At 38.5% G+C, this 105,873-nt stretch overlaps 1 protein-coding gene across 3 annotated transcripts; it reads left to right on the top strand.

Moving 5' to 3' along the window:
* The first annotated feature begins 35,842 nt into the window (after positions 1-35,842).
* Positions 35,843-103,351, top strand: LRRC2 (leucine rich repeat containing 2). 3 transcript variants are annotated; one of them, XM_087742496.1, is made up of 10 exons: positions 35,847-35,966; positions 38,603-39,029; positions 45,917-46,062; positions 54,508-54,718; positions 62,435-62,591; positions 75,248-75,384; positions 94,841-94,986; positions 97,175-97,330; positions 99,171-99,307; positions 100,779-103,350. In XM_087742496.1, the coding sequence occupies exons 3-10, from the start codon at positions 45,938-45,940 to the stop codon at positions 100,826-100,828; spliced, it is 1,119 nt and encodes a 372-aa protein (XP_087598622.1). In that variant the 5' UTR covers positions 35,847-35,966; positions 38,603-39,029; positions 45,917-45,937; the 3' UTR covers positions 100,829-103,350. The 3 variants fall into 3 exon arrangements, with proteins under 3 accessions (XP_087598621.1, XP_087598622.1, XP_087598624.1); XM_087742495.1 differs by lacking the exon at positions 38,603-39,029 and having other exon boundaries at positions 35,843-35,966; positions 100,779-103,349; XM_087742498.1 differs by lacking the exons at positions 35,847-35,966; positions 38,603-39,029 and having other exon boundaries at positions 100,779-103,351.
* Positions 103,352-105,873: the final 2,522 nt, after the last annotated feature.

The raw sequence follows: 105,873 nt of genomic DNA, 5'->3' as shown, positions 1-105,873 counted from the left end.
GAGCTACAGAAGGAAAGAAGACATCTCTCTTTTAGCAATGGTTGACTCCAGTGTGCTGGAATGCTCTGTGCTGACAGTGGTATTAATGTGGGGGAAAGCAAAAGCAACAGTGGGATCTGTACCGATAGAGTCATGCTCTTAGGGACAGAGCACATCTCAACATATGCTTAACTTGGAAATCAGCCTTCTGATATCACTTGTTCCTTTTGGTTTGGGAAGAGTGATTAAAGATTTAAGGAAAGTGACTGATGTAGTTCTATAGTCTGTTACTAAGTGCCTGCAAATAATAAAACTTTCTCTTTTTTTTTAAGCATGGCTTTATGGTGAGGAGAAGAAACAGTTTGGAGTGACATTACTTATGACAAACTCTGCTTGATGGCATTTGTTTGTTGAGACTGGAGAGATGCATTGCGAAAACCCAGTTTTCTGTTTACTCTGCAGGTTAGGAGCGATGTAACACTGGCACAGCAGGACAGTCACTCTGCCAAAGAAACCAGTGGTTATGGCATGGATGTTGTTAGCATAACTTCCTGAAGACAAGAGGGTAGAAATAGTCTGAGTCACCTAACATGGACATATTGTGAGTGGTTATATTAATTGTGTGACTGCTTTAACATCAAATGTTCTGAGGAGGAATTTCTGGAAGCCAGGAACAGTAAATTGATAGAAGATTTTTCTGGAATGCAAAGTTTTACTTGCTAATAAGGACTATGAAGGACACAAGACAGGATGCCAGCTGCAGTTTCACACTGCAATATACATATGTATATTTGTGCAAATGTAACTTTTTTTTTTTTTTGGCAGAAAAACTGATTTTTATGAGCTTCCTGCCTTGTTTCTCCTCCCACAGACTTCTGTCTCCTCAGTTGTGCTGCCCAAATCGTTCAGGTCATCATTCACATCAGAGAAAAGATCCAAGTCTCCAATTACTTCATTTAAATTTGGGCCTTTTAAAGATCAAACGTAGAGGTCAGCCTCATAAAAAAGTTGAATTGATATAACTGTATTTAAATGAAACCTTTGCCCATATGCTCAGCTCCTCTTAATATGGCACATCTGAAAGACCGAAGAAGAAAACTAAAATTCTCTAAATACAGTGATTTTTCAGCAGTGTTTGCTCATAGCCACCTTTAGGGGTAGAAAAAGATTGAGCCAGTTTAATAGATTACCGCTACGTCCTGAATCTCCAAGGGACATAGATGCCTGAAATGAGAACACGGTGTGTGTGCATTTTGTTAACACAGTTTCGTTTGGCTAAAGATGAAAAAGAAATAGTTGGGGAATTCTAGTGAGCAGTAAACTTCATCCCAGGCAATGACATCAGAGAAAATATCTGTGAATTTGGGATGACTTTACAGCCTGAGATGAGTATATGTTTAACATTTATGTTGAAACTTGGCCTAGCTTAATTCATTTCAACTGGTGCTTAATGGATGCTCTGGGAACACTTAGAAACTTCCTCTTTAAGTGAAAATCTACCATTTTCTCTGCTAAATCTTCCTATTTTTACAGGGCCACAGATTTCCAGGGGCCTATGATAGTTTATCATTTGGAAAACTGCCCTTCATTTCCACACATAAAAATTGACAGGAAAAAAATGCTTTCTTCTTTTAGTAAATTGTGTTGATGTTTCTCTAGTGGTATAAATTTTCCTCCACAGTCCTTTTTGCTGTCTACATGTGTATTTGTAATAGGTTAAATCTGTTCAACAGAACATATTCTGTTCACAAGAATAAAACCAGAAACATTTGTGGGAGAGGAACACAATCCCTGATCTAGGTCAAGGAACCACATCATCATGATACACCCTCTGATGTATGGAAGCATTGTATTAGCTGGAGATAATGCTTGTGCAGCTGGGGCTGCTGTCACTGAAGCACCCATGCCCACTGATCCCACAGTGATAAATCTGTACTTGCATGCACGTCTTACGTGCTCTTATCAAAATTATGGCTACCATCTATAAATTACTGCAAAATGTCTGGCAAGTTAATTTGCAAATTAGATGCAGAGATACATTAAGGAATATTTAGCCTAACACTGCTTTCTGGGACATATTTTAACATCCAGATAGAGATTTGATCCAATGCCTACCTATGCATGCCTGACCCTGAGTGACTACATTACAATAGTTTGTATGTGTCTTGTCTTCACTGTGACTTTACTCTGAGAGAACTGTCTCCAGTTAGCTTGTGTTTTCCCTAAAAATACCACAATAAGTACATACATATCTGTTAAGGTGAAGCCACACCACTATGTTAACTCTGTAGGCACTGTCTGGAGTTCTGCAGAGCTGCATTTGCGACACGAGGATGAGCTGTACCCCTTCTTTAGCCCTGTGCAGGGATCAGAGGCTAGTCTTTGTCTTCCTGCACACACTAAGTATCAAAGTGAGTTTGCTTTCCTCCACTTGTACAAAGGAGGAAAAGAACTATGTTGGGGACCATTTTGCTTTTTTACCCCTTCCTGCACTGACTAAGCTGGCAGGAATTTATCACAGTGACTGAAGGTTCATCAGGATGTCCCGAGGCTAACCTCTCACCAATCGATACAGTTTGCATTTTATGTTTTTGCTGGGCTTTACCACTGATCAATTTGGCAGCTGTCAGCCAGGGCCTCGTCATTATCTACGACTCTGTTGGGATAGGTGCAACCAAATATTGACAAATAAAAAAGTCTCTGCTCCATAAAGCTTATAGAACACTAGGTACTTAGAGTAACTCCTAGCTTCATGGCTTTAAGTTAATGAAGGAGAAAAGGGAAAATGAATAGCCACTTCTTAAAGCACTGATCTACCAACTACTTCTACTACTTGATTAGCCTGATCTTCAGCCTGGTTGTTTTTCTTTCTCTAGCATTGAATCTCTCTATTCTCTCTCTCTCAAACTTGTCCCGGTGCTAACACTTTAATGTAGCGGTGTGTACCCCTCACCCTGGTTAACCTCTCCTGGATGTTCCCTGTTTCTGCCTTTCATGGGCTTGTGCATGGGAAGGCAGATGTTGGTGCATGCCTGCGCTTACTGTCCTGTAGGCTGTGCAGAGGAGCATGGCCAAGTAAGGACAAGCGGCAGTTCTCAGCGTACGGAGTTACTCTGTGATGTGTCAGTCTAACTCGTCATTAGTAGCTGACAGTTTTGCAGCATTAGGAACTTTGGGGAAGCATCTATAACCCTCTGCAGATGAAAGGGCCAGAACAATATCTCATTTTATATGAAACAGCCCTTTCAATGAGCCGTGCCACAGCTGTTCCCCGACATCCATTCTGTCACTTTCCTGCTAACGGGAGATTTTATATATATTTACATTAACAAGACAGAATACCAAGCATACTCAAAAAATATTTTGAGGGATTTGGTATTATAGGATTCTCCTGAAGGGTTTTTCTGCTGCTCTACACTTTGCATACCTCCCTCCTCCTCCAACTGTGAAAAGACTCCTTGTGCATAGAATGCCATCTCAGAATGACTCTGTCTAGAAACTCTTAACTCTAGGTTGCAAATATTAGACAATAAGAGTTCTGTGGTGAAGAAATTACACTTAAAAAAAAGACAGAAATCACAGGGACCACTTTAGTGATGCATAGAAAGAAAACAGAAAATAACACATACCCCACCAAGGGGAGCCTTGAGAAACCAGGGTGACAAAACATGTAGGCTGTATACAGTACTGTTACGTACACTATATAGTTCATTTGACTGTTTTAGGTGAGTGGTGCTCAGACCACACAGGGCAATGCTAGTGTGGGTGGCATTAATGCTGCAGGCTTGTTTTTACCACAGGATTCCACTGAGCTTCAATGCAGTTCTGAGAAGCCAGCTTTGCTGGTGTGATGGTATTGTTGGACAGCAAGGTTTGAATGTGAGCTTTACATAGCCTGTAAAGAAGGGTCAGGCTGAGCATGAAACAACTTCATCCCAGAGATCAGTGAAACTGTGAGCTACAGCGTCCTGACTTCTACTCCAGCTTGACTTTCTGTCTTGTAGAGACTTGCCTGTGAATTTGTACCAAAAGAAGGGAGGTAGTTGCATAAAAGATTTTGCAGCAGAGCTTATTCTTCAGTCTGATCACTTTCTTCTGTCTAGTTTACAGCATAGCCTACCAAACACTTGAGTAGCATGTCTGAGAGGAAGGTGTACCCTGCTGTGGAGAATTAGGGAAGGAGAAGAGGAAATGGGAATATTGTAAGTTGTTATTGCTCCTGAAAGGGAAATTGAACCTCTGGTACAGAGTAAAGGACAGTAAAATCACAACCACATGGAAAAATGGTCTGTTGTCAAAAATTCAAATAAAGGGCTGGTTATATTGTTTTAAAACCAGAGTCCTACTGTCAGGAGACCTTATTCTGTGTTAAGGTTTTACACTGCCAGAAACGATGTCCATTCCCAAGTGTCCATTTAGCAAAAAGAAGACTCATCTTTGGATGCAAAGAAAAAAAAAAAGCTCTGTCTTTATGCCAGGTTGAATTTCTGGGCTTGCATAGAGGTAGCCTCAGGCAACCATTCTGCGACTCTGACAATGAGGATGCAGTCCTGTAACTATGGCTGGTTGGAAATGCTGACAAATTGGAAAAGGCCTGATGTCCAAATGAAATGCTGTGGAAAAGTATCATTTTGACAGAGCATTGTTCAGGAACACGGACTCACCTTCAAAAAAGGGAAATAACTTGACAGTTGTAACTCTCAGCCGGGATTTATGAGACCTAGGTTTGAATTCCTATATTTTCTGATTTAGCCTAAGGAATGGACTTGGGTTTTCACAAAAATCTAATTTTAGTGTCTTAGCCAAAAGTCTATTAGCTATTTTGAAGCTCATTTCTGTTCATCTGTTTCTGCCTTCCTCTGTCTTTTGTGTATTGCAGATTTTCTTTCTGTTTTTTGTTTGTTTGGTTTTTTAAAAAAAAAACAAAACAAAAAACAGAAAGAAAAGCCTTGGCTTTGTCCTGATGCAAAGCAGGAATATGTTTTACATCTCAACATTTGCAGGACAAGGAATCAATTTTCTGCCCAGCTCTGTCTGGAATACAATTATGGCAATTTTAATATCCTTAGTTTTAATTCTTATTATTGATCCTTTTATTGACCCATGTCTGCTTGCTATTGTGTAAATGCTGGCAAAAATTTGTTAGAAAATAACAGTTATCAGGTGGCATCAATTAATTTTTTTCTTTTCCAAACGGAGAAGGAAAGAAGGTTCTCAATGTTTCTGCAGCAAAAATCCGAACCTTTCCTGTTCTTTTCACAGGCCCCAGTGCAACCTTTACCTTTCATTTGGTTGCAAGCATTTTCTAATTCTCTACTCTCATGTTCACACTGGGTAGCTAAAAAATCTGCTGTGGCCTAAAAAGTGAGAACTGGGGGCAGCATAAAGCCAAAAATAAGTTCTATGCCCATTTTGGAATCAGAATGTAGGAAAAAAGCCAGCAAAGGGCACTGCATGGACTGCAATTATTTCCATAATGAGTTTGGTTTTCAAGTATTACATTTGAGCTAACTGCTTTGCTGAAAGGCTGCAGAAATCAGGGGTGGAAAGGAGGTAGGATACAGTCATTCGGACTGTGGGCTTACATCTGATATGAGTTCTTGGCTGTGTCTAGGCCATTTCCCAGCTTCTTAATTTCTGATATCAGAGTGTGTCTGGCATCCAGGGCATACATAGTACGGTACTTGGATTCAGTCTGTTTTAGTATGCTTTGTGCATAGTTAAGTGGGCTATGGGTAGATTGTCTTTGTCAATCACCTTGGTAGATTGTTTCTCCTGCACAGTCAACGTGAGGAAAAATGATCACTTAACTATATTTTTATCTACTTACTTTCTCATTGTAAAAAAAGTAGTCATCATGATTTTGCTATACCCATGTATGCAGTCATGACAGATGTCTGTTTGACAGAAATGCAGAGCTCTTTTGCTGGGTTAGTGAAAGCCAGTTCTTCCTACAGAAGCTAACTCCAGCTAAACTGTTGTTATTTGAGCAGATTTTAATTTTTTCCTCTCATTTTATTCCAAGAGAACTACCTAATGCAGACAAAAGGTGTTATCTCATTAACAGATAGCAATATGATGTCAACCTGTTCATATTCACGGTGGAAGCAAAGGGCTTTGATGCAAGCAGTGTGTTGCAATCACAATGAACCAAACAGAAGTAGGCCAGGTTGCATCCAGGGACAGATTTGCAGGAAGGGTCTTTTTTGGTGCTCTTAGTTTGGCATGGCTGCCAGTTCTTTCTTCTGATTCCCATGTACAGATGTGGAGAGGCGGAGGGCGGCAAACTAAAGTGCAACACAGTAGTTAAAGAACATGCAGTTCTATCGTGTAGTTGCTGTACATGAAGAAGATGGCCAAGGTTGTGCCCTCTTTGTGCTGGGGCTACATCAGGCCCTGGAGTTGTGTAGACAGTGTTTTTGGGCAAAGCCAAGAATGATGCCTCAGCTGTGAGTACTGGGACAGTTACGGGCCACAGCTCCAATATGTGGCTGGAGTCAACGTAGCTCAGGTTTTTACTCACTGTACAAGGACATGACAAACTGTGAAAACAAAAAAGGCTCTGAACTTTTTACTGAAACCAAATGATAAAATATAGGATGAAATAATAATGAAAAACAGCAGAAGGAAACAAGGGATGATGTTTAGTTGGAAGTTCAGAAAAAAGTCTTAAAGAAAAGCCTACAAGTGATGAAATGAAATCTAATCTGGTTCCCTCTTTGCAGGACATCTGGACTGCAATCTCTGTTATCGTCATATTGCTTTCCAAGGATGGAGTTTTAGAACTAACTCTTGTTAATTAGTTTGTTTATTTTGCAACTACCAGGCTTCTTCACTCCTGTCATGAAAGATCTGTCAGTGTTTCAGGCTGGTGAGTGTGCATGCGCATACGGTCACTGAGCTTTACCATTATTGACAGTAAAACTTCTAAAATTTTGAAATCCAAGTTCAGCTCATATTTGTATTTGGATATTTGGAAAAGAATGGGGAGAAAAAAGCTTCCTTGAATTTAGCACTTTTCGTTTCATAGTTTTTTCCTTTTGAAAGTATTGTTTTGACAAAACAAAAGATGACAAATACCCTGAGGACAGAGGGAAGAAGGAAATTTAAATATCTTGTTAGAAATTTGAAAAGCTTATGTTCGAATCCCAGATTTTACTTGTACTTTACACAGTCTATAGATTACTTGGAGGTGCCCAGAGATTTTTTTTTTCCCCACCAGGGAAATACAGAAGTACAATAGAAACAAATTGCAAAGCCTTGGGACTTCTTTGAAACCAGCCTGTAGTTTTCCAGTCAACTGTATTTGGGACAGGTGAGCACAGGCTCCAGGACAAAACTGTCTGTGTTTGTAGTGGGCTTTTCTCCTTGCCCCTTCAGCTTGGATGTTACTTCTCATAAATGGCAGTCTGAGTTGACAGGGAGCCCAGCATGAACACAAAGAGAGGAAGAAAGCAGGACAGGTATTGCCCCTTGCACATCTTGTAAATTACTTTCTTAGCCCTTTAGCCTGGCCTGTCCTGCCAAATCTTATCTGTAGAACTTGTCTTTTATTATAACAATCTTCATGCCATACTTGGGCACTCAGTTTGAAAACCTGAATTCACTAGGCTAAGTTCTCTACCCATACAGCTCTATACAGGCAATGCCTTGTAAAACATTTTACTCTAAGCCATGATTTCCCTGAAAGTTGGGACATCAAAAATTTCAGGGTTGATTAAGAATATCTTCTTTTCCTAAATGAGTTCAAATTAAGTAGATACAAAATGTGCATTGCCTTGGATAACCTAGTATTTACTGTGAGGTACAGACAGGCTTGTATGTAAACTATTACCTTATGGAATTGAAAATTACTCTTTTTTCACCAGAGGACAGTGAACTTCATATTCACTGCATAATCAGAACAAGTATCTGTGCAATTACTGTGAAACAACTACTATTTGATTACTTGTTACAGTGCTTTTAAGGCTCCTACATCTTGGTGTGAGATATTACTGCCCAAAGTATAAGCACAGTGAATACAGAATGCCTGGGACACACTGACTGATCTGTGTGGTGGGTGGAAGGTATATAGAATAAAAGCCCCCTGTATCACATACACAGGTAAAGGATGATGGATTTGAATGTGTGCATATCAAGGATTTCCATACCTCATGGAATCCTGTCAATGCTACTGCTCCAGCTGGGGTAGTTACGAGGTATTCAACAAAATGCCCAAACCCTATGACACCAGTTTGTCCCTTCACGGGCAAAGGTTCTGCTTGAATGTCTCTTCTGACTGAATGTCCCCCCAGCAGCTCACCTATTGCGGGTACCAAGGTAGCTCCTGCTAGAGCCTGAGCTGCTGCCTTGCCTAGTGAAATGTTTCAGATTTCCTTGATGCAGCAGAAGACTTGAATGGCTTTCTGTTAAATGTTCACAGAAATAACAAAAATCTGTGCTAATAATGCAAAGGGATCACTGGATCTGGGATATGCCAAGGCTGCATCAAGGAGAAGAAGGTGTAGCAAGGTTATTGAAAGCCACAGAAAACCAAAATATCTGTTTTCAACTTTTCTTTCTTCCCAGTCATAAGGCAATGATCGGCTCCTTTTTGTGTCTATAGGAATAGGAAGAGAGACTGTATGACTATGAGGCAAAAGGACAAATAACTCACTCTTTTAAATACCAGAGGGTACTGAGGAAGTTCTAATACTCTTCTGCTTAATTTGCTCCTGTAAGTGACACACACAGCTTGGGTGTTTGGAGTGCTTTCCTGGCTTAGCTCTGCTTGTGTCTCATGAGCTGCCAGATTCAACACACTTGATCTGTGCATCTCCTTTCTGAATGTTTTATTGATAAGAGTTATTATACCAGAGTTTTAGACAGTAGGTGGCTGGAGACATGTATTCTAGCCCAAGGCAATTTAAACTCATGTCTCCTGCATCTGGTGAGAATGACCTTACCACCTAACTGCAGGCTAAATTCATAGCAGAGAGCGGGTCTAAATTTGTTTGAAGCTATATTCCTATGTACCAAAAGGGTCCATGGGCTATAGAGAACAGGGGGAATAAATCTGTATTTCTTGTGCAGTGGCAAATGCATGCATTTTTATCTCAACTGTCGCTATGTAAATCAGAAAAAAATCTGTAAATGAAGACTAGCAGCCCAGATCTCTGCTTTGAAAATGAGTGCATTTAACACCAGAATAAATAAAAAGTATAACTCTCTAGTTTCTCTCTAGTCCAGTGTGTTTGTGTGCTGGCACAGCTTCAGTAGCAGCAGTAAAGGATGCCCTTGCTGATACCTAAGCTTTAACATGGTGTTTACAGCTCTCAGCTTGCGAATGAAAGAGAAGAACAGGAGTTGCTCACCCTGAAAAACAGATTTTCCCTTTCTAGATGAGCAGCTGTTTGTGTAAAGATGAGTATCAGTCCAGAATCAGAAAATTATTTTAATTCACTCAGCTGAAGAGGTATGATGACTTGATTCCTTAAAGACCATTGTGCACTTGTGTGAGCTATGTACACAGATGCGGTAGACAGAGACTGAGAACACAGTTTTGACATTGATCTAGGAAGTGCTTGCCTATGAATAATGACAAGGAAGTCAACAGCAGGTAAGCTACACTATGGATTATAGCTCTTCTTTATACCTGTGTAATTTTACACATTCAGTATTTAATGCCCAGTATGGATTTATCCATAATTTCATTGTACAGTAATCTTCCTAGAGAGGAGCCTGTCTTCAATTAGAGAGACTAGCACTTCTTAACTAACATCTCCCATGGTCTCAGGTCCCTTGATTGACTTCTGTAGAAGTTATTTGGTCTCACGTACTGGGAAAGATGTGGAATGACTGTTCTTTTACCCAAGCACCTGCTGAAATCTAGCTGAATGCAACTGAAGACATGCTGAAACAGCTGGTTTGCTCTTTGGTGCAAAAAATCAGCAAAGAACGTTTGCAGAGATCTTCCTCCTCTTTGCTTTAGGACAAAACTGATTGTTTCATTTAAAAAAAACCCAACAACAACAACAAAAAAAAAGAGGCTTTATTAGTAAATATACTTTAGAAATATTCTACTAGCAGCATGAAAATTTTGCATTCTATATTGTTTTACATATGTATACTTAGGTAGTCAAAATCTTCTTGTAGCGAGATTACATTGTCCTTATCCTGTCTCAGAAAACTGAAATTCTAAATTCTGAATTTCTCATTTATTCCTTTGGTGGACTTAAGCTTTTTGAGGATCTTATCTAGTACTTGCTTTTTGAAGATAAGCATCAAACTTTTAATGGAAGTAAACTCTTGGGCTGTTCATGAAATATGAAAAAAATATCATAGAAATAACTAGAAATTTATATGAAACACTTGTTAATTCTGTGGGTGTAAGAGTTCAATGTTCCAAAATGTCAAAGACTTAAGACTGTAGTCAGTGTAAATTTTTGGATATTTGAAGACCCAAATTCTGCTTCCTTTTTGTGGAAGTCCAGCCTGAGTACTGAAATTAATGGCATCTGTCAGGATTTATTATGCAGCTGTAATAGCTCAGATCTCTGAAAAATTAATCAGAAGGATGAACTAGACAACCAGTTTATAATCTATAGCTAGCTTATATTTATAGGTGCTATTGGAAAGGTTGTTAGCTGGAGTGGAATTCAGCATTGAGTCTTTGCCATTTTCAGTTCATTGCCTATCAGGGAGAAGGACCGAATGCATTATCATAGGATATGTGTGATAGTTGCAAAATTCAGGAGACACAAAGGAAGAAAAGGCAGTTTAAGCTGAAAAATGTTAGTCTTCAACTACCAACTATTTAAAAAAAGTTAAGATATGTCACTAAGCAGCTGCCACAGTCCTTGAAAGGCATTTAAAGAACAATGCAATCATCAGGGACAGTCAACATGGGTTCACAAAAGGAAAGCCCTGTTTAACTAATTTGATAGGTTAACAGTTGGACTCGATGATCTTAAGGGTCTTTTCCAACCTTAACAATTCTATGATTCTATGATATCCTTCTATCATAAGGTCACTTGCCTAGTGGATGAAGGGAAGGCCATCGATGTAGTTTTTCTCGATTTTAGTAAGGCTTTTGACACTGTCACTCACAGCATCTTTCTGGAGAAGTTGTCCAGCTGTGAGATGAGGAGGTACATTGTGTGTTGGGTGGAGAACTGGCTGAATGACAGGGCTCAAAATCTTGTTGTGAATGCGGCTACATCTGGCTGGTGACTAGTCACTAGCAGTGTTCTTCAGGGCTCAGTTCTAGGGACAGTTCTGTTCAACATGTTTATCAATGATCTGGATGCAGGAGTTGAATGCACCATTAGCAAGCTTGCTGGTGACACCAAACTGGGAGGTGCTGTTGACTCTCTTGAGGGACAAGAGGCCTTGCAGAGGGATCTAGGTAGGTTGGAGCATTGGACAATCATCAATGGCATGAAATTTAACAAGAGCAAATGCCAGATTCTGCACCTGGAATGGAGTAATGCCAGATACAAGCATAAATTGGGAGAGGAGCAGCTGGAGAGCAGCCCTGCAGAAAGGGATCTGGGGGTGCTGGCTGGCAGCAGGCTCAATATGAGTCAATAGTGTGCCCTGGCAACCAGGAGGGCAAACCGCATCCTGAGGTGCATCAAACACAGCATAACCAGCCAGTTAAAAGAGGTGATTATCTCACTGTGTTTAGGGTTGGTGCGGCCTCACCTTGAGTTTTGCACGCAGTTCTGGGCCCCACAATTTAAGAAGAATGTGAAGGTCCTTGAATGCATCCAGAGGAGGGCAAAAAAGCTGGTGAAAGGGGTGGAAGACATGTCCCGTGAGGAGCCACTGAGGAGTCTGGGTTTGTCCCAGACTGGTTTGGAGAGAAGGAGGCTGCTGGGCAACCTCATTGCTCTCCACAGCTTCCTGAGGAGGGGAAGCGGAGAGGGAGCTGCTGATCTCTTCTCCCTAGGATCCAGTGACAGGATGCATGGGAATGGTTCAAAGCTGCCTTAGGAGAGGTTCAAACTTGGCATGCACTCTGCATCCATCCTGACCATTCATGGGATGGATGAAGAGCTGCTGTTTCAGATGCTGGGGATCTCCCTCCAAAACTGCACAGCGACATTTGTGCAGCAGCTTATCCATGTCACCCTGCGACAGTGCAACAGGCCTGCATCTCTGCAGCTGGTCCTGGGGCAGAAGTTTCCAGCCTGGGGGGGGTCTCCAGGTCCAGCCCGTGCTCCAGCACTCATCACCCAGGCCTGGCCTCCTCCTCACGGCACCCTCTGCCCCCACATCCCCAGGCTCTGCTCTCCTACCAGCCTGCGCTGCTGGGTGCAGCCTTGCAATGGTGGCACTCAAATCCGTCCTCCTGCATGGAGTCACAACTTGGTGCTGCTGCCTGCATCAACCTAGGGTTGTACCCTGCCAAGGCAGGAGCCCCAAGAAGTTCAACAAGGGAAGCACAAAGTCCTGCACCTGGGGAGGGACAACACGAGGCACCAGCACATGTGTTAGGCTGCCCGGCTGGAAAGCAGCCAGGGAAAGGTGACCATGCTGCTGCCCTTGAGCACAGGCCTTCTTTCTGCTCTTCCAGGTCCAGCCTTGACACTGGCATTTCTTCCCTTCTGCTTGGAAATGACCCCTCTTTGGCAGATGGCTGCCGTCAGTTCCCCAGCGCCCCTCACCACCACCCCCATCACCCCTCCCCATCGCATGCCCTCTGCAGGACTTCCCCCAGCACAGCTCCTCTCTGCTGTGAGTGAACCCTGCGGAAAAGGCAGCGCATCTTCTCCGTGCTCCCCAGGGCCCCTCGCCCTCCTCTTACACAGGACCCCTTCTGCAGCCAAGCTGGCCACACGAGATGAGGGGAGGGGCAGAAGGCGGCTGCTGGGATTGGCACCAAAAGCTGCTGCCAGCCCCCAGTGAAAGACCCAAGTGCCAATGCCAGGGCCGCAGGTGATCCTGCATGCCTCAGGCATGCAGTGGGAACCTGGGGAGAAGTGGAGTGGGGTCAGGCTCTGCGGGCAGGCAGGCAGGCAGAAAGCAGCGAGAGCAGGCCAGGCCCCAGCGCTCTGGGGCTGCAGAGAGGGCCAGAGCTCTGCCCTGGGAGGAGAACCCAGCTGCAAGGCACAGGCTCTCTCTGCGCACTGCACGATGCAGGAAGTTCAGACTTGATATTAGGAACCATTTCTTAACCAAGAGAATGGTCAAATACTGGAACAGGCTTCCTGGAGAGGTGGTGGATGCCCCACGGCTGTCAGTGCCTTAAAAAGACACATTTGGACAATGCCCTTAATACCATGCTTTAACTTTAGGTCAGCCCTGAAGTGGTCAGGCAGTTGGACTAGATGATTTTAAATTTCCAACTATTCTATTCTATTCTATTCTATTCTATTCTATTCTATTCTATTCTATTCTATTCTATTCTATTCTATTCTATTCTATTCTATTCTATTCTATTCTATTCTGTTCTGTTCTGTTCTGTTCTGTTCTGTTCTGTTCTGTCCTGTCCTCTCCTGTCCTGTCCTGTCCTGTCCTGTCCTGTCCTGTCCTGTCCTACTTTATTCTGCACATGTCCCTCCAAAAGGCTGGTTCTGCTCAGAGGTCAAGTCTCATTCATTCAAAAACCAGTACTCCCACAGATCTGTTATCAAGCCTTGATACATAAATGGTTTAATCCTGATGGTCAAAACTGACGAAAATATGGAATGAACTATTTTTTCAGTCCCTGGAGATGCTGACTGGGACATACTGACATATCTGTACCAGTACCAGTAGAAGCAGATGTTTAAGAGTTGATCTCTCATTTTTTGGAATGGGGACTTTGGCCCTCAACCTCTCCTTAATCAAACTGTTTAACCTTGTTATGATCAGAACAAAATAAAATGTGGATAAGCAATAAGATTACTAATATAGTTTCACACAACATTTTGCCCAGTCTAAGAGCAACTGAAGTACTCCTGGCAAGTTGAAGAGTTCTTTCTGTATTGGAATCTGGCACCCAGTCTGGGGCTAGTAAAATAGCATAAAACAGAAGTCAATTTGATTTATTCTTTAATTCTGTGTAAGTTTTGCAGTTGAGGCATAGAATATGTGTGTCTACCTTCCCCCCAAACCTAAAGTGTGTGAAAGATCTTAGGGAAAAGAACAATGCACCTTACATCATCCTCAGTGAGAGAGGTGTAGCATCTCCACACCTGGGATGCTACTGCATGGGATAATGCCTGGTAGAGTCCTAATTCCATTATACCTAACTTCCCAAGAGAAGCCTATAGTCCTTGAGGAAACCTTTCTACAGAGAAAAAATATGTGAGATATCTCAGCCAGATAATTTTAACTGGCCTAAACTTTTAAGTGTTTTCTTGTTACAGTCACTTTGGTGAGGGGTGTATTTTCCTGGTATAAATCCTCATGCAAATGTGCACTTATACTACAGTAAAGTTACTTCATACTATAGAATTGCTCAGGAATAATTATAAACCTTTTTTTACTGCTGTAACTTGATCTGCTTTAAGTCATTAGTACTGCTTTAGGCTGCCAGACTAGGTAACACACAAATATTAACTATGTAGTTAATATGGCACCTGTTCACAAACTGGAGGATAAATGATAATGACTCTCATAAGAAGGACTGCTTTTTTTGAAAGCCTGAATCAATCCATAATGAGGTATTTAGAATCATATAACTTACAAAATCTCAACATAGATCCCTTTTTCTCATTCTGGAGCAAAGGGTGAATGGGAGGGGAAGCCTTCTCTCTACTTACCAAATAAATACTTTGCTATGAGCCTAAAAAAATATAAGACTTTCAGTCTTAAAAAGGTCAAGCAAACAATTTATGTTAAGTCTTTACACCAGCATCAGCAGTTAAAGATGATCACTCAGTCTCTTCAAAAAGGCAATCAACTCATAAGATGGATGATATTGTCTGTAGGATGATTTTGGAAAAAGGTGTCACTCATTAACAAAAAAATTGTAACTGCCCATTAGAAAGAAAGAAAAATAACCCCACCTAGACAACAAATTATTACATTAGCATGTCATTCAGTTACAATGAAAAATTGAAAATTATGAAGCCAGTTGCCAAAGTTTTGCAGGGAGGGGGTTAAGTTTAGACATATGGGAAAAAACAGACCTTGTCACAAGCTATCCTGTGAGCTTGCAGCCTGGCACCAGCTCCTGCTGTGCACAGCAGGCATTTCCTCACCAAACTAGAGCATATACTCACAAGACACTAAAGAGGATCAGAATTTCTCCTGATCCCTCCTTGAGGAACACGCATTACCACTGGCTTTGTCAAGAGGATATAGATACATTCTGAAACGGAACTGAAAAAAGCCAACAAAAACAAAAAAAAAGGCAGGCATATACTCAGTATTAAAGATGCTGTTCCTGACTTGCTAGCAAAAAAACTCACCCCAAGACCCCAAGTGAGCACATCAAAAACAATCAAAGCACTGTAAAGTTGTTTTCCTCTCTTTCTGTCTTTCTTTCTCTCTTTCTCTCTGTGTAAAAGTTCTGCTGATACAGAGATTTTTCTTAGAAATGTGGAAAAGAGAAAAAACTACTGTAGGTATAATTACACCAGCAAAATACTCCCTTTTTTCCCATTGAAGGTCAGCAAAATCCATACTTGTATTTTCAGCTACCTCAGTAGAGAGATAAAGCAATACAGAATCCATGGTGTGGTCAGAGTTGCAGTGGAAAAGCTGATAGATACTGCTAAAGGTAATTTTGTACAGGCAGCAAAATGCATAGGTCAGAATGAGAAGTGTCTGAAAGAGTTTCTTCCACTAGACCTGTACTACCAAAATCCCTTTAAGATCAGCATTGTGCTACTGTTGGATGTCCTTGCAGTCACTTATTCATGCCTGTAGTGGTGGTGGTGCTGTTTTTTTTCTTGCTGCTTCTAGGTGGTTGTTGATATTACCTGTCTCCGTAATACTTTTTGGAGAAGCACAAAGAGAAGAGGTCGGCTTTGTCCCAGACTTTGGCTTTCAGCCATTTTTGTCCTGTTCAGGTTTGGAACTCCAAAGGTTAGATTTGATGTGAGGTATTAGTTGAGGTTCCTCCAAGTTTTTTTCTAGTTTATCACAATTTAATGAAGACTCTTATGAGGTGCATCATAGCCAGAACCTCCTGCTACAGCTATGTCTCCTGGAAGGAATTGCTGAAGGAAGGCTTACCATCATCCTGCCCCTGGAAGCTCCTTTGGGTTTAAATCAGGGATGCTATTAATAATTGGGCCATTTCAGACAGGGTTCTCACATCCCTCCGTATTCAGTACACAGTTGCCTGGATAGTAATGCTGCTGTTTTGCTCTTCTACCTGCTACCATTCAACACCTGGAAGCTGAGTCTGAACCTACACTGGTATTTGAGTGCCTTTGTCTCAGTGTGTCTGCTCCTTTTTCAGGGGTGTCCACCACACAAAAGGTCTATCTAGGAACAACAGGGGATGCAAAGCACCTTTTTATTTTACAGTTTTTGGCCTACTGTATTCTTTGACATAATTTGTGGGATCACCCACAGGCATTCACATGTCTTTTCCTCCTGAACTGAAGGGGGACCAATGCCTAATCACCAAAGAGAATGTGGACCTAATTATCCATGTGATGCATGGATGGGGTGTTGAACTTTTCAGTTCACCTGCTGAAAAGATTAGGTCTGACATTAATTAATTGGTGGTGCTCATTTCTGTTTAACATGCTTCTGCCTGAATACTTGTTTTTCTGTTAGAAACACTCAAACAGCAAGAAACCCCCATTGGTGGGTGGGTGTGAGGTGAGATAACTGAACAGCTCAGAAAAGGACCACAAAGCATGACCCTGAATCCAGTCTATCCCACCAGGTAAAGGTGCTTAGACCTAACATTTTGATTCAGGCCCCATCTTTAATTTAAAGCTTCGCTTGACTGCTTTAAACAGAAGACTGATTGCCTAGACAGATTTTCAGTGCTCCACAGCAGCAGTCTATTAACCTATTTAGATGGTATCTACAGCAGTAATAAGATTAGAAACTAGAAAGGAAACGGGGAGACAAAGAGAAGTCAAGAAACTCAAAAACAAGTTAAAATTTTGGTACCTTTTTTGATGAAGGCACCAGAAATAAGGGTCATATTTTCCCACAAGTCAGCCTGTCCAGCTGATATGAGGTAATCCTGTAAAGACAGTCATGCACTAGCTAGATTCTGAATGAGGTTAATGCCTTCATAATACAAAATGATTAGGAGACGTTACACTTTTCTCCCCAGTGACACCTCCTCACAGACTAACTGCAGATCTTGGGAGCACTGTGTTTGCAATAAAACTGATTTTTCTGGATTACAAAGACCTGAAAGCTGTACTTTCCAAACTTTCACTGGTGACATTAAGTGTAAGCCTACTTCAGCAATTAAATTTCCATCAGGCTCCTGATTCGGCAACAACTGCTCAGAAAATCTAGTGCTGCCTTCTCGAAAAGTACCTTTTGTTCCAGAGCTACTTTGTCTCTGGATCTCAGTTTTACAGCTTTAAAATGGTGACGAACTTTAATTTATCCCTAATTTGTCTATTTTGCCTGATATAAGTTGTCGTCTTCCCAATGGTAGGATCTGTTTCTCCTTCTTTTTATATTGGACCTATTTAGTGAGATCTTCATGTTGCTTGTGGGCCAACGAGGTGTTATTGTAAAGTATATATGTGAAATCTGTAGTTGCTAATATTCAGGGAATCCCTTCAATCAGCAGTTTAGGACCTTATTGGAAGCTGGAGATCAGAGGGCTTCCACAATAGGTCTTTGTAGCTCTATTTTGCCATTGCTTTGATTGAAACAAAGACTGGCCATCCTACAGCCCTGCAGCAGGAGGGAATTTGTTTTTCATGGAAAACCACAGCCTATTAGCAGTTGAGAGCACAAGCTATTGCCCATTACAGCCATTCTTAGAGGAGACTGCCTGTGTACACACGTGGAAAAGTCTGATTCAAGAAATAGCCACACTGAAATTAAAATCCACCGTGTTTAAAAGTCTGCAGCTCAGCAAAAAGTCCAGCAAGTGTTGTGCTGTAAAAAGGCATTTATAGAGAAGATATTCTTAAAGCACAAAGTAAGTATCAACTCTAGACAAATTGAAGTTTGAAAATTGTAAACAGTTCAAGGAGTAACAGGGGAAACATGAGACTCTAAGGATGCTAAACCTTTTTTTTATTAAAAGTGTAATCTGCTGGTAAGAGGTAAACTATTTAAGAGAGGCCCAGGGAAAATATTATGGGCTTTGTTTGTTTTGCCATGATTGAAGTACAGAAATTGAGGTAGCTAAAATAGCAGGTTATAACACAATTAGATTTGTAATTCTTCCATTGTAGTTGCACATGCATGGCAGGAACGTTTCTGACCACAGAAGGAGACGTGTACACAGAAAAGTAAGGCTAAGTGGTATTCAGATTAAACTTCTTGATGAGATAGAGAATGAAAAACTTCCAAGGTGTGAGGTACAGTCACCTCAGTTATCTGAAGAACAATCATAAGAAAAGTCACCCAGTTGCCTAGGAAAAAAGGTTTAATAAGTCGTTATTTGAACTATGTAAGTGGGTACTACATTATTTAATTTGCCATTTTAACTTTCATATCAGTCACTGAAACTAATATATTATACCCCTAGAGTCTTTCCTAAAGAACATATATTCTTCTTTACCTTGCAGTACTTGGGAGAAAAAAACACTGCTTAAGAAACTCCATTCCTCTCAAGGAAGATAATTTGGGGAATTAGAGACATCACTAATAGACTTGTCTAGATGTCCATGAAAAACCTACAGATATTTAAAGGAACAAATATCTTCTCTATACATTTGTAGAAAATGACATCCTGTGTCAAAATCTTTATTTGTAAATCCCGTGCTTCCCTGTTTTTTCCCCTCACAGAAGAGTGTGAAGATCCCTGAATAGTGACTTGAGGTCTACTGACAGTCGGCTCGATTTCTCTGTTACATCTTCTACGGTGGTAGAAGCAGATCCCGACAGGTACAGAAAGCCACAACTTTAGAAGAAAGAGCTCCTTCCATTTCTCAGGACTGTTGAAAGAGCCGGGAAAAGCTGATATTGCTAGTTAGGTTCTACAAAACATTCTTGCTAAAAGAACAAAACCCAACTCCGAAATCTCACTTGTAAGCCCAAAGACAAGTGGAAATGTTCTCACCTGCTTCCATACTGTAAGGCAGAGTACAAGCAGTGTGAAAAAAACACAGATGTTTTCTGCTGGTAACATTCTGGGAAAGTATTTTGAGAATCTCCTCTTCATCCTTACTTTCCTCTGCTAGCGCAAATTAAAAGGAGGAATTCTTTCAGCAGTGAACATGCACATTTTCTCCTTCTATTGAAAAAACCTTTTTGAGCCATTGGAATGCATTTCTGGTGGGCACTCAGGAGCACAGGAAGTTTGAAAGGAGCTGTGAATAGCTGCTAACAGTTGCATTCAGAAAAGAGAAGATAGTGGGAGCTAGAAAAGCTAGAGCAGCAGTTTACCTAGTAGGCGAAAGTCAGGTTCTTGGACTTCTAGGTAGCTTACTAAAATCATCTTTTTATAAACTTAGATTTTCCCTTTTTGGTTGTTTTATTAACACAGACCTTTGATTTAACATTTTTCCCCTCAACCAACTAGAGAGTTGTCTTGTGGTATCAGGTTTCTCCGAGATACTTTCTGACATGTTTGATGTCCTAGTTGTAATGTTGATGTCAGCTGCCTTCTGCAACCTAACAGTTTAGGATCCTGTTTAGTGAGAAAATGCATACTATATATCTGCTGTCTCAGCCTCTGAAACTAATTTACTTCCCACAGTCATCTTGAAATATGTGCTATGCTGTGCAGAGTCCTACGAACACACTTGTATAGAGACGAGTTAGTTCCTTTCTACCATGAATAACAGCATCACAGTCTCTGTTAAGCACTGAAAAATACAGTGCTTTTAAAATGAGCCTATCGGTAAACCAGTAGAATATAGACTGTTTTTAAAAATGTCTTTTATATTTTTTGTTCATCAGTCATAGTACCAGCCACAGATGTGTTTAGGACATTCACAGAAAACTGCCCAAGATACAAGTTCTTCATTTTTGTAGCAAAGTTCAACAAATTTAACAACTTGCCTGTGAAATTTTGTTAAAAGCAGTGTTACGCTCCTAAATCCTACCTTCACATATGCATGTGTTTTTACATCTGCCATCATCTGAGAGTTACAGATAGTGATGTTCCTTCAATTGTATTGAAATACAATGAACTAGGAAAAAAACCCATATTTTAAAACAAAGAAATATTAGAAATGTCTGTTGTACAAAGACTATATTGTTTTTGGGTATTCTTCATCCTGTCCTGGACCACAAGGCAGGACAATAAGATGACCTCTTGATGTCTTGCCTCCCCTTTTTTTTGTGGCTCTGTAATTGCTTGATGTACTTTCAGCAGAAGCTAAGAAACAGGATTGTCCTTCAGTACTATATTTTCTTCATGTTATTGCCTAACACAGATTGAAGGTAGGGTGAAAGGAGGAAATGGGTCTGTGAAACCATTTTTAGTAAAAAATCATCCCAGTCTGCAGTGGTTGGGGAGCTGTATTAATTTATTGCCAGCATCACTTTGGCAAGGATGCAGGGAAAACTCGTGAGTCTTTTTTCAAGTAAGAGTGCACCTAAAAAAAAGATTTTGAGATAAGAAATTTGGGATATTGCCAGAGTTTTAAAATATGATCATAAAAGGGCAAAGTTGGTTCCCTCATTCATTACTGGCCTTTCCCTATCAAGACCAAGTCTCTTCTAATACATAAAAGGTTATTTTCAAAGCACAGCATGTATAGTTCATTTCCCACACAACTTCGCCTTTTTAAAAAATATTTGCTTCAAGTGATCGGAAAATAGGTTCTTTGAAACAGCAAGCTTCTCCCTGGCTTCCAGTGTGAAAGACTTTTAACAGCTTCAAGTAGATGTTGGTGAATACACAGCAAGGTTACACATTTGAATTGTCATGACTGGTGGTCCTCCTTTATTGTAAGTTTTCTAAAGTGAGAAAACTTACTAGCAGCAGAAATACTTTCCTATAAGAATGATCCCAGAAATCCTGAGCATTTATGTTAGAATGATTGTAAAGTACGAGCAAGTCATCTAAATTAAGGACTAGAAACATGCAGAGCAAGTATGGTGATCAAACAAAACTTTAGAAATTAAATACAGATGGAGAGCATAGTTGTTTAATTACTAGTTGAAGAGGAATGAAATCTCCTCACAGACAATTAGCAAAAGAAGAGGGAGAGGCAAAAGTCACTAAGGTGTGACTTATTCAGCCACATTGCCACAATTCCTGTGGCAGAAAGATTGCTCCAGTGCATATTTTTTAATTATAGGATAGCACAGGAACTTACTGACTGTAAGGCCAAGGACAGGTAGCTGAGGATATACCTTTGAAAATATATTTGTTCCATTAATTGACTCTAGGGAGAATAAAATAAAAATACCTCAGCTGTGGCTGTGTCCTAAAGCAAGTGTCTCTGTTCAGTTCTGTGGATGTCTTCTGTTGTGCTCTTAATTATGAAAGATGAAAACATATCATAAGAAAAAAAGAGAGAAATATTTTCAAATCTTCTCTAGCATACTGAGTGTGAAAAGGCTCTTATCAGTTACCAGTCCCAGCTTCATTGTGTCAGAGAACAGAAGCAGAACCCAAACAAATCTAAGACACCAAAGGGGGCTTAGCAGAGGCATGAAGGACAATTCTAAGTTGTAGCATAGGTGGGAAAGGTGGAGGAATGCCTCCATAGGTATATATATGATTTAAAAAAAAATTAGTTAGCAAAAGTTCATGTTAACTAAATTCAACCCACTGGAAAAACAGAGAAATCTTTTCCCTTCAGTTGGTGAAAAAATCAGTCAAGAACAGTGACAGAGCTGTAAAGAGGATCTTGACCTTTCTAGCCTAGTAGGGAGGCTCTTACTCATTATCCTTCTGTAGCCTTTCAAAACCAAGGAAGAAATAACAACGTATTCTGTCGTCAAGTCCCTCTAGCCATTGCTTACCATCATCTGTTTCAAGAACAAATCACTGTAAGAACTTGAAGCAGCTTTCCAAGTTGTTTCCTACAAGACTTAAAAGCTGCTACTTCTGCTTTCCTGCCTAGCAAGTCAGTCAATAAGCAATTGAAAGGCAATTATCACCTGTCTACCCCCCACTCCCAGTATGGATATCTCCACTACAGCTCAGCTGAGTGAACATATGTCACAGCAGATACAGGCTGCCTATGCCTCTTTCTGGCACGTACTGCCCCAGTACTCCACACATTGTGCAGCAGGTGTCAGAGGCAAATGCAATTTCAGTGATATATGTGGGATGGAGATTTATTTATACCTATGCAGGCATAATTGTCCCAGGAACATTTTGGAAAGCCAGCAGGTAGTGCAGAAAGATTTTTGTGAATGAAAAAACCCCATCTGTAACACATTCAAGGAAACATCTAATTAAAAACTGAAACACTACAGCAATGAATTGAATGATTTCTCATCTTTAAAAGAAATCCTAATTACATAAAGTCTAGGATGTCTAAATAGGGTTGAGTTATGCAGTAGCAGACAATTTTGAAAGTTGATCCAATCCCTTCCTTCCCAAACAGGGGCCCTAGCCATTACTTGGGCATGGAACTGAAAGCAGCTACAAACTGGCAGGTCTTTAGTCCTGTCAAAGTCTCATGAAATCACAGTACCTCCAGGTAGGCTTAAGGATCTGCCAAGCCAATACAAAACAGAAAGCCTTGTATGCGAACCTTGCCTTGTATGCAGATGGGTACCTACCTCAAGGAAATTTGCACGTGTAAAGTTTACATTTGAACAAATCACCAGGTGAATGCAGGCAGGTGGCCAAGGCTCTTTAAGTCTAACACAAGTCATTGAAGCTTTGTGGGCACTGTAAATTATACATAAATTGTCATGTCAAAGGGCCCAGCCCTTTGGGAGAAATGGTATGACAATACAGATTTATGCACTCATTTTGCAACACAAGGGCACAACACAAGGTCAAGGCAATAGAGAATAAAGGACTAGAAGCCATACCTCTATTAAGGAAATATTAATGTCATTTCATATGGGGCTAATAATCAGTCAAGTCCACTGCTGTTGAAATTAGTGCTGGCCCCTTGGGTGACCGCTGTTGGTGTTTTGAGTATGCCATCATCTGCAGCTATTTGGGATGGATCTCACAGAATTTGTGCAGTTTCCTGAGTGCACAACAGAATGACTGTACTGCAGTCTTTGGAAAAAACAAGCATCTCTTTTTCTCATGTGCAAAGCTACGTGAGCACAATGCAAAATGACTTGCTAGGTAACTTGGAGAAACGGAACTTTAAAGGCCGAATATAAATAGGCGATTACTAAAATTCTACTCTGAGCTACCAGCATTCCTTGGATGTTTATGCATTTCCCTGGTTTTCATATAAAGCAAAAAGAGAAATCTACAGGAAGGGAGAGGCAATGTCTCTTCCAGGATATACTGAGAAATATCTTCAAGTCATAAACTCCCTTGTAGCACCTGCATAGTTTTTTCCTGACCTTCTTTTACTAGCTTCAGCTTCTTGGTATTACATTGAGCTGGCAGTGTTACAGGCGATTTTAAATCAATGCTTGCAGAACTGCATGAAGTGTGAAGCTGCCAATGAAGAGTCAATGAGGAGGCAGTGATAGCAGTTATCAGCTCCTCCACACAAATGTCCCAAGTTTTCCAGCTGTGTGAACCTTTCCAAGTTTGATTAAAAAAGAATATTATTTTTTTACATGGATATGTGTATATATAAGAACCAGTTTGTGTGGGCTTGCAAGCTATAACCCTTCAGACAGGTTTACTTTTGAATGCACCCAATTTTTCCATGGTGAACTGTGATTTCAAACAGCTAAGTCAGTTTTGGACTGGACATATTCATACTATCTTGCATGTGGTTTGCACCATTTCACTGTTGTGCCAGAACTGGAAGAGGCAGTGAAGCCAACATGTTGGTTACAACGTCATTTATATTGCACTGAAAATATCGAAGGTCCCTGGTGTGCGAGTGAGAGCAGAGATTTTTTTCCTTCCCTTTGTATTCCTTGCTATTGATGTGATGCAGTTCTTTCTGGATTAGCAGGGCAGGTCATGCCGTTCAATATGGAATATATGAGCTACTCCTGTCCAGTGAACTGCTTCTAGTCACCGGCTGCTGACTTTCTCCCATCCCTTCAGAGAGAAAACACGTTGAATAACAAGAAAAAGTTTTTTTTCTTTCTTTGGCCTGTGACTTGAATTGGCTCAACTGATATTACATTGAGTGCGTCTTGGTCAAAAGCAGGGGACGTGGGAAAGGGATTTGGAAAAGGAAGGACTGGGAACTACGGCTTCTGTTGCTGTCAGCAAGCTCTGTCAGCTCACCACCAGCTCAGCAACCCCACTGTAATTCACCTTGGGGATAGAGTTGGCTAAATATGTAAATATGAAATGTTGGATCCTAAAAACTGGGTCAGAAACATCACAGCATCTCATCTGCAATGCCATGATAATCCACAATTACTAAGACCTCCCAGTGAGTACGCTGGGACAAGGACTGGCCAGCAGGCCAACCGAATTTTTTTATATGGTTCATATCTGTAAAGATGTATTACCCTTTTACATCAGCCTGATAGACATTTAAAAATGGGTATGTGCTGAGGTAAATGGAACTACATAAGTTAAGTTCCCAGCGATGTAAACTGGAATATAATAAACTATGTTTTTCTCTGCATGTTTTCTATATTCTTCAGGAAACAGTTTAGACAGGGTGCCATGAATGTATCAAACACATGTAGTACCTTAGAGATCCTGCAAATCTATGTCTTCCCTTAACCACAGTTGTATTTGCAATTACATGGATATAAATCCAGGCAAAATAATCTGTGTCAGTAAAGGTACTGTGAGTTTTTCCCTTGTGTAACTGTAAATACATTTAAATCCTAGGGGATGATTGGACATGGAGTGTTAAATGATGCTCAGTTAGACAGTGAAGTAACATGACTCCAGAGTAAAAAGTGAATGTCATCTCTTCCAAGAATGTACCAAGCGTTATGACTTAAGAAAAAACCAACAGTGCTATGACATTCTTTTTCACCTCCTGCCCCTGCCCCCTTGGTTTTTTAAACTAGTTTCACATCCTACTGAACTAAGTATAAAAACTTTCTGCCACTGATGGGGGAAGTCTCCTTCTGCCTCTGCTTTTTTATTCCCACTCCCAGCTGTACAGCCCAGTTGTGCTGGTATGTGTTAGATCTAGAAACCCTGTACTAAACTCATTTGCCTCTCAGAAAGCTACTGACATATTTTGCTGGAGCAGTTTTCTTCTGAGTTAATAAGAAGCTTACAGAGAAGAACTGATGATTGCCAGTGCTGGCACAAGGTAAATGGTGGGAGTATCCAGCTGGGAGCAGGGAAGGAATTAGAACTTAAAAACAGACATTAAGACCTCTCCCTTTTAATGAAATTGACCTTCAGGTCAGTTCACTCTGTCTCATGAAATTGTGCCTTAAACCCTACATTCAGACTTGGACTACATGCCATGATAGAGAAATAAGGCCTGCAGGCACCTGTATATGCTACTTCAGACCTTAAGTCTGCAGGCAGAAGCTGCTATGACGTATGTTGTTCCTTTCCAGAACAGATCATTGAAAACATAGGAAAAACTTTGACTTTGGCTCTCAAAACCTTATACCAGTAAATTACTGTCCGTATGGACCAGGCACAAACAGGGAAATAATGGTTCCTAAGAGATGCTATGGGTACCTTGGTCAGAAATCACTTAGAGCAAAGCAAAGGTCTGATGCTTTCATTGCCTGGCATTTAGCTGATGATCACTGCAGAGGACAAGCACAGCACACCAGGTGGTTCTCATCAGTATTTATTGGAACTTCTTCAAGATACTGCCATGCACACTTGAGCCAAACCTATCAATATTTGTAGTTAACAGTCAATATTAAAAGTATAAAATTTCAAATACATATGCACAATCTCTTGATAGAGGCCTGAAAGGTCTTTGAGGTCCCTGGGGCTTTTCCGAAGACGCTTAAGTCTCTTTTAAAATCTGCTCAGTAGCAGTAAGGTCATTAGCTCTCTTGTCAGCAGTCCAAACGAGTTGTGGTTTTTTGTCCTAGACTGTGCTGAGACTTCAGTTCCCCAAGATCAGAGCTAAGTTAGCTTTGCCATGGTCCTGCTCACCTAAAGCTGTGCTTATGTGGGACACCTCCCTTCTGCTGCTGCTGGTGCTCACCTGAGACTGTGGTTTGCCAGGTGGGCAGTTAACCATAAAGAAAATAACACTGCCAAAAGAGATGAATTTTTTCCCCATATGCTTTAGCTCCCCAAACTTGCTGTCTCCAGAACAATGCAAGTACCAGTGCCAGCAGAAGGGCGGAGGTACATGTCCGGGGCAGAGAAAAAGGTAAGATGACTGAAGCAGGTCTGGTAGGCTTTCTTCTTTTTCTTGCAGGTTTTATGCCACCTGCTTCTTCTTCTGCCTCCTATCAGGGGACTTGTGTGGCCCTCCACTAGGGAAAAAAAAAGGCTCTCCAAACTTGAATCAGTCACAAAGTGTCTTTTCACCTTTTAAAAAACATTTATCTTATTTTCCGTGCAACTTCATTACTTGCTTGTAATGCAGATCTCAAATCTCTGAATACAGTCTTCCAGTTGGCCTTATCAGAGCTAATGAAAAACTATTTAAAACATAAACTACCTGAGAATCAATGACAGTCAGAAAACAACTCATTGTCTCCCTTTCTTTTTGGCAGCCACTGCTTGTGGATACGGAGTAAAGTTCTGCTTAAATCCTTTTTTCTTCTCAAGTACAGAGAAACACAGGTTTTAATTGCTCTGTTTTCCACACAGTATGTATTTTTCCTAGTTCTTTTAGTTCTGGCATCCTGTGTTGCTTGGTAATTATTGCAGAGTGAAGGAATATGATACAAGTATCCTTTATTCAGCTCCTATGCTGTTGTGAGTCAGTGCTGTGCAAGCCTCCGCACAACCCAGCAATCTGTCCCAGCACAAACTGGCTTTGAGTAATTATGGGTAGGACACAATGAGAGGGCTTCTCACCTCTAAACAAATGAGATGCAGGAGCCTCTTTTTCAGTAGCGCTGGTGGAGTTTGATCAGCTGATAAAAACACTGTCTGACTGGTGCCTGCAGTAGGAGCGGCCCAGATTCAAAAGACCCTGGAGTTGAAAGGACCTTCTCAAAAGATGCTTTCACCACAGTGGCTATCTACATAATGCTACTTGAATAATGTCTTTTCTTTTTGGGGTATTTTGATATTTTTATTGTAGTACCTAAACACTTCATATGCTTTTTTGAATATCCAAGTTAGAAGCCTGTAATCTTGGTGCTACAGCTTATAATGACTTACAGTCCTAGCATAAAGGCACATTTATCTGTTGCTGAAAATAGTTAAAAACATAGCAAAATATTTCCATTAAAATTATTACCAGTTTCTCTGATTTTATACTTCCTGAGAAATTACTACCAGCTCTACATATGAGTTCATTGTATTAGGATCTTTTCCACCTTAGACATTCATTTATAAATCTGTAATACAGTTATTAAAGCTGTGCTAAAGGTTGGGCTTATTAAAACTTCCTTTCCAAATCAAAATGATGAATTTTGGTCTTAATGGGATAGTTCATTTAAACAAATTAAACACCATTTAAACTGTTTTTAAAAATCATTACATTCTAGTAGGTTAATTATTATAAAGTTATTGTTTAATCTGTATGAATTGCCCAGACAGAACAAGGGTCCTTCATCTTTTCTTGCAATTCATCATCTGCTGTGATAAACTGCTTTGTCTCCACCTGTAATTACCTTCTGTAATTGCCACTGCCCCCTCTTGTAATGTTTGCTTGACAGACTGAAAGGTAATATATACTTAATGATTGTAGCACCTCTAATATTTGCTGTTGTTGAGAATACAAAGCTCAGCTGTTTAAAGCTGTACTGGTAATGGATAACCCCATCGTTAGTGTGCTGCTAGTACAGAATTGGCTGCTGTGGAGCTTTTCATCTGCATGGCTGGCAAGATTTTCAAGTGTGTCTTCCATCTGGAGACTATGGCATACAACCGGTGGTGGATCTGTGTGGGCACAGAAATAATTAATATATCTGACTGGGCAGAGGGACCCAGAAAGGGCTGCTAGGACCAGTGTCAGTAGTCATTCTTGAACCAAAGCACCTGCCAAACCCAATGCTGTCTCCTCTGCAGCTGAGTGGTGGGACTCCTGGACCTGGGTGTCACCTCCACCCTGTGTACTATTCCCAGAGCATGCCAGATCCTCAGCTCTCCGTGGCATGGGGATATATATCTTGTGGCTTTTGGCTATGTGAAAATTTATAGGCTGCGGGGTCAGCAAACTTGGTGACTCTGTCCTTGCAGAATAAAGTCTCTTTTGCCAGAGACTGTACTCTGTTCCTGCTAAATATTTGATTCAGTGGCATCCACCTTCTATTAACTAGCCCCATGAGTCACGTGTAGAGGAGATGCCTGACTGTTTCTGGGTGAACTACCTTACCAAAATTAATGTGTGGTAAGAATGTTCATAAAATTAAAACTCCTCCTTATCCACATCCAGGACTTCATTCTTATTCTTGGTCTTTGCATTTCTCTCCTTTTAAGTTAAAACCCAATACTCTGTATGAACGAAAACCATTAACAATCCATCAGACTGGCACAATTAAGTTATTTCTCTTCCTTTCAGGGCTCTTCTTGAAGTCTTTACAACTGCAGTGTTAAAATGGTGTTTTTTGAGGCTGAGCTTTCATTCAGTGTAATTTCTTTCAGCTCTGTCTGCAATATAGAGCAGGAAATAAAGCACAGAGAGAAGCACTACAAAATTAACTTAACTCTGATGGCACAAGAGCTACAGTGACCACAAACTTTTCATTAATACCCTAGATTGAGCTTTATTGCCCTAGTTTGTGCTAGCTTCTCATGTGTCACTTTGAAACAAGAAATTATCCTTGTCTGGTGGCCCTCTCATCTGGCCTGCAAGCATAGGAAATTCACCTGAACTGTTGTCATATTTATTAGGTCATGCCAGTGTGATCTAAATTTAATCTATAATCAGTAGCATGACACTGAGTTGAGAAGTCACTCAGCAGTTTTTTTGCTGTGCTTATCTGAAAGTTGCTTCTGTTGGAGATCATGTCCAGATTCCTACTTCCTCTGCTCACAGTTTATAGGTATGGATTAAAACTCCTTTTCCCCATGGCTCTATCTTACCTTATAAAGTTATGATAAGAATTTGGCAGAAGTTCAAAAATATTGGGCAGTTAGGGGCAGTTAGGTGGCTGGCTGTATATAAGCAAGAAACAAGTTTTAAAAACTCTTGAGGCAAATTTTCTATTTAAGCTACCTGCATTACACCTTTATTGTAATTAACTCTTTCTTCTGGCTCATGAGTAGTCTAAGAGGTGGCTCCTGAGTCAGCAAAACATTAAAACTACCTGGTATTTTTATGTAAATCAAAACTGGTACCAGCCAACCTCAAAATGTTGTCTGCAAACATGCTTCAGTGTCGCTGTTGGTGGGAAGCAGGCAATGGGTGGCGTAAGGGTGTTTGCTACCCTGGTGGCCAATCTTTGGTCATGAGTCAGAATCCCAAAGTTCACTGTGAACCTTCAGTTCAGCTTCCTTTGATTAACCATGTGTCAGAATGACAATATGAAGTCAGATTACATCTTTTCCCCTCTAAAGACAAGAGTGGGCACTCAAGGGCAAATTTGTTTTCTGATGTCACGGTTTTTCCTCGCTGACCTGACCCATGTGACAGCCTCATGAGTTCTCATGAGGAAGTTACAATGATCTTTTGTCAGTTTTTTTAGTTCTTTGGTGTCTCTATTCCTTTATTTAATCAAATTCATGTTCTTTGGCCTTGGATTTGGGGCTCTGCAAAAGCCAGTTCTACTTTCTTATTTGTTTTTGTGTCTTCTTGTGACAATTAATTCCAAGCATGAGGTATTTAAGTAAAATGCTTACAAGGAGTGCTGGCTACAAAAAAAGTGTAAAGATCAATGGTTGCTTATTTGAGGACTTTTTAGCTTACTAGCAGCAGGTCAGGAATTAAAAATAAAAACATGTTTCTGGATTAGAAGACAGAGACAGCTTCTCTCTCTCTTTCTTTTCTGTTTGTAGCTAGTACTCATACATGCTGTTCCTCCAGGGAAATTACTGCCTGTAGCCTAGTAATAGAGACATAGACCCCTGTGTGCTGCATATTGTATATGGGACTACAGTGGCACCACTGGGACAAGGCAGTCCCGCCAGAGCATTACATGTTCTATTAGCATATTCTTGCATGTATTCTGCAAAATAGACTGCCAAAGCAGATTTATCTCTGAGGCTCCATGTGATACACAGAAATAAAGGAAAAAGCAGATATTTGTATTCATCTCTTCGTAGCAGTATTGTTGAAGGCAGAAAAACCTCAGGGATCAATGTGATAGATGCGATGAGCTGGGTGTCCCTGTTATTTGGACAGTAGATGGCACCATTTGTTTCGTTCTTAAAAACATCCTCTTCTGCTGTGGTTTTGTAAAGTAGCAGGTCTGCAGGAGGGCGGGTGACAACAGTGTGTGTGCTGTTTCATAGCTGGCTTATGGTAGGAACGTTTCTTTGATTTTCTTTAGCGTACCACAGTGGAGTGCAACGGAGCATGAGCCATTAATCTGTGGGGATCTATGGTGTGATGCAGTTTTCACAGCACCAGCGAGTCACCTCGTCCTCTCAGACATACTGCCTGAACAGGCTACCATGGCAGGCTGTTGCATTTTGATAGTCCAGTGGTCTGTTTGCTCCTGTGCTCTGGGTGGACAAAGGTGACTATAAAGAGAACTGAGTTTTCCTGTGTTTCCCCTTCTTCTTTCAGATTTAATGGGAAAACAAGGAGATAACACCCTATACACCTTGAGGAAGATATACACCCCTGGGAAGAGCTTGTGCTGCTTCACTTACTTGGTCAGGGTGGACGGATAGCTACAGTTCACCCTCTTTAATGACACATCTAATGAGGCTGTCTACTGAGCCTGGTTCCTACCAAAACCCCTCCTGTTCTCAGCAATTGCTGGTCAATCAAATGTAACATACATCTCATTTCTGTTCATTCACACCAGTGGGCTCCTGTGCCTTTAATTTGTTGTAAAATTAAATGTAATAAGGGAGAGATCAATAGATAACATGCCTGTTATTTTGCTCAGAAAATGCTTCTTAAATTAAGTGATTCAGTTCAAATCTTGTACAAGTGTAAGTAGCTCTAAAAGGAGCCTGAGGTTGAGTAAAGCTGTGCTTCCACTTACATCTTTGTGCATCTTTCACGTGGAGGGCTGATCATCAAATGCTAATGCTAATATTAGTACTGACATGGTTTCATCTTGGGATCCCTTATAACCTTGTTAACAACGTCCTGGGAAGAACTCAACCAGTCACAGCCTTGTTGTCTACTCAAAGAGACTGGCAAAGTCTGTGGTCTCTTGTACAACTCTTGATTTTAAGTGCTATATTTCTTCCTCACACTGCCTGCAAAATCCTTCAGGAACTCTTAGACACTTTACTGTCATGATTTTAAGGTCCTTGCACATTTACTGGAAGGAGATTTACTTCTGGACAAACAGCTGCAATGAGCCGAAATTATTTTAAGACATTTATGAAAGACTGGGGAAATACTGGGGAGATACTATAGGTATCTTGTGGTTCTTTGAGAGTTGTTTATTCCCAGATCACTTAGGAGCTGTGACTCTTGAGGACTTACCTACTATGTCAACAGGGTCACCAATGAAGTCTGTAAACAGCAGCAGAGGAAGGGTTTGTTTTCAGCAGAGCTATGCAACCTCACCAAAAAAACCATAAACTGAGTCATAAGCTGAGCCATAAGCCAAGTCTGCTGAAGCACTTGTGTGATAGCAGAGTTAAGTCTGCACAAAAGGCTTCATAGCACAGGTAGGACAGCAAGATGGTGTGACTTACAGCCTAGAATCACAAACATGGCCTGAGACTTTTCCCATCATACTAATGCTCTGGGCACATTTCAGAACAGCTGTTTCTGGGCTGTAGCTCTGTCAGGAGTTATAAATTGGATCTTTTCCTTGGTGCAATCTGAGATTGTATCAGAAAGGGCTGACCCTCAAGACTGAAAGGTCACAGATATAAGAATCTGCCCTGCTGAAGTGATTTGTAATGTGACTTAGGGATTCTGCAGTATTATTACAGTTATTCTGCAGCTCTGACAGCTCTAGACTGAAGGCCACATGAATAGTGTGAAAACAAAGCAACAAGCAAAAATATTTTGTTTTGCTGAACAGTTCTGTTCAGCACATGATAAATTAGTATAGCAAGTTCTATCCCCTCTTCAGCCTAACTTTGTGTAAGTCTTCTCATAGATTTTGCTTTTTTGTATGTTTATGGGAAATGTGTCCCTGAAAAGCTGTTAATTGTCATGTTTCCTTCTAGAAGGTGTTTTGATGACAGTTATGCTACAAGCACTTCTGTTGTTAATTTTTTTTGTCTGAAGTGTTGTGAAGGTGCCTTGTCTACGCTAAATGCTCTTCCCACTTCTAACCATGCTAGGTCTTGGCTGGAACCTGTGTTACCCAGACACTCACCTGAATGTCCAGTGTTCTACTGAGCTTAATTTAATCACATATTATTATCCATAGCAGAACGAACAAGGAAGACAGACCAGAAAAATAAGCATATCTATTGCAGTTGTTTATCTACAGCAATCATTTATACAGTAGATTGTGTGGTTAGTATCTTTGTTGCCTTTACTTTGTGAGTTTTCTGTAAAGTGACACACCAGAAGTGATTGTTTAAGTAGAGGAACTGAGCTCCAGCTAGAGCAGAAGTGGAAAAAAGTAATATCCCTTGGTTGGTTTGTTAATAGTCAGCTCTTGGTTACCCCAGTTAGATTATCTGAGCTCTGGATTTATCAGTGTCATGGGAAGAGGATCTACTATCTTAGGATAGTAGCAGGGTTAGATAAGTACAGTGATTCATGACCAATGGTGTATTGCTTTCAGGGCGAGCTCATCACTGGAAGCAACATAGCTGCTGTTTCATGGAGCAGCTGGCTTCACACTGTGACAGCTTGGGCACTTTTGCATGTTGTTCCCAAGACCAGGATGCCAGGGATTTCAGTGCAGGCTCCATCTCTGGTTCAGTGAGGCTGATGAGGTCCAGCAGCCAAAATGGACCTGCCTCTTTGTGAAATGGCTGCTTTGGTACAGCTTCCCAGGCAGTGCTCTTCGTCCAGGAAGGTGATTCAGTAGACTGCAGTGTCACATGAGTACATAGACCCCGGCTGGTCTACTGGATCGACTGGATGAGGAGCACTTCCTAGGGGAGCACTGTGGCAGGCATACAGTGCCATGTTTGAGACTCTGCCAAGGCCACTTTGGCTCTGGCAGACTAACGCTGCTGCTGCTGCACTGAGATGCAGTAAGCAGTATGCAGAGAATACCTTTGAGGGAACTAGCTTCTGTCAAGCAAGCATGCCTTAAATTGGTGCAAGCCTGTCAATAGGTTCGGTTGGATGCAAACAAGCCTTCTGCCTGTTCACTGGTCTGTGCTGTCTACTACTCCCTTGTTTGTGGTGTTATCCATACTATCCAAGTTTTTCCTACTGGTATAGCAGCTCCCTGATTAGCTCCTAGAATGGACTATGCTTTGACTGGATTTGTGCAACCTTAGATGCAAGATACTCTTTGAATGAAGCTGGTGTTGGAGACACATCTAGGTATTGACTGAACTTAAAATTTTCCTTTTCCTTAATTTTTTTTTGTAAAGTACACTGAGATCCACCACTAAACTGCATTATATATTCTCTCTCTGTCTCCCCCCCCCCTTCCACCTCTTCAGTCATCTTTTATGCATCCACTAAATCATCTCTCATGCCCTTCCTCAGTTGTTCTTCCATCTCTTCCATCATTAGTGTCTTCTCCTTCATAGGACAGCCTTTTTTTTTTTTTTTTTAAATTAGGTAACGTCTATTTCAACAGCTGATCTTTTTTTCTCATTCCCTTCCCAGCACACATTGCAAGTCTCTCCTCCTCATGGATAGGCTATGATTGTAATTTGAAGAATGGCTGATCTATGACTCCTTGGCTAGGGCCAGGGAAGTAACCACAAGGTCAGCTTTCTGTTGCTGAGACACATCTCAGTATTTAAACATTTAAAGAGCACAAAACCTCTTACCTTCCTTAGCCAAAATCAACACCTGTACAGCAACTGGTGGATCCTGAAAAAGTGAGAGGGAGATCACAGGTTTCTTAGTAAAATTGCTAATTAAGAATTATTTCATGTTACTGTTTTCTGAACAAAAATAGAGAAACATGTTTTCCTAGGCAGTGTACAAGAAAGCAGAAATATGAAGCATGCTTTTGATCACACAAGGGATGCATTTTATCTGCTCCAAAGTGTTGCCTCCCTCACTGATTGCTTCGTCAGCTCTTGCAGCTGAAGTCTGATATGCATCACTGCTACAGCAAACCCAGACAGCTATTTGGCAGAAATGTGCATGTTGGTGGGCAGATATATGAGAAGATAAAAAAATCTTAGGCAACTGAGACATGGTAGTGGTGATCGGTACACTTTTTATCACCTGTGTTGGTGAATAAGACGACCAAACAGTAAGGACTTGTGATGCAGATCCTTCAGGCATGTCACCATACCTTGAAACACACTGCATTGAAAAAGATCAGAGTGAATCCTGATATTAACTCCTTCAGGCTTGAAGACAAAATTAAACATTTAAATCCACAGTTCATGGTTTTCCCTGATTTTTCCCTTCCATTGATACCAATGTGATATGATTTCAGTGAAGGCATTGAAAACACAGCAATGTAAAACTAGTATGTGAAGTTTCAGCCAAGCCCAGCTGCTGTAATTAATGCTTATTATTACTGGCAGTGATGAATAATAAACAGAGATGGTTGAAAAATGCCAGTTCTTTTTTTATCAGAAAATTAAATAATATTTTAATTGAAAAGCTGAATTTAAAAGGCAATTAAATCAAAAGCAGTTTTTGGAAACATTTCTGATGAAAAACTTTATTTTTTGGAAACATCAGACCCAAACCCTTGTGCTAAAAGCACTTTCTTTCTTTCTCTGGTTAGGTGTAAATCAGTGATTTTTTGACTAAGAAAGATTTTCTATTTAGGAATGAATGGGCTTACTTCATCAAAGGTAATATCAGAAAATTTCAACCATTCATGCTGAATCGTCAGGGCCCTTAGCGTCCTAATGGGCCTCCCAGCCCTGACCTTGGGGCCTTCCCCATCTGCACATGGCCCAGGATCCCACATCAGACCCCTCGGGGCCGTCAGCCCCTGCCCCAGCGATGCTAGTGCCACAGCAGGGATGGTCTCCAGCTCCTCACAGCCCTGCCTTCTGGGCTATGGGGCAACACTAACAGAAAGCAGGAATACTGTCATCAATACCAAGCAGTGGGCATAAAAAAGAGTGAGCCACCATCATCAAGTAAAAGCAGAATTTGCTGTAAATCAATCACTCATGGCAACTGCATGGCCAGTGTTTGCGTGTATGTGTGTCTATTCACCTCTCACTCTTGCACGGACATGGGGAGGAAAAGTCTGTGCCAGAGGAATGCAGACTATGTTTATTTTTTTTTATTTTCCTTGCCCTTTCCCAAGGAAAATACATAAGCATGAGTACCATTAGCTGTCACACTTTTCTTGGTGCAAGAGATGCTGCTCTAGCGCTGCTGTTTCTTGTCCTGTGTTGAGTCATGCAGTGTAGATACTTTATCCTGCCCATGTCTGCTGTAAGACTACAGATCATGTTATCACGTTACAAATATAGCATATTAGTACATCTGGAAGGCTAGTCACGCTGCGGGGTTCAAACAGGTCTGGCTGGCCATGAGCTATGCTGCTGCTATAAACAACCTCAGTGTCCCAAATTGAATAACCGTAGAGTACACTCGGGAGCTCTGGACACTCGTGTTCTTTAGTAGTAGGTAAGTGACAGTTTTGCTGATTATTGTGTTTCTTCAGATGTGTGAGGTCAAGGTGGTAAATGGCAGGGAAAGTGAGAAGTTGCTATCAGGTCTTTATTGCTGCTACCGTGCTGTGGATTTTTAAATGTTAATATATATGGGAAAAATAGCTGAAACATGGAGAAGCATTAGTCCAAAGTGGTGCGTTTGCTGGATAGCTTTAAAGATAGTAAGATTCACCCCATATATAGTTCCTCTAAGTAGATTTACACCTGTGACAAATCCAAACTTTGTAATTTGGGAAAGCTTTCAAGACTCACTCCATGACTCAGTTGTAATAAACCCTTGCTATTACGTCTCAAGGACATATGATGGTGTGAGAATGATTTTCAATAAAAAAATGGTTGGAGAGGTTGGTCATTTATCTTTGTTGTCTGTCAAAATTTAGAGTGGAATTTAAAAAGTGTCATAGAACTTCACTTTCTGAAGGCCACTTACAGCTAGTCTAAGTGGTATAGGAAATGTAGCCTGCTAAATCTTTTGTGAACAAAGCCTACCATTTAAAGTCAAATATTGTCATTATTGTTGTTGTTGTTGCTACCATAAGTATTTATGTGCTGTCTATCACTGTCATGTTACTTTCTGTAGGCTAAAAGGTACTGACCAGTTATCTTTCTCTCATTAGTAGTTATCAGTGATGGAATAATGCTCATTAGCCAGAGGTAGATACTACCAAAGAGTTTAATCTACTTTGCTCTTCTGAGACAGAAGTTGAATGTGGAGAATTATTTCAAGGAGGATGTCCAGCTGTCCATGCCTCCTGTGTCTCCTATCCACAGCCATGGGAAGGTTTTGTGGGAAAGGCTAAAGACACAGCTGTGCTGAGGGAAGAGAGCTCGTAAAGTATGGCTGCCACCTCATGACTGTGTGGTGGGGACCATTTGAGCTAAAATAACTTGGCTGCTGGAGTAGTTGAAAGCAGCGTCTTCCCTTGCTTATCTAAATTGTCTGCCATATCTTCTTAAATCACAGAATTTGACGGCTTAGGAACTGGCTATGAACTATAGCCATATAATGAGTAAAATGATCTGATATCTAACACTGGAAATATGACTAAGAGGCTTTATGTCATAGGTCAGATGTAGGTTTTTGCTCTCCTTCTTCAGTAGAGGAAGATGCAGGTGGTAGGATTGGGTTCTTAGATCAATGCATGAAAAATGGACCCCTGGGAGCAAAAGGAAATGATCAAAATTTTGAGGATCTTTGGCTAGTCTCAATTAGGACAGGGAGCCTAAAATAACATTTATGATGCTGTCATCCACATACATAACTTCAGAGGCTGGACCCTGTACACGAAAGGTAACAGTAGTAGCCTCACTTCCTGGGGATGGTCCAGGTCCATTAATCTTAAGACAAATGAGAATAAGTCAATGAAACGTGCTAGAAATCTGGATGGCACAAGACAAGTCTGAGAAATCTGAGACTGTAATGTTATGCTTAATTAAGATCATCTAATTGTATATGAAAACCTCCATGTTTTGTTCAGTGGCATTAAGTGCAATTTCATTTGCCGTGGGTCTTTGTATGTCCAATTAAGTGGGTTCTCTCTAATCAATTCTTAGCACGCGCTCTAGCTTTCCCAGGACTCTGTTTTCTAGTACCAAAGACAATTGTTTTCACTTGCTGACTACAGCTACATTCATAGATTCAACCACCTTTCAAAACATGTAATACACTTTTGAGCTTACTCTTTTTCCTTTGACAATAAACAGCCTTAAAATACACGCCCATTTCAAATGCATCAGCCCTCTCTCAATCTTGTATTAGACCTCTCTTCAGCAACGCCCAGTGAAAAAAAAAAGAATGGATTTATGTCACAGACATCAGTCCAGTGTTTCATTAGCTTCATTGTCAGTGGAAGAATCACTTTGACTAATTAGTCAGCTCACTGAAGTGCTAGGGGAATACATCTGTAATAAATCCCCGTGCATATGTAACACCTATCATGCTTGATGGCAAACATATTAGTGCTACAAGAGTTGAGGAAGTATAAGGAATATTTTAATTCAGCTGCTAATTAATCCATAATTAAAGACCTAATTAATGAATAACCCTGTGAAAAATTGTCTAAAAATCAAGATGTGAAGACTGCAATGATAAAGTGGAATCTTGTTTGTGAGACTGGTTAATTTACATCTAGAATAGGAATTGATTAATGAAGACTGTCAGTAAGACATTGTGCTGCAGCACTGGACAAAGAGAAATACATATATAAAAATGTGTGGAAACCAAGCTCAGCTTTTGCATATCTATATTCACATATCTTTTTAATTTTATGATGTTCATAGTTATTTCTACCTGAAGTATAAGGAGTAGGTTAAGAAAATACATATTTGCTCTCTTAGCTGTGGTATGTAAACAATGCAGAAGTTGTTATTTATTTGTGTGTGAAAGAGGCTGATGTCAGATTCTGTTTTTAAATACCTCTTTTATGAAATAGCTAAAGCAGAAAACTCAAAAAGAACTTGATTCATCAGAGCATTCAGGATTAAACCCCGTGATATGCAAAGACACTAATTTCTGAAATTAACTTCAGTGAAAGCTGAACTAATTAATAGCTTGAAAGTGTCACTGTCTGTCTGTGTTTGTTTATCTAGGAGCTGGCTGGCTGAGGCTGTGCTCTTGAGAGAGCAGGAGGGAACATTTCAAACTCCCAAAACATCTGGGCTCATGTCCAGGTGTCAGGACTGCTTTCTCCAACCCTGGAGCAACTTGTCCCTTTCCTCTTCTATTTATTCCGCGGTGCAGCTGCATTTGCTGGATCTCTGTGGACCCAGGCCTTCAGGGGGGCACCTGCTGCGATCCATAGCATTGCCTTACCCACATGCTCCCCAGGACCCAGCCATCACATGCATGCATATATGATCTGAAGCACCATCCAACGTGGATCCCCGACCAGACACCCTGACTGTCAAATCTGCACATTCGGCAAGTTTAGCGACAGATAAACCAGCCCAACTAGCAGGGAGGATAATTCCCTGCTGGTATAGAACAACAAGATATTGTTACTGGCAGCAAGACTAGGTAGGGAAGAGCAACTTCCTGCTTGCAGTCCTCTCCCACTCCCCAAGTGGCACAGGGAAGCATGACTCTACTTACAAGCTGTGCACAGTTAGCACAATGTAGTTGTATACTATGAACATTCTCACCATTTCCATTGCTCTTTCAATCACAGCATGTTTCTGTAATTTAATCTTTCCCTGATAACACAAAAAATGTGTTCAGTTGCTACCCAAATGTCAGGTTTCCTTTGAATTATTTAAAGACTTGTGAGATAAATGACTTGATCATTCTGAAGCACAGTGTGAGGGAGCTTATTTCCTAAGAAATTATTTGAAGGATTGGTAGAAAATATGTTCACCCACATTTTCCCCTATGTAATCCTGCCAGTAATATTCATAATATTGCAGCAGATCTCCCACAGTGATTATCTGAGAGAAAAAGCACCCAAGTGAACAAGTCTGTTAAACAAATTGAAAAAACCAAAACATTAATAATTTGGTAACTCATGTAAAGCAGCAAAGGAAAGTATAAACTGTGCTGTTATTGAGGGCAACCAGGCCCCAGACGAGCTCAGGAGGGCTGTAACGGAGACTAATATTGGCTGTATCTGTAGTATCAAAACTATGTTGGACATCTTCCAGACTCAAGAGAAGACACAGGTCTTGTTCTACAGAATACACTGTGCACTGTGCACTGTGCAAGTTGGCCAGCATTAACACTGATGCCAGCTATGTTCAGAGGAGGCTAGACTGTAGTATAATAAAGACAATATAAGTTTGGCTTATGACTGGCTGTATTTAACCCACTCCAGACAAGACAGAGGTAACATTGGTAAACAGGGAGGAGCTGTAGATGAGTTGGTACAGTTAGTCCTGGAAGGCCACACATTCATCATATCTAAGAACACTTTTCCCCTGTGCTCCACTGCTCTTCTTTCAAAAGAAGACTTTACCTTGTCCTTAATTTTTTGTAGTATGCTCCTCAGTGCACTTCTTCTCTTTGGAAGGCCTTCTGTCTGGAATTCAGTGTTACTTTTAGCTTATGTATCCTTAAACAGTTTGCTTCTCAAAGATCAGGCAAACCATGGCATCTTGCAATGCAAGCACAAGCAACTGAGATGAAACTCCTTCAGCATTATACACCAGGAGCTACCAAAAGGCAGTCCCATTCTAAAACCCAGTTGCCTGAGTGTTCCTCTGTATCCCAGATTGGTTACACTTCCAGATGTACTGCAAGTCATTATTTCACCCCTTTTTATTAAGCCCAGGAAAAAAAAAAAAAAAGACTCAAATGGGTGAGAGCCTCTGGGTTTGGAGGCCAAGTGGGAACAAATATAAGTAAGTGGTCATGAGATCACTGGCTGCTGTCAAAGGTGGCTGTGTGTGTGTAAACATCTGGCAGGTCTGTGGCAGAACTGTAAACAAGGGGTGGAGATATCAGTAGCTGAAGGGAGCAAGGGCATTTGAAGGATAGCATACTAAATCTCTCCAGTTTTACTGGTGGGTTGACATGGTATGAAGTACGCATATCTTTGTACCAACAACATGAATAACAATAAGTAGAAAATAATAAAGATTATAGACATTACAAGGCAGATGTCTTCTTTTCCATTCTGTAGTTTTTCAACACCATACTGAATAGATTCTGGTCTAGAGCTCCTAGGTATTCCTACTATTTAAAGAAGAAATTCTGAAGTAGATGCTAGAGAACTGTCTGCGTACCTCTAGGTGAATTTATACAATACAATAAAATAAATGATAAAATAAAAATAATTCATGCAGACACTTAAGCAGATGCTTTTACTAGCAATAACATTTGGCATTAATGTTGTATCATTTAAATGAAAACATATGACAAGTATCATTACTAAGATTTTGCTTTTTTGCCACCTAATCCTCCAAATGCTTGAGAGTGTCAATATCCTTATACACATAACGACTCTGATTTTAATAGGCCTATTTGTATATACAGTTAAATGAATAAAATTTTTGCAAGATTGTAAAGGAATAATGTTTTCTTCTTTTTAAGACCGGAAATCTCACAGAAGTGTCTGTAAAGTTATTTGTTCTCTTCCTTGCATGCAGGGATAGCTCATGGCAGTCAGAGACCTAAAAACCACATAATGATAGCAAGAATGCTCTTAAGTGAGCAAGTGCTTCTTCTCACCTCAGCTGGCCCAGAGGTGGTGGATTAATAAATTCACCTGGAAAGAAGTAAAGATGGGCTTTAGTGTTGAGATGGGGCCTGCAGTAGGGCAAGGCTGAGAGAGTTGCTGAGAAGAGAGGCTTTGTAAGATGCTTTACCAAAGGCACAGGGCTCTGGAATGATGAAATTGAGAAAAGCTTGTAGGTCATAGTATCTGGGACTGAAAGTACAGCCCTGAGGGGAGAAATACAAATTTCTGGTTTAGAATGTAGAGAGGGGATTCTTGTGAGTCCCTTAGTGATGAAAACTGGGACAAGGTTGCAGATGACCTAGTCTGCTAGTTGAGGAAGAGAAGATGTTGCAAAGGCCATGGTGTTCAAATAGATTTTTTCTTTTCCAAGATAAATGTTATTTTTTTTTTCTCCCTCTTTTTAATAAAAATATAAAGAGAGGGAAGGAGTGAAGCAAAGGGAAACTTCTTTCCTCTGTTATAAATACAAGTTTCTCTGGTTAGGAACTCTAGTATCACTTTGCCAAATAATGCAAATGCTTATTATCAAAAAAGATCTTTTTTTATTTTAAAATTAATTACCTAAAATATATATTATTTAAAAATATTGCCTTAAATGTACTGTGTAGCTGCTTATGAAGGGAAAATCTTGCAATCATTAAAAAGAGAAATGTATCCTGAATGGCCAGCTTTGTTTCTGAGCTAACCATTACAAGAAAGATAAAAAATCAGACTGACTTCCCAGTATGTTGCCTTTTAAGGATATTGATTAAGGCCTTGTAGATTACTTCTTGGGAGGTGTAAATGGCTAGGGATGAGATTATTTGCTTCCATAGACATACACAGAACTATTTTCTCCACATGTTATTCTCTTGTAAATACCATCTTTGCCTTCTCTTTATGTTCCTGAATCCCTTTTCCTCTGGAAAGCTCTATGCTTTCGTTACCATACATTACTGAAGAACCTTGCTTTTGTGATCTGTCTCACTAATGAGACTGACTGAATGTTATAACCATGCATCATCTAAGAAAGAAAGGTGTGTTGATGATCTACAGCATAATTTAGATGGAGATGTCACCCAAGGAGGGAAGATGGCATTAAGCTGCAAACTCAGTGTAGTTATGAAGTAGGGCCTTGCAGTGCAGGTGATTGCTGCTTTTGTGGTCAGGACTTGTCCTTAATGAAAGCAAGGTTGCCTGTTTCTTGGGTGAGAAATAACTTTTGACTATGGTTTTTGTTTTTCACTTACTGCCATATTAGTAGGTTGGGTAATCCTCACAAGTATGAGCAAAGCTTGTCCTTAATGATCATGAGTATGGGGTGTGAAAGGAGCAATGCTGAATTACAAAAGGATAGGGAAATTGGAAGAGGAAGGGGGCTGAAGTATGTGCAGATTTGGGTGAATAACCATGTGACTGCTTTGAGCAGAGCAGTTCGACTAGGTGACCTCCAGAGGCCCTTTCCAGCCTCGCTGGTTCTGTGATTTCTGACAACAGGTAAAATGCTAAGAGTGATTACCTGTGAAGAGCCTAAGTGTGGGAGGGAACACAGGTGTGGAATACCAGTTGAAGGGAAGAAGTCAGACGTGTATAATGAGTCATTTCTTTACCAAAATTTAACTTCTCAGCCATGACTAATAGATGATAGCTTTGGGTTTTCTTGTGCAGACCTAATGTGATGATTGGAAGAAAGCAACTGCTGTGTGTGGACTTGAACAGGTACAGCCCTATGTATTTCTAGAAATGGAAATTATTATTGGTAGTTGCTTCTTCTGTCACAAATTCTTGCCATGCATGAGTGAGCACCCTGAAGAACCTATACATAGGATCAGATAAGTCTAGTTTCTGCCAGCGTGCCAGGCTCTGTTTTCTGGGCAACATCTCATCAACAGGAAAATGGTGGCATCTGAACTTTGGGAAATACACATTCTGCCATCACGCTTGATACTTCATGCCCATCTTTTGGACTAGGATATGGGGTAAAGCAACAGCCCTGTGAAGGTTGTTGGGTGACATTTTTGGAGTTGTAGATAGCAACAAAGTTTCATGCTTGTCCTAATGAATATTTCTGAAGCCTTAGCCACCCTGTGATCTCATCAGGATTTATGGCTTTGCTCCTTCTGAAGAGATTAGTCCTGAGGAGTTATGGCAGACACCTCTCACCTCCCACCGATGTTTCTCCTCTGCTTGGTTTTACCATTGAAGAAAAACCCTGATGCATTGCAGCCTAATCCCATATGTGGATAAAAGCTGTATGAACTTTTCCAACCTGAGTATCTAATAAATCACTGTCTCAATAAAGAACAGATGACTTAACCTGGGAGACAGGAAGGTGGGAAACAAGTCAAGGAAATAGAGTACTTTCACAGTTTATTCAGACTTTGTGTTGATTAAGGCCATCTAGTTCCAACAGAGGTCAAGTGTCCAGCTGCCACTTCACTGTCTCTCAGCAATTCAGCTCCTGCAATAGCCCTTCTACCAAAACATACTGCTATGAATTGGTCTATTAAAATGAATTAGATCCTGCAGACTGAATGCTGGTCTGCAGCTACTGTGAGGGAGAAGTCTTTGTCACTGGGTTGCTTGATTTGGGCAGCAGAGGAGAATGTTTTATTTTATGCGGTAAACAGTATCCTCTAAATTATTAGTGAATAAGTTTTAGAAGGGTGCAGCTGATTATAGATAAACCTTTCCACTGAGAATAAGGTCACCATTCTCATTACACTGCTATTAATGGGGTTTTGACTCGGCTGTTGTCAGCAGTCATTTCCAGATGGGTTAGGAACTATTTTTGCCTCATTGTTAGTGCTTGTAAAGATAAACAAGCAATGGGAGCAGCTTTATGAACAACAAAGATAGAGGTTTATATAAACATCCGAAGATACAGAAGACTATGTAATAGATAAATATTGGTCTCTGACCAGTCTCTGTGACAGTATTTGGAGGTATTTGTAAGGGTGTTTCTTACCGAGATGACAAATAAAGTGGACCAGTGTGAACCTTTTCTCTTGGTGTACCTACGCATAACCTTTTTTAGTCCACGCCGTGCATTTTCCAGAGGACATGAGGGTGTTTTGCTGGCTCAGAAGAAATTATTCCTTTATGTGTTATGTATTACAGAGAGATGTGTAAGTGAAAAGGGGTGAAAGAGTAAAGGGACAGTTACGAAGTTACAAGAGGAAAAATGCAGACGGGAGAATAATTTCCCCTTCTTCCTCAGTATTGTAACAGAAGGACAGATAATAAATAGCCCCAGTTGAAGGATGTAGAGCTTGGTAAAAATGATCACAGTAAGGTCTGAGGAAAAAGTAATACATACAAGCTGGAAAACACCCAGTAAAGGAAGGGGCAGATTGCTTTTTAAATCATCTGTAGATGGTCCAGCGGGGTTTTCTTCTTTCCTTTATTTTTTTTTAAGCTTATGAATGGTATAATAAATGTGGTATCTAATGAAACTTCAAGCAAAGTTTAAATAACTGATTCTCCTTTTCTCTGCTCTTATCTTGGTGGAAGCAATTATTTTTAAAAGGCTTCAAACTTCTGTTTTATAAGACTTGTTTGCAGTGGTTCAGCAAACCATTTTATAAAGAAGTAATCATGACAGAAGTCCTCATAGACAGTGCAGCTGCATTTCATGAAAACCAGTGTATTGTGAAGATTGTACCCTCACCAGTGACTCCAAGCAAGAGAGTGCAGTTTTACCTGTTTTATCAAGATTTGTATCTGTATTTGTGTTAGTGATTTAGTAGGTAATTTGTTTCCTTTGTTGGTACTGAACCATTGCTACAGTTTAGTAAGGAACACCATGTTGCCAGTCATGCTGTGTTTCACAAGATGTACATCTGAGGTCTTAATCTCTTGTGGTTATTAAAGATACTACAGTGTATTTTTTTCCTCGAGTAAAAAGAAGGTAGTGTTCATATTGGGTCAAGCTCAAGCATCATGCCTGCTAAAGAGAATGAGAGCTTTGTCATGGACTTCAGTAGGGGCAAGGTTCCTGCAAGAAGTTTCTGTGGTTTTAACTGAATATGGAAAGCCTGGCGCATTAGGGTCCAGTTCAGCTCAGTTCTTAACTGCACAGGACTTAACACATTGACACCAAGCCTTCGATTTCTGGAAGATAATTCTATATATACTAATAAATGGAGACCATGTGTTCACAAACCTTTCATCTTATCTCTGCCTTAGGTAAGTTTTCATTGTATGTTACAGGGCTGGTCTTTCAATGCCTTTCACAGACTAGCACCTACTTATGCAAACAGTGGAAATTCCCAAATTCCATTGGAACAGAATAGCTTGGGTGCATAAAGATCAATACATAAGAAGCCAAGATGAAGAGCTTTTGCATGATTTAGAACTAATAAATTTTTTATGAGCTCTTGTTTTAATATTAGTTACATAAATTGTTAAAAATACAAAATCTTTAAAGTTATTTTCATCAGTGTTACTTAATCAAATTAGTATTTCTTTGCAGCTGTGTCTTTATCTTGGAAAGGGAAAAGTGAAAGGTATAAAAAAAGTTCAACATTTAGCTGTTGCTTTAGATTTTATGTAGAAGTCAATTGTATGCTACATTGATTACTGCCAGCACAAAACCCTAGACAAATTAGGTAAGATGGAGATCATACTATGTTAATATTTCTTATGACTTCAGCTTTTTTTCCCAGATAATTTTAATCAAACAGGATCATTTAGTTCCTTATTTTTCTCACTATTTCTTTCCTGAAGTGTTCGTGATGGCTTGTTCTTGCAGGAGAAGCTTAATGTCGACAGTATGGGGCATCAGGTGATAATATTTGACTTTTCTCTCATAAGAGGACTGTGGGAAGCTCGAGTTAAGAAGAACAAAGAACGTCAGAGGAAAGAGAAAGAAAGATTAGAAAAAAGCTCATTGGAGAAGTAAGCTAACTTTTCTGCTGTTCATTTTAACTGAATCCATTTTTATTAGCTACTAACATTGTCATAGACTAAGCATTATCAGGTTATTCAAATTTTACTTTTTTTTGGTTTGATTTCAGTGATTTCTCACCTCCTTTCCTCAGATAATTGTAAGAGAAATGCAGCACAGACTGGGAATTTCAGATATGATGCAGAGAAGTAAAATGTTCCAAGTGCACTTTCAGCATTCACAAAGGATTTTTGTTTTCTTCCTTTAGCTTGTAATTTGCATATGGTACTTTGTCTTGTTGCACATCTGCATGCAACCAGATTGCCTTCCAGTTAGTCTTACTTCTTTTAGAGCTCCTGGAAAAAAGGAGGCAATACATCAGACTTTGTTTCCTGAATGTGAGTGACCAGTATTTCACCCACTGAAATGAATGGCAAAGTTCATGTTTGTTCTTATGATGCAGGTCTCATAGAATGGATAAAGCTGGTAGAATACTGGTCAAAGCCATAATAATAATATTGGTAATAAACCGCAAAATTCAGGTAAAGGAAAAATCCTCTATGTTTTATGAGGTGACCACTGGCCTTTAAGTCCTAAAGGTCAGATCACAAGTTATTTCTTAGACGCTTCTCAGCACTTCCAAAGGTTGGGCCAAAAATAGGACAAGATTTTTCTTGTTAGGTCGAAAGTATAGATAAAGTTGTAATTATAATTAAAAGTTTAATAGAAATAATGTTTCCCCTGTAGAAATACATTTCATTATTTTAGGGAGTTCCATGCATGACCAAATTCTGGTATTGTACTCAGAGATTAAAATTTTTAAACTGTCAAGTAGGTCCACTGAAATCAATGCTAGTACTTACTGTCAAATCACAGTAAGAAAGTATTTTGGAAAGGATTGTGTCCCAAAATGATAATTCCAAAAAGATGTTCAAAGAAGGCAGTTTCCCAAATTGAGGGCTGAATTCTGGCATTTAAGATTCTAGATATTTATTTTTGCCAGCAGCCAGAGTGAATTCCTAAGTAGGGCTGAAATTAATAGAATTTCTCTGCAAATATACTCATGTAACATAAGAGTTTGGAATCTGGCCTGCTGAGGCTGTTTTGCTTTGCCTTTTTTCTTTTTTTAAACAAAATCCAGTTTTGCTCAAGGAGGTTACAATTCACGAATGCCCTTGAGATTGTGCGATTCTTTGTCAGCTGTGTGGCTATGTAAAATGACCTGACAACATGTAGTGAAATGTAGTATGGACTATTTGAGGAAAAACTCCCAATTAACCTCTAGGGAACTTTGCTTGCCTTGGGGCAAGGTAATTTAGTTTATATAGGGTCAGTAAGCAGTCACATGTAAGGTATTTCTCTTTTCTGACTGAAGATTTTCTAAGAGGAAAACCTCACAAATAAATGCAAAGCTTGAACTGTGTTTGTGTTAATGGTGAGGTCTTGTAAAGATTTTGGGAATTTACAGGTCTAGAACAGATGCTTAAGCAGCTGGCGAGTGAAAGCTGATTCTAGAGAACAGTCTACTGAGAATATTGTGAGAGGCTCATATCTGGCTCTCTGAGATACTGATATCAGGTCACTTTGGGTGGAGTCAATTCAGTCCTCTGTTTCTCCTTTGGTTTTGTGGGACTGTGGAAGTACACTAGTTTAAGGAACGCCTGTTTCTGGGGGTCACATATAAACCAGTATAAAAGAAAAAGAAACTGTACAGTGTTATGCAGGATTAATTTCATTTTACTACCTGTACTTAATCCCATCAGACAAGCCTATCCTAAATCTCCCATAGGATATGAAACATGAACTGTTACATAAAATGTGCACTGTTCTGTGGTGGTTATCTATATGTTTATGAAACTCCGTATTATGGAAAGAAGTTTGTGTTTATAGCACTGTTTTGTATTTCATGTTCTAGTTTCTGGTAGTGGTGAACAATCTCATGTTGTACCCTGAAATCCTGAATGCTGTCAGACTAACTTGATGTGATATGATGATTTTCCTCATTATTTTTTCCTTTATACTTGTCATTTTTTTAGAAGGGGAACGAAAGTTTACAGTTAGATTTGTTTTTTTGAAGGATTACAACGTGTTTGTCTTCTATGTGAAAAACAGGTAGGGTTAAAATTGAAGACTGACAAATTAAACATTCAAGTAAGGAAATGCCAGAGCTGTTTGACCAGATTAGCTATCTAAATCTCTGCTGTGAAATGGCACAGCCTCCCCTGTCCACCAACCAAACATGCAGCAAAGATAACAGTTTGTTCAGCCACCTCTTCCAGTGTGTCTCCTCTCCAAAAATTTCCTCTCAAGGTCTGGCTAGCTAGAAGTGCATGTATTACTTTTCTGAGCTATGCACTTCCTGAATGTTTAAAGTCAAAAGAAAACTTTCACTCTACAGGCAGACAGTGACTTTTTTTCCCTGAGTGGTTATGTGTTTGTTTAATAAAATAGATTTGTCTCTATCTCTCTGCCAAACTTCAGTGTTATAACTCTATTTGAACCTGAACTAAGATTTTATTTGTGATGTTTATCTTTATTCTCCCACTCAATACCCAATTCAGAAATTTTTCTAAGGAAGACTAAAACTCAGGCTGGGAGTCTGTAGCCCCAAACACAAATTATAGGCAACAAGTTGGGAGTAGATCTGCAGCACTAATAACCACTTAAGTTATTTGCCTTTGTTTTTAGGCACTTGGGCATACAGACCTTGCATCTAATATAATGCACGCAAATGGGTTGAAAGACAAAAGCTGTTGTTCAGCCACAATCCTTTAGAACCCATGGAAGAGCCTGGCAGAGGTACTGAAATTAAATCAATCCAATTGAATTTGAAGAAATATTACTCGTCCATCAGGAATATTAGTCTGGGCTGAGCTCCCTTTTAACTGTACTGCTTATAAAAATTCCATAGGATTATTTAATGATCCTGTGTGGCTAGTGATTCTGATTTAAACATCACCCAGGAGTACTAAACTGGTGTCACCAGGTAGTGTCCTGGCAATTTTTTTCATCCTAATTTAGAGGAAACAGTGCCATCTAATGAAACTTCCTTTCTTTACCTAAGAAGCATAGCTTTTCCTCAAGACCTCCTAATCAGATATTGAGCAGTGGGTAACTGCAGAAGGGAGAACCATTCAAAGAAACCCAGCTACTCATTTACTGGGATGGCTCTGAAATCCTTACTAATGCAAACTTTTTGTTTTCCAAGCTGGTCGCTTCTTTGACGGGTCCAATAATTGAATTTATTCTACAGTAATTTTTTTGCATCAGGTTGATTAGATTTGTGATTTTGTTGGAGAATCTAAAAGGTCAAGCAAGGAACTCTGATATCCTCAAAAGGAAGTATTTATAATAAAAAAAATATTAATTATTTGTTGTTAAATCTTTTTGCTGCAGATATACTCCAATAGTGAAATAATGTTTGGGGAACAATTACCTGAAGACAAGTTCAGCACTAACCAAAATGGAAATACTTGAATATTCCATTTCCCTGTTGATCCTGTTTCATATCTAGAGTGTGTTGTCCTGAAAGCTTACTAAAAAACAGCAATGTATTGGGAAAAATCTTTCCTCTATACCATTTATGGTCTGCTCTAGTGACAGGTGTGCTTTTGTGTTACGGAGATAAAGGTATGTATGAAACTTAATTTTTTTTGACAAACATAAGCAGCATACAATCAGCCTTTTTTTGAAATTAGTTGGGCTATTTGTGTGATTGAAGTGGGAATACTGGAGTAAGTAGCTGAGTTGGAATCTTAGGTCTCATCTGGGTCCTGTCCAGCAAAAATATTTTTTTATGTTCATACTCCCACCTCAATTAGGCTTGACTTGACTAACACCAACTTTTTGAATATTGAAGATGGTAGTTGTTTCTTTAATCTGACTGCAACTGTTTGATCAAGCTCTAGAGGAAGATCAAAACATTTTATTGCTGAATAGTAATAAAAAGACATAAACTTCAGGAGGGCTGTGATTTTGTAACCAACTCATTTGTTTGTCATATGTGAAAATGTGTTCCTGGAATATCAGGAGCCTTTAAAGTGCCAAGACCAGAAATTTGATTTCTCTAAAATGTATTAGTGTATTTAAAGGCTGATTTTATTTGTGTGGATTTTTTTTTCTGTTTGCCACACTGGCTTAGATGCCTTTCCTGTCTTTCCTGAAGATTCATGCAATAGCATCCAGATATGACAAACGTGGTGGTAATTCTATTTTTTTTTTGAGAATTGTCACCAAAGGAAGACTTAAAATGGTCTTTATTTTCATAAAGATCCTTTAAGAAGTACCATGACACTGACAGTGTCTGACAGTGACAGAGCTGAGTGACAACCATGTAGCTGAGTAGATCCCTTTGGTTTGATCTCAACTGTAACCTGCAAATTACAGCTTTGTAATCTTTGCTTAATGATACATACTGGCTTGATGTAAGTCACACCTCCAGGCCAGGAAGGCTTATATTGGTTCATTTGGTTAGTGTGTACCCCAAGGGTACAAGTGGGAGTTGTAAATTGTTAGCCCCTCTGCCCTTGGGATATATCATGTTTTCATTCTGAGATGTATTGTACAAAATTATGCATGTTTATTGCTCCATTATTAATTCACTTTCCATCTGTTTAAAATGTGCTTGTACATAGTACTAAGCCTGGTGATCATAAGCGGGCATTCTTTAAAAGCTCGACAGAGCATGTTGCCATCATTTAATATATGAGTAAAGAAGAAATTTGACACAGAATTTCCACATCAGTGTGTGATATCCATGCTGAATTCCTAATCAGGTTTAATTTTTAATGTCTATATTTCTTCCTAGGTCAATATTTCACCAAGACTGATTTGGTTAACAGCGGTTTTTGTTATGCGCATTTTATTTTATTTGGCTAACAATGTGTCATGACCTCCTGAGATTTGTATTTTGTACATGTTATCAGTAAAGTGTCAGAGGACAGTTTATTCTTTCATCTTTAATATAGCTCCTTTCTCACCATTTTCCATATTTCTTGTTGTGAGAGAGTAAAATTTCAGTTCCGAGGCCTCTGTTCTTGTGTTCCTGGGGTCTACCTGGCAGCCAGCACTGAGGTGTAGCTAAGTGCCTTACGTTTTATCAAGAGTTAGACTTTTTGACCTCTTCTTTGTTTGTTAAGTTTCTAATGTTCTTAGAATTTATACTGCGAGGAACTAGTCAGTAATTTTTTGTGCATGAGTGAAGAGCAATGAATACAAAAAAAGCATCTTGGGGACAAACTTTCTTAGTGCATTGAATTATGCACTGAGACCACATGTTTATTGCTTTGGTAGAAAATGAAGAAATTCCATGGAAATGAGAGGGCAGTAATGCAGACTTAAGCTTCACAGAGGGACAGAAAAGCTGTATGTGGAGGACTAGAGGAGGATGTGAGAAACAGCTGTACAGCAGTGGCCAGTGAAGCTAGGATTATTTAGAAGATTTAAAAAAAAAAAAATAAAAGAATGCAGGGTTTTGGTCCTTTTCAGTTCCTGCTTTTTAATGGTTCAGATCCTTTTGTTGTTCTGTTCCTTGGGGATTTAATTTACTTCCCCACCCCACTTCACTTCCCACTTAACAGTAATACAGAGCTTTTATAGCTAATTAGCTGCACTCACTGGTAGATGAGTTTTGGAAAAAAATGAGTAAAAAAAATGGGCCTGTTTATTTTTATTATAGTATATGAAAGTGTTATTTTCTAACTTTTCCTGGTGATCTCTTGGTATTGCATTGTCTGCCCTCTGTTGTGCTGGTGGTCTCTGGGGTTCAAATGATAGACTGAGTAGGCAAGATCAACACTAAAAATTGAATTGACTCATGTGTCAAAGCATCTGAAAGAGGTGTTTCAACTTTCATGTCTGCTGGTATGGAAAATTCTGGCATCTGAGTGCTTCCAGACTGCAGCTGGAGGGACTGCCTAGTGCAACCAAGTATGTGGTTGTCTCTCCTTCTGTAATCAGATGCAGCATGTTGAAGGATCACAAAATTAGCTAAAGAGCTGCATCTGCTCTAAGTTATTTTCTTGTCTTCGTTATATCAAGTAGCTTCAGAAAAGATTTTGAGATGTGGATTGGTGCTGGTCTCCTCCTTGACTGTACTAGCAGCTTCAGTACCCCTCTAGGAACTCCCTGAGCTGAACATGTTGCTGGATATGTTTTTTGTCTATCCAGTCTTTTTCATCTTAACTCATTTACATATCACACTTTGCTATGGTATAAAGCAGTCCACAATTAGACACTGAGAGAAACTGGGAGATTTACTTCAAGTATATTTGTTTTTATTCTCAAGACTTCTCTATTGACACTTTAAATATCAAAAAGTCCGCCAGATGCCTACTTGTAAAGACCACACTGATCTCTGTAATGAAAATGGAAGCCAACGATGAGTAACTTCTGCAGCTCTCAATAACTTTATTCCTTCACTACTCCTTTCATACCTTGATCAGTTATTGCTCCCACCATCTCTCTGAGAGGCTTTCTGCTTCTGATATGCTAGAAATCCTTTTTCTATTAATTTGTATACCTGCAGTAAGTGACTTCACTTGCTTTTTTGTGTTTTTACATTTATCAGAGCTTATACTGCCTTCTCATTTCTTCATTTGAACATAAAAGTTATTTTATCTTTTTTTTTTTTCTATTTTTGGAAATGAGGGGAGAAAGGTCCTTACAGTGTCTTTGTTAGAATGTACTTACTCTGGGGTTGTGCTGTCTTCATGCCGTCTGCCAGCACTTTACCCAGTGAGCTCCACTTGTAGGATTGTAGCTCATCTTCTGAACTATTTGTAGAAGATGTTTTTCCTTATTTTCTCTTTATAAAGATGTTGCATGGGAATACATTGTGGTCATTATTACAGAAGGGGCTTTCTGTAGTTCTCTGATGACCCATGTATAGTGTGCTGCTCCTTGAAACTAAATCAGGTCCTCTTGTGATGTCTTAGGCTAGCTGCTCTGATAAACAGTTGTGCGTAGTTTCCAAAAGTGTATATTGTCTGCAGTGTGTCAACGTGTTGTGTGTATGACAATAGCTGAAGTCTCCTACTGTTGCTGTGCTCTCTGCTTTCAAGTCTCTCTAACATCCCCTAAGGTTTCAGTGCCACAATTTGTGCTGGGCAGTTTACAGCTGTCTCAGTAATACCTTTCCTATTTAGGCATGCAGTTTTGATCCCTAAAAATTTATTTTGATAGCATTGAGTCAAATATGACTTTTAATCTATGCTACATATTCCCATAAATATACTATGCCCTTCAGTTTCTATCTCATACCTTGCTATGAGCGATGAAAGATTACTTATTTTCAGAAAGTTTGGAAGATGCTTCTTGTACCTAAGTTTGTAACTGGTTTCTTGTATGTGACTTCAAACCAGGCATTCTGTGTCATGTGCCATTGTTTTAACATCTTAGCATATTAGAGAAAATCCCATTCTTAGCTGGGAATATGTGTAGTGCACAGGTTTTGTTACTTCCTACTTGAACTTTACAAACGTGCATCTGATTCTCTTTCTAGGACATGCCATTTTCGACTTTGTCTAGGGGGCACATTATCCCGAACTTTGTGCCCTTCTTCACCTGTCAGTTTTCTTCAAGTCTTTAGCTTAAAATTTCTAGCAGAGGATGGAGATCACAGAAATGAATCTCATGTACCACAAGAATCTAGCATTCAAAGCGTGAGATCAGATTTATGATGCAAGGGGCTCTGCAGAGTCTTATTTTGGTATAAAGAAGGCTTGCTTCAGTTAATCAACCTGTTCCTTAATTGACTAAGCTGAAATAAATCTCTCTTAAATTAAAACATGTGCTTTTGGCAATGCTTAATTATATCAAATTGAATTTGCACCTGAAGTTATATGGATAAAAGTTTGCCCTGGAGGTGAGCCTAAAGTTACACTGAAATTGAATCTGAAATAAGTTGGCATGTGAAAACTTTGACCTTTACCTCCACCTTCTAAGATGGTATTAGAAGATAATGTGTAAAAAATGAAAATAGATCATTATACTTGAACAAGAAAGGGCAGGGAAAAGGGTATATTTCTAACTTCTTACTTTCTAAAATGACTTTTTTCCAACTGAAAAATTTTGCATATATCACCAGGTCCTTGTTTATACATATAACTTGTTCTATGAGAATGTATTTCCTACCCAATTGAAATAAAGGGCACCATTCATGCTGTTTTCTGTGGCAGGGCGCTCAGTCTCCACTTTTCTGTTATTCCCTGGGTGTCACTGTTTTTAGTCAGTAAATGAAATCCTACTCACCTGAAATCTATATGAAAGTCTAGAAAAGCTAAGCATGACTCCAGGAATGCTTTTTTTTTTTTTTTTTTTTAATTTGAAAATGGTCAATACATTAAGTGCATAATTATATTTTGTTAAGTACTTGTGCAAACAAAGATCAAGCTTTAAGACTTATTTGTCATATTGTTTCAGCTGATTGATATAAACCCTTTACGTCACTATTTCAGGATAAAGCAGGAATGGAATTTCATACTAGAGTGCCGGAAGAAAGGCATTCCTCAATCAAAGTACCTCAAGAATGGCTTCGTAGACACCGATGAGAAGATCTTGGACACTTACGGAAAGACTCCTCAGCTCCAGAAAAGGCGTGCTTTGTCAGATGAAGCAAATAAGGAAAGAAACAAATTTATTTTTCAGCTTTCTGGAGAGCAGTGGACGGTAAATATAATGGAAAATATATTTCTATTGTTAAAGACTTTGTGTAGCATAGCACTGTAATTTTTAATCCCCCCAAAACTTTTTTTTTTTGCCAATGCACATGAAATTGATGTTTTTTCACAGCGTTAGAAATGACAAAAGCATTTCCTATCTTACCCTGAACTAGTGGTTTAGTTTTCAAATATGTTTATTTTAAATTCTCTACCGATCCATGTAATTTAGCCCTCTCAAAATTTTTGGTATAAGCAATCATATCACAATAAGGTATCTTTCTCTGAAATTCCCCAATGGATGGAAAGAGATGAAAATAATATTCAGCTTTGTTGGCTTGTTGATGTCTTCTACTACTCAGAGATCTGTCTTCTTGGTCTTATGGTGTGATAACACTCTTCTCAAGCTCTGCTTAAATCAAAACTAATATTACCACCAATCCACAATGGTCTTGCTGAAAAAAGCACTTTTTACTTACAGTTGTGTTTGATGTGAAATAGCAGTTTGGAAGTAAACTCTGAATTAATGCTGTTTTGAAATTCAGCAAAAGGTGGATTAGAGCTGGTCTGAAGTTTTCTAGAGTCATTAAAGGTTTGACTGAAACGTATTTTGAATATACGCTACTTTATTAATGACAAAGTGAAATTAAAATTTTGACTTTTGTGTAGTTCATAATTTTGAAATATATTTTTTAGATTTTCATTACAAAAAATGCAAGTTAAAAAGTCAGTCAATAAAGTGGCTAAATTTTACTAAAACAATCCTTTTGATTGACCTGAAACGTAACTTTGTCCCAGACTTGATCTTGAATATGAAGGTGTTTTCTTTTTCAGCTTTCTTTTTCTTCTGGCTTTAGTTCTTTTCTGAGTAAACGTAAAATAGGTTAAATTTCTGGCATGTCATGAAAATAGAAAACCCTGGTTCCCATCCAGCTCTAGTAAGGAGACTATTTCTTCAACTGATGTCAATCACTCATGTGGTAGGATTGGTTGCTGGAGAGCTATCACATCTCATCTTTCAAGAAACTTGGGTATTAAAAATTTTATTAAAGCTGTGTAGTCCTATACTGCACACTTTCCTGCATTGTAAACTTTGTAGGTACGTTAGGAGAAAAGAAAGAGACATTACAGCTCCTTAGACACTGATTTAGTAACAATTGCAAATATTTTCAGTGCATCAGGGAGCAGAGAGCTGCATAATTAAACTTTTCTGTTGCTTATTCTCTTTTGCCAAACTGTTAGCATTTTACTTTGTCACCATAAACAAGGCTTTATATTAGGAGGCAAAATAAAACATACATAATTTAGTCTGTTTTCCAGAGCATTTAATTTCAATTTGACATGCTGAAAGATCACATTTAAGAGATATTGGTGTCCTGTTATGTACATAATGCCACCTCAAGCAGTACGCTCCTAACCACCATGCGCCCAGCCACTGTCCTTCATTGTCCAGCTCTAGCCTGGTTAAAGTGAGCTCCTGTTTCAACAAGATACAGTGACATAGTTCAGGTGTCTGCAGACAAAGATGAAATCAAAGCTGCTTTATTTAGAGAAGACCAATGTCCCTTCAAAATCAAAGAACATTGCCAGTCTCTAACAGCTGAAAGTTATTTTAAAAAATGTGAAAAACCACTTAACAAAGTTCTGAAAGAAGTGTATTTCCCCTTATTGCAGAAATTCTGTAAAAATTATATTGTTTATACAAATCATACCACTTATTTTGCTTTTTTTTAATCTCAACTGCTGCTTCTAGACCAAAGACAGAATCAGACATGACACTTTTTTCCCCTATTACTCTCTCACAAAAAAGTGCACTTAAGCAAAATGCGTTTGCAGACTATACAACCAAAGCTGCACAGGCTGTCAATTTGCATGTGAAAAGATCTGTGGACATGTGACAGTTTTCTCGGAGAAGCCTGTATGCTATGTAGCTAGGAGCTGTGGTATCAATTTTGGTTTAATATTTGTAATATGTTTTGCACACAAATACATCTATGAGTTGAAAATTTGGAAGATTAAGCACTCAGACACTAGGAGAAGTCAGAGCTGGGATTGCCTGTGTGGTTTTACAGGCACATAACCAGCTTCGTTTGTTCTTGGCTGGCCACTTACCATTGGCAGCAGCAAACAGCACAGCCCTGTGAAGTGTCCATTTGAGAACTAACTGCTGAATCCTCTATCTCACTTGCTTTTAGCTGGTAAGTATTTCTATTACGTTTCCCCTTCCCTCTCATCAATGAAGCAGTAATATATCCTCTAGACAGTTGACAGCTAAACCTGAGTGGGTTGCTGGTATGACTTACAGATTTAATTTTGAGAACTGGGCTTGCTTCTGGGCTGTACGAGTTCTCTTTCTGGATGCTGTGAAGTTAAGTCTCACAGAGGAGTAATCCCCAGCATAGGGATTTTTCAAGATCAAAGCAAGTAGCTTTAGCACATGCTTCCCATAGGTCTCAGTGTAAGGGCTCTCATTGGAAACTTCAGCAGCAAATGAGCTGAGTCCACGAATCAGCTAGTGGTGTCATTTGCAATGTTGCAGTCAATAAGAATGGTAGCTTGTGTTGGGCACTAATCAGTGCCCAGACTGTCTAGATGGTAAAAATGTAAACATGTCACAAAGATGCTATTGTCTCATGCTCCATATCCATACAGCATAACAGTGAATCTGGCCCACTGATTCTGCATTGTTGAGTATGACATTAAAAATAGGTTTTGTAAAACACTCCGTCGTACGCTGGGATAGCTTGGACAATTATTTTGAAAATCAGCTGGATAGTGCTCTTTTGAAAATAATCTCTGATCTCCTTCTGAGAACCTTTGTAAGGGAACAAATCAGAGCAGATCACACATTTTTGAATTCCCGATAGAAATTCCTTCCTCCAGCACTTCTGTGCCACTTTTTTCCCACCTTCCACATGATAATGTATTTTCATTAGGTGGAGACCCACTGTTTCTTGTACTTGTAAAGTAATTATTTTAACATAGCTGAGGAAAGATAAAGCTCGTACAATGAACATTAGGTTAGACAAATAGGCACAGAGTACTAGCTAAAGAGAGTAGGGCTTGATTTTACAGTATAAGAATTCTGAGGAATTGTATTCTGTTTATGCAGATCCATAATTCCTTGTGGACCATTAATTCTTACTAGTTATCATTCACTTTTAGGCTAATTTTTTGAGACATGCAGTTTGAGCCTTTAGACACCTCAAGTCACAATGGTTTTCTAGCAGCGTGGTCACACTAACTTTGTGGAAATCTTCTGAACCACAACGCTGTAAGTAGGATTAGTATCAAGCCTTTATGCTCAAAGAACATTTACTCAGTGAGTCCCTCTGAGTCAAAAGTCCTCCTGTAACTTGGGTTCTGGTTTGGCCGTGCCTGTCTGGCGTGATTAGCTTCTGGCTGTGGACAGTGGTTGATACCTGCAGTGATGAAATAGTTTAAGCTTTATCTGTCAGAGCTCCACCTGGAAGAGGCTGTGTGATGACATCCTTAAGGTTCAGTGGTCCTTGCCTCCTCTTTTACTTACCAACCAAATATTTATGACTCAAGTGTCTACATCCCTATGTGGTGCACTTCTGCCAGCTGGGAACAGTAATGAATTAATATTTGCATTTAGGAAAGAACAGGTCTTATAATAACAAATGGGCTAGTCTCATAATCTGGTATTGTAAATGAAATCAGATAGGCTTTTCTCTTCTGTTTATGAAAAATGGGCAAAACTCAGATGTATTGCCCAAGCAATGTGTCTCTTAAATCTTCCTGTGTTTGCAAAACCCTTGGGACTTGACAGCACAAGAACAGTGTACTGTGCCACAAGTAATTTGAGGTTCCCAAGGTATGTTTCAGAAAAGCTTTTTATTTATCTGAGAGTTTTCCAGGCAACCCACCATGAAAAGGAACTGTATAAGGACTTTGGACTCTTGAATTGTGTGTTTGAATCAGTTGCCTAGGAAAGAATGATGGAGATTTGATGAAACACTTCATTGAGATCCTTTGTACATGTAAACATGTATCTACTGAATTAAATTAGTTCTTCAGAGAAATAGCACTGCTATTAGAGCAGAATGAAAACTGTGGCAAAATAATGCCATGAATATTCATATGAATTTTTCAATGAATTCACTTTAACTGTGTTTTTGCCCTCTGAGTGTTTACTTTCTGCGTCTAACTAATGAATGTTTATTCTCTAGTGGATCAGTGAATTTTAAATTATTTTCAGAAAATATTCAGGAAAGACAAATTTTTGAATTTGTGATATATTGCCAAAGAAAAGGTAATGATGATATATGATGTTCACTTAAATACAGAGCAGGACTGTTCTTGGCTGTGCTGCTTTATCTAAGCAGAGGATCTGGATGCATATGTACTTTAAACAACTTTAATGTCAAATGTGCACAACAAGTAACTGGTAAAATTCTTTACCTATAAATAATGGCCTTCTTGCATATAATTTCTTCATAGAAAAAGACAGTAAATTAATTACTACATTTGTATTTATTCTCCCAGTTTTATCATCTAACATGCTGTGTATTTTCACAGAGAACAGAGAATTTCCGTTTGTTATTCCCAACTGTTAGTGACAGTGAGGTATTTATTTGCCACAAAGGGTCAAGTGGTCAATACTACTTGAATTGCATTGAATGGACAAAGGAAATCTCTTTTGTGCTTATTTAACTTCCAGAGATTTTTTTCCCCCCAAAAGTATGAAATTTCTGACCCAGTCAGGTAATACAAGTGGCCCTGAGATATAATGGTTTTGGAACTAGTTCCAAACTTTCTCAAAGATGAGGGAGATTTGGATCCCTGGTTTTGATTTAGCCCATGACAGATAAAACTACAGATCTGGAAAAGAAACAGAATCGAAACTTCTCAGAGCTTAGATCACAGTTTTAGTTCAGGCTCATGTCTAGCAGGTAAATTCTCTCCTAATTAGAAATAGTATAATCAGCAATGGTTTTAGGTTTGCTATTTATTTCCTTTTAATACTTCTTTTTTCCCTTCCAAAAATCAAAGGAGTTTGAGGTATTGTTTTGCTGTTAAAGACAGAAGACTGGCTATCCTCCAAGTGTCAGTCTTCATGGAGCAATTTATCAGCAGGCTGCCAGCTTTAGTGTGGCAGCAGAAGATTACAAAAGAACACAAGGGAATCAGAGAGTAAAGCAAATGTAAAGCTTGTGCAAATTTCAGTTCCCATCCCTATCTAGCTTGTAAATGACGTAAAATATCACATCAATTTATGTTTCAGCAACACAAATAACATGTATTGTAAGATGGAGAATGCTAAAAAAAACACATTATAGCAAAGCATTTGTAAACTTACATTTGCAAATTGTAAATATGATTATAAGATATAAAGAAATAATCTCAAGAAAGAAAAGTTAGTCAGGGCAATTGATAGAAGAATGGAAGCTCCTTCCATTCCTTTGAAGTCTGAATTTATTTCAGTTGCTGCACAAGAATATCTTGGTGCTTTAAACTACCCTTAATACAGCAGTAAAGATTTTTAAAAAATCTTTTCCCATTAATAACAAATAATTTTTAAAATATTTTGGCTTAATTTTTTAAAATGATGAAGGTGTTTGATTTTAATCTGAGAGAGTGCTTTGTGTGCTGCACTGCTTTCAATGTATCAAGGAGAAGTTTGTGGGATACCCCCCTGAGTCTGGGAGAACAGCAAGGCTGTTGGCTTCACAGGAGCAAACATTCCCCTTTTTTCCCTGCTGCATCTGCCAGTAAGGAGCTGGAGATGGACTGTTGTGACAAGGTGCAAAAAAACAGTAGGTCAGTAGAAAGACAAGGACAGACCTGGACTGTGGAGAAATAGAGTAGGAAATGGTATCTGTTAGCCAGACATCTTTTTCCCTCCACTATGACTATTCTGCACCTGCTTTCTCTGTGAATCAGGGTTCTTCCCTACAGTGGCATTTATGACACTCCAGCTAAATGCTATCCCCTATGTGCTGCATTTTTAATTCTGTACAGGTGGGAAAGACATTACTAATTGAATTTGCAGTTGGTGTTTATTCTTTTATTTTGCTGCAGAAAAATGTGCAGCACTGAAGGTGGAGGAGTGGAAACCCACTCCAGAAAGTTGGAGAGCTTTCTCATTACCAGCCCTGGGGCATTTCAGGCATTTCATTTTTTAACTGCCATAAACTGACAAATATAGAAGATGGATCACAATGCAATATACACCTAGTGGGAAAATGAAGCAAGAAATGAAACGATCCATATCAAATATGGAAGGGCAGGTAGCAAGGCAGAACTACATATACAGGCTAAGTGTCTGCGTGTGAAAATCTGAAAAGAACTGAAATTAGAGGTAACGACGACTGAACAAAGAACAGCTTATGATTAACAGTCCAGTATATATTTAATTACAATTAGATGTTTAATTTAGCTAAGAGTTAAGTAGTACTATTCCTAGCTCAGAAGCTCAGGATTAATAAAAAACAGCTAAAATGTACCACTCTTGTTAAGATTTTGGGGGATTTATGAAATGTAGAAGGAAAAAATAAAGTGGGCAACGTCCCCTGTATAAAAAACAGTAATTCCTACTGTGTTGTATTGTTCATACACAGGAAGCAAATTTGGAAGTTATAAAGGAATTAAAGGTTGAATGTCTTACGTCTCTCTTTATGGAGCAAAGTTAGTGATAGCACCTCGTCCAGATTATTTATTCCAGATGTTACCAATGCACAGTGATATAAAACCCAGGACAGTCTGGTAAATTATGTGCTGCTTTAGAAAGTGGAGTTTAAATGATCTGACATTCAACTTTATGAATTGATTTTTGTCTGTTTCAAGTTCAAGGAATTTGATGACATAACTCAAGCAAAGATGCGTACATCTGAACTGAATACCAATTAAATAAAACAATTTTGTAAGAATTAAAGGCTTTAAAACTTTTAGTTTCAGTAACTGTTATATACATATAAATAGCCTGAAAATTACTCAGAAGCAAATTTATTTGCTGTGTATTTGGAACTATACTAGAATTCTTAAAGAAAAAGATTCTGCATGACTAAAGCAAGAATTAATTGCAATTGTGGACTGATTTAAAAATTGAGTATTTTTATTCTTCCTAAAGAAATTTAGTAAAAATTTTCAAACATTGCTGAAATAACTTAGGAACCTAAAAGTCACTTATTTGAAAAAAGACTTTCAAAAGGTGATATGTGTGTATCTGAACTGTATCTGAACCTATCTGAAATGTTTCTGTTCCTTGGACTGTGTTCCATTGTGGCAAACAAATTTTGAAACTTTGGCAGGCATTAAGAACGTAACCACTTTTTTTTTTTTTGTGGCAAACCTTATTTAGATATTCTCGATACACCCACTCTTCTGTTCTGTGTTGCATTTTAACACATCTTGATGTGTGAATTAAAGCACTGAAATGTGGTTTAAAAAAATCCTCCAGCTGGAAAAAGGAAATAATATGGGAGACACCAAACAGGTTGAGTGCTTCAGATAGGTTTCAGTTTTAGAGCAAAATGATTGTATTAGGAGTTAAAAAATGAATATGTGGTGACATACAGCTGCAATGCTCTTCAAAAGCAAATGTCTCCTATGAGGGTTTGGCAAACTGCTGTTCTATATCAAGATAATTAAGGCAAAGTATTGAGGTTTGGCTGTGGAATTTTCCCCCCCTGTATTTAGAAACGTGGTAGAACAAAAGTCCAACTTGATGATTTCTATTTACCTGTTCTTATTTCATTTACAGGAATTCCCAGATTCTCTGAAAGAACAGATCTACCTGAAAGAATGGCATGTGTACAATACTTTGATACAAACCATTCCAGCCTACATTGCATTATTTCAAGATCTGAGAGTACTGGAGTTATCAAAAAATCAAATCAACCATCTCCCAGTGGAAATTGGTAAGTTGGTTCAAGATATTCAGCTCTTTATACTTATGCCATTTAACTATATCACAGGAAAATGAGCATCCATGGATATTCTTATTCATTTACTGATAATTGTCTTCTCGCTTGTTTCCCATGAACAGTGCCCTCTAAATTTTTGCAGATTTCTGGCTGTAATTATACGTGCCAAATTGTATGCAATACCATGTGTGTAGTATGGCTCAAACATGGGAAAAAACTGACACATTTTTGTTCTGACTATAAGGCTGTTACTGCTTGTATTCAAGTAGATGGAGAGTTCTTCCTGAGAACAGGTGGTGGTTTATGTTCCTTACAGGTTAAGAAAAATAGAAGTATTACAGAACTGTAAGCCTCAAACAAGATGAATTGAAACATAAAATTGTGGTAAAAAGGAATAAAAAATATAATATTGCATAAAATCCATCTTTTGAATTTCATAAAGAGTTCAGTAATGATCCCCATTTAATAAAGGGATACATCCAACATGACATCAGGGTTTTTAGAGAAGTAAATTCTTAATGCTTACATACTTTGGCCTTTGCTATTTTAAGCTACATAATAACAAGAATTTTAGTGTTTGGCTCTCCTGTGTTTTCTCATCTTACAATATAAAAAGCTTGTGTGAAAGACTAATGGTTTGAGAGGGATTTACTGCCCATACAAGGAAGAGTGTTGCTGTAACTGGTGGTATCTTTGAGGGCTGAAGAAACTGGGTCCACTATGAGGTACCTGTAGTTATGTCCATGCACCCAGGACACCTAATACCTCAGCCTTTGTTTTTAAGTTTTCCCCATGACTGGTATTCCTTATGTACACTAAGAGCTAACAACTTTCAAAAAACATAAAGATTAAAACCTCCACCTCCATAGTTATCATAGGTTTAACTAAGAAATACAGGAAGAGAGAGAGAATCCTGAAACACAGAAATCAGTGCTAGACTTTTCTACTCTTTTCCACTCTTTTTCTAGTCTATTAGTAGAGTAATACTAATGCTTTTGATTTATTTACTAACATTATATTTTACACAGAAAATTTCCCACTGACATCAAGATATATTTTATAGTTTCAACCTGGCAGCTAAATATACTAACAAATCAAAACCAAGACATAAGCAGGAGATAATGGACAGAAAATAAACACTAACTGTTTTGTCATCGCTTTGACCATGGAAGTCAGATGAGTCAGTGAGTTTAATGGGTAAACACCTTTTACCAGGTGGTATGGAAGAAAGGGGAAAGGACATAGTTCCCTTCCAGAGGCTACCCTAAGCCATAAAATGTAGGGTTTTAAGGGGTTGCTGCTTAACAGTTGAGGCAGGTAAAGGCTAAGAAAGATTTTTTTTCTTTCTTCTTGTAATATTGTGCATCATTAATGAAAATGATCCCCAAGAAAAAGTGATTATGGATGCTAATAAAGTCTGCTTCCAGAATAAAGGCACAAAACCAGATCATTCTAGCATAACCAATTCTCTAGAGGGTAATGCAGAGGCTGTATCCGACCTTTTTGGGGAAAAAAGGAAGAAAGTTTCAAATGCTTCTAGTAGCAATCACTGTTCTTTCAGTTGCATTTAAATGATGTGATTTCTGCTCATCAGTAGCTTTCATGTTATTCCCATTTATTCACTTTCCCTCCAATATGCTTATCCCTCTACCTTATACCCAAGGTGTTACTTCCTTCCTTTCAGTGTTTTTGTTGCTGCTTTTTTATGCAAATGTTTTACTGGAAGGACCAGGGAATATTAGAAAACTGTTTGCTGTAGGTCCTGCCTCAGACACAATGGTATAGCACTCACTGTTCTCTTAACGGTGAACTCTTGTTCAGAAATTTTTTTTCAAGATTCATTAAATGAGAGTGGGCATGACTGTACTAAACACTCATCTGGCGTGGATTTGAACCTTTCCTTTTGAGACACGGCATAACCAAATTAGCAAATTTGGTTAACCATAGATGCTAAATAGGCTGGATAGGCTAGAATTACTGCTGTAATGTAGAACTATTGTATAAATACTATTGTACTTACATATATACATATATACACGTATATATATGTATATATTTGTATATATATGTATAAATACTATTGTATATAAATATACAATAGTTCTACATTGCAGCAGTAGTTCTAGCCTATCCAGACAAAGACACAGATTCACCGATGTAATTTAAACAGAAATAATACAAAAAAGCCACTCCAGGACTGTGCAACTGAACAGTTCAGCACTTTTTTGCCAAAACTGACTAATGACTTTCAGTCTTAGTGAATGTCCTGTGTTGATAGACCACCTATTAGTAATGCAATGGAGCTGCCCTTTTTATGGCATAAATTACAGAGAAGTTTTTATCTCAATTTGTATAATGCTCTCTTTGTTGACATATAAGGTGTTATGCCTGCAAATGGCTATGCTTTTATTTCATGTACGATATATGCATACAGACATAGACACTAATATGTATTGGAAACATTCATTAGTTTAATAAGACATTATTATAAAAGATCTTGGATATTTTGAAGTTTCTGGATGCTGCTTCAAAATAAAACCTTTCATACTTTAGCCATCTAGCTGCTAAATTATTACAAGGAAAATAATTGTTGTGGGTTTGGTTTGGGAGCTCTATCTAATCAATGAGTGAGGACTCGGTGCTAAATCAGAAGGTAAGGTCTCTGGAAAGGTTAAGTGCTAAAGTATTTGTCATTTTGTGTTCTGTTTACAAAACAGCAGCAAGTAGGTAAATATCACAACTAAAACATACTTGAGAGTAATGACAGATGGTTGAAGTGGGCAGTGACATGCATGCTGTTGAGTCTTTAATCTTCAGACAGAATTGAAGCCAAGTTTAGACCAACAAATCATCCAGCAGAAGCTAAACTGGTGAGCCATGTTCAGACTACTTTTGATTCTCACAAGAGGGGTTTAAAGGTGTGAGAGAACAGGAGATTATAAGAATATTTTCAGTGGAAAAAAGTATTGCTGTAGTAGCAGCCTCTGGACTAAAATACCTGCAGGAACTGAAGTTCATGTTCCTGTTTCACCTAATTAGAGGGGAATGCTCTACTCTGAATCAAAGAGAAGAAAGACTTAAATCCATTCTCAGATATATCAAATCACGCTCTTAGCTGTAATCACCTATGCACTTGAACAGATCAAATTTGGGTCAGATGACAGATGAGAATACTTTTGATTTATTTCTTTTTGTGGAATAGCAAATATTTTCATGGGAAGCAAGTAAACAAAAATGGAGAAAATGCAAAATGGAGTTGTCTGTCTCAAAGTTGCTAGGTTTGGTTTTCCCAGGAATAACAGAAAAAATCACGAACAGGGGTGTAGCTAGGGGATTTTCTTTGGCAATGGCTTCTGGGTGAGTTTGCAGTTCTGGCTCTGACTGCATGGCTGCAGTGCAGTCGCTGTATATCGGTTAGTGCTAGTACATTAGTAATTGCTATAATTGAAAATATCCAATAGAGTATATTCCCATATTCACATAGGGAGTAGTGAACTGCATTTTCGTGTGATTCCAAAGCTTTTGTGCTGGGATGGGATAGTGAGGTTATACCAGGATTTTTTGTCCTACAAATTATTCATGAAACATCTCAAAAAGCTGTTAATAAAATCTTTGTACCTCATTATGTTCTCTCACATTTTTGATATGCCAAATATTTAAGAGGAAAAATAACTGTGGCATATTTTAATATTTTAATAAGAGACATATTTTAATAAGAAATCACAGGGATTTTTTTGTCTCTTCCTACCTCACAGTATAAAATTTCATTTGTGCATACCATTAATTCAATTGCCCAGAACTCAGAGGGGAAAACTATAAGTAATACAGTTTTAAATGACTCCTAGATACCTAAGATAGCTTTTTCTATTAATAAGATTCCCAGTGTGCTGATGTGTGAGTTTCTAAGAAGAAAATACATATTCTCAGTTTAAATTCAGCCTAGTTCTGAGGAATTGCAGACTCATCTCTAACCCTTGCCATTTATTCAGTATTTAATATTATTTATCCAGCACCTCAGTTTTGTATACGACTGAGGAAAATTTTGTTTATATTTCCTGTTTGAGGGGGAAGTATTAAACACCTCTGTTGCAAGTTGACTATTGGTACGAGGATGCCAGTTACTTTAAGGCTAGCTTAAAGCTCAAATGATGGCTTGCTCGTATTAGAACAGCTGGTAAGCTCCTCAAAATTTAACCCTTGGTTAGTGAATCACAAAAGTAAAAAACTGTACTTTTTATTGGACCAGCTAGTGAGGAAATAGTCTTTTTTGGTTCATCTGCTTAAGCTATCAAAAATGGGAATATTGTACTAAAGTGTAATACAACCATACTGCTTTAACAATTTTCAACATCATTGGATCTTGCAAATGCCAGTACTTTATTAAGCTGAACTTCTTGAAAGGATTTTAAGTAGTGCCATTGGGTACTGAGCTCAGACTGTAAACACTGCCATGGAAACTACTCATTACATAAATTATTTTTGCCAAAAGATTCCTATCTATTGACTTTGTCACATTGCTTTATGTAACTACATTATATACAACAATGCTAGAACACTCTCCTTCTATGCAGAGCAGATTGGTATTAGCAAACTCTGTAGTTTATTTCTCAAACTTTACTTGGGTCAGAGTGGGAATGTTGGAGGCTGTGCCCACCATTCTGATTACGATGGAAAAGTTTTATTCAAAACGAAGCTTTTTCAGTTTCCAAGGTGATCAAAGTGTTCTACTCTTCTGAAAAACAGTTTACTCCATGTTTATTTCTGATGCTCAGAAAGTGTTTTCCAGCTCGGAGACTGAGCTTATACTCTACTTTGCCCTTGGGAGACTCACCCTTTCTTGGGGATCCCCAGGGAGATAAGAGTTCATGTTTCAGCTTATCTACTCACATGAAAAAAGGAAGTCACATACTTTTCTGTAGAATTTCTGATCTACCAAAATATCTTCAGTTCAGCTCATTGCATTTTTGTTTTCATTAATTTCCTTTTCAGACCTTTCAGTAAACCCTCATCCTACGTTTTGTCCCTGAAGGTATCTCTCTCTACTATTCAGCCCACAAGAACTTCTTCATGTTCTACCTCTATTTTGCTACAAGAAAACCTTTTTTTTCCCTCTTACATTGTACTAATACTCTTCTGACCACAGACTGAGATCCCAAGCTTTATCCTTTTTGTTTTTTGTTTGCAGTAGTCACTTGCAATTTCTCTCAGCATGTTTAAATTTCTTTTAATTGAACACATGAAGGTTGGTTAAAGAATGAAATTTTACTAGCCCAGTGTCAATCTATTACTGTGCTACAGCTTTTATAAGCCCTAGTGGCAAAAAAAGGTTTTGCAACTTTGTTATGTAAAAGGAGTTCAGGAAGTCTTCATCCCTCCTTTGCTTGGATACTTTGAGCAGAAGTAAAAAAACAAACAAACAAACAAAACCCTGATGTTTTAACTGTTACCCGTAAGCTTGAACATCAATATCTCCTTTTAGATAATCAAAGGCTCTGTCACCGATTCAGCAGAGAAGACTGAAAATAGGAGACTATTTCTCTTGGCCCGTAGGAAGCTGCTATCAGATCACTACAGATCAATACAAAAATTTTCTTATGTTTTACTCCAGTTTATACAAGTGGATCGGCATTTGTATTGGATGGGATCCTTAGATAATAAAGGCTTGATGTAACCTCGTCTGTATTTTGTCTCTGACACTTTGTTAGGAGCACTAATGCAGACTTGTCTAAATGGTGAACTTGCATTACCATTATTACTATGCTGCATTGCCCATCAGAAATTATAAAGTTTAATTATTGCTTTAATATTTTTTACATAATGAATTAAAAATGTAAACTGGGAATAAACATTATCTTAGGCAACAGCTATGGCATTACAGGTCCCACTTAAAAATAAAATATTCTTAATTGTGAAACTGCCAGGGAAGCCATGGATTTCATTACTCCTTTTACTGCCTCTCCTTGGAAAACATAGAGATGTTAGCTGTTGAACTCCCTAATTTGCATTTTTTATAGAACTGAAAATTCAGTGCCTTTAAGCACAGTTAACAACAGTGTTGTAGCAGCAACAATTTTATTATTACTACTTTTAACTGAGAAGCAGTGCTTGAGTATTATTTGAATGTGTAGGTGGCAGGTGTGGCGGTCAAATCCTGCTCTACATTTGTGCAGCTGTGAAGGGGCTGTCACCTCCTCTGTCCCCTCCTAAGGCTGCCTTAATGGCTGTATTGCATGCTTATTAAGCCTGGTGACGGCTAGGCACCATACATAAGACAGAGGAGAACTTCTGTGCTAAGAAAGTATAAATAAGCCCCCAATTGCAGATTACAGGGTAGTGAAAGTCATTCATACTGTCTTACCACCCCCCTCACCCTCCCCAATCCCCCAGCTGTTATTGCAATAAACTCCAAATGTGGGTGAGAGTGGCTGGAATCCTACTGACTATGCCTATGGCATTTGAAGGTTATTTAGGGATTCATTGCTCCTTAATTTTGCACTCCTTCAGCCAAGATACCTGGATTTGAGAATCTTGAATTGTCATTAATGTTGTCTTATAGTTGTATATTTGTGCTCTTTCTCTGACAAAAGTAGCCTAGCGGCCTTGTTTAACAGGTCTAGGGGAAAAGGAGAGTGAGAGTCTTATTCCTTTTGTCTGAGAAAGGAAATCTCAGTCTGTAACCTGGATTACCATTCAGGCAACTCATATAACCTAATTCTACCCCTGTGTAAATTGTTGCTTGTAAGAATTTTAACCAGTTTTTTAGAAGAAGGAGTAATTAGAGACATGGAACTGAATGGAAACGAGGTTGAAATTAAAAATTTATAAAGGAAAAGCAAGTTGTGTCCAACTCATTTGGTTTCTGTCTTTCTTTTGAGAAGATTATTGAGCTTCAAGTAGTAGATCTTGTCTATCTGGCATCCCATAAAGTATTTGATACAGTGAACTATGGAAAATGAATATTTGAATCTAAGAAAATGGACTGTGATGCCATAATTGTAAAGATGAGCGAAGGACTTGCTAAAGCTGAGGCAACAAGTCACTCCTTTGGAAAGAGAAGCTATCAGCTAGGAGGAAGATCATTTGTGGAGTTTCTCAAGGATCAGTCTTGAGTTTATTTCTTAATTATTTTGAGGAACTGGGCTATTGAAATTTTATGCTGACATAGTTTGGGTGTTATTGTCACTGCACAAACAGGAGGAAATATGAAAAGCTGGATGAGCAGGTGGGCTTCCAGAAAAATAGAGATTGAATTCATGATTGCAGAGTTCAAGGTCATGTACTCAGGAGCTAATTTGTGCATCAAGTCATGAGCTCATTATATGCAAATAATTGAAGAAACAAAATTCCTAATCTAAAAGCCACAGAAGGACAATCCAGTATGATACATACATAAAGTTGTGGTCACCCAGATTCAAGAAAAGTTATTTCAGATGGGAACAGATGTAAAAGAAGTCTGTTAGGACCATTTGGGGAATTTTTATTTTGTGAGGGGAAATTAGAAGAATTGGCTTATTCAGCCTAGTAAAATAAATTCTGGTATGTCTGCTACCTATGAAAACATCAGAGAAGTAAACACCAGGGAAGGAATAGAGCTATTTAAAGATAAAATTGGGAAAAGAATTAATGGTTATGAAACTTCTATGAGTAAATTCAGACTGGCAATCTGAAGACCATTCCAAATCATGAAAAGGATGAAACTTTGTAACTTTGTTTTTCCATAAGAGCAGTGGATGTAAAAAACCAAACTACTTTTAAGACAGAGTGTGATAAATCAAAAAATGGGATTATGTGAAGTGGTGGTGTAAGGGTCTTATCCAGGAGGTCCTGGCAAGTCCTATGTATGTCTTATGGTCCTAGAGGGAGAGTTAATGCTTAACTACTACTCAGCTGTCAGGTGGCATAACTTAATCCACTGGAGAGCCCAGAGGTGAAAAAACAGCCGTTACATGGAACTGCAAGAGATTGCTTCCCACAGGCAGATCTCGGTGAACTGTATCCCACTCATCTATGTTGTCCTGAGTTTGTTATCAGAATTAAATTCAGTTGAAAGACTCATTTTTTTTTCCAATAATTTTCATAATCTTAGCCACAGCAATTACTGGCAGTTGATTGTAGATTCTGTAGCGTGCTTCTGTCAGACTAGAGATTACATATGACAAGAAAAAATGTGATCCATCTTCTACTTGCTTTCTCACACCTGTAAGCTGGGACAAACCGTATTGTGATCTTTGATATACATGTTAGAAACTGTGAAAGGAGAAAAAAGCTTGAAATGTCATGGTTTCAGAAGGCAGGGAAGTCAGAAAGGGAAGCTGTGCTTGTATCCATCACTCTGCCCAGAAAGGCTGTTAAATTTTTGTGATTTTTTTTTGTAAGCAGTTCTGCTCCATGTCTCCTAGTTATGCACCAGAGACACATCATCTGAGCAGAGTTAGACAAGAGAGTGACTAGGGCGTTGGTAACACTAAATGCCTTGTCTACATTAGTCCTCCAGTTACTAGTGGAACTGAGAGGTAGAAATTTCAATTGAAAAGTTAGCAAATGCATCTGTTATGGATTAACACTCATAGGCAGCTAAGCCTCATGCAGCTTGCTCAGCCCCCTGCAGCTGCTTGTTCAGTCTCCCACAGCAGGATAGGGAGAGAATTGGAAGGGCGAAAGTGAGAAGACTTGTGTGTCAGGATGAAGACAGTTTAATAAGTAATCAAAAACAAACAAGCAAACAAACAAGTGATGCAAAAGCAATCACTCACCACCAGCTGACCAATGTGAACCATTCCCTCAGCAACAGCCACCTTGGAAAACTCCCCGCTGTTCCGCAGCTTCTAATGTGGAATGTGATGTTATATATAATATATTCCTTTGGTCAATTTAGGTCCAGTGTTTTGGCCATGTCCCCTCCCAGCCTCTTGCCCACCGCTACCTGACTCACTGGGGCAGCAGAGTGAGAAACAAGAGAAGGCTTTCATGCTGTGTAAGCACTCTTTAGCAATAGCAAAACCAATGGTATGTTATCACCACTGTTTGGTCACAAATCCAGAACTTGGCTCCATAAGGGCTGCTATGAAGAAAATTAACTCAGTTCTAGACAGATGCAGTACAATATCTCATTACTAAAAAAAAGACAAAACATGCCAGTGCTAATGAGTAAGTAGTTCCTTTTTCATTCCAATGGGATTTGCTCCCCTTCACTGAGGGATTAATTGGATGAGGAATTAATTTGTGATTCTCTGATTCTCTATTTTATTTTCAGGCATTTCTCTTTCAGTGGTTATTTCGGTTTCAGTGATTATTTTGTTGCAGTGAGGTGGTAAGTTGATGTTAGCATGTGATGTAATATCTTCATTTGTCTACGTCGCTACCTGGTGAGGCTTCATCATGGGTAGGCTAAAATTTTATTATTTTTACGTGCTTAAAAATCCAGAAATAAGGCCGTTCACATATTTACACCATTAAGTTGCTTCTATTACTCTCTTGCACCAGCCCCAATGACCCTTGTGGGACAGTAATGTACTGACAAAACATTGCCTGTTGTAGTCTTACAGAAAATTTTGCTTCTGCTATTTTAACTAAAACAGCACTGCACAGTAAGTAGGAAAGACAAAGTTACCTTCCTAAAAGGACAGCTGAATTTTGAAATACCACCTCAGTTTCTGTTTCTGGCAGACCTAAAACTGGGAGGAAGCTGAGTGGAAGCTTCTATATTTTTCTCCATTGCAACATGTAAAGATTAATATAATGGAGTTCTTACCATATACGGCTTGTCTGTCACCTGTGAGAAAGATTTGGGTGGTCCAGCCATCATTTGAAGACAGTGTTGTGTCCAGGGGAGACTCTGGGGTTTATGCAAAATGCTGTGTGATTTGATGGCTGTTAGAATTGGTCATCAAACTACAAGCCTCTGCCTCTGACAACAGCAACTTCTCAGGCAAAAGATGTGGGGCTTTCAATTCCCTATGTTTCTTCTCTGTCCTTTTCTTGTGTCAGAAATAGTGTGGCCATCAGGACTATGGAAGTGATCAGCCCCCTGTACTCAGCACTGGTGAGGCTGCACTTCAAATACTGTGTTCAGTTTTGGGCCCCTCACTACAAGAAGGACACTGAGGTGCTGGAGTGTGTCCAAAGAAGGGCAACGATGCTGGTGAAGGGTCTAGAGAACAAGTCTTATGAGGAGTGGTTGAGGGAACTGGGATTGTTTACCCTGGAGAAATGGAGGCTAAGAGGAGACCTTATCACTCTCTACAACTACCTGAAAGGAGGTTGTAGCGAGGTGGGGGTTGATCTCTTCTGCCAAGAAACAAGTGAGAAGACAAGAGGAAACAGCCTCAAGTTGTGCCAGGGGAGGTTTAGAATGGATATTAGGAAAAGTTTCTTCACTGAAAAGGTAGTCAGGCACTGGAACAGGCTGCCCAGGGAAGTGGTTGAGTCCCTATTCCTGGATGTATTTAAAAGACGGGTAGATGTAGTGCTCAGGGACATGGTTTAGTGGTGGACTTGGCAGTGCTATGTTAGCAGTTGGACTTGATGATCTTAAAGGTCTTTTCCAACTTAAATGATTCTATGATTCTATAAAACGTTTGCTTTGGGGGGAGTTTAACTAAGTATTAGTGCCTTAAAGATAAGCTCACTGTTGTGACACTGTTTTGAGCACTTGAGACATACTGTAAAGAGATTCTCTCCAGTGTCATCCAAATCCCATGAAACATCAGATTCTTTTTTAAAATTTGGTTATAAATTGAAGACTGATATAGTATAAAATTGTGAATCTTGTTTATGTCTTGTCTTGGTTTGCCAATATATAGCCTGCTTTAAGAACCTGTTGACACAAGATGCTGTTCTCTCCCCATTTCCAACTGCTGAATTGCATTTAAGTTTCTTACTGCTGCTTTTCCTTGTGAATGCTGTATTCTGTCACTGGTTAGAGAGAAATATCACAGGAATATCACTGATTAGAGGGGAATATTGCAGATGATACCAAGCTGAGTGCTACAGTTGACACACTTGAGGGAAGGGATGCCATCAGGGGGACCTTGACAGGCTTGAGGAGTGAGCCCATGTGAACCTCAGGAAAGTTAACAGGACCAAGTGCAAGGTTCTGCACCTGGGTTGGGGCAACCCCTGGTATCAAAGCAGCCTGGGGGATGAAGCATATGAGAGCAGCTTCGTAGGGAAGGACTTGGGAGTACTGGTGCATGAAAAACTGGACATGAGCAGGCAACATGTGCTTGCAGCACAAAAAGCCAGTTGTATCCTGGGTTGCATCAAAAGAAGCATGGCCAGCAGGTCGAAGGAAGTGCTTCTCCCCTTATATTCCATGCTTGTGAGACTCCACCTGGAGTACTGCATCCAGTTCTGGGGTCCCCAGTACAAGAAAGACATGGACCTGTTGGAGCAGGTCCAGAGGGATGGAACACCTCTCCTGTGAAGAAAGGCTGAGAGAGTTGGGGTTGTTCAACCTGGAGAAAGAAGGCTCCAGGGACACCTTATTGCAGCATTTCAATACTTAAAGGGGGCTTATAAGAAAGGTAGAGAAAGACTTTTTACCAGGCCTGTAGTGATAGGACAAGGAGTAATTGTTTCAAACTAAAAGACAGTAGATTCAGACTCGATATAAGGAAGAAATTTTTTACAATGAGGGTGGTGAGACACTGGAAAAGGTTGCCCAGAGAATTTGCGGATGCTTCATCATGGGAAGTGTTCAAAGTCAGGTTGAACAGGGCTTTGGACTAGATGACCTCTTCAGGTCCCTTCCAACTGAAACTATTTTGTGATTCTGTGATTTTTTGATTGTCCATGTAATACAACAGAACAGCTGTCCATAGAACGTTCTCATGTTGTTATATATGTATTTAAGGATTCCTTTGCTAACACATCAGCTATTTGATGCATACAAATTCCTTACTTCCTTCCCCTTTGACTATGTCACAGTATAATTTGTATTTTTTCAGTATAATACATTTTGCATTTTAATGATATTTCTAAACCTGTTTTTACTGAAGATTATGTAATGCTATAAATCGAAGAAACAGAAAACACAATGTGACTAATTGTAGCCTAGAAGATTATAAGGGCCTTAAAATTAAGCCAAAAAGGATGATAAATTGCAATAAAGAAAATAATGAAACAAATGCATACATCCATTATCTTTTATAATCAAAAGTATGCAATGCTGGATACCAAAGACAGAATTCTTGATATAGTAAGTTTAGTAGGAGTGGTTGTTCCTAATGAACAGGTTCTATAAAAAATACTAAGATGTTTTTCAGTTAGCAGGCAAGTTTTCTAAAGTGGCCAAACCAAAAGCCAACTTCTCTAGTTACAACTGAGGTCAATAGGTATCTCATCCTTGGTAAAATCAAGATCTTTGCAAGTCTTTGCTGCCTCCTTCCAAACTCTCACTAAACCATTGCTGATTAAGGGAAGTCCATATGAGTGCAACACAGCACCCTTGCCCCCCCCCAGTGTTAGTGACCACTGCAGAAAATATTTATTAATCTCTTACTCATCATCACATTTAGGAGTTTTTTCTTTGCTAAACTGAGTATGCCTTTTCTATTTACTTTCTCCCTTCATGTTTAGGGTTTTGTTTTTGTTTTTGTTTTTGTTTTTGTTTTTTTTATGGGCTGATTTTAATTATCTTTCCCTCACAGGCTGCTTAAAAAAGCTTAAAGTGCTCAATGTGAGTTTCAATAATTTGAAGTCAGTTCCTCCAGAACTGGGTGACTGTGAGAATCTGGAAAAACTGGATTTGTCTGGAAATATGGAAATAACAGAGCTCCCATTTGAAGTAAGCTAACAAACTATCTTTCTTCCATCTTTTTTGCTTGGCTTATAAGGTGTTTTATCAGAGTTTTAAAATCTTTTCTTAACAGATTAAATCACATTCTTTGTAGTTTTTAGCAATAATGTTTTAGTAGTAATATCACTGAAAATTCCTTAGCAGCAGTTAAACGGGACCGAGCTTCTTTGTTTCAGTTTTCAAGTGACTAAATTTGGCTTGTATTTATTCTGATATATGAAGAGGGACATGATCCCAAAGGGTATTTGGCCAGTGGTGATAAGCAGAAGGCTACAAATAGCTATTTTCTACGAAAGTGAAGTGCATCTTGATGGTTAAATTCACATACTAACCTTCATTTGTTCCATCTATTTTCCTTTAAAAAGAGTATGGAGACTTCTATAAACAACACTGCATGTTGCTATGAGCATAAATATCTGTCTAAAAAGCATATTACATTTGAGGCATGGTATGAATATATAATAAAGATTGCAAAAAGGACTCCCAGGCATGCACCAACATTGTTTCTTGTGTTGGATGCATAACTGCTCTCTGCCACAGCTGCTCTGAGACTTATTGTTCATGGAGAAATGAAAACATTGGCTGGTACCTAACCACAGTTTCAGATGTCATTTGTATTTCTCAGGTTCTTAATATCCTGATTCCTGGAGGATGAGTGGGGTGAGCTTTAGTGAGAAATGTCAGGATCTTCTTTACTGATTCCTACTTTTTCTCTAAACATCTGTTACTAGTCATTTACAGGCATTGTTGGAGTGGATTAAACTTATGTGAGATCTCTTTTGGCCATGCTTATGTTCTGTTCTGAGGAAATGCAAACTGTAATTAACTTTCCCCTCTGACTTTTCACTGTAAGGTAGTTTATCTGAAAAGAATTGCTAAAAAATGATGTGAAGGAAATAGAAACAAAGGGTGAACATTAACTTCACATCATAAGTAGACACTGCATAGAAATGCTAGCACAAACAGCACGAAGAGTGCAGGTATCCTTTCTCCTTCCTCTCCTCCTCCTTCAGATAGCAAAGATCGCAGACAAACCAGGTAAAACTTAATTGGTAAAAAGGAACCATAATAGAATCAGAAGAATATATATCCTGAACTGGCAAAGGAATTAAATATGAGCATCTAGGAAAAGTGTGTATATTCAAACCTGTGGACTAGAACGGTGAATTTAGCCCCAGTCATTGGTATGTTAAAATGAGTATTTTAATCAATAAATATTTTTCCAGTTGCTTCTAAAGGCCTTGTAGTGCAAAGGCTTACCCATGTCTGTGCATTATGGGTAGCCTTTGCATGTAAACCTAACTGTGCATGCAAGTCTTTCCAGGGCTGAGTCCTAAGAGACCAGTGTTTCTCTTGTAAATCTCAAAAATGTTGCTCCATTCTGGCAGCCTCCTATTCAATGGGATTGAAAGCCACTAAAACTGAGTCTAGGCTACTGGGTAAGGGTTCACTTACAATCCATGGAAAAAATTTGGAGCTGTACAAATCACTTTATATAACAGCAAAAACTGGAAGCAACATCATGTCAGCATGGTCTAAAGGGTCAAGAAGAAAAATATTGGTATTGTCTGTTGTGTTTCCTTGTTTCTCTGGAGGCTGGCACTTAATTTATATTTGCAGTGACCTGGGAGGTAGGGTGCAGAAACTCTTCTGATTTAATTTATAAAATTAGTTCCCCAGAATCAACATTTCGAGGGCAGCTTTGGAAGCTGAACATACAATTAAAGGAACATTTCTGTCAAATGATTTAAAATGCTGCAGAGTTTGGTCTTTGGTGTACTCAATGTGGTTGATGTATCCTTGCTAATGTAATAGGTGTCTGATGTTTAATTCTCTGATAAGCAAAAGGCCGTAGTCACTGGCAGGTAACTATTTAATGAATTAAAATATTGAATTAGTCTGAAAGGTCTAAAAAGGGAAAACAGAAAGACACTGTGAAGTGTTGTGGTGGGCTAACCTTGGCTAATAGCCAAACACCCACCCAGCTGCTCAATCCTTCCCCCTCCTCAGCATGACATTGGAAGAAAATAGGATAAGGAAGCTCATGGGTCAAGAAAAAAGACAGGGCGATTGTTTACAATTTACTGTTGTGGGCAAAACAGCCTGTACTTAGGGAAGATTAATTTGATATTTGCCAATATATTGGGGTTTCTAGCTGCTTCTCCTTCCTCCTCACACTTGTCTGCTCCAGCATGGGGTCTCCATGGGCTGCAGTTTCTTCAGGAATATCCTTCTGCATCAGCATGGGTCTTCCATCAGCTGTGCTGTGGAGATCTGTTCCACCATGCAGCACCTCTTCCTCCTCCTCCTGCTCAGACCTTGGAGTTCCCCCCGCTCTTTCTCACTCTTTTTGTTCTCTCCCCCTTTCTCTGGTGTTTTCTTCCCTTTCTTAAGTAAGTTTTTAGAGTGGCACCACACACTTGGCTGAGGGACGTGGCTGTGTCCTGTGGTGGGTCCGTTGGAGCTGTCTGTGTCCAGCATGGGGCAGCCCCTCATCTCTTCCCGCAGAAGCCAACCGGCAGCCCCCATGCTGCCAGCACCTTGCCTTGGGCATCCAATACAAGTATTTATGACCCCAAGTTAGACAGATCAATTAGTACTTAAACCAATTGTTGCTAACATCTATTAATCTAGTGAAATGCTCATAAGTGTTGGTCATCTTTCTCTCCTGTGGTGTGAGTACCGGGAACTCGAGAGTGTAAATGAGCAAGTGCGTGCAAGCTCTGTTTTGGTAGATGAATGGGTTCCCTTTACAACATTAGGAAAAAAAGAGAAAACTTGGCAACTGATACACAAAATAAGGTGGAGAGTTGCTAAAAACGTTTCCTGTTTATCATCTTTTAGGAAGTTCAATTTTTATTTGACTTTCAATCATTTAAAGTTTCTTCTGGGAAGGTAGAGAAATGCATGAGAGCAGCAAGAGCGTTCTCCAGTGTAAAACTTAGTCAAAAGAAATAAAGGCAAACTTCACCCCAGCAGAAATGATCAAAGTCTAATTTTACCTTGGTTTTGTACATAGAATAATGGCCAGAGAGACACTGATAACATATACAAAAATGGATTCAAAGAGATTGATAACGTGCCTGTAATTCAGTCAAGAATTTTTGACAGACCCATAAAGGTTTATGAGATCATCAGAACTCTGAGACTGAATTACATCTTCAGTAATCAGTCCCCCTGTTCCTTTTCTATCTATTTTCTTTATGACAGGTGCAAAAAATAGAGAAGTCTTGAAGCTCTTAGTTTATTTGATTATTTACTTGTTTGCTTTCTTAGGAAAAGAGTTCAGTTTTTGAGGTTTTTTTTGTTTTGTTTTTAAATAGACAGAAAATATTACATGATGCACTAATTTAGAGGGAGAAATCTCAGTGAGATGGATCATATAACACATAACTGTTATTGCTACCAAGAAGTGATAGAGGGCGAACATAGGTTATTACAGAAAACCACACAATGTCACCAAATAGCCATTGCGAATGCAAGTTCCTAATTTGTGAAGACAGCTGCCATATATGTGTATAAATTTTTGCTGGCATATCAGTTGTTTCTGTGTCTGAATTTGTCAGTCAGCCACATAAGAAATTCAGGTGTTATGATGTCTATTAAGTCTGTTAATTTGTTTTGTAAACAGGGAAATGTCAGGAAACACAAGATGCTAAGCACCTTTATCTTGTAGTGCTTTTCAGGTAAACCACAGCTGTTAAGGAGTCCAGCACGTATACTGACTTTACTTCTTGCCTTTTTAATCTACCAATTTCATTTTTCAATGCAGCTGTTTTAAGCTGAGGTATGTTATGATTGAGATGTTCTAGCACAACTGAAATCTTGTGGACCTTCATTCTGTGTTAATAGATTCAATATCTGGTAGTGATACATCCACCTTTTTCAGTGTGTGGGGAAAAAAACCCAGCCCAAACCACAGCATTCTGCTCAGCCTAATGCAACTTGTTTTGTGGAGTGGCTGTATCTGCCTACTAAGAACATGTATGTCCAGTACCTAGACTTTTGTCAGTATTTCTGTTTAGGTGTGCTTTGGAGCCATGCCTTGAGTGATGTGCTTCATGCCACAGCATCAGGAGTCAAGCACACTGTTCACTTGTCTGTTCAGTTCTTGTAGAAAGCTCTTTCACTGTTTTCAAAGACCACTTCCAGCACTCTGTAAGTCATCTCACTGAATCTTAAAATGAGGTAATCTGATGCTCCATTAAAAAAAATTGAGGGTGTGTGCTCTCACCTTTTACTTTCTCAAGGCTTAGGATTTCATACCATTACATATTATGCCTAAGGAAGAGCAAGCAGGTTCAATGTCTACTTTTCAATTTATTTTTCTCTCTTCTACTATTAGATGTCTATCATTTTTAGATTTTAAAAAGTTCCATTTAACTTTAATATTAGATTAGTATTAATTGCAAAGTAAGTCCTTTGGAAGAAAAGGTTTATGGATCTGCAGTTGATTTTAAATCTGTTTTGACCACATTTGTAAATTAAGAATGCCTTTCTCTAAACATGAATGAAAATATAAATTGAAATAAAATGTAAATGTTAGAAAAAGCAAGCTATGTGCCATTATATTTATGCAGCCAGTTTGTGATACTTACAGACCTCAGTAACCAGGCTTAGCCGGGAAAGGTGCATTATGAAGTTTAGGGCACAATCTTCCTTGAGATGACACAGCTGATAAGACTCCTCTGGGGAGGTGAATTTATTCCTCTAGCTAAAATTCTCGGGAGAAGCATGGACTGTATGTTATCCAGTCCCGCTCCTAGCATAGTGGGGTTATACTGGGTACCATACTCTCTAGCTGCAGAGAGAAGAGGAGGGATGGATGGATTTTTTTTCTAAATTTCTTGTACCTTCTGTATGTGAATTTAAGAATTAGTATGATGCTGGCGTTTGTATTTTAACTGTTGGATAGAGTTCTTATTGATATTTTTATGCATGTCATGCAACTAATTTTTCTAGGAATAAAAACAGTATTATATATAACTTGTTTTCTGATATAGGTTTGTAGAAAAACTGCTCTGACCTTATTTTGAGGTGTGCTTCCTTCAGAAAGTATTGCTTTCTGCAGTTATTTACTGAATCACCCAATTAACAGAATACTTGTTTTGTGCTGATATTTCAAAGACACAGCTTTGCTGTGTTGAAGGGACAGTTCTTGTTCCATGCTATAAAATTCTGCTAATACTGCTACATCAACCAAGAGTATCTATAGATGTGACCTGAAGGAACTTTCATGAGAAGAAAGGGAAGATGAAGAAATTCTGATTTCCTCCATCTGTACCATCTGGTGTGGCACATGCTGTCAGTCACAGCACAGGCAAGTCACTCCACACTACCAGCAGCAAGATAGAAATGCTTACAGATAGATGTTCTGATATTGAAAATAAATTTAAAAAGGGCTTTGCAAAGTTATTCTGCTTTGAACAGCGTTCAATACCACAACTGAGCAGTCCCAGCAAGTGATCTGAAATATTTTCTGTATCCTTTGTGAGGTCTGGGTAGTGCAAAGTGAAGGAACGAGACAGAAACTGTTACAGCATATGAATACTTTGTCAAAGAAAGAGCGTAAGTGTCTATGTCTGCATTTCCATGTCAATCCTGTATAAACTGATCTTTGAAGTTCAGAGAAATGGCAAGGTTATGCTTTCTGGCTGTTTTAGCACACCACGTTTTCAACAGATCAAATAAAATCTTGTTTTGTATTTCTGATGCATAGAATTCCTGATATAGCAAGTACAGACTTGGGAAGTGTCGTAGTTTAACCCCAGCCAGCAACTAAGCACCACACAGCTGCTCCCACACTCCCCCTAGGTGGGATAGGGGAGAGAACTGGAAGAGTAAAAGTGAGAAAACTCATGGGCTGAGAAAAAGACAGTCTAATAGCTAAAGGAAAAGCCGCACATGCAAGCAAAGCAAAGCAAGGAGTTCATTCTCTACTTCCCATTGGCAGGCAGGTGCCTTCAGCCATCTCTAGGAAAGCAGGGCTCCATTACATGTTCCCAACAGTTACTTAGGAAGACAAACGCGATCACTCCGAACGTCCCCCCCTTCCTTCTTCTTTCTCCAGCTTTATAAACTAAGCATGACGTCATATGGTATGGAATAGCCCTTTAGGCAAGTCTATGTCAGCTGTCCTGGCTGTGCTCCCTCCCAGCTTCTTGTGTATCTGGCAGAGCATGGGAAGCTGAAAAGTCCTTGACTACTGTAAGCACTAGTTAGCAAGAACCAAAACGTCAGTGTGTTATCAACACTGTTCTCATCCTAAACCCAAAACACAGCACTACACCAGCTACTAAGAAGAAAATTAACTCTACCCCAGCTGAAACCAGGATAAGGAGCTTTCAAAATCATAAAATCATAGAATCACAGAATAGTTTGGTTTGGAAAGGACCTTTAAAGGTCATCTAGTCCAACCTTCCTGCAATGAGCAGGGACATCTTCAACCAGATCATGTTGCTCAGAGCCCTGTCCAACCTGTCCTTGAGTATTTCCAGGGATGGGACATCTACCACCTCTCTGGGCAACCTTTTCCAGTGTCTCACCACCCTCATTGTAAAAAATTTCTTCCTTATATCGAGTCTGAATCTACTGTCTTTTAGTTTGAAACAATTACTCCTTGTCCTATCACTACAGGCCTGGTAAAAAGTCTTTCTCTACCTTTCTTATAAGCCCCCTTTAAGTATTGAAATGCTGCAATAAGGTGTCCCTGGAGCCTTCTTTCTCCAGGTTGAACAACCCCAACTCTCTCAGCCTTTCTTCACAGGAGAGGTGTTCCATCCCTCTGATCATTTTCATGGCCCTCCTCTGGACCTGCTCCAACAGGTCCATGTCTTTCTTGTACTGGGGACCCCAGAACTGGATGCAGTACTCCAGGTGGAGTCTCACAAGCATGGAATATAAGGGGAGAAGCACTTCCTTCGACCTGCTGGCCGTGCTTCTTTTGATGCAACCCAGGATACAACTGGCTTTTTGTGCTGCAAGCACATGTTGCCTGCTCATGTCCAGTTTTTCATGCACCAGTACTCCCAAGTCCTTCCCTACGAAGCTGCTCTCATATGCTTCATCCCCCAGGCTGCATTGATACCAGGGATACCAGGCTTACCTCTATGCCTGGGAATATCATGGAACAGATCCTCCTAGAAGCTATGCTGAGGCACATGGAGGACAAGGAGGTGATTCAAGAGTTCCACTATCCAGTCAGAGACCAGAAGAACTAAGCCATAACTCCTTCCTCTCTCATTCAATGGGATTATAAAGGACCTGTAAAATCTTCACATTTGTAGAACTTTTAGAAAGTTGCAAAAAAGTAAGGTATTGGATTTGTTAAAAACTGAATTTTATTTGTGTGGATTTTTCAGGAACACAAAGCAGAAAGGAGTGGTGTAATAAAGGGCTTAACTTGGTACTGTGAAGCCGACAGCCCTAAGCCAATGTCTGGTCACTGGCAAAAGTCCGGTTGAGTTTAATTGGACCAGCATTTCTGTGCATACATGTCACAGTCTCAGAATTGTTTTTCCCATTACTTGGCTTGGGTGCATTTCTGTTGGACAGGATTTCATCTTGCTTTTCTTTGCTCAGTGCTTGTATTCTCTTCGAATTTGCTTAACATTCATGACAAGTTGCTTTCCGATACAGTTGGCCAAAGTGCTGTCAATCCATGCAAAGCAACAGCTGCTTTATGGAACTGGTATAAGATGTAACACCAAACATTAGCAGGAGGGGTGTGAAACCCGAAAGAGCAGGTGCAAAGGTGTTAGGTGTCAGAGGAGATTCATGGAGGCCTTACTGCTGCAGGAGGTCTCATAAATTTTTTAATAGACAAGGGGCTAAAGAAAGAAGGGCATGGGTCTATGTTAGGAAACAAGATTATGCGGTTAGGTACAGGAAAGTGTGTCAGTTGATCCTGTTCTTGACACTGTGCTTCCATAGTCTACTAATTAATATAGCATCACTTCAAAACCACTCCACTATCAAAGCAAGTCAGCAGCTAATAATAACAGCCCACTTTATTGGAGAACTGACTCATGCTTACCTCCATGCTGTGGTGCCAGTGACCTTTCCTTTACCTTTCACATGAGTTCAATAAAAGTAACACCACCTTTCATGGTCTGAATTTTTTTTTTATAGTAGGGAATGACAGAGAAGTAGTTTTACAGCGTAAGAGAAGACTTAACAATGAGCAAAGGGGCATAATGTGAACACTACAACATGGCTATGTTGTTACAAAAAGCATGAATCTAATTGTAAAAGAATTCCGCAGCAGGAAAAAGTATTTGGTACTGTTCCAGCTCTGCTTTTGCTGAAAAGAGTTCAAAATCTCATTGAGTTCAATAGCAAAAGAGGCTTTCAAAATCCTTGTTATATATCCTCCATTCATCAGTGAGATAATCTGAGGCAGATTTTATATAACTACTGAATAGAAGCAGAGAGGAGAACAAATACATAGCACTATTACATTTACATATTTTAACTTCAAGAAAAATATCTCTGGTGCCCACATGCATGGATTGATGAGAGTCAGAAGGGAGTTGTAGATGAACGGAGAGAAAAGCATGTTATTTGTTATTCCATAAAGTGCAGCTAATGAGAGGTATTATTTATTCTGTAAGAATAAAGTTGGAGAGTCTAACTGAAGTTAATACATTTAATTTGCTACTGAATGCATTTCTATCAGTTGTTAACTAATTCTAGGTAGTTACATGATTGATCAACTCTTCACAGCTGTAAACAACACTTGGTAAGGCTGACTGTGATTTTTGTTCATCATCATTGGTCAGTGGGAAAGGCATAAAGATGAGCCAGCCCTATTAGTTGAAAGCAGATATCATCCTATTTTTTTATCTCATTTAGAGCTCAGTCAGGTAAGATCTCTGCTCTACTAGTGCTGGGCAGAAGAGTGTAGAATTATACCCAACTTGAAGTGGAAGTGATGCTGAAGACACAAGCGAATTCAATGGAGGATATGGCCCAGTGGTTCCTGCTTTCCTTATTGAAAAGATGCCAGCTCTCAAACCTGGGCCTCTGTCATGCTTTTGAACTGCGGTGCAAAGCATGATGAGTTTCAGGTTAAGAAATTAATGGCTGGAAAACTCAGAAAAAATATAAAAAAAGAGGCATCTCTTCACCTGCTCTTTAGACTATCCATCTAATTCACTAGTGTGATTTGTCATAGAGCTGGTTACTACTGGTGGAGTTTAGAAGGAGGTGGGTAAATTTACGAACAATAAAAACACAAGTTACAAAGGCTATGATAAGGTTAAAGTAACTTCATGCTTTATGGTGCAAACACAGCTTTGCAGGAATAAGATTTCCCAGATCTCCCTTATCTTTTACTTTGCAAAATTGATCCCAGTAGTTTTTTCCTTCCTATCTATTTTTACTTGACGTATGTTCTGTTTGCTTCCTCAACACCTGTGTTACTCTAGCCACATAAACCAATTGCTTTCTGGATTAATCTGAGATGATACTGTTAATCGCAGTCTGCCAAATTCCTTGACCCAAAACTTGAGACTCCACGCATCAGTTTACATGGGCAGTGTGGACGCTGGGTATATGTTGGCCAGTGCTAGTCTGTATGTAGAGTTTGTGTGAAGAATGTGTATGACTATGTGACAGAACTTACCCTGACTGTGTCTGGTTATATGATACATGATTATATGGCTGTATGATTGGAGAGAGCATGCACCACTAAACTGCTGCTGAGGGCTACGACTCCTAGCTTCAATCCTGTCAGGTGGTGTACGCTGGCTGCCAAGCTATCTTGAGGCTGCTATTTTGTCTCAACTTGAAATACAGAGCTGGTCAGTTAAAAGTTATGTCTGACCTGTGTGATCATAGTGGCAGAGGGGTTGCAATGAATTAGAAGATACATGTGTCATGATCACATGTGGCATCACCATTTCATGATTTTCTGTTCTTTTCTACCTTTGTTGCTGGTGTCTGGTTTTTGTTTGTTTGTTTGTTTTGGTTGGTTTTTTCTTTTGTTTTTTGGTTTCTCTTTGAATACATTCCTTGTAGCAGAGGGAGATGGTTAAGAAGAGGCCAGGCTAGCCCAAACTGCTTTCAATATAGTTGAAATATTTTTCATTCTCAGAAGCTGGCTCCAAGTCTTCAGGTTACTAATACAACATGCTCTTTGAAATGCTGGTTAGAGGCAATAAAAAGGTTGACTAGATTAGAGGACCTAATGTGATGCTTCAGAATTGTAGAATGCTGGAGTACCTTTTTTGAAAAAACGGAAGAAATGAGGAGGTTATAAAAAATATAGAGCATCTTAAATCCCCACTAATTTCATTACTATAATCACAGAAAGTCTTGATAGGTGCCTGAGACTTTTCATAATAGATCCCTAGAGTGGTTCTTAGTATCTCAAGACTAGAAATAAGGAAACCTGTGTTATACTTTCTCTGATGTATTTTTTGACCTTGGTAAGTGACTTCTTGACACTGTGTTTCTATTCACTTTCTTCCATTTGCTTGATATTAAAACTGCACAGTAAAGATCTCTCAATATGTGTTTTTACAGCATAGTATCATGGAGCTTTATTTGCAGTTCTATGTGCTCTGGTAATAATGATGCTAGTATTGTAATACACTGCTAAGTCACAGATCTGCTTTCCAAAGAATTCAACTCTTAGCAGTTTTCACCTTTGAAATAAGCAAGATGAATATAAAATGTTCGGTATTATTCTACTAGAACATCAGTGAGGTGTTCATGCCATATTCTGAGGCTGAAAAAAATCTGAAACTGTGCTTGTTTGAGCTGTGACTTAGAAATAGAGGTTTTCATTGTTTGAGTAAATGTCAGCTTCCTCTGAATTCTGCAATGTTCTTAAACTGAAAAACATGTTGTTGTTGCAAATCCTATAGCCTAATTATATAGAAGTTTCATTTTATCAGGAAGTGAAATGCTTTTTGGTTATGTTGCTCTTGTATTGTGAAGGAAGAATGCATCACGAATTTACCATTTCTTGCTCAACTCTTCTAATCTTTACAGTCTTTCCTAATCTTGATTTAGGTCTTTCAGAATTACAGAAAAAAAAAAACCAACCCCAAAACAATAAAGTCTTTCCATCCTGTTAATGATTGTTGCTCATCTCTGAATCCCATCTACTGCTGTATTTTTCCTTGACTTTTTAAATCTTTCCATCTTTTCCCAGGTTTCAGTCAATTTAAGAAATGTGTGTAGTTCACTACTACTTGAAAGAGCTGGGGTTGCTCAGAAAGAGCTGGGGTTGTTCAGCCTGGAGAAGAGAAGGCTGTGGGGAGACATTATTGCGGCCTTTCAGTACTTAAAGAGAGCTTGTAAGAGAGATGTCACTGTAAGAGAGTGACCTTGTGTCACCAAGTGTCACTTGTAAGAGAGATGGGGACAAACTTTTTAGCAGGGCCTGGTGTGATAGGCCAGGGGGTAATGGTTTCAAACTAAAAGAGGGTAGATTCAGACTAGATATAAGGAAGAAATTTTTTACAATGAGGGTAGTGAAACACTGGAATGAGTTGCCCAGATAAGTGGTAGATGCCCCATCCCTGGAAACATTCAAGGACAGGCTGGATGGCGCTCTGAGCAACCTGATCTGGTTGTAGATGTCCCTGCCAATTGCAGGGGGGATGGACTAGATGACCTTTAAAGATCCCTTCCATCCCAAAACATTCTATGATTCTATGATTCACTGTTCTTGCATTAGCTTGTACTTCTCGATATTAGATTTTATTTACAGTTGTGAAAATCTCAACAGTTTTAGATGCATGCTGTTAATAATAAATGTTACTTCTTCTAAGTATTTGTTCAGTAGGCATAGTTTCCTTTGTTATATTCATGTTTTTATATGCTCAAAGCATTACATATATATTTGTAAAATGTCATGTTCACAGGAAATATTATCTGGCATTGCACATAATATACACAAATATGCACAAGTTTTTTGTTGTTTACTGTTAAAAAATTACCAGGAAAATACATATCTCCAGCAGCAATGTGTTGCTAAGCAAAAATAAGTTGTCTGGACACAATTTGAAGGGGACTGGGTAGTAAAACACTTATTTGGAAGCTGCTTATTTTGATGTAGAAGAAAAAATGTAAAATGTATCTGAACTTATACTGCTTCAGTACCATGAAACCTGATTCTACACAGTTTATCTTCTGAGTAATTATGCTGCGACAGGCCAGATGATTGATTTTATTAGATATCTTTTCCTTGTTGTTTAAGAGACACAGGACACAATTTAGCAATCCAAAGAGCATTACGGACCAAACCTTCAGTTGTATTTGTACCTACCTCTTCTCGAGGTACTCTGAGTTGATGGAAGAGCTCCTGACATAATTTAGACCTAGAAGCTTGCCTGAACTATAAGACCCTCTTGGCTACACTGGAGACCCGGCCAGATATTTTTTATGCAGACAATTTTTTTTTTTTTTAAAAGGTCATTTCAGCAAGTACTTCATTAGTTTATAAAGAAAAAAAAAAAGGAAAGAAAAGAAACTTTAAAGAATTTCCAGTGAAAACCAGATGAGGTTTGTAGGCTTGCTGTACTCTCATCTGTGGGGCAGTACCAAAGGTCATGTGGCTGGGTGGCATTATTGGAGAACTGCAATGTGTCCAGTGCTTGCACCAGGTCTCTGTACATTTCACATCAGGGGAATTCATCCTGTAAAATGAGTCTTGAAAGCCCAACTTCATTACAAGTTTTCATAAATAAGTATATGAATAAGTATTCAGTTATATTTTTATTAGCAGACACTTAATAAGAACAATAATAATTTAATACCTTAAATTACCTGGTCACACACAGGTTATTTGGATGCAGCCTGGATGGAGTAGCGCAAAATAGCAATGAAGCACTAAAAAACACAAGAAGTCATAGACTCATGCTCCAACAAGTTCTTACAAAGTAGGCAAATGTCTATCTGTGCAAAAAATCCACCCACTGTGCATACAACATATGTGCCATTCCTCAGCTTTCTTGTTCAGATCAGGAAAAGACCTCTTCCATATCTGAATCTTTTACTAACATTAGCTATATTTCCATTTTTTACATGTTTGTATCAGAGCAAGACATAAAGTCTCCTAGAATTATTGTTATAATATAGAAAGAAAAGAATCCTTTGGGAAGAGATGAACTCAAAATTTTTCCTGTTACATTTGTTACCACCTCAAAGAAAGTATACAAAAACCCCCTCACATGTATCTAACAGTACTATGAAAAAGAAAGAAAAAGAAAAGAATAGGAATGAGAGAAAATTTGTAATAATCCTGGCAAGCCACAAAGCTGTGAACTGTTGTGTTCAGTTGTTGGCAGTGTTCTCAGTTGTAGGTTTGTGTACTATCAGTGTCATGCACGTGTAGTCTGTGGCATTAAAAGAAAAATAATTTTGTTGATAGACATTTTGCAACAGTTTGCTCAACTAGATAAGGTCTAATTCCAGACCAGATATGTCACAGGGTGCAAAACAGACTTATCTCCATTGTGACTTTCCTGAATTTGGGGATTTTCTTTATGAAATTCTGGCTTCAAGAGATAATCCAGTTCCAAGTTGCAGCATTCTCCTGCTTGGTAGCCAATTAGTGGTATTTGTCAAGCTGCTCTGGTGCCCAGTACCACAGCAGGCAAGAATCTAGTGCATTTTAGTGAACTTATTCTGTGCCAAGTCAAAAAGAAGTTACACCGTTTCTGTTTGTAAAGCAAAAAAAACATGGAGATGCTTATTCCTGGTATAGGAGGCATGGATCACAAATCTTCTGACCTCTGCTGCTGAAGTCAGAATGTCTTTTTTCCCTTAATATTCTGTGTTCCACTTAGATTTAAAAGCAAGCTGATTTCTGGCTGACATTCCATGAATGTCTTGTTTCCAAGTTTATCAGGCTATATCTGTTCAATCTGGTGCAGAAAGCTGTTGTAATTGCCCACACAAAACTTTCACTGAGTTATGTACAGTGACTTGTGACAATACACACAAGGTGAAAAGATTTCACCATCAATCATCAAAATGCTAATAGGTTAGAGCCATAGGACCACATTCTTAGTTTCACTTGAATGTTTTTCTCACATAATTTTTCTTATTATTTATTTTGCTTCTCTCAATATTCCGCCATTACCTGTTTCTCTTCTACTGGTATTATCTCTTCAAATAACCTTGATTTTTTTTTCCCTTTCAAGTGAATGGTTACTATTTTATCAATGTAAAACAAAACCATCAATGCGCGTGTTATAATTCTTTATTTTTGCTGTCCTCTTTTTTTATAATATTTTTTTTGAGTTGCTACAGAATAAAATTTCCTTCTCTCTGGCGTTTTCCCCTTGCCCCACTTTGGCAAATAGTGAGGTACTCTGGGTTTCAGAATGAGCTCAAATGAACATACTCAGTTTTTAAAATCAGAAGAGTAACTTCACAGGCTACAGTGTATGTCATGGCAAAACAGAATCTTTGTATATGTTTAAATAATTAAAATGGCACCATTTGAAGAGTATCTCTTCAATTGCTGTTGCATTTTGGAGCAGAAATGAAAAAAGTTTTTGGTTTTGTCTCTATTCTACTATGAAAGTGAGCAGTTTTGGTCATCTCTTGGTAAAGGAACAGAATATATCTTAAAAGGGTCTTTCAATATATTCAAAGGACACTTCCTATCCAAACGTTCTGGAGAGGTCAGTTAATGCCTGTATGCTACTGACATTGCTGCTCTTGATCTTCTAATGTTTTAATTAAAACATATGAAGAGTATGCACCCATAGTGAGTTACTGGATCTATTTAAGTTGATGAGAAACCTGTAATTGACTTTTGGTAGAGCCTGGTTTTCTTTTCTTATGTGTCCTTAATTTACAAGTTTTGGAGATTTGAAGATGAGATTACTTTAAGATGGCAAAGTGCAATAATATATGCAGACTGCGTGTAGCTGCAGCAGTAGTACTATGAAAATTTAATGTGACTAATCAACATAAATTTATTTTTTGAGACAGCAGACTTGTTTTGGCTTCAGCCCAGAAAATCACTAATCGAGTACTTAATTTCAGACATGTGACATCTATTGGATTGGAACAACTCCTGTACTTAAATTTAAACCCATGATCCACATTCTTAGAGATTTTAATTGTATGAAGATAGTCCTGCTCTTATTGCTATGTCGTTCTTCAATCACCTCTGAATGACCAATACTTGATATTTTTGTGAATATTGCATATGCAGCCAGGTTTCTTATTCTGTGCAGATCTGATGAAAGGTTAGTATATACAAAAAACCTGCTCTAGTAGAAAGCAAAGTCCCTTTCTATGAACTTTTTATGCTTAGATCATCATAGCTATAATTACTCTATTAGACTTTAAACATTAGGTGTTTGAATGATCACAGAACCGTATAGGTTGGAAAAGACCTTTACGATCATGAAGTTCAACTATTAACCTAGCACTGCTCCAAAGATGAAAGGGGATAATGTTAAACTACCAAGTAAACAGTTTGGCATGAGAATAACAGCGTCTGTTTGTGGATTAACTCTGCAAAAGATATAGGATTTTAGCATTGCAAAACCAGAACAATGCCATTTGGGTGAAGACTTGCTTCCACATGCATTTCTTGGATTTAGCTTATCATGTTACCACCAAATGAAGTGCTGTTTGAAGTCATGCATTTTTACGCTTCAGAGGGTTTTGTCAAAAAATAAGTGAACAAGTACCCTGTTACTAAAGGGTGGGGTTGACTGTTAAATGCCTTTGCCTTCTGAAGTTTAAGAGTCCAGTTTGGAAGTCCAGTGGTGGACTGGGCTATAAATACACAAGTATATCTTCATGAAAGATATCTTCTGCCTCTAAAGATGCTTGTACCCTGTTTCTTTAACTGGTGCTTTTCTCCAGGAATGTCAATCAGATTATAGAAGAGGTTACACTTACAGCTCTGTGAAAGAACAACTGGGGATTTGGTTTGAATGCATGACATCTAAGTGAGCAACTGTGCAGTTTGCACCTAGGGTGCTCCTTTGTCATATACACCTTACTGCGTTCAGCATGCTAATGAGATGCTGAGTGCCAAGCTATGTGTTTTGGGAGACAACATATGTGACAACCTGATCCTACTGAAATGGTACAAATTTTCTTTGAATTCACTGAATCTGAAATTTCTGGGCAAAAGCACTGATAGACATTTCCGAGTTAATCCTTTGTACGTATTGTCATATATTGATTTGATGCGATGCTGCTTCTGTCACAGAATGTTTACATGTAATTGAAAAATAAAGTGTTTTTGTGGTAAGGGTTGATATGACTTTACACCTTTTCATTTGTTGGTGCTAAGTAGTAGGCAACTCATGAGAAACTTGCATGCAACCTTATCAGTAAATCCCTTTCATGACAAAAGCAGAACAGAAATAAAAACACACCCATTAATCAAAAAACATGTTCAGCCCAGGACATGCTCTCTGTTTTCAACTGAAGGTTTAATTGTTGAAAGGAAAGAGGAGCAGTGGAGTTCTACAATGTTATCATCTGGATTATTTCTATGAACAAAATTATTAAGATAAGCAAAATGGGGCAGTTTGTCAAATAAAAATGACAAGAGTGATTAAATGTAAGGACCACAATAAGTGGGTCCAGGTAGCTAGACTATCAAATACAGCTATTTTTAAAAATGGAACTTGCATAAAGCCTATGTACTGACTGATTCAAAGTCACATAATAGAGGAAAATAGCAAAAATCAACATCAAGCAAAAATAAATCATAACATAAAAATGATAAGGGAGCCATGCTTGTTTGAAAATGAAATGTTATAAAAAGTACAAAAATCCATCAGTCCTTCAAGAAGAAATAAAATACACGGGGTTTTCTTTAGAAAATATAATACATAGCTGCCATAATTTCCAATGCATCGTATATCATAGATGTTTGTTGGTAACGTATCAGAGACAGATTAAATAAAAACTCCATTAGATTTCAACATAGTATAGAAAATGGACAGGTTTTGTTAAATATTACCCTAAAAGAACAAATACTGAGGGCTTGCAGCTTACACGATATAATCATGGCTCCATATATTCTGTGGCATGCTGAACCAAACTTTATATCAAGAGAGTCCATGGCCTTATATTTTATTGGTACATTTTTATGAGAGTACAAACTTCTGGAAAATGTAGGTTTTCATCTAATCAAGTATTAAAACAATCTATTTTCAATACTATATGAAAAATGGCAGAAACAACTCTTTTAAAAAAAATAATACTGCTATATTAATGTTACTTTTAATATTTAACACAATAAAGCACTATCAGGAAAACATATAAAACAAGTTAGTGCTGTTGAAGAAATATCATTTTACCACCTAGTGTTAATGTTACCAAGTTGTTCCAGCATGACAGGTGACTGCATGTGAAAGTAAAGTGTTTATGAACTTGGGTGAACAGTGATGTCAGTTTATTTTAAGATAATCTGCCTCTTGGTGTTTAGAGACTGTGGCTTTTCTTCTTTGGGGATGGTTTGAGAACCTTTTGGGTGGCATTTAAGCCTGTGGGACATTGTTTTAATTCTATGTCTGCTAAATTCCTTTTGGAGAGAGTTTGTTGAAAGAAATGTATCAACAGTTTTAGCAAATTGTTCTGAGTGCAGAGAAACTTGAAATATTTGCTTGGCATTTGGAATTGTGATAATAATTTGAAACCACAAAGTAAATGTAGTGTAAAGATGGTGCCAATTATTTTCTCTATTATCTCACTGCTACAATCTAGAAGAATCACTCTGCTTTCCTTATTCAAAGGGATGTTCTGTTTTGTTGGAAAAAAGATTCAGTATCTAGGAACTTTACAGTATAAGAGTGAGTGTTCATTGCTAGTAGTCAGTCCTCAAAATGAAAAAAATGGTTTGGAAGTGAGAAGTGTCAGAATAAAATGTGTGGTTGCCTGTTCTGAATCAGGAGTGAGACATTTCCATGGTAATGTCTCACCAAGGCTGTTTTAATGCTGTGGTGGGCAGATTTCAAAATTATATCTTTGACTTGAGAAACTCTGAACCTCTATTATATTTTTGAAAGGTAAACTTAATTATGTAGTCATTTGTAATATGATAACTTCAGGAAATCTCCCCGAAAAGAGTTCCCCAAATTTTAAGGTCTGGCAGCAATATGAGCTTTTATCTAGAAAGAAAACAAAACAAAAAGCCAAACAAACAAAAACCCCACACCCCACAAACAAAAAAACCAGAACACTGCCAAAAAAATCCCAAACCAAACTGGCTCAGATACAGCACCAAGTTATGAATGTGAGGATTTTAAATGGCAAGGATCAAATTAAGATGCAAGTCTGGCACTATTGCAGTAAGAAGTTTGTTCATAAAATATAACAAAATAGGACTTGGTTCTTAATCAATAATATTAAAAAAATCCATCTCAAGGATTCAGAATGTATTTTATTACTTTCTAATTTTTTCATAATTTATGCTGTTTCTTTCATTTTGCTTACTTTGTAAGTGGAAAATATATTTGGGTTTTCATTCCTTATTATTCTTTATTATTTTCTACATTCGAAGAAACCTTCAGGCAAAGACCAATGAATTTTTTTTTCTACTTTCTCTTCTGTATCAGGATCTATAGAGCTAGATTGTGATGGTGACATATGATTAGAAGCTCAGAGACATAATTTCCATTCTAAAGTACTTTTTTTGGTTAACATTTATACTCTTTTGACATTCACTTTAGCTAGTTGCATGGTTTTATGAACACTGGTAGTGTGAATAATTGATTCAACACACAGAGAGCTTTATTTAACACATTTATTTCTTTAACAGGTGTATTTTACATTTGTAGTTAACCTTCGTTGCACTAAAGGTTTATTACTTAAAAATGTAAGTCCTTTGAAAAGTATTCAAATAAAAAGCTCTAGTGCACCTTATTATATATTTAGTTTGCAATATGGAAGATGTATTTTTAAAGATCTTTGAAAAATATTGGACTAAATTTTCTGTTGGCTTAAATTGGCAGTTTCATTTTCTGAAGGTCTCCTAGCAATACACTCTCAGTGCATAACAGAGTTATAGCAAAGGAAATCTATGTATTTTTGATGGGAGTTATAAAATCTCTGATTTTGAGAATGGTTACCTGGCATCTGTTAATTATCAAAACTGTGTTGTGTCACTTCAGAGCTTAGTTCATATGTAACCTAGAAAGGAACCAAGTCATTATCTGGATCCAGCCTTGGTGCCATCTGAAACTGTAGTTTTATTTAGAATGAAAATTTCATTCAATACCATGACAGTGTTAGAAAGGTGACAAACACTTTAGGAGGTAGTTATTTCCGAAATCCTTTTTTCTATAAAATGATGACTAAGAAATAAAGCTGGCAAAAAGCTGAGTAAAAAATCATGCAATTCTCATTTTTCTAAGTGCTTTCAGAAGAATAAGAATGTTTGATGAATGAAATGTCTTCTTGTATTTGCAAAATGTAACTAAAATAAAGCACCACTTCTTTCTAGCTAAGTAACCTGAAACAAGTCACAGTTGTGGACATGTCAGCAAACAAGTTCCATTCTATTCCAATTTGTGTACTCCGGATGTCTAATTTGCAGTGGTTGGATATTAGCAGCAACAACCTGAAAGATCTCCCAGAAGACATAGACAGGTAGTTTATGTTTTAATTCATTGACAGGTTTGTGTTCTATAAAGCAAATCTAGAAAGTAACAAGGTTCCAAGGGGCACCACTAATGAAAAATCTCATGAAAAAATCACATTTGGAAGTGCAACAGATAGTTTTGCATGTAAGCTTTACCATTATTATCGATGGACTAGATCAGAGAACAGAAACTACATTTTCTAGCTCATTGATGGCAGATTGCACAGCCAGTGCCTCTACTGTTCAGTTAACTAATTAAATTTTCTGCTGCATTCATGATAATTTGTCATTATATCCAGGCATTGTTACTTGGGAAGTTCATGGGGCATACTCTGACCCAGTTCGAGCAAAGGCAACTCACCATATGGAGTTAGCAGCAGTATCTCTCTGGAGAGTACCTGGGGTGGAGGGAAAGATGAATTAAAGCATATTTAAGTTACTGAAAGAACCTGATAAACTTTGGCAGTAAAGCAGAAAAATATTGGTAAGATTAAAAAAAAAAAACCACTGACAATCCTCACCTCCTACTCTGAAGTATATAAACGTGCACACATACACTCACTCTGTCAATTTAGAGATCCACTAGAACTAGTTTTAAAAAAAATCATGCTGATCCCTTTAATGGGACTTACTAGCCTGAGAAAGCACTTTTCTTATCACTGGTTTATTTATTCACTCTGGAGTCCTGTTGTAACTTGGTATACAAAATTTTACATAGTCATAAGTAGACCAAAACACATATTAACTAAAGTTTATTAAAAAAAATAAGGATTGTTTATTCATCTGAGAATAGATACCCCTGAGGCAGAAGAAAATTCACAGAAAATTCATTCAACCTTAACTTTTGCAAGACCTTCGTTGCTGGGCAAAAATAATTTTCTGGGATATTGTGTAATCACAGATTTCTCTGACAGCAGGGTTGGATTCTTAATTTGTATTAGTAATTCACATGCTCTAGCCACAACAGAACAAACCTGCCATTTTTTCCAGGGGATCTCAGCAGAAATTTGATTATCTTCAAAGAGCTTCTAAGAGAATACTTTTATTTTATGGAATGACACCCACTCAACTTAAGGGTCATTTTTTTCCCTGTAACCTATATATATTTCGCTGTCTCCAAAGTATTCCTTTTTAACATTTCATCTTCTCCATTTTTTATTGAGTTGCCAGCCTCAATACTAAAGCATCATAATCACACACCACAAAATAAGGTTTTCTTTGACTTTGGGTTTTGAATTTTGAGATCTCTTGGGCTCACATGCATTCTGAAGACTAGAAAATGTCAGGTTATCAGCTCCCCCCCCCCCAGTAAACTGGTACTCTTATTCAGACTCATGATTTCAGTGCCTACAGTGTCAAAGAACCACAATGAACTACCATGAAGTCTGTGATTAAAAAAGATGAGTTGGCAGTAAACTGGAGCCTTACTTAATATCTTTCCCTGAATTCAAACAAAGTATATGGGCTTGATAAGGAATAACCTGCAACAGTGTTTTAGGAATGGACCCTTCTGGTCAAATGACACAAACTTTTTTCATCCATTTGCTATGCTTTTCATCTTCTATCTGCTCCAAGGAATAAATGCTCAGCCACAAATTACTATTGCATTAGGAAAAGCCAGGGGAAATAAAGCAAAGGAAGCCCAATGCCTTCCTCCACAAAACATTGTCATTAAATTGATTTCAGTGGGACAACTTGCAAGAGCCATATGACCAGGAGCTTGTCTTTCTCTTGCTCCCCACAGTACTAATTACTAGTGAAAAACAGTAGATGGGAATATACTGCCTAACATGGACATATCTAGTTCATAGAAACCAGCATAAGGGCAAAGGTGTGAGCTCATGACCCATATTTTTCATTAGTTCTGTGATACACATGGTGAGGCTTTATATCATATTCTGTCAACATCTTCTGTATGAAAGCACAGTAATTTTTGTAACCTTTTATCTTGGGCATGCTTCTGAGTACTTGTCAGAGGTATGCCATTAGTATCCATAATGTTGAACCATGACTGGAAATTTCCTTTAAAGTTGATGACGATTTGTGAAAGCGTGGTATGAGTAATTTTTGAGAAGCCAGAGATGGTGCATGTAATTGTTCTTCTTCTAGACAAGATGAAGTCTGTATTGTTATTTTGGATAGATGTTCCTGTCTGCAACAAATATTTTGTTACCTTTATCTTTTACATTTTTACAGGTTAGATCAACTGCAGACGCTTCTCCTACAGAAAAACAAGTTGACTTATCTTCCACGAGCTCTGGTCAATATGCCAAAGCTCAGTTTGCTAGTTGTCAGTGGTGATGACCTCGTTGAGATACCCACAGCTGTCTGTGAGTCAACCACAGGTTTAAAGTAAGTAAAAGTGAGAAAGAAAGGAATATGTTCTTAAGAGGATAAGGCAGATGCACCCAGGACAAATACTTTCACAAGCATCAGTTTCTACCATACTTGGTAGTCAAATTCTGACCCAATTTATATCAGAGGCCTTAAGAAGGCACTAGAGAGATTGGAAATTGCAGAGGAGCGGCAGCTTCCTGATTTTCATCTGCCAGTTCCCCATATTGTGCATCTGTATGCCTAAACTGCTATTCCTTTGTAGACTTGGTCATAGTAGCTCTAACTCTGGAGTTGCAAAGCCATACCCCAGAGTGGGACCAGTAGTCTGGCAGTTAGCTGTTGATAAGCTCAGTGCTGTCAAAACTATGCTGCTGGGAGTGGGAGACATGGCTAGTTAAAAAGCTGAATAGTGCCATATGAGTTTAGTAGTTCATATATTCTTTGTTGTGAAACAGCACCTTGTTATGGCATGCAGGATAAGACTAAAAGGCCTTTTAGTCTGCAATTACAATGATCTTGCATTTCTGCAGGCAATATTCAGGTCTTTGATTATGAAACTATTTGAGAGACTACACTGGGTCTGGCTGGGATGGAGTTAACTTTCCCCATAGCAGCCCTTCTAGTGCTGGGCTTTGTGTTTGTAGCTAGAATGGTGTTGATAACATACCAAGGTAATTTTGACTACTGTTGAGCAGTGCTCCCATAGCATCAAGGCTGTCTCTCCAACCCTCTCCCACAAAGGCCAGTAGTCTGAGGATGAGCAAAATGTTGGGATGGGACATAGATGGGACAGCTGACTCAAACGGCCCAAAGGGATATTCCATACAATATGACATCATGTTCAGCAATAAAAGCTAAGAGATAGGACAAGGGAGGTGGGTCATTTGTTATTGAGGTATTTGTCTTGCAAAACAATTGCTACATGTACGGAGTCCCTGCTTCCCAGGAAGGGGCTGGACATCACCTGTTGATGAGAAGTAGAGAATAACTTTCTTTGCATTTCTTTGCTTTGATTCCGTGCATGGCTTTTGCTTTTCTTCATTAAGCTGTCTTTATCTCAACCTACGAGTTTTTAATCTTATATTCTTCCCCTGTCCTGCTGAGGAAGTGCTGTGAGAGACCTGCTTGACCTGGCCAGCCAAGGTCAACTGACCACAGACTCGCGGCAATTAATGAGATTATAAAAGGCCACATGATTTGTTGGAACATTTTTTCGTTTGAAAGTAACAATCTTATTGATTTTTTTTCCTTCTTGTAGTGGTAATATCATCAGAGATTTTCAGAATGCTGTGCACTTAATTTGCACATTATGTAAGTTGTTTATGTAACCATGTAGTTTTTCACCTGCCATGTGTAGCTCTAGGGAATTTGCAAATATGACATAATGCACCTCCAGTCATGCATTGTAAAAGAGAATTAACATAATGACAACCAAAAAATGGAGATACATAGTGTCAGGTAGGTGATACTGGCAAAATTCCAGATTGACAGGCAATGGTATTAGGATGGAGTTCTTACTGCTCATTGACAGATGTGAAATTGCAGTGTAGCCTGTCAGAAGTTCCATAATAAAGAAATATACCTGTTATTGCACAGAATGACTTATGTAGATAGGCAACAAGAAAGAGATAAATCTGATCACTTCTATATGGACAGAGGAGTATAAAGAAGGTGCTATTTGAAATCTTTATTTCTAATAATAGATGGATCCTAACAATGCTATAATGTAAACATTGAGTAAACCTTCTTTACGTTTCTGCTTCCGGCTGTAGTAGCAACTTCTAAAATGTCATTCATGCTGGCCAGTGATGTTCAGAAGCCTGTTGCATAAGCTCTTGTGTTAATCTCTGTCTAGATTCATAAGTCTCAAGGACAGTCCTGTTGAAACTATTGTATGTGAAGACACTGAAGAAATTATAGAAAGTGAACGTGAACGGGAGCAATTTGAGAAAGAATTTATGAAAGCATACATTGAAGACCTAAAGGAAAGGGGTATGTGTTAACTTGCAGTAAACTTCCTGCTATCTTGGATATAAAGGCAGGCGTACATTGGGAACATTAATTTTTAAGAGTACAAGCAATGTACCCTTAAACTGTAATTTTCTGTTATGGTATTAAATAACACCGAAAGTGAAAATGTCAAATGTGTTTTGTTAAAAGTTTGGGCCCTAACTAAAAAACTTGGTATTGAACAAATGTATACAAAATTAATGGTGTGTTTGTACACGCATTAACCTTAATTCAGTGATAATGTATGCAATGATTATCCTAATTCTCCAAATTTTCTTACCTCTCTTGGGGTTAGCATTAGTGATTTTGAATTCCTGCAGAAGTACTTCTCCTCCTCAAAAAGAAACACAGTGTATATATGAAATGCTCTTTGCATTGACAGAACATTCTTTAACAGTGTATCTGTATCAATGTACTGATTGTTTAACCAATGTAAAATTATTGTAGTAAAATCACTGCTTATATCTATTGTACAGCACCTGAAAGCTTACATATTACTTTATTTTACTATTCTGTATTATATTTACTGTAATTATGTAACTCTCAGTCTCTTGAGTATTGTTTAGTAAAACGTGTTAGGAAAAAAAGGGAAAATTTCCTATGAGCCAAAATACCCCATACGCTCTGTTTAAATGTCTTTGAGAGTTTGTGGGTAGAAATGAATTTTTGTGGAATGAATCTTATGGTATCTTTTCATTCCTTGCATTTCACATAAGTGGTCTGTGTAGTGGTCCTACAAGACCTGGTAAAAGAGAAATGTAATGAAAGGCCACAGGATGTGGCTGCAGAATACTTTTCATGTTCTGATACTGGACTTTTGTTCCTTAATGTCCCTAAGCTGCACACTTGAGTATTCAAGCTGTCTACTTCTAAAGTGAAGTCTGCTATAAAAGTGCCAGATTCTGATAGTGGTAGCAACAGTGGTTAAAATGGAGAGAAGGAATGGAGGAAAAACTGAGATCACAGTTTGGCTTTAGAGATAATCATGAAATATGTAGTGATGGACTTGTATTTACATACTTGTGAAATGTGGAGTCTAAGATAATGGCTGCCAGGCTGGCTGAAACCTGCATTTGGCCCTGTCAAGCATGGGCCAGCTTTATACTCCTTTGGGGCAAAGCAGCTCAGGGATACACTTTTCTGCTTTCCTGAACAAAACTTACCTCCATGTTTTTTATGATGAGGTTGGATCATGAATCACTGTTGGATTTCCTGTTTCTGAAATCTTGTGCTATACATTATGCCAATACCTGATTTTGAAAAGCAGACTGGAGAAGGAATAGCTTCTGTATAATATGAGCCAGCAGAATTTCTGAAAGACAGCACAGAGATCATTTGTAGAGTACCTTTGACATAAAACCAAACCTAGCTGTTTCTAGCTAAGGGTTCAATTTATTTGTGCTGGATTACATAGCTGAAGTCTGAGATGTATTTCTTTTTTCTCTTTTCACAGATTCTGCTCCTTCCTACACTACCAAAGTATTATTTAGTCTTCAGCTCTGAAGATCAAAAATCTCTAAATCACTAGTGAATATCAGAATAACTCTATTTTTATCCACCTGAATAGAAAACACTGGAAACCATAGATGGCCAGAAGCACTTCAAAATCATTACAAATTTTTTTATTTGTTACTGTAGTTGCTCCCAGTAACTACAGATAAAACAAAGAGCAGTAGAGCCTTCATAAGATGCTGCTTCACCTTTTAAATCAACATATTTATTTTCAAGTCCACAGCAACAGCCACTAATTTACATATAAACCTCGTGAAAGTAAATATTCACTGTAATGAAGTATACATAGCTGTAGATGCCCTCTGGATGAAGACATTGTAGTTGAAACAGTGAAACATAAATCATCATCTTAAAAAGATATTTGATTTTATAGGAGGGGAAGGATTAATTTAGAAAATGAATGTGATCTGTTCTATTCTTAAGACCTAATAACACATTTAGTTCTTTACAATATTTAAAGTGCAAACACATACATAGTTGTTTGCATTTACTTTCTGTTCTTCAAGAAAATTGTCCTTCTCGGCCTTTTCAGTTTGGATAAGTTTCCGCAACTTCATAAGTAGAAGCTGTAGCAATTCTGCTGCTTTTTTCAAGCATATTATAAGCTTTTACCTGTTTGCAAATTCAAGTACCAATGTGACTGAAAATTCTGTGCTGAGCAATCTCAGAATATAGCAGTGTATTAAACAAGATTTTAAGGACTAAGCAGCATAAACAAATGCTATCAACACAATGACGATAAAGGTCTTCTATTAATGGTTTTGGATTACAGGATTTTGTGGACATTTATTGGAGTTTTCCAGGTTGTATAAGAATGAGTTTGCTGGATCAAAAGTTATATTGCTTGCTATTTAATGATCTGTTTATATATAATTATGTAAGTGTATATACTGTAGAGTTTCAGAAATCTAGTTTTATCTATATTTTTTGTTTAATAAATCAATACTTTTTAATCTAAAAAGACTTGAGACTTTGGGAATTTAGACTCAAATTAGACTGAAATTAGAGAATTTAAATAGTCCTAACCTTATGAGTGCAGTTAGGGGAAATGATATTTACATCTTGCTTTTTTGTTATAGATGAGCTATATCCAGGTTTGTGCAGTAGAGTACCACTTAGGTCAGTCATATTTAAAAAGCAAAGCAACAAAGGATGTGCTCCTCAAGACTTCCTTAAGAAAGATACTGCTTTTGATGCTTTCTTTCCTTTTTAACTTTTTAGCATTCATTCTTTTGAAAGAAGAGAGTTTGTAAGTACTAGGTGTGTTGTTTATTCCAGTCACAAACTCCTGCAGTTATATTACTATCCAAAATGAAACCCTCTTGAGTTGGTCTCTAGGTGTTAATGCTGATTTTAAGCAAGTCCTGGGATAAAGAGAAAGTTTCAAAAAACTCCAAGAAACCTTGACATTGATCTGAAACAGAATAATGGAGGATCTGAATTTTTTTTGTTTGTTTGTTTGTTTGTTTTATTACGAAGATAATTGAAATATGAAATAGTGGCAATCAAAGCGGGCTTATAGAAATCAGACTATCTGAAACTATCCTACCAAACTTTCTTTTAATGAAATTATAAATTTGGTTGATTAGGTATTGATATTGATATAATAAACTTCTGTAAGACATCTGATCTGGCATTGCTTGAAATTCTATTTCTAGAGTTCTATTGTAGTCTAATATGATCCACTGAAAATCATATGAATGGAAATCACAACTGCTGTGTTTATAGAATGGAGATGTCCACTATGGGAGTTGTAACTTTAAGAAAACCTAAGGGTGCAAACTAAACAAAAGTTCCCAGTGCAAATTCTAGTGTCAGAATTGTTGGATATATAAACAGAAGGTACTTGAATAGAGAAGTTGTATTAGTACTTATTTAGCATTGTTGCTGATCTTGAAAGATTTCTGCTGTTCACAGATAAGAGTGATGCAGATAAACTGGGGAACATGCAGAAGAAAACCAATAGCATAAATAGAAAACATGCATTTTTAAGTTTGTTGAACAGTGAACAAGTCCATTTGCTTGTCAATGTTTATTAATGAAAAATCACAGTCTAGGAAGAGGATTTTTTACTGCAGCAGACAAACATAAAGCAGAAGTCTAAAACTTGAATTCACAGATTTGAACTCAAAACAAAACACCTGTTTTTCAGTAAGAGTAACCATGGGACAACTCACAAAACATTGACAAATTCTCAGTAACTAGCAATTTTTAAGTCCAGGTTAACATTTTCCTTAAAAAATTGCTGTAACAATTAAGCCATAGAAAAATCAAGGTCAGTGCTGTAACAGGGGATCAAACCAGTGTTCTCCAACTTGCCTTTAGACCTCTGTGAATCTAATTTTCATAGAATCACAGAGTGGTTTTTGTTGGAAGGGACCTTGAAAGATCATCTAGACCAACCCCTCTGTCACAGGCAGGGACATCTTTCACTAGATCAGGTTTTTCAAAGCCCTGTCTAACCTGACCTTGAATACTTCCCATGATGGTGCACCCACAAGTTCTCTAGGAAACCTGTTCCAGTATTTCACTATCCTCATTGTAAAGAATTTCTTCCTTATATCTAGTCTGAATCTGCCTTATTTCAGCTGAAAACTGTTACCCCTTGTCCTGTCACTGCAGGCACTGGTAAAAAGACTTTCTCTGTCTTTCTCATAAGATCCCTTTATATATTGAAAAGCTGCAATAATTTCTCCCCAGAGCCTTCTCTTCTCCAGGATGAACAACCCCAACTCTCTCAGCCTTTCTTCATTGGAGAGGTGTTCCAGCCCGCTGATAATTTTCACGCCCCTCCTTTGGACCCGCTCCAACAGGTCCATATGTTTCTTCTACTGGGGACCCCAGATCTGGATGCAGTACCCCAGGTGGGGTCTCATGAGAGCAGACTAGAGGAGGAAAATCACCTCCCTTGACCTGCTGGCCATGCTTCTTTTGATGCAGGGTATGCTTGGCTTTCTGTACTGCAAGTGCACATTGCTGGCTCATGTCCAATTTTTCATTCACCGACATCCCCAAGTACATCCCTGCAGGGCTGAGAGCTTTTATTCCTAGCTCTTGTAGAACATTACTTCCTAAAAATCTTATCCACAGAAAGAAAGGATTATTTTTGTCACAGAATTTGTCAAGTACCTCTGCTTAAGAGGAAGATGGTGTACATGTACAACTGTCTCTATTACACCTAAGATGTTCAGTGGGTAATGTCAGCTATAACCTCAAGTCCTAATTTCAGCATAACTGCATTTGGATTCTACTTCTATGTCCTGTACAGCAAAAATACTGTGAGAACATACTTATTACATGTTGTTAATATAATTTTATTAGTGTCATCCATTACAGTACAAAATCTGTGTGTCAAAAGACACATCATTTTGAATTTGTTCTAACTGTATTGGTCTTCTACTCAACTTGATTTACTAGTAATTTTACTTTAAACCATTATCTTTCACTAAAAAACAAAACTTCCAGATAAGACAATTCTATTACTGGCATGTTGCATACTTTTTCAATTTCTGAAAGTGAATAATTTTATGAACTAAAGGAATAGTGTGTACTAATGGCAATTTATGCTATTGTCAAGATTCTGATGTCAATACTTAGCTACCTAGAGAAAAGAAATGTGTTTTTTCTTCTGAGCTGCAAAATCAACATGCACATGTTTTGTACAGAAATTTTATTGGCTGTGAATAGCTGCCAAATACTACGCTTCCTAAAGCTCAACACTTTCCTTCTGCTTTGCAAGTAACTGGTATTCAAAACCAGCAAAACTGGGAGCAATGGAAGTATGTGTTGTAGAGTACTCACTGTCTCTATGTACAAAAGTAAATCAGATAATTACTTTTCATTCTGCTCCTTTTCTTTGTTCTGCATTGTTTTGGCCTTGTTTTTAAGGGTAGCAAAGTATAAGCTGGGAAGTTAAATTTATAATGAAAGCAAATAACCTGAAACTTAATTAATGAGTATCTAGGAATAACATAGTCTTGCATCAGATATTGGTTTAAAATTTACAGTTAACACTGGGCAATATATTCTTTTTTCCCCTTGAACATTTACACACCATTGGAACTTCTTTACTGTGTTTATTTTCTGCAAAGGAAGCATCGAGCAAAATGGAAAACAGGGAATGTTCTTTTCTTGATGATGTGACTTGATTTAAGCAGCCACTAGGTCCTGGTCTGTGGAAGATTTCCTTACAGATTAGGTCCTGCTTCATAGAGGATGGGATGAGAGTAGTTGAGTAGTTTGGTGTTTTTGTTTTTGGTTTTGGTTTTGGTTTTGTTTTTTTTTTTTTCCTGATTTTGAGGCCTCTTAGTCCTAATAAATAGAGGAACTGTAACTCAGCATAACTCTGGTTATGTACTTCTTGGGTAACTCTTCTATATGATGAGCATTTTAGGAAGAGTCTTCTCTCTTTTCAATAGCTGAATCTGCAACTTGGGCTGATTCCACCTGTGACTATATTCTATCCTACTGCTCACTCTCCGCTTCACTGGTCCATTAACAGCTATGGGTGTTGTTTAGTGTAAACAGGGGATCTGCACGGTGTTTTCATTGTGTGCCAACTGGCATTAATATGAAAGGATCATTACTATCTCTTACCTCTCCCTGGAACTTTCTGTGTTCTTGTTGCCAACTGCAACATAACTACTTGAGGCTCAGCAAAATCTTAGTAAAGGTGCATTTTATGTCTAAAAAGCAATTATATGTTAAGCATATTACCTCTGCTATGTTCAGAGCTTCTATTTTCCACTAATGCTTCTAGCCTTTTCCTGAAATCAACAGTGACATTTTGAAAGTAATTAACTTAACTGTCAAAACATAGTGAATAGATCTGTAAGGAAGGATATCAGCTTAGAGAACTAAAAATCAGTTTTAGGCTATACAAGAGCAATGTTTGAATCCAGATTTACATATACAACATTACATTTTCTTTTTCATTCGTTATACAGGTCCAGACAAGTTGAGGCTGAGTCAGCCTTTGGCCCTGTGTATTATGTAGTGACATAAAATAATATGTTTAGAAAAAACAATGTGTTACA

Source organism: Nipponia nippon, unplaced genomic scaffold (assembly GCF_047370975.1).
Source record: "Nipponia nippon isolate SJK-2023a ecotype South Korea unplaced genomic scaffold, ASM4737097v1 scaffold_8, whole genome shotgun sequence".
Lineage (NCBI taxonomy): Eukaryota > Metazoa > Chordata > Aves > Pelecaniformes > Threskiornithidae > Nipponia > Nipponia nippon.
This window is presented reverse-complemented; position numbering and strand designations above follow the sequence as displayed.

Coding starts and splice junctions, on each gene's coding strand:
- LRRC2 (XM_087742498.1), top strand. CDS start 45,938: ATGGGGCATCAGGTGATAATATTTGACTTTTCTCTCATAAGAGGACTG. Junction 46,063..54,507: donor GAAAAAAGCTCATTGGAGAA/GTAAGCTAACTT, acceptor TCACTATTTCAG/GATAAAGCAGGAATGGAATT. Junction 54,719..62,434: donor TTTCTGGAGAGCAGTGGACG/GTAAATATAATG, acceptor TTTCATTTACAG/GAATTCCCAGATTCTCTGAA.